Source organism: Salvelinus alpinus, chromosome 15, assembly GCF_045679555.1.
Source record: "Salvelinus alpinus chromosome 15, SLU_Salpinus.1, whole genome shotgun sequence".
Lineage (NCBI taxonomy): Eukaryota > Metazoa > Chordata > Actinopteri > Salmoniformes > Salmonidae > Salvelinus > Salvelinus alpinus.
The window spans coordinates 23430069-23574247 of record NC_092100.1 but is presented as its reverse complement, the minus strand read 5'-3'; the positions used below and the strand labels follow the sequence as shown (position 1 = coordinate 23574247).

The 144179-nt window shown below is 43.0% G+C and overlaps 3 protein-coding genes across 10 annotated transcripts; all 3 read left to right on the top strand.

Annotated features, from left to right (window-relative positions):
* The first annotated feature begins 3649 nt into the window (after positions 1 to 3649).
* On the top strand, positions 3650 to 23301 carry LOC139539755 (uncharacterized). Of its 2 annotated transcripts, none has more exons than XM_071343019.1 (4): positions 3650 to 3869; positions 5462 to 5685; positions 19521 to 19646; positions 21235 to 23301. In XM_071343019.1, exons 2-4 carry the CDS (start codon positions 5559 to 5561, stop codon positions 22500 to 22502), a joined length of 1521 nt encoding a protein of 506 aa, XP_071199120.1. In that variant the 5' UTR covers positions 3650 to 3869; positions 5462 to 5558; the 3' UTR covers positions 22503 to 23301. The 2 variants fall into 2 exon arrangements, with proteins under 2 accessions (XP_071199120.1, XP_071199119.1); XM_071343018.1 differs by having other exon boundaries at positions 3651 to 3895.
* Positions 23302 to 29924: 6623 nt separating this feature from the next.
* Positions 29925 to 113622, top strand: LOC139539753 (low-density lipoprotein receptor-related protein 5-like). Of its 2 annotated transcripts, XM_071343009.1 has the most exons (24): positions 29925 to 30150; positions 39027 to 39227; positions 39502 to 39718; positions 43358 to 43555; positions 46888 to 47084; positions 55126 to 55257; positions 62187 to 62583; positions 64301 to 64472; positions 97504 to 97720; positions 99532 to 99821; positions 100036 to 100262; positions 101177 to 101361; positions 101592 to 101915; positions 102558 to 102754; positions 103036 to 103250; positions 104808 to 104998; positions 106547 to 106756; positions 106927 to 107052; positions 107162 to 107398; positions 110575 to 110685; positions 110870 to 111112; positions 111258 to 111400; positions 111602 to 111699; positions 111828 to 113622. In XM_071343009.1, exons 1-24 carry the CDS (start codon positions 30066 to 30068, stop codon positions 112087 to 112089), a joined length of 4875 nt encoding a protein of 1624 aa, XP_071199110.1. In that variant the 5' UTR covers positions 29925 to 30065; the 3' UTR covers positions 112090 to 113622. The 2 variants fall into 2 exon arrangements, with proteins under 2 accessions (XP_071199110.1, XP_071199112.1); XM_071343011.1 differs by lacking the exons at positions 29925 to 30150; positions 39027 to 39227; positions 39502 to 39718; positions 43358 to 43555; positions 46888 to 47084 and adding an exon at positions 52731 to 52773.
* A 3443-nt stretch (positions 113623 to 117065) lies between these two features.
* On the top strand, positions 117066 to 142043 carry LOC139539754 (serine/threonine-protein phosphatase 6 regulatory subunit 3-like). Of its 6 annotated transcripts, none has more exons than XM_071343016.1 (26): positions 117305 to 117500; positions 128174 to 128338; positions 128467 to 128700; positions 128917 to 129103; positions 129225 to 129362; positions 129451 to 129516; positions 129601 to 129713; positions 129836 to 129949; positions 130554 to 130683; positions 131009 to 131161; positions 131399 to 131557; positions 131636 to 131700; positions 131898 to 132013; positions 134921 to 135006; positions 135167 to 135253; positions 135579 to 135625; positions 136342 to 136396; positions 136709 to 136839; positions 136974 to 137095; positions 137233 to 137428; positions 138685 to 138782; positions 138876 to 139050; positions 139372 to 139389; positions 140395 to 140514; positions 140656 to 140748; positions 140866 to 142043. In XM_071343016.1, exons 3-26 carry the CDS (start codon positions 128474 to 128476, stop codon positions 140915 to 140917), a joined length of 2748 nt encoding a protein of 915 aa, XP_071199117.1. In that variant the 5' UTR covers positions 117305 to 117500; positions 128174 to 128338; positions 128467 to 128473; the 3' UTR covers positions 140918 to 142043. The 6 variants fall into 6 exon arrangements, with proteins under 6 accessions (XP_071199116.1, XP_071199117.1, XP_071199115.1 ...); XM_071343014.1 differs by having other exon boundaries at positions 135546 to 135625; XM_071343012.1 differs by having other exon boundaries at positions 135528 to 135625.
* The last annotated feature ends 2136 nt before the right edge of the window (positions 142044 to 144179 follow it).

The following is a 144179-nucleotide window of genomic DNA, read 5'->3' as shown; positions in this document are numbered from 1 at the left end:
TGCTTCCTGATGGCCTTCTTCTTCATTGCACAAATGAATAACCTCAACCTATTTCCTAAGACTGGTGACATCCAGTGGAAGCAGTAGGAACTGAGAACAGGGTGATTAGAAATCTGGCTTCCCAATGAAACCTCATTGAACAGACAGTGACATAAAAATTTAAAAAATCTGAATGGTTAGTCCTCGGGGTTTTGCCTACTACATAAGTTCTGTTATACTTACAGACATGATTCAAACAGTTTTAGAAACTTCAGAGTGTTTTCTATCCAAATATACTAATAATATGCATATCTTATATTCTGGGGATGAGTAGAAGGAAGTTGAAATTGGGCACGCTATTTATCCAAAAGTGAAAATGTTGCCCCCTATCCTAGAGATTAAGAACAAATTCTTATTTACAATGACAGCCTACCCTGGCCAACTCCGGACAACGCTGGGCCAATTGTGCGCTGTTCTGTGGGACTCCCGATCACGGCCGGGGCTGTAGCGATGTAGTGCCTTAGACCGCCATCCCATCTGGTTTGCACTTAGTTGGACTATCATTTGTTTTTCAACAGGACTACGACCCAACACACGTCAAGGGTGTGTAAGGGCTATTTGAACAAGAAAGAGAGTTATAGAGTTCTGCATTAGATGACCTGGCCTCCACAATCACCCTACCTCAACCCAATTGAGATGGTTTGGGATGAGTTGGACCGTAGAGTGAAAGAAAAGCAGCTAACAAGTTCTCAGCATATGTGGGAACTCCTTCAAGACTGTTGGAAAGGCATTCTAGGTGAAGTTGGTTGAGAGAAAGCCAAGCGTGTGCAAAGCTGTCATCAAGGCAAAGGGTGGCTACTTTGAGGAATCTAAAATCTAAAATATATTTTGATTTGATTAACACTTTTTTGGTTACTACATGATTCCATATGTGTTATTTCATTGTTTTGATGTCTTCACTATTATTCTACAATGTATAAAATAGTACAAATTTAGAAAAACCCTTGAATGAGTAGGTGTGTCCAAACTTTTGACTGGTACTGTATATTATAATTTTTTACTTTTTTTGCTAAACAGGTGGGGCTCAAAACAGATGGGGCTCTGCCCCACCTTCCCTGAATGATGCGTCGCCACTGCATATTCTTGACCTTCAACAGATGCACAGCCTTTGGCAGGTGAAAAAAAGCTCTGCTGTGAGAGTAAAAGTCTCCCACTCAATGATGTTCTGTTTCAAAGATGTATGAATGCCACCACTGGGAAGACGGACAAACAAACTAAAGTCAAAGACAAATATGCTGTTAAAATTAACAAGGATGCAGTAGGTTCAAAGACAGATCACTGTAATTTATACCATACACGCTTACAACAATTTAATTTGAATAATATTGAAGTACTAACTAACAATGGAATGTTACTCAATAAATTTGAAAATTATGGGACTTTAAACAGGTGTCCCAACTCTGTGGACACAAAGGATCCCATGGGGTGGTGCTTATATTTGTCCTGTTTTCAACTTCATGTGTATATCATCAAACTATTCCTATCATGTAATACTGTATATAAAAGTACCATTGTATGTAAAGTGTATGAATAATACATATGTAACAAAATATCTGTAAAAAAAAAAAAAAGTGAACTTTTGTCCTCCGAAGAGGGGGGTGGATGGGCCAATAAAATAAATACAAATAAAGAGGATGTAAGTGGGTGGTGAGTTTCACACTGTAAAAAACTTTAGGTGTCTAGAAAAGTGCCATGTAAGTCCAATGTATTATTATTAAATGTTTTTCTATTTTCTATAGCTTGAAGACCATGTCTTTGTACAGAGACGGAAACTGGTACAAAATACCAAAAAGGTGGACTGCAAGGCTATGTTAAGTTGTTTAAAAAATATACACTGCTCAAAAAAATAAAGGGAACAGTAAAATAACACATCCTAGATCTGAATGAATGAACTATTCTTATTAAATACTTTTTTCTTTACATAGTTGAATGTGCTGACAACAAAATCACACAAAAATTATCAATGGAAATCAAATGTATCAACCCATGGAGGTCTGGATTTGGAGTCACACTCAAAATTAAAGTGGAAAACCACACTACAGGCTGATCCAACTTTGATGTAATGTGCTTAAAACAAGTCAAAATAAGGCTCAGTAGTGTGTGTGACCTCCACGTGCCTGTATGACCTCCCTACAACGCCTGGGCATGCTCCTGATGAGGTGGCGGATGGTCTCCTGAGGGATCTCCTCCCAGACCTGGACTAAAGCATCCGCCAACTCCTGGACAGTCTGTGGTGCAACGTGGCGTTGGTGGATGGAGCGAGACATGATGTCCCAGATGTGCTCAATTGGATTCAGGTCTGGGGAACCGGCGGGCCAGTCCATAGCATCAATGCCTTCCTCTTGCAGGAACTGCTGACACACTCCAGTCACATGAGGTCTAGCATTGTCTTGCATTAGGAGGAACCCAGGGCCAACCGCACCAGCATATGGTCTCACAAGGGGTCTGAGGATCTCATCTCGGTACCTAATGGCAGTCAGGCTACCTCTGGCGAGCCCATGGAGGGCTGTGCGGCCCCCCAAAGAAATGCCACCCCACACCATGACTGACCCACCGCCAAACCGGTCATGCTGGAGGATGTTGCAGGCAGCAGAACGTTCTCCACGGCGTCTCCAGACTCTGTCACGTCTGTCACATGTGCTCAGTGTGAACCTGCTTTCATCTGTGGAGAGCACAGGGCGCCAGTGGCGAATTTGCCAATCTTGGTGTTCTCTGGCAAATGCCAAACGTCCTGCACGGTGTTGGGCTGTAAGCACAACCCCAACCTGTGGACGTCGGGCCCTCATACCACCCTCATGGAGTCTGTTTCTGACCGTTTGAGCAGACACATGCACATTTGTGGCCTGCTGGAGGTCATTTTGCAGGGCTCTGGCAGTGCTCCTCCTTGCACAAAGGCGGAGGTAGCGGTCCTGCTGCTGGGTTGTTGCCCTCCTATGGCCTCCTCCACGTCTCCTGATGTACTGGCCTGTCTCCTGGTAGCGCCTCCATGCTCTGGACACTACGCTGACAGACACAGAAAACCTTCTTGCCACAGCTCGCATTGATGTGCCATCCTGGATGAGCTGCACTAGCTGAGCCACTTGTGTGGGTTGTAGACTCCGTCTCATGCTACCACAAGAGTGAAAGCACCGCCAGCATTCAAAAGTGACCAAAACATCAGCCAGGAAGCATAGGAACTGAGAAGTGGTCTGTGGTCACCACCTGCAGAACCACTCCTTTATTGGGGGTGTCTTGCTAATTGCCTATAATTTCCACCTGTTGTCTATTCCATTTGCACAACAGCATGTGAAATTTATTGTCAATCAGTGTTGCTTCCTAAGTGGACAGTTTGATTTCACAGAAGTGTGATTGACTTGGAGTTACATTGTGTTGTTTAAGTGTTCCCTTTATTATTTTGAGCAGTGTATATATATTTAACCTTTTTTTCTATATCTAATAAATAATCAAATCATTGACGAATCAATAGATCAAATAAATACGTCTCTCGCATGTCCCTGCAACCCGGTTGGCATACGCGTCATCACACCTCGTCATCTGATTGGTTGTTTACTACGAACCGTAAACCGGCATACGCGTCATCACACTCCCTTATATGATTGGTCGAGTAGGCGGGCCTTCTGACTTTGTGATTGTGGTAACTAGTTATGATGACCCTTAAGTAGTTGTTAGCTTAGCCAGTTAGCTACTTCAGTTAGCTACACCTGTGTTGGAAAGTGGGATGTTTTTCTGATGTTGGTTGACATGAGATGACACCTCTTTGGTTTGTCTATAGACTTTCAACTGCTATGGTGTTTTCTAGCTACAAGAACAGAGACCTGAATTGACTGAAGGTGTGTATTGTTCGCCTCCTGCCTGGGTGAGTTGCATTTGGTGTTCAACTAACGTTAGCTAGCTATCCAGCTAGGCGGCTAGCTAGTTAGCTGGCTAGCTAGTTAGCTGGCTCCCCTACCTAGCTACTACCAAATAATATTGAAGTGGGTATTGACTGTTGAGTGTCATTTGCTTCCAGAGATATGGGGTTATTTCTCTACAGTCTCTGTTTGGTACTACTAACAACTTGCTTGGACCTGTGCTGTGGTGGATGTGGTAGTAACTAGCGAAGTCAAAAACTAACTGTTAGTTAGCTGTCCAATTGGCTAAAAAAGTAACTAGCTAGCTAACGTTAACAAACTAACGTTAGTGTGATGAACCTGCATTGCAACGCAGTGTTGGCTATTAGTTAGCGGCTAGCCAAATTACTGGGCTAGGGAGTGGTTAGTTCTAGTTCAGATCCCTGTGTTAAAAAAATTAAGATATCTATCTCGTGGAGTTGAGTAAACTCAGCAAGGGAGAGGTCTGAAGACAGATGCTTGTATGTTTAGGAAAAAGTAATGCAGGTTTAGCTGTATTGACAAGCACCTGCGACGGTATATGGTTAACCTTAGTGCGAAATGAATGCACAATGGGTTAAACGTTTGTAATAAATAACTAGCCCAAATGCTCTGGTGTTTTTCATACCCATACTCTGTAAACTGGTCGTTTGTCCAGTTGGGGAGTGAAATGGAGCAAATCCATTGTTAAACCCATCACATTATATCCACGTTGGCATACATGTACAGTAGTGAACTGTGACAATTTGCTCAGCTCAATGCTGATTTTATTTAGGGTAGACCCAACAGGAGTTATGAAAAAGTGTCCTTGAGTTTGCCTTTTGTTAACTTGAGCATTGATTACAAACAGTGAGTGTCCAGAAAGAATGAACAGGACTGGAATTCAAAAGCTGCTTTGAGGCCTACTCAGTTGAATATCTGACCTGTATACGTGTGATATTTATTGTATCACAATTATAGTGCCTCAACATAACTATTCTGGCCTTCAGGTACAGGTTAACAATAGTTGGTATTGCCCTGTACAATATCAACTTTTGTGCCTGGCTGCAAGCTTAACTCTGGTCTTCAGGCTAGCTAGATCTTAGAACTGTAACCTCATGTATAATTTGTGTAATAGTCCATACAATTATAATATCTTGGACATACTACGGAAACCAATTGCGTGAGATTTTAGTTACTCATTACACGAGATTAATAAATTACGCAAGCCCATCTTGCAGTTTCAGTGCAATCCTGCTAGATGGTGCTCATGAGTCAAACTTGGACTCTAAACTGCTCAGGTCCCGTTACTCAGGGCACACGCCTACAGCAAAACATCGACTACGTTTTATTTTGCTCTACAGATGTAAAAATTGACAATATTTTTATACAAATGTGTCTTGAATAAACTGGAATTTACATGGTTATAATATATTCCAACTGCTGCTCTATTGAAAAAATACAATGAAATGCAAGTAAAAAAAAAAGTAAAGTAGGCCTATATGAATTTGTATGGGCTGATGACAACCGCAAACACCTTAAATAATACCGTTTTCCATGTCTGTGTCCTGTAGATGTTAGAGCTGTGATGGTGGTGTGTCCCCTGCCTTCATTGTGACTCCTGTCCACCACCTCCGTCTCCCTGCCCAGTGTGTGTGCCACCATTTCACCATGACCCTGCATCTTCTCCTGGTCCTGGGGCTCTTTTTGCTGCCTTGTCTGTCATCCCATGTTATCAGCGAGTACTGCGTTATAGCCAGACATAAAATGACAAATCAAACCCAATGCTTGGAAGCATGTAAGTTTGAGTCCCTCTATAAATCAGGTGTTACTGCCATATTGCAGTGGGTTGTCCCACTGAAAATGCACATAAAACTCAATAAACAAATGATTTGACTGTAAACGTATAAAATAGCTTGTTGTGCAATGTAGCCTACATACACCCTGTTCACAGAAGTTAATGAAGTAATTTTTGATATGTTGTCGTACCACTTCTTGTGGAAATGGTAGTCGCTCATAAGGTGTCTAAAAGCTCATGTAGAAGATAAGCAGTTTTCATAAATGATTCCCCATTTATTTTAAAATAGACCCCCAAAAAATTGTTAAATACATTGTTCACCATACCTTGTTGGATTTTCAGCATTGCGCAACCAATTTTATATTTGTAAACATAAGTTTACAAATGTAATTTAGAAAATAACGACAAATGGCATGGAAAATATTATTGGCACCCCGGAGCTAGTACTTGGTTGCATAGCCTTTGGCTAAGAACTGCCAACAAATTAATTTTTGTAGCCATCAATGGTAATGTTTACATGCGCACTAATAATTTGATTTTAAACTGTCATTTTTGCAAGGTTACGAAGATGGAAAAAGCTGTTTTTGAAATATTCTTGATTTGTTCGTCAAGAGAGAGATCAGGGTCCAGTGTAACGCCGAGGTCCTTCAGTTTTATTTTAGATTTTAAACTGTCATTTTTGCAAGGTTACGAAGATGGAAAAAAGCTGTTTTTGAAATATTCTTGATTTGTTCGTCAAGAGAGAGATCAGGGTCCAGTGTAACGCCGAGGTCCTTCAGTTTTATTTTAGACAACTGTACAAGCATCAAGATTCATTTTCAGATCTGACAGATCACGTTGTTTCTTGGAACCTAGAACTAGCATCTCTGTTTTGTCCAAGTTGAAAAGTAAAACATTTTCCGCCATCCACTTCCTTATGTATGAAACACAGGCTTCCAGGGTAGGCAATTTTGGGGCTTCACCATGTTTTATCGAAATGTACAGCTTTGTGTCGTCCACATAGCAGTGAAAGTTGATATTGTGTTTTCGAATGACATCCCCAAGAGGTAGAATATATAGTGAAAACAATAGTCCTAAAACGGAACCTTGAGGAACAGTGAAACTTGTCAGAGGGCAAACAATCCGCAGAGACAAACTGATATCTTTCCGATAGATAAGATCGTAACCAGGCAAGAACTTGTCCGTGTAGACCAATTAGGGTTTCTAATCTCTCCAAAAGAATGTGGTGATCGATGGTGTCAAAAGCAGCACTAAGGTCTAGGATAGAGGTCGACCGATTATGATTTTTCAACGCCGATACCGATTATTGGAGAACCAAAAAAAGCCGATACCGATTAATCGGCCGATTTTGATTTATTTATTTAATGATAACAATTACAACAATACTGAATGAACACTTATTTTAACTTAATATAATACATCAATAAAATCAATTTAGCCTCAAATAATGAAACATGTTCAATTTGGTTTAAATAATGCAAAAACAAAGTGTTGGAGAAGAAAGTAGAAGTGCAATATGTGCCATGTAAAAAAAAAAAAAAAAAAAGCTAATGTTTAAGTTCCTTGCTCAGAACATGAGAACATACAGTGGGGCAAAAAAGTATTTAGTCAGCCACCAATTGTGCAAGTTCTCCCACTTAAAAAGATGAGGCCTGTAATTTTCATCATAGGTACACTTCAACTATGACAGACAAGATGAGGAAAAAAAATCCAGAAAATCACATTGTAGGATTTTTAATGAATTTATTTGCAAATTATGGTGGAAAATAAGTATTTGGTCAATAACAAAAGTTTATCTCACTACTTTGTTATATACCCTTTGTTGGCAATGACAGAGGTCAAATGTTTTCTGTAAGTCTTCACAAGGTTTTCACACACTGTTGCTGGTATTTTGGCCCATTCCTCCATGCAGATCTCCTCTAGAGCAGTGATGTTTTGGGGCTGTTGCTGGGCAACACGGACTTTCAACTCCCTCCAAAGATTTTCTATGGGGTTGAGATCTGGAGACTGGCTAGGCCACTCCAGGACCTTGAAATGCTTCTTACGAAGCCACTCCTTCGTTGCCCGGGCGGTGTGTTTGGAATCATTGTCATGCTGAAAGACCCAGCCACGTTTCATCTTCAATGCCCTTGCTGATGGAAGGAGGTTTTCACTCAAAATCTCACGATACATGGCCCCATTCGTTCTTTCCTTTACACGGATCAGTCGTCCTGGTCCCTTTGCAGAAAAACAGCCCCAAAGCATGACGTTTCCACCCCCATGCTTCACAGTAGGTATGGTGTTCTTTGGATGCAACTCAGCATTCTTTGTCCTCCAAACACGACGAGTTGAGTTTTTACCAAAAGATTCTATTTTGGTTTCATCTGACCATATGACATTCTCCCAATCTTCTTCTGGATCATCCAAATGCTCCCTAGCAAACTTCAGACGGGCCTGGACATGTACTGGCTTAAGCAAGGGGACACGTCTGGCACTGCAGGATTTGAGTCCCTGGCGGCGTAGTGTGTTACGGATGGTAGGCTTTGTAACTTTGGTCCCAGCTCTCTCCAGGTCATTCACTAGGTCCCCCCGTGTGGTTCTGGGATTTTTGCTCACCGTTCTTGTGATCATTTTGACCCCACGGGGTGTGATCTTGCATGGAGCCCCAGATCGAGGGAGATTATCAGTGGTCTTGTATGTCTTCCATTTCCTAATAATTGCTCCCAGAGTTGATTTCTTCAAACCAAGCTGCTTACCTATTGCAGATGCAGTCTTCCCAGCCTGGTGCAGGTCTACAATTATGTTTCTGGTGTCCTTTGACAGCTCTTTGGTCTTGGCCATAGTGGAGTTTGGAGTGTGACTGTTTGATGTTGTGGACAGGTGTCTTTTATACTGATAACAAGTTCAAACAGGTGCCATTAAGACAGGTAACGAGTGGAGGACAGAGGAGCCTCTTAAAGAAGTTGTTGCAGGTCTGTGAGAGCCAGAAATCTTGCTTGTTTGTAGGTGACCAAATACTTATTTTCCCCCCGAATTTGCAAATAAATTCATTAAAAATCCTACAATGTGATTTTCTGGAATTTCTTTGTCTCATTTTGTCTGTCATAGTTGAAGTGTACCTATGATGAAAATTACAGGCCTCTCTCATCTTTTTAAGTGGGAGAACTTGCACAATTGGTGGCTGACTAAATACTTTTTTGCCCCACTGTATGAAAGCTGGCGGTTCCTTTTAACATGAGTCTTCAATATTCCCAGGTAAGAAGGTTTAGGTTGTAGTTATTATAAGACTATTTCTCTATACCATCTGTATTTCATATACCTTTGACTATTGGATGTTCTTGTAGGTACTTTAGTATTGCCAGTGTAACAGTATAGCTTCCGTCCCTCTCCTCGCTCCTACCTGGGCTCGAACCAGGAACACATCGACAACAGCCACCCTCGAAGCAGCGTTACTCATCGCTCCACAAAAGCCGCGGCCCTTGCAGCGCAAGGGGAACAACTACTCCAAGTCTCAGAGCGAGTGAGGTTTGAAACGCTATTAGCGCGCACCCCGCTAACTAGCTAGCCATTTCACATCGGTTACACCAGCCTAATCTCGGGAGTTGACAGGCTTTAAGTTATAAACAGCGCAATGCTTGAAGCATTGCTAAGAGCGGCTGGCAAAACGCACAAAAGTGCTGTTTGAATGAATGCTTACGAGCCTGCTGGTGCCTACCATCGCTCAGTCAGACTGCTCTATCAAATCATAGACTTAATTATAACATAATAACACACAGAAATACGAGCCTTAGTTTCCGGATTCGACCAAATTAATGACCTATCATCTCGAAAACAAAACGTTTATTCTTTCAGTGAAATACGGAACTGTTCCGTATTTTATCTAACGGGTGGCATCCATAAGTCTAAATATTCCTGTTACATTGCACAACCTTCAATGTTATTTCATAATTACGTAAAATTCGGGCAAATTAGTTCGCAACGAGCCAGGCGGCCCAAACTGTTGCATATACCCTAACTCTGCGTGCAATGAACGCAAGAGAAGTGACACAATTTCACCTGGTTAATATTGCCTGCTAACCTGGATTTCTTTTAGCTAAATATGCAGGTTTAAAAATATATACTTCTGTATATTGATTTTAAGAAAGGCATTGATGTTTATGGGTAGGTACAGTCGTGCAACGATTGTGCTTTTTTCGCAAATGCGCTTTTGTTAAACTTCGTTTGGCGAAGTTGGCCGTCTGTTAGGAAAAAATTGTCTTCACACAGTTTGCAATGAGCTAGGCGGCTCAAACTGCTGCATATACCCTGACTCTGTTGCAAGAGAAGTGACACCATTTTTCCTAGTTAAAAGAAATTCATGTTAGCAGGCAATATTAACTAAATATGCAGGTTTAAAAAAATATATACTTCTGTGTATTGATTTTAAGAAAGGCATCGATGTTTATGGTTAGGTACACGTTGGAGCAACGACAGTCCTTTTTCGCGAATGCCACCGCATCGATAATATGCAACGCAGGACACGCTAGATAAACTAGTAATATCATCAACCATGTGTAGTTAACTTGTGATTATGATTGTTTGTTTTTAATAAGATAAGTTTAATGCTAGGTAGCAACTTACCTTGGCCAATTACTGCATTCGCGTAACAGGCAGGCTCCTCGTGGAGTGCAATGTAATCAGGTGGTTAGAGCGTTGGACTAGTTAACCGTAAGGTTGCAAGATTGAATCCTCGAGCTGACAAGGTAAAAATCTGTCGTTCTGCCCCTGAACAAAGCAGTTAACCCACCGATCCTAAGCCGTCATTGAAAATAAGAATGTGTTCTTAACTGACTTGCCTAGTTAAATAAACGTGTAAAAAAATAAGAAATTGGCCAAATCCGTGTCCAAAAATACTGATTTCCGATTTGTTATGAAAACTTGAAATCGGCCCTAATTAATCGGCCAATCCGATTAATCGGTCGACCTCTAGTCTAGGAGCAAGAGGACCCATGCAGAGCCTTGGTCTGATGCCATTAAAAGGTAATTTACCAGCTTCATGAGTGCAGTCTCAGCGCTATGATAAAAAAACAGACTGAATCATTTCGTATACATTATTTGTCTTCAGGAAGGCAGTAAGTTGCTGCACAACAGCATACTCAGGACAACTGAGCTTTGGAGAAATACGCAGATTCAAAGTGGAGTCCGTAATTTGCTTTCTAATAATCATGATCTTTTCATCGAAGTTCATGAATTTATCATTGCTATGAAAGCTAACCTCTCTTGTTGAATTATGTTTTTTTAGTTAGCTTTGTGACAGTATCAAAAATAAATGTTGGATTGTTCTTATTCTCCTCAATTAAGTTGGAAAAATAGGATGATCGAGCAGAAGTGAGGGCTCTTCGATATTGCATAGTACTGTCTTTCCAAGCTAGTCAGAAGACCTCCAGTTTGGTGGAGCACCATTTCCGTTCCAATTTTCTGGAAGCTTGCTTCAGGGCTCGGTTATTTTCTGTATGCCAGGGAGCTAGTTTCTTGTGACGTGTTTTTTTGTTTGCATCTAGGGTATTACGCAAGGTTAAATTAAGATCCTCAATTAGGTGGTTAACCGATTTTTGTACTCCGACGTCACTGGGTAGGTGGAGGGAGTCTGGAAGGGCGTCTAGGAATCTTTGGGTTGTCCAATTAATTTATAGCACAGCTTTTGATGATCCTTGGTTGGGGTCAGAGCAGATTATTTGTTGTGATTGCAAATGTAATAAAATGGTGGTCTGATAATCTAGGATTATGAGGAAAAACATTTAGATCCATAATATTTATTCCACGGGACAAAACTAGATCCAGGGTATGACTGTGGCAATGAGTAGGTCCGGAGACATGTTGGACAAAACCCACTGAGTCGATGATGACTCCGAAAGCTTTTTGGAGTGGGTCTGTGGACTTTTCCATGTGAATATTAAAGTCACCAAAAATGTGAATACTACCTGCCATAACTACAAGGTCTGAAAAAAAAGTGATTGAGTCGGCTGCATAGATTTCATGACTAGAAGCTCAAAAGAGAAACACGTTCATTTTTTATTTTTTTTGTAAATTTAAATTTGCTGTCATAAATGTTAGCAACACCTCCGCCTTTGCGGGATGTGTGGGGGATATGGTCACTAGTGTAACCAGGAGGAGAGATCTCATTTAACACAGTAAATTCATCAGGCTTGAGCCATGTTTCAGTGATTAGTTAATTGACTATAACTGCCTTGGAAGTGAGGGATCTAACATTAAGTAACCCTATTTTGAGATGTGAAATATCACAATCTCTTTCAATAATGACAGGAATGGAGGAGGTTTTTAGTCCAGTGAGATTGCTAAAGCGAACACCGCCATGTTTTGCTCAGACACTGTCTCAATGGGGATAGCTGAGCTGACTGCTAGTGGCTGGCTCCACTAAGCTGGCAGGCTGGCTATCTCATTGGGGAGCTAGGGGAGTTAGAGCCCTGTCTCTAAAGTATGTTCATAGATGAGAGCACCCCTCCAGAGAGGATGGAGTCCGTCACTCCTCAGCAGGCCAGGCTTGCTCCTGTTTGTAGGTGAGTCCCAGAAAGAGGGACAATTATCTACAAATTCTTATCTTTTGGGGGGGGGAAGTAAAAAAGATTTCAACCAGCGATTGAGTTGTGAGACTCTGCTGTAGAGCTCATCACTCCCCCTTACTGGGAGGGGGCCAGAGACAATTACTTGATGCGACACATCTTTCTAGCTGATTTACACGCTGAAGCTATATTGTGCTTGGTGACCTATGACTGTTTCATCCTAACATCGTTAGTGCCAACGTGGATATTAATATCCCTATAGTCTCTACGCTCGCCAGTTTTAGCCTTAGCCAGCACCATTTTCAGATTAGCCTGTACGTCGGTAGCCCCGCCCACTGGTAAACAGTGTATGATCGCTGGATGATTCGTTTTTACGTCTAATATTGCAGGTAATGGAGTCACCAATGACTAGGGTTTTCAATTTGTCTGAGCTAATGGTGGGAGGCTTCGGCGGCTCAGACCCTGTAACGGGTGGAGGAGAGACCTGAGAAGGCTTAGTGGGGAGAACCGGTTAAAAGTTTCTGTCGGCTGAATGAGCGACACCGGTTGAGCATGCCGACAGCATTTCTTTCCAGAAGTCTTGAGAAAATTGTCCGGCTGCGGGGACTGTGCGGGGGGATTTATACTACTATCTGTACTTACTGGTGGCACAGATGCTGTTTCATCCTTTCCTACACTGAAATTACCCTTGCCTAACGATTGCATCTGAAGCTGTGCTTGCAACACGGCTATCCTCACCATAAGGCAATAGTTCTCCTGTATATTATGAGTACAGCGACTGCAATTCGATGGCATAGTGTTAATGTTACTACTTAGCTTTTTCGGCTGGTGGTGATCCTGTAGAACCATATCCAGATAAAGTGTCTGGGGTAAAAAAGTTAAGCGAGGGGGAAACAAAAGATGTTGATAAATGTATTCAAAGTAAAAACCGAAAAGTGTGCAAGATTGCATTTTGGTACATTCAGGGTATATCACAACCGGCCGTGATTGGGAGTCCCATAGGGCGGCGCACAATTGGCCCAGCGTCGTCCGGGTTTGGCCGGTGTAGGCCGTCATTGTAAATATGAATTAGTTCTTAACTGACTTGCCTAGTTAAATAAAAAATTATAAAACACTGGAAGTACATTAAGTTCCAGTGGAACGGTGCGTTTGCCTTCCAGCATTGCGTTTCAGTGCGTTCTGTGTGGTGCGTACGTTGGGTTTATCGAACGTATGCATCAAATTAAATGCATGGACAACTTGACAGAAATAGTAGCAGAAGGTAAATGTTCAACTTTTTTGTTGCACACATATCCAGATGATGCTACAGTACATTTGGCGCGATGACACTGCAGGTGTGATCGAGGCAATATGTGCGAGTCAAGTCGGCTACGCATGCCTCTACCTAATGTCAATATGCCTTGTCCATTGCTGTTTTGGTTAGTGATTATTGCCTTATTTCACTGTAGAGCCTCTAGCCCTGCTCAATACGCCTTAGCTAACCCTTTAGTTCCACCTCCCACACATGCGGTGACCTCACTTGGTTTAAAGGATGTTTCTAGAGACAATATCTCATCGTCACTCAATGCATAGGTTTACCTCCACTGTATTCACATCCTACCATACCTTTGTCTGTACATTATACCTTGAATCTATTCTACCGTGCCCAGAAACCTGCTCCTTTTACTCTGTTCTGAACGTACTAGACGACCAGTTCTTATAGCCTTTAGCCATACTCTTATCCTACTCCTCCTCTGTTCCTCTGGTGATGTAGAGGTTAATCCAGGCCCTGCAGTGCCTAGCTCCACTCCCATTCCCCAAGCACTCTCATTTGTTGACTTCTGTAACCGTAAAAGCCTTGGTTTCATGCATGTTAAAATTAGAAGCCTCCTCCGTAAGTTTGTTTTATTCACTGCTTTAGCACACTCTGCCAACCCGGATGTCCTAGCCGTGTCTGACTCCTGGTTTAGGAAGACCACCAAAAACCCTGAAATTTCCATCCCTAACTATAAAATTTTCTGACAAGATAGAACTGCCAAAGGGGCCGGAGTTGCAAGCTACTGCAGAAATGGCCTGCAGAGTTCTCTCTTACTATCCATGTCTGTGCCCAAATAATTTGAGCTTCTACTTTTAAAAATCCACCTTTCCAGAAACAAGTCTCTCACTGTTGCCGCTTGCTGTAGACCACCTTTTGCCCAAAGCTGTGCCCTGGACACCATATGTGAATTGATTGCCCCCCATCTATCTTCAGAGCTCGTGCTGTTAGGTGACCTAAACTGGGACATGCTTAACACTCTGGCCATCCTACAATCTAAACTAGATACCCTCAATCTCACACAAATTATCAATGCACCCACCAGGTACAACCCCCAAATCTATGAGGGTGCCCGTGTTTACGGATATCATATTAACCAACCTGCCCCCTAAATACACCTCTGCTGTCTTCAACCAGGATCTCAGCGATCATTGCCTGCATCCGTAATGGGTCTGCGGTCAAACGACCACCCCCCATCACTGTCAAACGCTCCCTAAAACACTTCAGCGAGCAGGCCTTTCTAATCGACCTGGCCCGGGTATCCTGGAAGGATATTGACCTCATTTCATCAGTAGAGGATGCCTGGTTATTCTTTAAAAGTGCTTTCCTCACCATCAGGTCCATATTGAAAAATGGAGAACCGGGAACAGATATAGCCCTTGGTTCATTCCAGACCTGACTGCCCTTGACCAGCACAAAAACATCCTGTGGCGTACTGCGTTAGCATCGAATAGCCCCCGCGATATGCAACTTTTCAGGGACGTTAGGAACCAATCTACACAGGCAGTTAGGAAAGCAAAGGCTTGCTTTTTAAAACAGAAATTTGCCTCCTGTAGCACAAACTCCCAAAAGTTCTGGGACACTAATGTCCATGGAGAATAAGAGCACCTCCTCCCAGCTGCCCACTGCATTGAGGCTAGGAAACACTGTCACCACCGATAAATCCACGATAATTGAGAATGTCAATAAGCACTTTTCTACGGCTGGCCATGCTTTCCACCTGGCTACCCCTAACCCGGTCAACAGCCCTGCACCCCCCACAGCAACTTGCCCAAGCCTCCCCCATTACTCCTTCACCCAAATCCAGATAGCTGATGTTCTGAAAGAGCTGGACCATCTCTTTCTAAAATTATCCGCCGAAATTGTTGCAGCCCCCATTACTAGCCTGTCCAACCTCTCTTTCGTATCGTCTGAGATTCCCAAAGATTGGAAAGCTGCCGCGGTCATCCCCCTCTTAAAAGGGGGAGACACTCTAGACCCAAACTGCTACAGACCTATATCTATCCTACCCTGCCTTTCTAAGGTCTTTGAAAGCCAAGTGAACAAACAGATTACTGACCATTTCGAATCCCACCGTACCTTCTCCACTATGCAATCTGGTTTCCGAGCTGGTCATGGGTGCACCTCAGCCATGCTCAAGGTCCTAAACGATATCATAACCGCCATCGATAAGAAACAAAACTGTGCAGCCGTATTCATTGACCTGGCCAAGGCTTTCGACTCTGTCAATCACCACATCCTCATCGGCAGACTCAACAGCCTTGGTTTCTCAAATGACTGCCTCGCTTACGTCTGGCAGTCTCTATGGGGGTGCCACAGGGTTCAATTCTAGGGCCGACTCTTCTCTGTATACATCAATGATGTCGCTCTTGCTGCTTGTGATTCTCTAAACCACCTCTACGCAGACGACACCATTCTGTATACTTCTGGCCTTTCTTTGGACACTGTGTTAACTAACCTCCAGACTAGCTTCAATGCCATACAACTCCTTCCGTGGCCTCCAGCTGCTCTTCAATGCTAGCAAAACTAAATAAATGCTCTTCAACCGATCGCTGCTCGCACCTGCCCGCCCGTCCAGCATCACTACTCTGACTTAGAATATGTGGACGACTACAAATACATAGGTGTCTGGTTAGACTGTAAACTCTAATTCCAGACTCACATTAAGCATCTCCAATCCAAACCCTATTTCACAACAAAGCAACCTTCACTCATGCTGCCAAACATACCCTCGTAAAACTGACTATCCTACCGATCCTTGACTTTGGCAATGACATTTACAAAATAGCCTCCAACACTCTACTCAGCAAATTGGATGCAGTCTATCACAGTGCCATCCGTTTTGTCACCAAAGCCTCATATACTACCTACCACTGCGACCTGTATGCTCTTGCTGGCTGGCCCTCGCTTCATATTCATCGCCAAACCCACTGGTTCCAGGTCATCTACAAGTCTTTGCTAGGTAAAGCCCCGCCTTATCTCAGCTCACTGGTCACCATAGCAGCACCCTCCCGTATGACACGCTCCAGCAGGTATATTTTACTGGTCACCCCCAAAGCCAATTTCTCCTTTGGCTGCCTTTCCTTACAGTTCTCTGCTGCCAATGACTGGAACGAACTGCAAAAATCACTGAAGCTGGAGACTCATATCTCTCTCACTAACTTTAAGCACCAGCTGTCAGAGCAGCTCACAGATCACTGCTCCTGTACATAGCCCATCTGTAAATAGCCCATCCAACTACCTCATCCCCATACTGTTATTTATTTATTTATTTTGCACTTTTGCACCCCAGTATCTCTACTTGCACATTCATCTTCTGCACATCTGTCACTCCAGTGTTTAATTGCTATATTGTAATTATTTCGCCCCTATGGCCTTACCTCCCTTATCCTACCTCATCTGCACACATTGTATATAGACTTTTTCTACTGTAATTATTGACAATGTTTGTTTATTCCATGTGTAACTCTGTTATTTGTGTCGCTTTGCTTTATCTTGGCCAAGTTGCAGTTGTAAAAAAAACACAGCGTCATTGCGCAAAATGGTACGCAGCATCATTTGGATATGTGTACAACTAAAGTTAAACATTCACCTTATACAACCAATTCTGTCAAGCCGTATGCATATACAGTTTGATGCATACTTTCGATATATCCGACGTACGCACAACGCAGAAAGTACTGCAACTGCCTCTGCAACACAAACGCAGCGGCCCATTGGAAATAAATGTGAATGTACTTCTGATGTACCAAAATGACACTGTCGGTGTGATCAAGGCATAAATTCAGGAAAAACTGAAAGTATGCGTCTTACAAAGTTAGAATGTGAAAACTATTTCTGTCGGAACTCAGAATCAAATAGTCTTCGCAAAAATAACATGGTCACTGTGGTAGTGTTTATTGTGATAGGCTTATTAGGATTATTAGGGATTATAATACATTTGTGCCAGTAATTTTGTCCATGCCATTTGCCTTTATTTTCTCAATTTACACTTAAGGTTACTAAAATAACATTTGTTCTGCAATGTTGAAAATCAATTTAAAAAAAAAAAAACTTATTCTTGAAGAAATAGGGAATTGTTTAATAAAAGTGCAGGGTGCCAATGTATTTGGCCGCAACTCTACCTCCCTACTTCTTAACGTTTACCTCTTGGATGAAGTAGGAACACGACTGATATGGGAATAGTCTGTGGAATATCGTCTTTGTTAAAAGCAAAGCCATGTGTTTCTTTTTTCTATTTTTTTTCTCAAATCACATCTCTGCTAAAGGACATAATTTCAAAGAAGCCATGTGTTTCAGATTTAAGATGAAAGGGATGCTTAGGCCTTGCTGTGTTTATGAGCCTGGCCCTGCTTTGGTGAGTCTTTGTCATGACATGTTCTTTAATTAAATCTTACAATACTTTTGCCGCACAAGGTGCACCACCTGAGTGGTCGGATGCATGCAGCAAGTACATGCATATACCCCAGGCAGTTTTTATCTTCTTGGGAGGAGTTAGTTGTAAATAGCCCAGCCCTCTTCCAGTTCCACCACATGATCCACTCTAAACAAGCGACAGCTTTTCTGAGAGGCATACGATGCAATGTGGGTTGAGAGTAGTAGGGTATGAAAACAAGGTTGGTATTACCATCTGGAAGCATGTAATGTGTGGTATGACAAAGCGCTATAAATACATAATCATTCAGCATTCCAGCTTAGAGACCTGTATGTTTGGTACACGTCAAGCCCCTAGCATAGGGTGACCCCTAGTAATTGAAGAGGGAGGGGAGTGAGGGGCCCTCTGCAACTTTGATTTTCAAACCCACTGACCTTGCTTTCCCCAACCCTCCACTCTTTTCCCGTCCCATTTGGAACAGCTGCAGAATAATTTAAAACACAAAGTGTCTGGCCTTCCAATTAGTTTGCCATCACTGACCAGGAATGGCTCTCTAGGCCATTTCACCTGAAGTTTTTAACCACAAAGGACTTTTGATGCCTCAGTGCCTAGCAGCAGCTCTAAAATAAGGCAGGGGAGGAGAGTGACTTGAGGTCACACAACTAGCTCTGCTATCTCTCACACTGACTCCCTAACGGGGCTAGCTCCTCTCCTTCGGTCCAGGCCCAAGTCTGCCTCTGGTCTGAAGATTCACCCCACCTGTTGTCCTCATCAGTAGGTCTGCTCTGAAGTGGGAGAAGAGACACCAGGCGGGCACTGCCGGATGTTGAGGCTGAGGTGTACTGGAGCTACCTCTTCAGTCACACACAAAGTTTGGCAGGGATCAAAGGAGGTGTAAAACAGGCCTGTTTTTCTCATCTGTTTCTGTAATGGATCCCAGGTCTCCTGAAAAAGCACTGACAGAGGAATGAAATAAAATAAGAGTCACAAAAAAAATAGAGTAAAACCAACCATAGTACTGTGGTGAAAATGTAAGAAATTCCCAGGGCTGATTAACTTTTTTTTATAAGGATGGAAAATGTTTGGATAAGTTGTTGACCAGCTATTTTTTTGTATTAAAAAAAATATAATAATGTAACCTTTTATTTAACTAGGCAAGTCAGTTAAGAACAAATTCTTATTTACAATGACGGCCTACACCGGCCAAACCCGGACGACGCTGGGCCAATTGTGCCGCCCTATGGGACTCCCAATCACAGCCGGTTGTGATACAGCCTGGAAAAGAACCAGGGTGTCTGTAGTGACGCCTCTAGCACTGATATGCAGTGCCTTAGACCGCTGCGCCACTCTGGAGCCCAAAGGTGATGAGGTCGCATATTGATGTCGCCTGCATAACAAATGCTTTTGGTTCATGCTGTTCTTCAGCCTGAATTGATTTGATACATGCCAGGAAAATTTACTGAATTCATTTGAGACAAACAGAATGTCATGGTGCCAGGAATCTTGCTCACAATGAAGCATGAAGGGGTACAATTTATTTTGAGCAATTACTTATTTGGTGGTGGTTTAATATAAGATTTTGACTGCATGCAAGAATTTCTTTTCATTTGTTGTGTTCATTCCACAGGCTTACTGTATACGACCTGTGATCGTTTTGTCTTTTGGAAAGAGAACTGCACCTGCTTTTTCTTGAAGTGTCCCAATGGCACCAACTGCAATAATATCGCCGTCGATGACCTGATAAGGATACAAGGTATACAAATGCTGCAATATTTAAACACATTTGGTGGAGAATGTTTAAATATGAAAGTGCATGTGTACTCATTGTTAGAAATGTTCAGAATATAACTTCTTATTACCATCAATATAAATATTACACTGAACAAAAATACAAATGCAACATGTAAAGTGCTGGATTCATGAGCTGAAATTAAAGATCCCAGAAATGTTCCATATGCACTAAAAGCATTCTCTCATTTTGTGCACAAATTTGTTTCATCCCTGTTAGTGAGCATTTCTCCTTTACCAAGATAATCCATCAACCTGACAGGTATGGCATATCAAGAAGCTGATTAAACGGCATGATCATTACACAGGTGCACCTTGTGCTGGGGACAATAAAAGGCCACTCTAAAATGTGCAGTTTTGTCACACAACACACTGCCACAGATGTCTCAAGTTTTGAGGGAGTGTGCAATTGGCATGCTGACTGCAGGAATGTCTACCAGAGCTGTTGCCAGAGAACTGAATGTTAATTTCTCTACCATAAATCGTTTGAGATTTTGGCAGTATGTCCAACCGGCCTCACAACCACAGACCAAGTGTAACCAAGCCAGCCCAGGACCTCCACATCCGGATTCTTCACCTGCGGGATCGTCTGAAACCAGCCACCCAGACAACTGATGAAACTGGGTTTGCACAACCAAAGAATTTCTGCACTAACTGTCAAAAACCGTATCGGGTAAGCTCATCTGCGTGCTCGTCATCCTCACCAGGGTCTTGACCTGATTGCAGTTCGGAATCGTAACTGACTTCAGTGGGCAAATGCTCCCATTCGATGGCCACTGGCATGCTGGAGAAGTGTGCTCTTCACGGATGAATCCCGGTTTCAACTGTACCAGGCACGCGTTTTTCTGATTTATTTTTCTGCATTTTAGTGATGGCAATTTGTATGCACAGAGATACCGTGAATGAGATACTGAGGCCCATTGTTGTGCCATTCATCTGCCGCCATAACCTCATGTTTCAGCATGATAGTGCACGGCCCCATGTTGCAATGAACTGTACACAATTCCTGGAAACTGAAAATGTCCCAGTTCTTCCATGGCCTGCATACTCACCAGACATGTCACCCATTGAGCATGTTTGTGATGTTCTAGATCGACGTGTACGACAGTGTTCCAGTTCACGCCAATATCCAGCAACTTAACACAGCCATTGAAGAGGAGTGGGATAACATTCCACAGGCCACAATCAACAGCCTGATCAACTCTATGCCCATGAGGCAAATGGTGGTCACACCAGATGCTGACTTTTTTTTTATCCATGCCCCTGCCATTTTTAAGGTCTCTGACCAACAGATGCATATCTCTATTCCCAGTCATGTGAAATCCATAGATTATGGCCTAAATTAATTTATTTCAATTGACTGATTTCCTTTTATGAACTGTAACTCTGTAAAATCTTAGAAATTGTTGTGTGTTATTTTTGTTCAGTGTAATTGATAAATCTAGTAATGTTATCTTTTGGTTTGTAAATTAACAATCTATGTTGTGATTGTAATACTTATCATGTAATGCATTTACATTTGTCAGACTTTAAAATCAGTTTTTCTCCCCCAGATAAAAACATCAGTGGTCTTAAGTGTGAAGCTGGACCTACCACTGGGTCTTCAAGTTCCAAAACTTCATCAGAAATCTATCAAAACCTCACTGCTCCTGAATTGACAGCCAGCAATAATGCCAATCAAATTACAGACACCTCTGCCCTCAATGAGACTGACTCTACCTTGCATTTTTGTGAGGATAATGGGCAGGCCCCCATCTCCACTGCATTTACTACCATGACTGCAGCACCCATGCCAGCCGCTAAGAATGGCACCTTCATTCCCAGTAAGACTGTTAGCAATGCCTCCAGAGGAACTACAGTACCTGACATACCCCTTAAGTCAACAGTCCAAACCTCAGAGACAACCACTTCAGTAAAGCAGGAACCTAGAACTACAACGACTCCCTCAGCCCTGACCTCTCCACCAGCCAATCCACAGATGACGACAACAGCATTATCAACAACAAATACCACTACTATCACCACTGTAGTACCAATAACAGCAATGCTGTTAACTACCAACACCACCACCACCACACAACCAACTACCACCACCACCACAACACAACCAACTACCACCACCACCACAACACAACCAACTACCACCACCACCACAACACAACCAACTACCACCACCACCACAACACAACCAACTACCACCACCACCACAACACAACCAACTACCACCACCACCACCACAACACAACCAACTACCACCACCACCACCACAACACAACCAACTACCACCACAACACAACCAACTACCACCACCACCACAACACAACCAACTACCACCACCACCACAACACAACCAACTACCACCACCACCACAACACAACCAACTACCACCACCACCACAACACAACCAACTACCACCACCACCACAACAATACCACTAACTTTTCCAAACATAACCACCCCTACCACCATAGACTCATCTACAGTTGAGGAGAAGAATCCATCACCAACCAGTCCGGAGGTTCCCAGCTCTCAAGCTACCTCCAGAAACGCCATAGTCCCTTCGACCTTCACTGTTGAGGTCAGCACAAAAAGGCTTGACGGAGATACCAACAGAGCCATTATAGACGTTGTTGCCGGGGGGCCTCTGACACACCAGTTGGTGGACACAAGTACCCTATTGGCTGTCCTGTTGTTTGGCCTCGTCTTCTTCCTGGTTACGGTTGTCCTCTTCCTCACACAGGCCTATGAGAGCTACAGGACAAAAGACTACACCCAGGTGGACTATCTCATCAATGGAATGTATTCTGATTCAGGGGTTTGAAAGTGACAGTTGAGTGTTTGTTTTTCTAATTTCTTTATTGGAACAGGATTAATAACTTGTGAGTTAACAGATTGCCAATTTTGCACCAGCCTTTGCTGTAGTATTGTGTAACTTTTCTGTCTTAATGGTACTCCAGCCAATTTCATATATTTTTTTCAACTACTGTATGTATAAATTGCTCCAGACCTGCTGTGGTTTTATTCAGGCCTTAACCTCTTACGAAGGGCCAAGAAATGCACCTCTTGGTCATTAGGCCAAGGGCCAAAGTATCGCAACAGTGGTTTGTTTATCCTATATTTCTGTGTCTTACATTTCTACGCAGATGCTTCCATCCCCAACCCATAGGACTAAAGACAGATGGTTAAGTACTGTTTTTTCCTAAGGAATGTCATTTGGATTGCTGTGGTGAAAAGGTTTATTTGTCCGGTGTTTATTATTTTGTTTGTATCCATTGTTTTTTGTGTATATGTATGTCATTTTTCATGCCTTTTTTCTTTGTTCATGACTAGCTTATTTCCTTTGTTTACTATTCCTCTCCTTGGATTAAGATTAAATGCCAAATTGATCACTGAAACACATTAACGTTGAAGCCAAGGGAATTGTCTAGCCATTATGAAGGAGGAGGAACAGTTTGTATGATAACCAAAAGAGACTTTCCAAGGCAGAGGAACTTCTGTCAAGGGTGGAAATGGGTATGAAGGCCTGTTATGTGCCAATTTTAAATCTTACTAATGCACTGTTAAATATGGTATTTGCAGTAAAGGGAAAAAAAGTAAGAATAAAATACATTTTCCTTTCATATTTCACAAAAGATAGTTTGATAAAATGGCAGTAGGTGTAAATCAGCGCTTTAGCAAGATGCATTAGTAGTCTGCTAGTCTTTCAACTGTTGTAAGACTTAAGATTTCTGCAGGCCTATGAACAGTATATGCTGTGTTTCCCAGGCAGGGAGAAATATTGATGTTTATCACAAGGGCATATCAATCAGTCTGGGTGTAATCAAGGTGGTGCACATAAATATCCCACATCTGTAGCCTAGTAATTGCTTCCTGGGAATGTGATGCACATGTAATGTCTGTTGAGAAGGTTTGAAGGTGTGGATTAGGAATTAATTGACAGAAGAAAATGAGAGCAGGGAGGTGGTCCGACATCTTAACAATGCACTCACCAGTGACGCATTTATTTTTGGGGGGGAAACAAAAACTAAAAGGGAAAAACATGGATTCCAATAGTAACATTTAGGAGAAAATAACTTTTGGTACCTTGAGGCAGTTTTTAAATGGTGTTTTTCTGCTGCTTTTCTGCTTAGCTCTCTTCATTCCAGTGCTTTCTAAAAGTCCTTGTTCAGACATCTATTACCTTGGACTTTATCCCTGTTCCGCACACAGTTCTCTTGGGAACTTCCTGGTCCACACAGGCTCTAGTTTCCCATTTCCTGGAATAGTTAGCAATAAAATAACCTTTTTGCCCCTTGCCAAAGAACATTGCATTTAGTAAAAAAATAACGAACAATTGGTTGCTACAGTATTTGTCATTGACAATTTATCACCCCTCTGCAATTGCCCAATATATTGCTGCCAAGACCTGATATTCATTTTTTTATTTCAATGTTACAGAATGTTGTATTTGCTCTGGTTGTGTGTGTTTCCTCCCATTATTGAGCTCTGTCAGAACAGAGACGGCAGAAAATCACAGCCTTCAGGACATGCTATTTCAATATTATCTGCAATATGAATATCTGGTGCGAAGCAGATAGCGAGGGGGTTAGTGATAAGCTCACTGACATGATGCCTGTATAAGCCTTTTGTTTTGAGAGGTCCTGTTCCACATGGACTTTGTTACACTGTAGTGTGGATATTACTGAGAAAAACAATATTTATAAGTAACAAAGAGCAATGATTTTTATTTTTTTGTGGATAAGGCCCAGTGGATCAAAGGGAATGCTGAAGGCTATATGGTGCAGGTGACTATAAAGGCAGGTTTCATTATGGCATATTTATCTGGGCTGGGAATGGTTGCCTGCCTCACTCATACACAGAGGGACATCTGCTTCTACTTTTCCCCCTTTCGAGTTCATGCCAGTTGGAGAACCTTAGCATTCAACCCGAGGAGTGCTTTTTCTGCCAGGACTATGGCTTAATCCTCAGTGTTTACAATGCCTGGTGTCTTGTGAAAGAATGAAGGGCAAATTGTATATCATAAAAGTACCTTTTCTGTTATTGTATATTATAGAGAACATGAGTAGAGACCAAGTGTGCCATTGTTTAAAATGGCTTCTTTTTTTTAAACATCATGCGGCTTCAGACACATTATCAAATCAGTAAATAGTCCGGGTGGCCATTTGATTAATTGTTTAGCAATCTTATGGCTTGGGGTTAGAAGCTGTTAAGGAGCCTTTTGGTCATAAACTTGGTGCTCCGGTACCGCTTGTTGTGCAGTAGCAGAGAGAGAAGTGTATGACTTGGGTGACTGGAGTCTTTGACAATTTTTTGGGGCCTTCCTCTGACACCGCCTAGTATATAGGTCCTGGATGTCAGGAAGCTTGGCCCCAGTGATGTATTGGTCCGTACGCACGACCCTCTGTAGTGCCTTACGGTCAGATGCCGAGCAGTTGCCATACCAGGCAGTGATGCAACCAGGACCCATGCCAAATCTTTTCAGTCTCCTGGGGGGGAAAGGTGTGGTCGTGCCCTCTTCACGGCTGTCTTGGTGTGTTTGGACCATGATAGTTTGTTGGTGATGTGGACACCAAAGAATTTAACTCTCGACCCGCTCCACTTCAGCGCCGTTGATGTTAATGGGGGCCTGTTCGGCCCTCCTTTTCCTATAGTCCACGATCAGCTCCTTTGTCTTGCTCACATTGAGGGAAAGGTTGTTGTCCTGGCACCACCCTGCCAGATCTCTGACCTCCCTATAGTCAGTCTCATTGTTGTCGGTGATCTGGCCTACCACTTGTGTCGTCAGCAAACTTAATGATGGTGTTGGAGTTGTGCTTGGCCACATAGTCGTGGGTGAACAGGGAGTACAGGAGGGGACTAGGCACGCACCCCTGAGGGGCCCCAGTGTTGAGGATCAGTGTGGCAGATGTGTTGTTGCCTACCCTTACCACTTGGGGGCGGCCCATCAGGAAGTCCAGGATCCAGTTGCAGAGGGAGGTGTTTAGTCCCAGGGTCCATAGCTTAGTGATGAGCTTTGTGGGCACTACGGTGTTGAACTCGGAGCTGTAGTCAATTAACAGCATTCTCACACAGGTGTTCCTTTTGTCCAGGTGGGAAAGGGCAGTGTGGAGTGCGATTTGAGATTGTGTGATCTGTTGGGGCAGTATGCGAATTGGAGTGGGTCTAGGGTTTCCGGGCATGATGGTGTTGTGAGCCATGACCATCCTTTCAAAGCACTTCATGGCTACCGACGTGAATTCTACGGGGCAGTAATCATTTAGGTAGGTTACTTTCGATTTCTTGGGCACAGAGACGATGGTGGTCTGTTTGAAACATGTAGGTATTATAGACTCGGTCAGGGAGAGATTGAAAATGTCAGTGAAGACATTATGTGCTAAGTGTAGTGTCAGCAAGGCAAATCAAAGTGCAACACTCATTTGGAGACTGATATTGTTAGGTAATATATTTATATTATTTCACCTTTATTTAACCAGGTAGGCTAGTTGAGAACAAGCTCTCATTTTAATTTTAATTTAATTTTTTTTATTTAACCTTTATTTAACCAGGTAGGCAAATTGAGAACACGTTCTCATTTACAATTGCGACCTGGCCAAGATAAAGCAAAGCAGTTCGACACATACAACAACACATAGTTACACATGGAGTAAAACAAACATATAGTCAATGATACAGTGAAAAAAAATAAGTCTATATACAATGTGAGCAAGTGAGGTGAGATAAGGGAGGTGAAGGCAAACAAATATATGTATAAATAAATAAAAATATAAAAAGGCCATGGTGGCGAAGTAAATACAACACAGCAAGTAAAATAAAAAATAAAAACACTGGAATGGTTGGTTTGCAGTGGAAGAAAGCGCAAAGTAGAGACAGAAATAATGGGGTGCAAAGGAGCAAAATAAATACAGTTGGTAAAGAGGTAGTTGTTTGGGCTAAATTATAGATGGGCTATGTACAGGTGCAGTAATCTATGAGCTGCTCTGACAGCTGGTGCTTAAAGCTAGTGAGGGAGATAAGTGTTTCCAGTTTCAGAGATTTTTGTAGTTCGTTCCAGTCATTGGCAGCAGAGAACTGGAAGGAGAGGCGGCCAAAGGAAGAATTGGTTTTGGGGGTGACCAGAGAGATAAACCTGCTGGAGCGCGTGCTACAGGTAGGTGTTGCTATGGTGACCAGCGAGCTGAGATAAGGGGGGACTTTACCTAGCAGGGTCTTGTAGATGACCTGGAACCAGTGGGTTTGGCGACGAGTATGAAGCGAGGGCCAGCCAACGAGAGTGTACAGGTCGCAGTGGTGGGTAGTATATGGGGCTTTGGTGACAAAACGGATGGCACTGTGATAGACTGCATCCAATTTATTGAGTAGGGTTTTGGAGGCTATTTTGTAAATGACATCACCGAAGTCGAGGATTGGTAGGATGGTCAGTTTTACAAGGGTATGTTTGGCAGCATGAGTGAAGGATGCTTTGTTGCGGAATAGGAAGCCAATTCTAGATTTAACTTTGGATTGGAGATGTTTGATGTGAGTCTGGAAGGAGAGTTTACAGTCTAACCAGACACCTAGGTATTTGTAGTTGTCCACATATTCTAAGTCAGAGCCGTCCAGAGTAGTGATGTTGGACAGGCGGGCAGGTGCAGGCAGCGATCGGTTGAAGAGCATGCATTTAGTTTTACTTGTATTTAAGAGCAATTGGAGGCCACGGAAGGAGAGTTGTATGGCATTGAAGCTCGCCTGGAGGGTTGTTAACACAGTGTCAAAAGAAGGGCCAGAAGTATGCAGAATAGTGTCGTCTGCGTAGAGGTGGATCAGAGAATCACCAGCAGCAAGAGCGACATCATTGATGTATACAGAGAAGAGAGTCGGTCCAAGAATTGAACCCTGTGGCACCCCCATGGAGACTGCCAGAGGCCCGGACAACAGACCCTCCGATTTGACACACTGAACTCGATCAGAGAAGTAGTTGGTGAACCAGGCGAGGCAATCATTAGAGAAACCAAGGCTGTCGAGTCTGCCGATGAGGATGTGGTGATTGACAGAGTCAAAAGCCTTGGCCAGGTCAATGAATACGGCTGCACAGTATTGTTTCCTATCGATGGCGGTTAAGATATCGTTTATGACCTTGAGCGTGGCTGAGGTGCACCCATGACCAGCTCTGAAACCAGATTGCATAGCGGAGAAGGTATGGTGGGATTCGAAATGGTCGGTAATCTGTTTGTTGACTTGGCTTTCGAAGACCTTAGAAAGGCAGGGTAGGATAGATATAGGTCTGTAGCTGTTAGGGTCAAGAGTGTCCCCCCCTTTGAAGAGGGGGATAACCGCAGCTGCTTTCCAATCTTTGGGAATCTCAGACGACACGAAAGAGAGGTTGAAAAGGCTAGTAATAGGGGTGGCAACAATTTCAGCAGATAGTTTTAGAAAGAAAGGGTCCAGATTATCTAGCCCGGCTGATTTGTAAGGGTCCAGATTTTGCAGCTCTTTTAGAACATCAGCTGACTGTATTTGGGAGAAAGAGAAATGGGGAAGGCTTGGGCGAGTAGCAGAGGGGAGGGCAGTGCTGTTGTCCGGGGTAGGGGTAGCCAGGTGGAAAGCATGGCCAGCCGTAGAAAAATGCTTATTGAAATTCTCAATTATAGTGGATTTGTCGGTGGTGACAGTGTTTCCTATCTTCAGAGCAGTTGGAAGCTGGGAGGAGGTGTTCTTATTCTCCATGGACTTTACAGTGTCCCAGAACTTTTTTGAATTTGTGTTGCAGGAAGCAAATTTCTGCTTGAAAAAGCTAGCCTTGGCTTTTCTAACTGCCTGTGTATACTGGTTTCTAGCTTCCCTGAAAAGTTGCATATCACGGGGGCTGTTCGATGCTAATGCAGAACGCCATAGGATGTTTTTCTGTTGGTTAAGGGCAGTCAGGTCAGGAGAGAACCAAGGGCTATATCTGTTCCTGGTTCTAAATTTCTTGAATGGGGCATGCTTATTCAAGATGGTGAGGAAGGCATTTTTAAAAAATGTCCAGGCATCCTCTACTGACGGGATGAGATCAATATCCTTCCAGGATACCTCGGCCAGGTCGATTAGAAAGGCCTGCTCGCTGAAGTGTTTCAGGGAGCGTTTGACAGTGATGAGTGGAGGTCGTTTGACCGCTGACCCATTACGGATGCAGGCAATGAGGCAGCTACAACTGCGACCTGGCCAAGATGAAGCAAAGCAGTGCGACACAAACAACACAGTTACAGATGGAATAAACAAACATACAGTTAATAACACAATAGAAAAAGTCTATATACAGTGTGTGCAAAAGAGGTAAGGCAATAAATAGGCCACAGTGGCGAAATAATTACAATATAGCAATTAGACACTGGAGTGATAGATGTGCAGAATAGGTGATGCTAAAAAAATAAAGGGTTACGCATGCCAGATATCCTCTCGGTAGATGGAGTAAAGCCTACATGGTCATTTGTTGTAAGGAAGTGTACACCCCTATAACCCTTATTGAGAAGCGGATGTTAGTCTTCCGATAAATCATCCTGCACTGGACCAAAAAGGACTAAATTTGTCACTTTGTTTTCACATCCACTGTAGCCGACACAATATATTTATGAAGTCAAAATGATTCTCACTAAGTTATTTTTGTGTTTTTAGGCTAAGAAGAAATCATTTCAATATTTACTCCTTAATATAAATCAATATTTGACAGTATATCAATCTAGTTTGTGACAGAACACTACATGGTCAAGAGTATGTGGACACTTATGTGGACACTTCTAAAAAAAAATATATATATTTTTATATATATACTGTATATTTATTGTACCTGTGAGATTATTTTATTTAACATTTATTTAACTAGGCAAGTCAGTTAACAATTTCTTATTTACAATGATGGCCTACCCTGGTCCAACCCTAACCCGGACAACGCCTGGCCAATTGTGCGCCGCCCTATGGGACTCCCAATCATGGCTGGTTGTGATACAGCCCGGAATCGAGCCAGGGTCTGTAGTGACGCTTCTCGCACTGAGATGCAGTGCCTTAGACCGCTACGCCACTCGGGACCCTTATAGCATCTATTTTTTTAATAGAAAATATGAATGTAGCAATGATCTTGTCATTGAATGCTTTTGGAATTGAATGAGTCTAAATTAATTTGTGACATTATATATGTGCTTTATTTTAAAAAGGTGCAACTATAATTTAAAAACTATAAAGTGAAACACCGCGGGCATAAAATAACCGTATGTCTAGTGACGTCGTCCTTTTCCCGCTGTCATTCCCGTATGTGCCTCCACGATGAGGGCAGGCAGGCGGGAGTAGCGTTCCAACAAAAGTATCGACCAAGACAGTCGCTCGGATTTTAACTTTATTTTGCACAAATAACCAGAAGAATGGAGTCGGAGTTATGGAATTAAAGCTACGAGCAATTGCAATGGACGTTTTTCTAGTGGAATTACTGTTTTATAGTAGCTTGCTCTGTCTAGTTAATGGTAAGTAGCGATTTTTATTGTTCGGACTTTGCTCCGAGCTTACAAAGTTAATGTTTTTTAGAAAACACTGGGAAGCAATGTGGCTTTAGTTACGTGAATGTGTCTCGCTAGAGGTCGGTAGTTATAATAGCTATAATTAAGTTATCCATTTGTGTTTTAAAGTTAAATTGGCATGTATTTTCGTATATTTTATTTAAATATACGTTTTAGCCTTTTCTTTACAAGTTGAATACTCACTCCATGGCAAGGCTATCGCAGGAGCTCACTCAAGTCTAAACTTTCTCGCGTTTTCAATTGATCAGAAGAGTGACACTTCAAAACAGGAAATGTGACTTTATTTAGCTCAACTTTACTTCATTCTTGCGACGGACAGCAAAAGTTCATTTTAGAGCCTACACTCCGAGGCCTCAATGCACCGCGATTGATCGCCGGTGTCGGGTGTCATAAGGACACCCTTTCTGCTTGAAAGTGTGCAAGGTTTGTGGAAAGGAACGACGTTATTTCTCTGATTCTTTCCACACACTTTGTTTTGGAGTAGCAAAATATAGGCCTACAGAATGTCCCAATGAGATAGGTGAGACAGTCTTAATGTGCACAAATATTTCTGAATACAAATATACATTTTAGTTATTTTGTAAGATGTAAACCACTAACAAAATGCATAACAAACCTTCCACCAATTACATTCCATATCTAATACAAGTCTACAAGTGGGACTAGGTCTATAGAGTTCCTGGTTATTTTGGTGGATCGTTTGTCTACTACACTGTTATAGGTCCCATACAAATATTGTATGCACTGTTAGACCGCTGTTTCAAAAAGGTTGACTATGGATGAGTTTGCACTATAGATGAATGGACTGTATGGATACAATTAGTTAATCCTTGATCAAATACCTAGGCTGGCTATGTCAAGGAATAAATAAATCAAGTCTTTCTGTATGCAGTGTACTTGCATGATTAGGTCTGCACATCAAGTGCAGTAGACAACAATTTCCAAAAGTTGGAGAAGTTGAAATAGACAATCTTTTTTGGTTTTATGGCCATTCTTCTTTCAAGTTGAAAATGGCAGATTAGGACATCTCTTTAAAGCCCACAATGAATTTGTTGATCCATTTTCCTGGCATTGATTTGGGTGAATTATCATATCGAGTGTGTTATCATGAAATACTCTCTTTCGCCAACTCTGATGAATGAACTGTTAATTTAGTTACACCCATGTGTCACTGCTACGGTATAAGCAGTATGTATCAACCTGAGAGAAAATCTCAGTGTGTGGCTTCGACAGAATTTAGGGAGGGGGTGAGCGGATGTAATACACACTCACAGGCTAAAACACAAAACAAGTGTCATTAAACACCAGTCAAGCCAAACACCCAGTGCTGTGTGTAGAGAGATGCCCTATATTGCGCTGTGACTTGTATCAATCACTGTTTATTAAAAAATAAGACCATATATATGATTTATAAAAGTTTTATTAAACACTCACATCTCACATTACACATACCAGGTAAGATTCAGCCCTTAGATCACTTCAGTGTTCAACATTTAAAAAATAAGTTAGACCATGTTATATAATTGTGTTGCTTTCTTGCGACTGCATATCATCAATAATCAAGCCTTTCATACCTACGCTATTTATCCAATAGATCTGAGTTTTGGCTACTTTTAAAATAAAGCATTGCAGTGTATGGAAAAAATAGCTTGTCTTGAGGTGTGGATGTTATTTAATTCCATGGGTGAAGAATGTATGCCTATGGATTAAATAGTTTCCCAGTTTTTTTTTCACTTTTGAAATACAAGTAGGTTATTGGTTTCATTTCATCTGGGGATTTAGAGAGGAAGTTTAGTGGAAGTCTACTCAGTAGCAGGATGTCTTGATTTCCCCTGGTTCTCCCACACTCCTTTCCCCAACACCTAGGCCTACTCTTCCTCTGTCCTCAACCCCACACACCCAGACACTGCACAGCGCTGATAAGGCTTTAGAGTCAGGGAACTGTTGGTCTTCCTTCCAACCAAAACAAAACAAGAAAAGAAGAGTTAGGGAATCACTTCTCAGGCTGGGCACAGTGCTAGAGCAATGGAGGCTTTCTGCCTTATCTTTCAGGACGCTCCTGAATACATCAATGATGTTCCTCTTGCTGCTGGTGATTCTCTGATCAATCCCAGAACAACAGCAAAGGACCCTGTGAAGATGCTGGAGGAAACGGGTACAAAAGTATCTATATCCACAGTAAAACGAGTCCTATATCGACATAACCTGAAAGGCCGCTCAGCAAGGAAGAAGCCACTGCTCCAAAACCGCCATTAAAAAAGCCAGACTATGGTTTGCAACTGCACATGGGGACAAAGATTGTACTTTTTGGAGAAATGGCCTCTGGTCTGATGAAACAAAAATAGAACTGTTTGGCCATAAGGACCATCGTTATGTTTGGAGGAAAAAGGGGGAGGCTTGCAAGCCCGAAGAACATCATCCCAACCGTGAAGCATGGGGTTGGCAGCATCATGTTGTGGGGTGCTTTGCTGCAGGAGGGACTGGTGCACTTCACAAAATAGATGGCATCATGAGGGAGGGAAATTATGTGGATATATTGAAGCAACATCTCAAGACATCAGTCAGGAAGTTAAAGCTTGGTTGCAAATGGGTCTTCCAAATGGACAATGACCCCAAGCATACTTCCAAAGTTCGGGCAAAATGGCTTAAGGACAACAAAGTCAAGCTATTGGAGTGGCCATCACAAAGCCCTGACCTCAATCCCATAGAACATTTGTGGGCAGAACTGAAAAAGTGTGTGCGAGCAAGGAGGACTACAAACCTGACTCAGTTACACCAGCTCTGTCTGGAGGAATGGGCCAAAATTCACCCGACTTATTGTGGGAAGCTTGTGGAAGGCTACCTGACACGTTTGACCCAAGTTAAACAATTTAAAGGCAATCCTACCAAATACTAATTGAGTGTATGTAAACTTATTACTCACTGGGAATGTGATGAAAGAAATAAAAGCTGAAATAAATCATTCTCTCGACTATTATTCTGACTAACTGACCTAACATAGGGAATTTTTACTCAGATTAAATGTCAGGAATTGTGAAAAACTGAGTTTAAATGTATTTGGCTAAGGTGTATGTAAACTTACGACTTCAACTGTATCTGTTTGGGCTTTTTGCAGTCTACAAATTATTTGTAGTTATGTTCCGGCCCGTCGACCATCCGCTCAAGAAAAAAAAGTCCCCCAGGTGAATCTATTTGATGATCCCTGTTCTAGTGTATATAGAGTTGATGATTCCCTCACCGGTTAGACTTAGATGTTAGTGCTGAGTTAAGCTACAGCCTTATTAGCTACAACACCAAATGAAAATGTGGCCCATAGGCTGTTTGTTTCCATGTATATATTAGCTGGATAATCCTGCTGGTGGAGCCACTTGAACATGATGATGGTAAAATAAGGAACCACATTCTTCTCAGTGAATGATCGTGCCCAGAGGCCAGTCATGGATGTTTAGGAAAGAGCTGGCATTGTTTCTTGTAGTGAGACTGGCTTCTCCTTGGCCCTGCCTCTTGGGTTGTGGCAGAGACAGAGTGCGACTACTTTGCAGCATGTGGAGTGGACAGGCCTGGCTGCTGCCTCTGCTCTGTTCTCATAAAAAGATCAGCTGTTGTGGAGAGATTGATCTTTGTAATCCCCGCTGTTCTGTATCCACTGGGGGCTGAGGTGTCAAGAATCCTCACTGATGGCTTTCGTTGGTGTCTCCCTGGGCCTCCACATTCTGCTGTCTTTTTAGGAATGCCTTTGGATTACCAGTGCTGCATATTTATTTTCAACACGCCAATACACACAACCACTTAGGACTTCTTCTACACTACATCCTTGAGATCTCATAAGAAGCATGTAGGCTACTTGTTGTATGCCAAGTGTTGACTATGCCTATTTTCTAGAGGCAGCGTTTCTGTGATTGTGGCATTTCTAGAGCATAGGCCTAGTTCTCCTGTACCTTTTTTAGGGAGGGATACTGTGTTCATTGTGTTCTTATGTTCCTCTGTAGGTCTCACTTATCCTCTTTCAGTTTTGACCTATGAACCTGTGATTCAGGGAAGAAAGGAAAGAGGCACACATGGCCTTATGGTAGAGTTAGGCTATGACTTGTGGCTTTACATCTAACATCAAATTGTAGCGAAATGCTTGTGCTTCTAGTTCCAACAGTGCAGCAATATCTAACAAATGATCTAACAATTCCACAACAACTACCTAATACACACAAATATAAGTAAAGGAATGGAATAAGAATAATACATATAAATATATGGATGAGCAATGACAGAGCGGCATAGGCAAGATGCAATAGATGGTATGAAAATACATTATATACATGAGATGAGTAATGCAAGATATGTAAACATTATTAAAGTGACTAGTGATCCATTTGTTAAAGTGGCCAATGATTTCAAATCTGTATTTAGGTAACAACCTCTGTGTTAGTGATGTCTGTTTAACAGTCTGATGGCCTTGTTATATGAGCTGTTTTTCAGTCTCTCGGTCCCAGCTTTGATGCACCTGTACTGACCTCGCCTTCTGGATGGTAGAGTTGTGAACAGGCAGTGGCTCGGGTGGTTGTTGTCCTTGATCTTTTTGGCCTTGCTGTGACATCGGGTGCAGTAGGTGACCTGGAGGGCATGTAGTTTGCCCCCGGTGATGCGTGGTGCTTTGTGCAGACAGCACCACCCTCTGGAGAGCCTTGCGGTTGTGAGCGGTGCAGTTGCCATACTAGGTGGTAATACAGCTTGACAGGATGCTCTCAATTTTGCATCTGTAAAAGTTTGAGGGTTTTTAAGACACATATATATGTATATATATATATATATATATATATTTTTTTTTTTTACACCTTTATTAAATCTTTATTTAACTAGGCAAGTCAGTTAAGAACACATTCTTATTTTCAATGATGGCCTAGGAACGAGGCAGAACGACAGATTTTTAACCTTGTCAGCTCGGGGGATCCAATCTTGCAACCTACAGTTAACTAGTCCAATGCTCTACCACTGATTACATTGCACTCCACGAGGAGCCTGCCTGTGCCGCGAATGCAGTAAGCTAAGGTAAATTGCTAGCTAGCATTAAACTTATCTTATAAAAAACTATCAATCAATGACTGTCATTGCTCCAATGTGTACTTAACCATAAACATCAATGCCTTTCTTAAAATCAATACACAAGTATATATTTTTAAACCTGCATATTTAGCTAAAATAAATCCAGGTTAGCAGGCAATATTAACCAGGTGAAATTGTGTCATTTCTCTTGCGTTCATTGCACGCAGAGTCAGGGTATATGCAACAGTTTGGGCCGCCCGGCTCTTTGCGAACTAATTTGCCAGAATTTTACGTAATTATGACATAACATTGACGGTTGTGCAATGTAACAGGAATATTTAGACTCATGGATGCCACCCATTAGATAAAATACGGAACGGAATAAACGTTTTGTTTTCGAGGTGATAGTTTCCGGATTAGTCAAAGGTATATGGTTTAGAGAGAAATAGTCGACGCGTTATAATTCCTGTAATAACTTGCGGCTGAATTTGAAAGGGGTTCCTTCGTTATTTTACCGTTCATGTCTTCCATAGAGAATGTCTTGATCTACTTCAAATAAGGTCTGTGTTTCGTGCAGGCTTAAACCGCCTCGACGTTTTGATACCCGTGTAAATCTCACTAGGATAACGTAACGTTTGTCAACATATTTTCATAAATTCACTCTACAAAAAAAATGATCTTCGCTTATATTTAGCCAATATTGATCAGAGTTACCTTGTCCTATGGATATCTACACAGTTAGAAAATTGGCAAGGTGGTGTAAGCCTACACAAAACACAGACCTTATTTTAAGTGAATCTAAAAAATATCCTATGGAATAAATGAAGGAACCGCTTTTCAGATTCTGCTAGAAGGTGTCATGGGAATTATGACCTGCACTTTGGTCGTCAATTCTTACCATGCCCATTATTAAAATAGGATTTCCTGCATATAGAAATGACAGTTTTTGTTTTCAACATTCATCACAGGTAACTTAAACTCTATTTTTATTCAAACAGTTGAGAGTATTTGTCTCCTAAGCAGACTCTTCAGTATCATTGTCACTTCAGAGCTGTGTGTGTGTGTATATTTATGTATTATATTAAGTTAAAATAAAAGTGTTCATTGTTCATTCAGTATTGTTGCAATTGTCATTATTACAAAAATGTGTGTGTGTGTGTGTGTATGATATATATATATATATATATATTTTTTTTAAATTAAATAAATCCGCCGATTAATCGGTATCGTCTTTTTTTGTCCTCCAATAATCGGTATCGGCGTTGAAAAATCATAATCGGTCGACCTCTATACTGTACATTATACTGTACTCTGACCACCAGATGACAAAATAACTTATGGGTTGAACATAACTGTATGGCAGTGGAAGGGAGTACAGTAGGAGGTGACTCAACTGGTTTGTGACTACGATGATTTTCCATTGTAGCCAATTCAATTGCATTAATTCCATTACCAATTTTGTTAACAGCATTAAGTTTTAATCACTTCATAATTCATAAACAATCTTGATATCATTAACACTACCTAATTGGTAGGTCTACCCTTTACTTGTTACTTCTGTCAACTTTCATAATCCTCCCTCATCATTAGTAAGAGAAATGAGAAAATATCTTAGATATGTGGGTTTTTGGTAACACAATTACAATGTATGGTAATGTTTCTTAAACTTACAGAAGGCAATTTCCCCAAAAAAATGTGTTGATATTAGTTGGCAGGGGTCTTTACTTCAACATTGTGGTTTGATATATTTCTTCTGCATTTTAACACTTTTTTTTTTTCTGGTAGATTTTTTACCAGAAATCAAAGACTTTGCTTATTCCAAATTTTTTGATGGAAAATGGTAAAAAAAAATATGAGCCTTTAAAATAAAATTGACTCTCTTAGTTTTCATTTGACACCTACATTGCTACTGTCAGGGTTTCCGCTAGGAAAATGTGGCGCCGGACAATATGACCAGAAAGATTTAAAATTTACTGGCCATTTGAGAAATTTCCCGGACCCATATCCATTGCTCAGAATGACAGAAATCCCATTTAGATTATGGTAATGCATCTTAACAGAACGTGCAACTCCTGTTCCGTATGTGACCAAGATGAAAATCTCTGTTATACATTTTGAAAGAGGTGGAATCTAAAGATGCAACAACTAGGATGGGTTGCTAATATGACTAGGATTGTGCCTTTTGGCTTCTGCACAACATGAAAGAAAAAGGAAACCGCACACTAAATTCACAAAAGCCCTGACGAAGGCCGTGAGGCCGATACGTAAGCTTATTAAAGACCAGTGATACTATCAAGAGCAGTGTGCGGTTTCCTTTTTCCTTCATCTTGTTCAATTGTTGCCATGCACCTGCAAATAAGATTGCTCAGATGTGCGAGTGCCTTTTGAATTTTAGCTTCTGCACAACAAAGAAAGTTGATATGAAAACCAACAAAACAGGAGAGAAATGTTATAGTGGTGGGTCCAATAGGGAAGTAAATGGAAATACATTTGCCCAAATTATATAATTAGTCCTGTCTATACAGAAATAAAGGAAATCATTCAAAATGCATGAATTAGCCACAGAGGAATCAAGGATCATTAGCTTCTTTAAAAAAAAAATTGCTGTGGGATGTTTCGACTCATTTCTTTAGCTGCCAATTTCTTTAGCTGCCAATGGAACACGGTATATCAATGTGTCCATATGGCAGAGGCTGGTGATCTCGCATTAGTTGACTTTTAACTTTAAGATTTTTATCATTTTAATTCCGATTTTTATGATTAACCATGTGACAATGATTTTGAGAAACAAAAACGCGCTGATAGCCTTTTGCCTTCACTTCAATGTTGAATGGAATACGGGCTTCAATTACCAGTTAAAAAAATAAATACAATTTTAGCTATTTTTAATCATGCACCAAAACGTTTTTTTTTAAACACGCGATTGCATTTAGAATTGTTGCGCAATGAATGGGCTTATAAAAGCACGTTTTACTACAGCAGGAGAAATCCCACTCAAAATAGGCTCTGTATGCTGTCTGCGTGTGATAGTTGTGTTGGATAAATAAGATACATGATGACTAACAAAAATACACACAAATAACCTATCAACTGATAAGCATGACTGTCAAATGTATTTCCATCGATGAATAAAAAGCATTATCTTGCTATGGGATTAATTTTCTGCTGGTCATTTTGTCCGGAAACAATTTGTTAGTTCAGTAATAGTGAAAAAAAGGAAAAAGCTGCCAGTTGCCAGCCAACGGAAACCCTGGCTACTATGAACTTCACATGTTGATGCTCATGGGTCCTTTTAGATGGAAATACTTTTTTTCAACTCTATTAGGCCAAGTACAGATCTTTATGCTCTTTAACAAAAGTCTATTCAAGTGGCAGAGAGTTGACACCATAAGTTTTCTATTACTATGCCACTCAGTCTTATTCATATATTAAACTGATGTCGAATAGCATTGGAGTAACTGTCCCAGTGAGGCGCTGTGGTGGAAACCAATGATGGCTCTTGTCTGGTGTCTTGGTGCTTAGTTACCTGGCATGCTGGTAAACCACAGCGTGGCACACCAACCCACAGCCCTCTCTCCTCTTTTCTCTGCAGGCATTGTGTCAGCACTGTCTGCATGTGATGACATCAGTCTGTGTGCATCCATAAATGTAACTAACATGAACTGTCATGGAATTCTCTGCTTAGTTACTTTTCAACCTTGGTAGGTGGCTGTACTAAATGAGAATAGGGTATATGGCTGTGTACCTTTTCTTTAATGTAATGTATTTCTTCTCATTTTCCTCAGGATCCCCCTTGCTGCTGTTTGCCAACCGGCGGGATGTGAGGCTGGTGGATGTGGAGATGGGAAGGCCAGAGTCAGCAGTGGTGGTCAGTGATCTGGAGGATGCTGCTGCTGTGGACTTCCTCTACTCTGAAGGACTCATCTTCTGGACCGATGTCAGCGAGGAGGCCATCAAGCAAACCTACTACAATCAGTCCACCGGCTGTAAGCTTCACACTGCTACATCCAAGTTAGGGACTGTTCTTATGTTGTTGTCTTACATTTATAAGTGTGTTAAATATTTAGTTGTTTTTAAGTTTGGTGCAAATATAATCGAAAAACTATTTATTCTGCAAAACATAGAAAAACTTGAAGAAAGGTCCAACACCTATGGATACATCTAGAAAATAACAGCAGAATGTCACTATTAATGGAGGGATATTGATATTGAAGTTTAGACCTAAGTGTTCCTACTGAAATGTTGGGCTTTTGTTTTCAGCTCTGAAAGAGGCCTCGGGGACAAGGCAAACGGTTGTTGTGTCGGGTCTCGACTCCCCTGATGGACTAGCTTGTGATTGGCTGGGCCGTAAACTATACTGGACCGACTCAGAGACCAATCGCATTGAGGTTGCCAACCTGGATGGCACCTCTCGCAAGGTGCTATTCTGGTTGGACCTGGACCAGCCCAGGGCCATCGCCCTGAACCCAGCCCACCGGTGAGTCTCTGGCCTGGCCTCTCTCTCTCCCCTGACTGGGACGTTGGTGATGTATCCACAGCAGCAGCCCCTTCCATCCATGTGTATTTATGGTTCATATACAGTGGGGAGAACAAGTATTTGATACACTGTCAATTTTGCAGGTTTTCCTACTTACAAAGCATGTAGAGGTCTGTACTTTTTATCATAGGTACACTTCAATTGTGAGAGATGGAATCTAAAACAAAAATCCAGAAAATCACATTGTATGATTTTTAAGTAATTAATTTGCATTTTATTGCATGACATAAGTATTTGATCACCTACCAACCAGTAAGAATTCCGGCTCTCACAGACCTGTTAGTTTTTCTTTGAGAAGCCCTCCTGTTCTCCACTCATTACCTGTATTAACTCCACCTGTTTGAACTCGTTACCTGTATAAAAGACACCTGTCCACACACTCAATCAAACAGACTCCAACCTCTCCACAATGGCCAAGACCAGAGAGCTGTGTAAGGACATCAGGGATAAAATTGTAGACCTGCACAAGGCTGGGATGGGCTACAGGACAATAGAAAAACAGCTTGGTGAGAAGGCAACAACTGTTGGCGCAATTATTAGAAAATGGAAGACGTTCAAGATGACGGTCAATCACCCTCGGTCTGGGGCTCCATGCAAGATCTCACCTCGTGGGGCATCAATGATCATGAAGAAGGTGAGGGATCAGCCCAGAACTACACGGCAGGACCTGGTCAATGACCTGAAGAGAGCTGGGACCACAATCGCAAAGAAAACCATTAGTAACACACCACGCCGTCATGGATTAAAATCCTGCAGTGCACGCAAGGTCCCCCTGCTCAAGCCAGTGCATGTCCAGGCCCGTCTGAAGTTTGCCAATGACCATCTGGATGATCCAGAGGAGGAATGGGAGAAGGTCATGTGGTCTGATGAGACAAAAATAGAGCTTTTTGGTCTAAACTCCACTCGCCGTGTTTGGAGGAAGAAGAAGGATGAGTACAACCCCAAGAACACCATCCCAACCGTGAAGCATGGAGGTGGAAACATCATTCTTTGGGGATGCTTTTCTGCAAAGGGGACAGGACGACTGCACTGTATTGAGGGAAGGATGGATTTGGCCATGTATCGCGAGATCTTGGCCAACAACCTCCTTCCCTCAGTAAGAGCATTGAAGATGGGTCGTGGCTGGGTCTTCCAGCATGACAACGACCCGAAACACACAGCCAGGGCAACTAAGGAGTGGCTCCGTAAGAAGCATTTCAAGGTCCTGGAGTGGCCTAGACAGTCTCCAGACCTGAACCCAATAGAAAATCTTTGGAGGGAGCTGAAAGTCCGTATTGCTTAGCGACAGCCCCGAAACCTGAAGGATCTGGAGAAGGTCTGTATGGAGGAGTGGGCCAAAATCCCTGCTGCAGTGTGTGCAAACCTGGTCAAGAACTACAGGAAACGTATGAACTCTGTAATTGCAAACAAAGGTTTCTGTACCAAATATTAAGTTCTGCTTTTCTGATGTATCAAATACTTATGTCATGCAATAAAATGCAAATTAAATACTTAAAAATTATACAATGTGATTTTCTGGATTTTTGTTTTAGATTCTGTCTCTCACAGTTGAAGTGTACCTATGATAAAAATGACAGACCTCTACATGCTTTGTAAGTAGGAAAACCTGCAAAATCGGCGGTGTATCAAATACTTGTTCTCCCCACTGTATGCATCTGTTGGTTGAGTGAGATGGTGGAAAACCTGCCTTTCAGCTGGGTCTGTTTCCTGTTGTTGTGTTGCTTAGATCCTCTGGAGTTGACTGCTCTTCTCTCATAGGGCACTGTTTCTAATTATATGTTGGGGATTAAGGATGTGTATCCATTGTTAGCATTATTGAGTCAGTATAATTTCACTCTAGTCAGTGGAAAGTACTGCAGGAATACCTTTTTATTTCATGGATTTGGTGCTATTTTTGAAGAGGTTTGAAGTTTTTTTTCACAAAACCATACATGAAGAACCTGAGTTTTGCAATGTATTAACATGGGATTATAAAACGAAACAAAGGTTAAAAGGGTGAAGAGTGTAAAACGATGATCCATTCTTCCACAAATCTACATTTTTATTTTAATGGAGGTGCAGAAGAGGTAGATTTGGCACATGCGCACTTGGTCAAAAACAATACTTAGATTCTTTCCAGACAAGGCATTTTTTCGGTTGCATGTAACTTCTTATTTAGACCTTTTATGAAAGTACATACCGGCCGTAATGGCAGTAATGACGATAGTTGCTCTGTGAAACTCCATTATTTGGTAGGTACCGATCATACTTTGACATTATTAAGCTTGAAAGCTGGTGAAAGGCCAGTTGAATGGCTGCTTCCTGAACTTGAAGGCGAATCGCCATATTCAACGTCTCCTGTAAGACCAGATTCTGGTTCAGTGTAGACCTAGATCAGCATGTGTGTGCAACGGTATATTTTAAATCGGAAGAATATGCGAAGCATTAATATTTTAGAAGCATCAGATGACAGGATTAACTTTAATGTTCCAAGGGAAAACTTGTTTTAGACACACAGCTACATAAAGTAAGATAACATGTAATTAGCGTCCACTGGGAAACACTGACCAACACTTTGGTTCCAGCCCTGTCACAATAACTCCTCCCTGGCTTTTTCATTCATTGTCATGTCAAACAGCATTGAATTCAAAGTGCCCACGATATCCCAAGATTTGGTTGAAGTTTGTTTTATACTGTTCGATCAATCATAAAGGAGAAATCCCCAATTAAAACACTTAGAATGTACTGTATGTGTTGCCACCCTAGGGTCATGCACTACTCATAAAGCATATTTAGAACTTTTATTGTTAAAAAAACTAAAATACCTTCAAATATGTCATACCGTCAAAAATGTGAAAAATATTGTGATGATATTTTGGCCATATCGCCCAGTCCTACCAACGCCTTCTCTAGCCATTTTGTGAACCACAGCCCAGCCCAGGACTGGGAAACCAGGAGGCAGCTCATACGTTGTTCACAAATTCTGTATGTTTGTGTCTGGTTCGGTTATTTTAGAATCGCTTTTCAGTTCTTAGACCATTTAGATTCTGTCTATTTAAACAAACCGAGGGCCCACACCTAGATCTGTTATATTTGCTGGTGGGCTTCCCTGTCCATCCACCTCCATAGCTGTCTATGAATAGAAATTTAGCATGCCTAATTAAGCCTGCTTTCAATGTAGTGCACATTGAAGCGACTGCAGCTATTCTCGGCACAACATGCAGACAGATCTGCAGAATTTTAAGATGTATATCAGGTGTTGTCAGAGGACCTGTAGGCACATGAATTTGTGTGTGTTTGTGCATGCGTATGTGCGCGAGCATCTGTGGTTTTAAAATGAGGATAAGTAGAAAAAAGGTTTAAACTTTCAAGCCCTTTGTAGAGCACCACTGATAAGACTCACTCTGTGTTTTGCTGGGTGTTTTGTCTAGTTTGTTTCCAGCTTCATTTGGCTCCAACCACAAGACTTGCCTGGTGAAAATAAAAACCTATCATTTCTTAGGACTTTTCTTTCATAGGTATCAGATGTGGTTATGTGGGTGGGTTTGTTGGGGCTGATCAGATTGGTTGTGATTTTGACACAGTTACTTTCCTTCTCAGCTATATGTACTGGACAGACTGGGGGGAGGAGCCTCGCATCGAGAGGGCAGGGATGGACGGAAGCAACAGGAAGATCATCGTGGAGGTGGACATCTATTGGCCCAATGGCCTCACCATTGACCTGGACGAACAGAAACTGTACTGGGCAGACGCCAAGCTGAGCTTCATACACAGAGCCAACCTGGACGGCTCCTCACGGTTAGTTGGTCTTCTCTCTCGAGCACACATTTTCTCCCTCTTTCTCTCTCCATGTTTTTCTCATTATTGTTTTTTACACCCTTAGTGGAAAAACAGACAGGGATCCCAGACTGAACTATGGCACTGGGCTCAACTTAATTTCAGAGGATGGTAGGATGAAACCTCCAATCCAAACACATTTGAATCTGGAGGCCCCAATCCAAACATTGGCTCTGCACGTAGGTCCAGTTGTGACCCCTCCCTCCGTGTGGTTCTCTAAATTGGAAATGACCTCTCCGCCATACTGTTGTAACCCTATCTGACTTGGCATTATGGTTGTGATTGGGGCCCTCGGAGCAAGGGTTGACTTTTCTTTATGTAATTGAGGTTTAATGGCAATATTAATAAAGAGAGGTATGGCATGTTTACCTTTTCTTGTTTAGACAATAGACCACTTTCTACAGGATGTAGAATGAGAGAGGCTGTTTTCTCAAGACCAATGCCATTGTATTGCCCTTAGAGTTTGTGTATAAATTGCTCAGGAAACGATTTCCCAATTTGAGATTGAGGATACGAATAAAATGCACCATGGTAGAATTTTCCAATTGGCAAGAGACAGTTGAATTGCATAATTGACCTCCAGTAATGGTACTCCATTGTTGAAGTTGGTTGGAATTATCATAAGCACTTTTACAGAGAAATGTAAACTTCATCCCAGAAGTAGTTTCTGTTAGCATTTACCTATTCTCTGTGTTAAAGCGAGAGGTTTTGCTTTTCATGTGCACATTCTTGAGACGTCTGATTAATGGAGCAGTTTCCAGTATGTTTTTAATGGCTTCAAACACGCACATGTCCAACTTCCAAGTACGTCAAATGCGAAATAGCTGTGAAATCTGGATGTAATACATTTCTTCTCTCCCAACCAAGTTCTTCCCACGCTATTAACGTTTTGCGGAGCACATGCTGTCACCCTCTATCCCTCTGGAAATGGATCCCTTACCAACCAACCCTCCAAAGTTTTGATGAGGTCCTAAGCAGAATTCTGCTGTATCAGGATTCTTAACACTTGTGCAGTGACATGCCGTGCTTTGATCCTGAATGTATTTACAGTTGAAGTCGTACGTTTACATACACCTTCGCCAAATACATTTAAACTCAGTTTTTCACAATTCCTGACATTTAATGCTAGTAAAAACTCCCTGTTTTAGGTCAGTTAGGATCACCACTTAATTTTAAGAATGTGAAATGTCAGAATAATAGTAGAGTGATTTATTTCAGCTTTTTTTTCTTTCATCACATTCCCAGTGGGTAAGAAGTTTACATACACTCAATTAGTATTTGGTAGCATTGCCTTTAAATTGTTTAACTTGGGGCAAACGTTTTGGGTAGCCTTCCACAAGCTTCCCACAATAAGTTGGGTGAATTTTGGCCCATTCCTCCAGACAGAGCTGGTGTAACTGAGTCAGGTTTGTAGTCCTCCTTGCTCGCACACACTTTTTCAGTTCTGCCCACCAATTTGCTATGGGATTGAGGTCAGGGCTTTGTGATGGCCACTCCAATACCTTGACTTTGTTGTCCTTAAGCTATTTTGCCACAACTTTGGAGATATGCTTGGGGTCATTTTCCATTTGGAAGACCCATTTGTGACCAAGCTTTAACTTCCTGACTGATGTCTTGAGATGTTGCTTCAATATATCCACGTAATTTCCCTCCCTCATGATGCCATCTATTTTGTGAAGTGCACCAGTCCCTCCTGCAGCAAAGCATCCCCACAACATGATGTTGCAAACCGTAGTCTGGCTTTTTTATGGCGGTTTTGGAGCAGAGGCTTCTTCCTTCCTGAGCGGCCTTTCAGGTTATGTTGATATTGGACTCGTTTTACTGTGGATATAGATACTTTTGTACCTGTTTCCTCCAGCATCTTCACAAGGTCCTTTGCTGCTGTTCTGGGATTGATTTGCATTTTTTGCACCAAAGTACGTTCATCTCTAGGAGACAGAACACATCTCCTTCCTGAGCGGTATGACGGCCGCATGGTCCCATGGTGTTTATACTTGCATACTATTGTTTGTACAGATGAACGTGGTACGTTCAGGCGTTTGGAAATTGCTCCCAAGGATGAACCAGACTTGTGGTGTCCTAGCTTCTAAAGCCATGACATAATATCTGGAATTGTCCAAGCTGTTTAAAGGCACAGTCAACTTAGTGTGTGTAAACTTCTGACCCACTGGAATTGTGATACAGTGAATTATAAGTGAAATAATCTGTCTGTAAACAATTGTAGGAAAAATTACTTGTGTCATGCACAAAGTAGATGTCCTAATCGACTTGCCAAAACTATAGTTTGTTAACAACAAAACATTTGTGGAGTGGTTGATAAACGAGTTGTAATGACTCCAACCTAAGTGTATGTAAACTTACGACTTCAAATGTATGTCGTCACTGGCCTGACTGTGTTGTCTGGTGGAGCAGAGTGCTGTACTAGTGGATGGGGCTGCACTCTATGCTGTTCTGCTCTGACTTACTTCCCCACTGAATCAGGACAGCTGTACCATTAGTGCAACCGTTCCCCTTCTAAAGAGTGTACCAGATGCTCCATTAAAGTCTGACAACCTGATTTGTTTTATTTCCTCCTGGGAAAGCAGCCCGTCTGGTGTTCAACTTTCCCAAGTTCTCTCACGTCACCCCGCTCCTCCGCTCTCTCCACTGGCTTCCAGTTGAAGCTCGCATCCGCTACAAGACCATGGTGCTTGCCTACGGAGCTGTGAGGGGAACGGCACCTCCGTACCTTCAGGCTCTGATCAGGCCCTACACCCAAACAAGGGCACTGCGTTCATCCACCTCTGGCCTGCTCGCCTCCCTACCTCTGAGGAAGTACAGTTCCCGCTCAGCCCAGTCAAAACTGTTCGCTGCTCTGGCACCCCAATGGTGGAACAAACTCCCTCACGACGCCAGGTCAGCGGAGTCAATCACCACCTTCCGGAGACACCTGAAACCCCACCTCTTTAAGGAATACCTAGGATAGGATAAAGTAATCCTTCTAACCCCCCCCCCCTTAAAAGAGTTAGATGCACTATTGTAAAGTGGTTGTTCCACTGGATATCATAAGGTGAATGCACCAATTTGTAAGTTGCTCTGGATAAGAGCGTCTGCTAAATGACTTAAATGTAATGTAAATGTAAAAGGCTTGAAGCGGCTCCTGAACGCTACGTGTTTTTAACAGATCTGCTTTAGGGTCTCGCAGAGATCCCAACCAAGGGGCTCTCGGTTGTTTTTGGGTGGTTAGTTTTGAACTGTCATGCATTAAAGATAAAAACTGTATTCTGATCTGTAAACATATGTTGAATTCACAGGGAGACTGTGGTGGAGGGCACCCTCACCCACCCGTTTGCCCTCACCCTGTCAGACGAGACTCTCTACTGGACAGACTGGCAGACCCGCTCCATCCACGCCTGCAACAAACACACTGGAGACAAGAGGAGGGAGATACTCAGTGGAATCTACTCCCCCATGGACATCCAAGTGCTGGGTTCAGATAGACAGCCAGACAGTAAGTACTGCTGGGTCCAGATAGACAGCCAGACAGTAAGTACTGCTGGGTCCAGATAGATAGACAGCCAGACAGTAAGTACTGCTGGGTTCAGATAGATAGACAGCCAGACAGTAAGTACTGCTGGGTTCAGATAGATAGACAGCCAGACAGTAAGTACTGCTGGGTTCAGATAGATAGACAGCCAGACAGTAAGTACTGCTGGGTTCAGATAGATAGACAGCCAGACAGTAAGTACTGCTGGGTTCAGATAGATAGACAGCCAGACAGTAAGTACTGCTGGGTTCAGATAGATAGACAGCCAGACAGTAAGTACTGCTGGGTTCAGATAGATAGACAGCCAGACAGTAAGTACTGCTGGGTTCAGATAGATAGACAGCCAGACAGTAAGTACTGCTGGGTTCAGATAGATAGACAGCCAGACAGTAAGTACTGCTGGGTTCAGATAGATAGACAGCCAGACAGTAAGTACTGCTGGGTTCAGATAGATAGACAGCCAGACAGTAAGTACTGCTGGGTTCAGATAGATAGACAGCCAGACAGTAAGTACTGCTGGGTTCAGATAGATAGACAGCCAGACAGTAAGTACTGCTGGGTTCAGATAGATAGACAGCCAGACAGTAAGTACTGCTGGGTTCAGATAGATAGACAGCCAGACAGTAAGTACTGCTGGGTTCAGATAGATAGACAGCCAGACAGTAAGTACTGCTGGGTTCAGATAGATAGACAGCCAGACAGTAAGTACTGCTGGGTTCAGATAGATAGACAGCCAGACAGTAAGTACTGCTGGGTTCAGATAGATAGACAGCCAGACAGTAAGTACTGCTGGGTTCAGATAGATAGACAGCCAGACAGTAAGTACTGCTGGGTTCAGATAGATAGACAGCCAGACAGTAAGTACTGCTGGGTTCAGATAGATAGACAGCCAGACAGTAAGTACTGCTGGGTCCAGATAGATAGACAGCCAGACAGTAAGTACTGCTGGGTTCAGATAGATAGACAGCCAGACAGTAAGTACTGCTGGGTTCAGATAGATAGACAGCCAGACAGTAAGTACTGCTGGGTTCAGATAGATAGACAGCCAGACAGTAAGTACTGCTCGGTCCAGATAGATAGACAGCCAGACAGTAAGTACTGCTGGGTTCAGATAGATAGACAGCCAGACAGTAAGTACTGCTGGGTTCAGATAGATAGACAGCCAGACAGTAAGTACTGCTGGGTTCAGATAGATAGACAGCCAGACAGTAAGTACTGCTGGGTCCAGATAGACAGCCAGATAGTAAGTACTGCTGGGTCCAGATAGACAGCCAGATAGTAAGTACTGCTGGGTCCAGATAGACAGCCAGATAGTAAGTACTGCTGGGTCCAGATAGACAGCCAGATAGTAAGTACTGCTGGGTCCAGATAGACAGCCAGATAGTAAGTACTGCTGGGTCCAGATAGACAGCCAGATAGTAAGTACTGCTGGGTCCAGATAGACAGCCAGATAGTAAGTACTGCTGGGTCCAGATAGACAGCCAGATAGTAAGTACTGCTGGGTCCAGATAGACAGCCAGATAATAAGTTCTGCTGGGTCCAGATAGACAGCCAGATAATAAGTTCTGCTGGGTCCAGATAGACAGTAACTGCTGCTGGGTCCAGATAGACAGTAACTGCTGCTGGGTCCAGATAGACAGTAACTGCTGCTGGGTCCAGATAGACAACCCAGACAGTAACTGTTGCTGGGTCCAGATAGACAACCCAGACAGTAACTGTTGCTGGGTCCAGATAGACAGTGTCGTGTCTTTGAATATGCCAGATTGATTGCTATGACATGCTATTCTATAAAATTATTTCTCCGTAATTAATATTACCTGATTGAACTAATCATGTAAATATTAATTAACTAGAGAGGGACACCACGAAAGAATATTTATAGAGCTGTTATCTTTCGAATAAACTCTTAAAGATTTTGTAATATTTTACTAAACAGCCGTCACATTAATCGTCATTATATTCAGTCTCATCTGAAAGTTGTAAGTCCTTGATTATCTGCAAGAATCCTGGCTAACAAGTTGAATCAGCAATACAAAATTGGGTTTAATTATTTATTTACTAAATACCTAACTAATCACACAGAATCACACATATACAATTAGATCATAACTTGATCACAAATTACGTCATACAGAAAACGTCCCTAGCGGGCGGAATAGATATGACAGCTTGTTACACAAAGGGAAGGGGCGGGATTTTAGTGAAAGAGCGGGAGATTCGGAACAGGGCAAAAGCTGTGCTCTCGTAAATATAGTTTCTTATGCATTCTAAATTACCGCCCATTTGACAAGGAAAATGCAATACATATTTACTCTGAGCTGCGCTTCAGTAGGTTGGTGGTAGATGGAAGAACGTATCGCCAACCCGAGTCCTCTGTCCTTTGGAGAATGTCTCTGGTTGTCACGGGATACTTTGTAGTAACGTTGTGTGTGGAAGACGGGATACTCGGACTGTCCTTCCTAACCTGCGTTTGTAGCAGCTGTTGCCAACTCAACGGCTAGGAGATATCACTTCTGTAGTGAACACGAGTTCAAAGTTCATACCATTCACAATCAAAGTCCATGCTGATGTTGGCCTAGTTCTGTAGTTATTGTCTGAACCATCTTGACATCGGATCGTCATCCAAAATGTACCCGGAACAGGAAGTTACATTTTTGTCACTGGCTTTATATAGTGGAGGTAGAGGGGTGTGTCTGAAAAGTCTATTACCCAGGTCTCTTCACAGGGGCGGGCCCCTGGTTGAGCAGAAGCCAAATTTATGAAAACACAGATCTCTCATTTGGAAGGTAAAATTACATTTCACCTCTTCACAAACAATGTCATATTCAAACATTTGAATTAAACAACAATTCCATGTGAATCCGATACCTCTGACGTTTAGACTTTTCACAGTAGCGTTTATGTCATTCTATCATTGATGAGAATGTGTCAGAGGGCAACCGAACTGACATAATATACCTTAAGTACCACCGCATATGTACAGTTGGTTGGATTACCAGAATATAGTTCATTTCCCCCCACCTTCTGATGTTACCCAGAATCTCTATGTTAACCCGTGGGTTTCCTTATGTCACATCAGTTATAGTGGGGAGAGAGAAAAAGGGGGAAAGAGGTATTTATGACTGTCGTAAACCTACCCCCAACCCAACGTCATGACAACAGTAACTGCTGCTGGGTCCAGATAGACAACCCAGACAGTAACTGTTGCTGGGTCCAGATAGACAGTAACTGCTGCTGGGTCCAGATAGACAACCCAGACAGTAACTGTTGCTGGGTCCAGATAGACAGTAACTGTTGCTGGGTCCAGATAGACAGTAACTGTTGCTGGGTCCAGATAGACAGTAACTGCTGCTGGATCCAGATAGACAGCCCAGACAGTAACTACTGATGGGTCCAGCTAGAGAGTCAGACAGTATCTACTGCTGGGTCCAGATAGACAGGCAGACAGTAACTAATGCTGAGTACAGATAGAGAGCCAGTTATTAACTAATGCTGGGTCCAGATATACAGCCAGACTGTGACTAATGCTGGGTCCAGATATACAGCCAGACTGTGACTAATGCTGGGTCCAGATATACAGCCAGACTGTGACTAATGTTGGGTCCAGATATACAGCCAGACTGTGACTAATGCTGGGTCCAGATATACAGCCAGACTGTGACTAATGTTGGGTCCAGATATACAGCCAGACAGTAACTAATGTTGGGTCCAGACAGACAAACAGCCAGACAGTAACTTATGCTGGGTCCAGATAGACAGCTAGACAGACAGTAACTAATGCTGGGTCCAGATAGACAGTCACACAGCAACTAATGCTGGGTCCAGATATACAGCCAGACTGTGACTAATGCTGGGTCCAGATAAACAGCCAGACTGTGACTAATGCTGGGTCCAGATATACAGCCAGACTGTGACTAATGCTGGGTCCAGATATACAGCCAGACAGTAACTAATGTTGGGTCCAGACAGACAAACAGCCAGACAGTAACTTATGCTTGGTCCAGATAGACAGCTAGACAGACAGTAACTAATGCTGGGTCCAGATAGACAGTCACACAGCAACTAATGCTGGGTCCAGATAGACAGCTAGACAGACAGTAACTAATGCTGGGTCCAGATAGACAGCAAGACAGTAACTTGTGCTGCGTCTAGACAGCCAGCCAGACAGTAACTAGTGCTGGGTCCAGACAGACAGTAACTAATGCTGGGTCCAGATTGATAGACAGCCAGTCAGACAGTAACTAGTGCTGGGTCCAGATAAGACAGCTAGACAGACAGTAACTAATGCTGGGTCCAGATAGACAGCAAGACAGTAACTTGTGCTGCGTCTAGACAGCCAGCCAGACAGTAACAAGTGCTGGGTCCAGACAGACAGTAACTAATGCTGGGTCCAGATTGATAGACAGCCAGTCAGACAGTAACTAGTGCTGGGTCCAGATAGACAGCCAGCCAGACTTTAACTAGTGCTTGGTCCAGATAGACAGCCAGCCAGACAGTAACTAGTGCTGGGTCCAGATAGACAGCCAGACAGACTTTAACTAGTGCTTGGTCCAGATAGACAGCCAGCCAGACTTTAACTAATGCTGGGTCCAGAATGACAGACAGACAGTAACTAGTGCTGGGTCCAGATAGACAGCCAGCCAGACAGTAACTAGTGCTGGGTCCAGAATGACAGCCAGCCAGACAGTAACTAGTGCTTGGTCCAGATAGACAGCCAGCCAGACTTTAACTAATGCTGGGTCCAGATAGACAGCCAGCCAGACAGTAACTAGTGCTGGGTCCAGAATGACAGCCAGCCAGACAGTAACTAGTGCTGGGTCCAGATAGACAGCCAGCCAGACAGTAACTAGTGCTGGGTCCAGATAGACAGCCAGCCAGACAGTAACTAGTGCTGGGTCCAGATAGACAGCCAGCCAGACAGTAACTAGTGCTGGGTCCAGATAGACAGCCAGACAGTAACAAGTGCTGGGTCCAGATCGATAGACAACCAGCCAGGCAGTAACTAGTGCTGGGTCCAAATAGACAGCCAGCCAGACAGTAACTAGTGCTGGGTCCAGAATGACAGCCAGACAGACAGTAACTAATGCTGGGTCCAGATAGACAGCCAGACAGTAACTAGTGCTGGGTCCAGAATGACAGCCAGACAGACAGTAACTAGTGCTGGGTCCAGATAGACAGCCAGCCAGACAGTAACTAGTGCTTGGTCCAGAATGACAGACAGACAGACAGTAACTAGTGCTGGGTCCAGATAGACAGCCAGCCAGACTTTAACTAATGATGTGTCCTATTAGACAGCCAGCCAGACAGTAACTAGTGCTGGGTCCAGAATGACAGCCAGACAGACAGTAACTAGTGCTGGGTCCAGATAGACAGCCAGCCAGACAGTAACTAGTGCTTGGTCCAGATAGACAGCCAGCCAGACAGTAACTAGTGCTGGGTCCAGATAGACAGCCAGCCAGACTTTAACTAATGATGTGTCCTATTAGACAGCCAGCCAGACAGTAACTAGTGCTGGGTCCAGAATGACAGCCAGACAGACAGTAACTAGTGCTTGGTCCAGATAGACAGCCAGCCAGACAGTAACTAGTGCTGGGTCCAGATAGACAGCCAGACAGACAGTAACTAATGCTGGGTCCAGATAGACAGCCAGACAGTAACTAGTGCTGGGTCCAGAATGACAGCCAGACAGACAGTAACTAGTGCTGGGTCCAGATAGACAGCCAGCCAGACAGTAACTAGTGCTTGGTCCAGAATGACAGACAGACAGACAGTAACTAGTGCTGGGTCCAGATAGACAGCCAGCCAGACTTTAACTAATGATGTGTCCTATTAGACAGCCAGCCAGACAGTAACTAGTGCTGGGTCCAGAATGACAGCCAGACAGACAGTAACTAGTGCTGGGTCCAGATAGACAGCCAGCCAGACAGTAACTAGTGCTTGGTCCAGATAGACAGCCAGCCAGACAGTAACTAGTGCTGGGTCCAGATAGACAGCCAGCCAGACTTTAACTAATGATGTGTCCTATTAGACAGCCAGCCAGACAGTAACTAGTGCTGGGTCCAGAATGACAGCCAGACAGACAGTAACTAGTGCTTGGTCCAGATAGACAGCCAGCCAGACAGTAACTAGTGCTGGGTCCAGATAGACAGCCAGCCAGACTTTAACTAATGATGTGTCCAATTAGACAGCCAGCCAGACAGTAACTAGTGCTGGGTCCAGATAGACAGCCAGCCAGACTTTAACTAATGATGTGTCCTATTAGACAGCCTACATGAATGTATGTGTGTTCATGTATGATCATCTTGTTTGGATTAAGCAAATAATGTTTAATAAGCCCATGTGGGCTGGGCATTGTAAAGATGCATGACACAACAATAAAATCAATCAGACAACCAGACAGTATGTAGTGCCTTTTCAGTTCAATCTGTGCAACATGTTAATGTTAAGTACACATGAATGTCCCCCCAGTACTCTTAGTGTTCTTATGCACAACACAACAGATTGTCTTTGTTTTGTAAGGATATTTTTTAGACTGACCTGATGGACAGTTAGTGTCCATACACAGTAAAATTGGGTCATGGTGTACAATTAATCTGTCAAGAAATGAACATTTTCAAATGTCTGACATTCCTGGCTGGACAAATAAATGTCTGTGCTGTGCAGAAACAGAGCCGTTCCAGCACGCTATGATTCCCATCTCCGTGGCATGTGTGTATGCATGCGTGGGTGTGTGTTGAGACTGGGAGTGACGAACTGATTACTTTGGCAGTGTGTAAACATTGGTGCGCCAATGGGAGTGAATGATAAAGAACTCCACCATTATGGTGGTTTGCTTCTCTCCAGGAGTTTGGGGAGGGCAGGGGATGTAGAGAAAGAAGGGTTCGATTTTTTGAGTAAATGACATGGAAATTGAGGAGGTAGCCTAGTGGTTAGAGCGTTGGGCCAGTAACCAAAAGGTTGGATCGAATCCCCGAGCTGACAAGGTAAAAATCTGTCATTCTGCCCCTGAACAAGGCAGTTAACCTGCTATTCCCTGGTAGGTTGTCATTGTGATTAAGAATGTGTTCTTAACTGACTTGCCTAGTTAAATAAACATTTAAAAAAATTATAAACATTGGCCAATAAATCATCACCTTACCTGTATATCAAGCCTCCATTAATCAAATCCAAAAATGTATTGGCTTTTTTTAGACTGTGTGACAGGAGTTTGAGTAGTTTGTCTTTTGACTGTGGCCTTGTAATCAGCCTGTAGTGCTGTGTGGAGGGGAGAGGGTTGGTGTTTTCTGCTCTGCTGTGCTAGCCGCTGGGCTCTGTAGCTCTGTAGTGCCATGCTGAGAGTAGACAAGGAAAATCACACCACATGATATCAAACTTTATGGCACAGCTATTGTCCAAGCAGTGATTTTATTGTGGAGGGAAATGTCAATGTTGGTCTTGTTTGAAAATGTTTTTCTTTGGTTTTATTTTTAGTCTTCCCAAGTTTTCCATCAATTGTTATGTTGTGAAAATGGTTCTCTGAATATACACCAATGCATATGACTAGAACAGTCCCTCCAGGATTATGCGATTTTGTGATAGAATTGTTTTTGTTAAATCATAAATTTCCTGCATATTATGTGAGCTTGCAAATTTGACCAATCACTGCAATATTTCCGCATAAAACATTCAAATCATTGCAATATTATCGCCTAAAACTGACACATCACCGCAGTACAAAAAAAGAGGGCTTGCAATTTTAACCAATCGCAAATGTTTCAATCAAGTTACACATCATCAAACTTTCCCTAGTCAGTGGATTTTTGTGAGAATTTGGACAAAATCATTTGAAAATGTCAAAATTGATGCAGCAAAGTCAATAACCTTTCCTGAAAATATCACCAAAAAATCCAAACAAAATTCTGGAGGGACTGATGGGTGTTTGCAGTGTGGATTTCAGTCTTAGTCAGTGAAACTGAAAGGACCCCATCTGTGTTATCTCTTCTGACATTGCTCATTGCGCCCACAGTCCATACCCCATGCAGCGACAGCAATGGAGGCTGCTCCCACTTGTGCCTGCTGTCGCCCATGCAACCCTTTTACAGCTGTGCATGCCCCACTGGAGTCAAGCTCAAGGAGGATGGGAAGACCTGTCGCCCAGGTAAGAGACTAGCCACTGTGACCATCTAGACCATCAGCTGGTGTGGGTTACTAGCTACTCAGTCATTTATAGGGACACTATGCATCCCAAATGGCACCCTATTCCCTATACAGTGCACTACTTTCGAACAGAGTTCTATGGTCCCTGAATGGTCAAAAGTAGTGCATTATATAGGGAATAAGGTGCCATTTGAGACTCGGTCCATACAATGCCCCCTCAGTGATAACTCCCTTTGCTTATGCTACTGTACATGTGTTGTGGTTTCAGACATTCCCATCTGGTGTATGGGACATTATTGACATTCCTGAGGTAATTTTAGTTTTGGACTGTCTTGAATTAGGCCTATTGAACTTCAAGAGCTGCTCTTAATAATTATTGTTATCGTGTCAAATTTCATTTTGTCCCATTTTCTTTAACTAGATTAGGAAATAAGACAAAGCTCTACTTTTAATTTCATAACTATGTAATTAAGCATAACATTTTGTGGATATTTTTTTTTTATACAGTCGTTCAATTGAGATATTTGTCTTGGGTGCATTGGCATCCTGTTCCTCGTCAAAACATTAGCATGCCTAACCAGAGAGCCATGACAGAGACCTAATCTCTGACAGATGGCAAGCTTCTGAATGCACAATTTACCCTGCCGTTTGCTCTTAATTTCTATTTCCACATACAGACAGCTACATTTAGGCTAGAAGCATAGCACTCCACCCCTCCTCTCTGCACATTCCCTACTTTCCAGAGTTTACCAAAGACCACATACGAGACTGACTGAGATTCAGAAAGGTTGGACCTCTTTTTAAGCATTGTTATGTTTCTGCTGCTGTCATTCCCCTTGCTCTGCTACTCCAATCTCATTGCCTTGCTTCTGGGCAGAGAGACATTACATAGGTAGCCAGGCCTAATCAGGTCACTGCTCCGTTTGTGTGTGTAGTGGTTACGGCCCGGGCTCATGAAACCTGTTTATTTGACTTGCCCCAGGGTGTGTTTAACAATCCCTCTGCTATGGTCTCGCTCTCTCTCTGGAGGGTCTGATCTCTTAACCCCTCCTGCCCATGACTAAAGGCGCCCGCATGTTTCCCATCCGAAACAGTTCGTTCATACACTATATACACAAAGTATGTGGACACCCCTTCAAAATTTGTGGATTCTGCTATATCAGCCAACCCGTTGCTGACGGTGTATACAATCGTGCACAGCCATGCAATCTCCATAGACAAACATTGGCAGTAGAATGGCCTCACTGAAGAGCTCAGTGCCTTTCAACGTGGCACCGTTATAGGATGCCAGCTTTTCAACAAGTCAGTTGGTTAAATTTCTGCCCTGCTAGATCTGCCCCGGTAAACTGTAAGTGCTGTTATTGTGAAGTGGAAACGTCTAGGAGCAGGAATGGCTCAGCCACGAAGTGGTAGGCCACACAAGCTCACAGAATGGGACCGCCGAGTGCTGAAGCGCGTAGCGTCTGTCCTCGGTTGCCACACTCACGACCGAGTTACAAACTGCCTCTGGAAGCAACGTCAGCACAATAACTATTCGTCGGGAGCTTCATGAAATTGGTTTCCATGGCCGAGCAGCTGCACACAAGCCTAAGATCATTATGCGCAATACCAAGCGTCAGTTGGAGTGGTGTAAAGCCATTGGACTCTGGATCAGTGGAAACGCGTTCTCTGGAATGATGAATCATGCTTCACCATCTGGCAGTCTGACGGACAAGTCTGGGTTTGGCGGATGCCAGGAGAACGCTACCTGCATAGTGCCAACTGTAAAGTTTGGTGGAGGAGGAATAATGGTCTTGGGTTTTTCTTTCATGGTTCGGGCTAAACCCCTTAGTTCCAGTGAAGGGAAATCTTAAATGCAACAGCATACAATTACTTTCTAGACAATTCTGTGCTTCCAACCTTGTAGCAATAGTTTGGGGAAGGCCCTTTCCTGTTTCAGCATGATAATGCCCTCTTGCACAAAGAGAGGTCCATACAGAAATTATTAGTCGAGATCGGTGTGGAAGAACTTGATTGGCCTGCACAGAGCCCTGATCTCAACCCCATCAAACACCTTTAGGATGAAATGGAATGCCGACAACGAGCCAGGCCTCATCGCCCAACATCAGTGCCCGACCTCACTAATGCTTTTGTGGCTCAATGAAAGTAAGTCCACGCAGCAATGTTCCAACATATAGTAGAAAGCCTTCCCAGAAGAGTGGAGCAAAACGGGAAAACAACAATGCCCATGATTTTAGAATGAGATGTTCGACAAGCAGGTGTCCGCTTACTTTAGGTCTTGTAGTGTATATTATGACTCCATTTTGTGAGGTTTTTGGCCTCACAGCTGTTTGTGCGCACAAAAAAAAATTGAGGCAAGCCCAAGGCTACACCCCTTTACAGTAGTGTTTTTTTGGTCATTCAACGATAGATCAAATCAAATTGTATTAGTCACATGCGCCGAATGCAACAGGTGTAGTAGACCTTACAGTGAAATGCTTACTTACGAGCCCCTAACCAACAATGCAGTTAAAAAGAATATGGATAAGAATAAGAAATAAAAGTAACAAGTAATTAAAGAGCAGCAATAAAATAACAATAGCGAGACTATATACAGGTGGGCACCGGTTAGTTGAGGTAATATGTACAGTTGAAGTCGGAAGTTTACATACACCTTAGCCAAATACATTTAAACTCAGATTTTCTACAATTAATGACATTTAATCCTAGTAAAAATGCAACGTCTTAGGTCAGTTAGGATCACCACTTTATTTTAAGAATGTGAAATGTCAGAATAATAGTAGAGAGAATGATTTATTTCAGCTTTTATTTCTTTCATCACATTCCCAGTGGGTAAGAAGTTTACGTACACTCAATTAGTATTTGGTAGGATTGCCTTTTAAATTGTTTAACTTGGGTCAAACGTTTCGGGTAGCCTTCCACAAGCTTCCCACAATAAGTTGGGTGAATTTTGGCCCATTCCTCCAGACAGAGCTGGTGTAACTGAGTCAGGTTTGTAGTCCTCCTTGCTCGCACACACTTTTTCAGTTCTGCTCACAAATTTTCTATAGGACTGAGGTCAGGGCTTTGTGATGGCCACTCCAATACCTTGACTTTGTTGTCCTTAAGCCATTTTGCCCGAACTTTGGAGGTATGCTTGGGGTCATTGTCCATTTGGAAGACCCATTTGCGACCAAGCTTTAACTTCCTGACTGATGTCTTGAGATGTTGCTTCAGTATATCCACATAATTTCCCTCCCTCATGATGCCATCTATTTTGTGAAGTGCACCAGTCCCTCCTGCAGCAAAGCACCCCCACAACATGATGCTGCCACCCCCGTGCTTCACGTTTGGGATGGTGTTCTTCGGGTTGCAAGCCGCCCCCTTTTTCCTCCAAACATAAAGATGGTCATTATGGCCAAACAGTTCTATTTTTGTTTCATCAGACCAGAGGACATTTCTCCAAAAAGTACGATCTTTGTCCCCATGTGCAGTTGCAAACCGTAGTCTGGCTTTTTAATGGCGTTTTTGAAGCAGTGGCTTCTTCCTTGCTGAGCGGCCTTTCAGGTTATATCGATATAGGACTCGTTTTACTGTGGATATCGATACTTTTGTACCTGTTTCCTCCAGCATCTTCACAAGGTCCTTTGCTCTTTGCTGTTGTTCTGGGATTGATTTGCATTTTTTGCACCAAAGTACGTTCATCTCTAGGAGACAGAACGCGTCTTCTTCCTGACCGGTATGACAGCTGCGTGGTCCCATGGTGTTTATACTTGCGTACTATTGTATGTACAGATGAATGTGGTACCTTCAGGCGTTTAGAAATGGCTCCCAAGGATGAACCAGACTTGTGGAGGTTTACAATTTTTTTCGGAGGTCTTGGCTGATTTATTTAGATTTTCCATGATGTCAAGCAAAGAGGCTCTGCGTTTGAAGGTAGGCCTTGAAATACATCCACAGGTACACCTCCAATTGACTCAAATTATGTCAATTAGCCTATCAGAAGCTTCTAAAGCCATGACGTAATTTTCTGGAATTTTCCAAGCTGTTTAAAGGCACAGTAAACTTAGTGTATGTAAACTTCTAGCCCACTGGAATTGTGATACAGTGAATTATAAGTGAAATAATCTGTCTGTAAACAATTGTTGGAAAAATTACTTGTGTCAAGCACAAAGTAGATGTCCTAACTGACTTGCCAAAACTATAGTTTGTTAACAAGAAATTTGTGGAGTGGTTGATAAACGAGTTTTAATGACTCCAACCTAAGTTTATGTAAACTTCCGACTTCAACTGTACGTACCGTCACTGTGGGGACAACTTCATCGATGCACTTATTGATGAAGCCAATGACTGATGTGGTGTACTCCTCAATGCCATCGGAGGAATCCCGGAACATATTCCAGTCTGTGCTAGCAAAACAGTCCTGTAGCTTAGCATCTGCTTCAGCAGACCACTTTTTTATTGATCTAGTCACTGGTGCTTCCTGCTTAATTTATTTTCTTGTCAGCAGGAATCAGGAAGATAGAATTATGGTCAGATTTGCCAAATGGGAGGGAGAGCTTTGTGTGTGGAGTAAAGGTGGTCCGGAGTTTTCTTCCCCTCTGGTTGCACATTTAACATGCTGATAGAAATTTGGTAAAATGGATTTAAGTTTCCCTGCATTAAAGTCCCCGGCTACTAGGATTGCCGCCTCTGGGTGGGCATTTTCTTGTTTGCTTATGGTGAAATACAGCTCATTCAATGCTGTCTTAGTGCCAGCCTCAGTCTGTGGTCGTGAGATCTTGTTTTAATGTATATTTTTCACTTGAGAAATACTGTACCGAACATCTTAGTTAGATGTAAAATTGCACGACTAAGATGTCCTCGGCAAAAGAGATTAGTTCTGACAATTTTGAGGAAGTGTATACTGGCTACGACATCTCAAGATGGACAAACACTACTTTTTCCGCTTATTTCTCGTTTTTCAAGCAATGGGTGTATGCGAGCACACTAGTTCGAATCGAACCGAACCAACTAAACCGAAGCATGCAGATGCCTTAAGGAGAGACCCAACCCACAACCCTCCTCGTGTGTGTATAAAGGTGATAGGGAAAAAAACTGAGTTGTTGCGGATTTCTTGGTCAACCCTTGTTTATGGAGTAACAGCCCTGATTGGAGGCTGTTTTACCTGGGATACTTGTCAGGTATGCGTAAGTGGCTGCAAGGAAGTCAGGCGCAGGAGAGCAGGTATTTGGTAGCACACGGAGGAGCCTTTTATTCAGGTGAACCAAAAGCACACGGCACAATGAACACGAAATACAAAACGGGTATACATAACCCAGCGCAACCAGACTAATGTGCGCATACATCAAAACAGAATAAACAATACCACACAAAGACATGGGGGAAACAGAGGGTTAAATACACAACACATAATGAGGGACAATGAGAACCAGGTGTGTGGAAAAACGAGACAAACAAATGGAAAATGAAAAATGGATCGGCGATGGCTAGAAGGCCGGTGACGTCAACCGCCCGAACAAGGAGAGGCATCGACTTCAGCCGAAGTCGTGACAATACTGCCCTGTTTTTTCCCCCCGCTTATCTTTAACTCTGCTTTTTTTTTAAGGACCCGGAAGTAAGCATTTCACTGTTTGTCTACACTTGTTGTTTACAGCGCATGTGACCAAATAAAATTTTATTTTATTTGTTGGGACGAACCAGTTAAACGTCAAGCCAAGGTAGTCCTAATTCTGAAACCCAGGTTCAGGCCATCATAGTCCTGGTTCCCATCCCTCTCTACAGGGGACAGAAAACACTATTGTCTATGTGCACCAGTCCTGTTAACGACAGCCCATTCATTACCCCAAAAGGACTCTCCTCTCCCAGACCAGGGATGCAGCGGAGCCTCTCTATTTGAATTTATAACTCTTCCAAATTGAGGCGGTGTATTCCCAGGCCAGGAAACAATGAGTCTTATTCTTCTAGCCTTCATTCCAGAGGCGCAAGTAAAACATAGAGAGGGCCTGTGTGTGTGTGTTAGGGTAGCGGAGGGTTAGTTATCCCGGTCTGATAGAACATATATGTATTCAGTGACTACAGGATTAAACAGACCTCCAGCAGTGTTGACAGCTAAACAGAATGTAAGACAATACCACATTGTATCAGCTCTGATTAGGAGGAAAGCAGTGGGATTGTGTGTGTGGGGCTGTGTAAAGTTTAAAAAGAGCAAGCATACATGCTCCTCATTTGTTTAACTTGGGTGGCTAAATGGAGGGCATTTGTTGTGGATTTAGGGGAAGTCTTGTCACTTTGTCAAATGTGAAGCAGACCGAGGAGCGAATTTAAATCAAAGACGTGGCGTTGTTCTCTTCTTGGTGGAAAACGAAGGGCTGTTTTTTCACTCTCATTACTGATTTGTGTCACCCCTGATGGATGACCCTTCTGATTGGGTGTCAGTAGTCTGCAGCTGGTTTTAAGGGTACTGGAGCGTAAATGGCTAAAACAGGAGATTAGGCAAGGAGAAGTTGGACCTAATTGCCTCTGCAGTGTGTGGCCCCAGTGACCAAATGCAGCTGCTATTTCAGCTATTCTACGATTCCCCTCAGGAAAACATCTTTATACGCTTTTAGATAAAGGCTAAACTTAAAGACATTTGAAATGGATATTTAGATCTGGTCTTTTGTCTTTGTTTCAAAATCTTGTCTAAAGCCTCTTCTCACCTTTTTTTTAATGAAAAAGTGCTAACATTTCTCATTTTCATAAGCTAAACAAATAAAATCAAGATTTTAAAGTTACACTATAAATCGCCCTCTGAAATGTTATCTTTACTAAAACATATTAATTTATGCTTGTCAGGTATGGCTATGTAGGACCTCAGATAAATCCCCAATAAGCTGTTATTTCACGTGCCAGTTGAATGTCATGCTCTCTCCCCACTCATTCCCAATTATGTCCACTTCTCTACCCTAGGTGCGGAGCAGGTTCTACTGCTGGCCAGGCGGACTGACCTGAGGAGGATTTCTCTGGACCTCCCAGATTTCACCGACATCGTTCTGCAGGTGGACGACATCCGCCATGCCATCGCCATCGACTATGACCCTGTGGATGGATATGTGTACTGGACAGACGACGAGGTTAAAGCCATCCGCCGCTCCCGCATTGACGGCACCGAGGCCCAGACCCTGGTCACCACGGAGATCAACCACCCAGATGGCATTGCGGTGGATTGGGTGGCCCGGAACCTTTACTGGACGGATACGGGTACTGACCGTATTGAGGTTACAAGGCTGAACGGAACCTCGCGCCGCATTCTGATCTCAGAGAACCTGGATGAACCAAGGGCCATTGTGCTGGACCCTGTCAATGGGTACGTGTGTCCATTTTAGATTTGTGGCTTTTTTCTTACTTCATCACAGTAATCAATTTAACTAATTTCAGCAAAACATTTGAATTAATGTATTTGAATTCACTAACTTTTTTACAGCATTCCTTTTGATTTCAACAAAACCTTCCATACATCTTTGCCCATTGAAGAAGTGATCAGAAAAGTGACTTTGGACCTGAATGCCAAAACATTCAGGAGATTAAGGTGCTCAAAGTTGACCCACCATACCATGAGACAACCATGTCTGCTTTACTGGAAAAGTTTAACGGTTGAGTTTGATATCATTTAAAAGCTTACAAACGGTGTCAAACTAATTCATTATTTATTGAAAAAAGTTTTCAATAAAAATGTAATTAAGTATTCAGACCCTTTACACCGTACTTTGTTGAAGCACCTATTTGGGGAGTTTCTCCCATTCTTCTCTGCAGATCCTGGATGGGGAGTGTCGCTGCAGAAGTCTCCAGAGATGTTCGGTTGGGTTCAAGTCCGGACTCTGGCTGTCCCATTCAAGGACATTCAAAGTCTTGTCCCAAAGCCACTCCTGTGTTGTCTTGGCTGTGTGCTTAGGGTCGTTTTCCTGTTGGAAGGTGAACCTTCGCCCCAGTCAGGTCCTGAGTGCTCTGGAGCAGATTTTTATCAATGATCTCTCTGTACTTTGCTCTGTTCATCTTTGCCTCGATCCTGACTAGTCTTTCATTCCCTGCCGCTGAAAAACATCCCTACAGCTTGATGCCCCACAGCTTGATGCATGCTTCAACTTAGGGATGGTGCCAGGTTTCCTCCAGGCTTGACGCTTGGCATTCAGACCAAAGAGTTCAATATTGGTTTGATCAGACCAGAGAATCTAATTTCTCATGGTCTAAGATTATTTTTGGCAAACTCCAAGCGGGGGTGTCGTGCCTTTTACTGAGGAATGGCTTCTGTCTGGCCACTCTACCATAAAGGCCTGATTTGGTGGAGTGCTGCAAGGTTCTCCCATCTCCACAGAGGAACTCTGGAGCTCTGTTTGAGTGACCACCGGGTTCTTGGTTACCTCCCTGACCAAGGACCTTCTCCCCAGACTGCTCAGTTTGGATTGGCGGCCAGCTCTAGGAAGAGTCTTGATGGTTCCAAACTTCTTACATTTAAGAATGATGCAGGCCACTGTGTTCTTGGGGACCTTCAATGCTGCAGAATGTTTTTGGTACCCTTCCCCAGATCTGTGCCTTGACACAATCCTGTCTCGGAGCTCTACGGACAATTCCTTCGACCTCATGGCTTGCTTTTTGCTCTGATATGCACTGTCAACTGTGGAACCTTATATAGACAGGTGTGTGCCTGTCCAAATCATGTCCAATCAAATGAATTTACCACAGGTGGACTCCAATCAAGTTGTAGAAACATCTCAAGGATGATCAATGGAAACCGGATGCACCTGAGCTCAATTTCGAGTTTCATATCAAAGGGTCTGAAAACTTATGTAAATATGGTATTTCTGTTTTTTCAAAAGTTTCTAAAAACCTGTCTTCACTTTGTTATTATGGGGTATTGTGTGTAGGTTGCTGAGAAGAAAAAACATATTTAATCCATTTTAGATCCATTTACATTCAAATGGATTTTCCGTATGTACTAACCCAAACCTGTTGAATAATTTGAGTTCCATTCTCACTTAAAGCAATTTTGTTTTCGGTTTTAATTCTGTGCTGGCCTCTCTCCACAGTTACATGTACTGGACAGACTGGGGGGAGAAGCCTAAGATAGAGCGTGCTAACCTGGATGGAATGGAACGTCTCGTGCTGCTCAATACCTCGCTGGGTTGGCCCAACGGTTTAGCCATCGACTATGAAGCAGGAAAACTGTACTGGGGCGATGCCAAGACGGACAAAATTGAAGTAAGTAAAAAAAAAAAAAAAAAAAAGTGTTTCTTATGCATCAAATAGTTGTGTATGGTGCAACTATACTATTACCATCATGGTTTGATGCAGTTTTCTCTCATTCATTCTCCTCATTTGAGGTTGTCTGGTGTGTTTGTGTTGCCTGTGGAGGTTGAGAAGTACTTCAGGAGCACATTCTTAGATGAGGTGAGGCAGCCGTGGCCTGATATTTATCTGACCATTGATCCCATGTGAGCGACAGAGGAATGTCAGAGAGAGAGCTCTTATGTAATACCGGGAGAGGCAACACTAGATTTCCTGTCAGACATGCACTGCCATTTTATCGTTGTTTGTATTCTTACGGCTAGGACTTTATACTGTACATCTTTCCTGACTGCCTCTGTTTAAAGCCTACTTTTTAAAAACACTGATATTGCCCAATATTGTTGTTTTGGGGGGGCCATGTGATGGACTGAATTATTTGAAGAGGATAGAAACAGTTCTAGGCCCCTCCTATGTGAGAGCACGGTGGGTGATCATGTCTTTAGAGGAATAGCTGTGTGTGTCTTCAAGGTTTCTGACTGTATTGTATGATTTATCGTCTACCTGCATGTACAGGTCCCTGGGTGTTGAATACCATGGTGGCCATTTTTTTCTCCAGTCACACGCTCCATATAATATGTAAATACAGGAAGAGCCGGAGCCTCCTCCCAGATGAGGTTTAACACAGGGCTTGATGGAAATAAGTTTGTTTTCCTTTTCCTTCTCGTGTGTGTGTGTGTGTGTGTGTGTGTGTGTGTCTCCTGTTGGTTGAATATTCCCCTCATCATAACTATGCTTTTACCAGTGGCTAGTGAACTCCCTTTAGTTTCTGCTTGTTTAGGAGCAGTATGTCTGGCTGACCCCATCAGTCTTTGGAAGTTAACCCAGGGAATAGTTTTCCTAGCTCGCCTCAGTCGCCTTGCACCCTGCAGGGGCATTGTTCACAGTATCTGAAAGCATGAACTGCCCCTAGTTCCAGAGTTGGAAGGGCAGCAGGGGAAAGGGGTGGCTAGGGTGAAGACATTCCATTTACAGATTCACTCAAACTCTTGGTTGAACTGTACATCATTTTGACCTGCCTAGCTAGAATGCTCTGAAGCTGTTGGTTTTCATGAAGGGGGTCAGACGTGCAGGCTGAGATGAATGAGCAGGGATTAGGGAGCTCCCGCTGAGATATTGAGCTCACTGAGAGGCCATAGACTTGTCCACATGTCACGATACCAGAATTTTGACATCGGTACCAGGTTTAGTATAATGATAATCGATACTCGATCAGTTTATAATAGCAATCAGGCACCTCAGGGGTTTGTGGTATATGGCCTATATACCACAGCTAAGGGCTGTATCCAGGCACTCATATAAAAAATATAATTTCTGGATTACATGTATTGTTTTTTAAAAGTATTATTGCAAGGTATTACTGCACGGTTGCAGCTACAAACACAAGCATTTCGCTGCACCTGTGATAACATCTGCAAATCTGTTTTCGCGACCAATAAACTAGGACTTGATTTATGATGGTAAAATGCATCCCACCAATGCACGATAGAAAAAAATAGAAAAAAACGTTGTGCCGGTATTGGGTCACATCTTTTGAATGGTATTGGCTAGAATCAAGCAGTTTTTTCTGGGGAAACGAGGGCATCTTGGCTACGGAACATGGCTATGAAATGCAGTGGGGAAAGTGGGAGGGTACAAATTCAAGTACAGACTACTTTTCTATACTCAAGGGGGGAGAAAAACATAGCTGAACTGTTTTACTATTTAACTCAGTGCTCTATTGTTTTTAATTTCGTAAAGCAGCTTGTTTTTCTTAACCAGGCAAGGGTAGCAAACTATAAGGCTGGTGGTGACTGGTTAGCTATGGGGAAGCAAGAGTCGCCTGCTCGATTTGTATAACCTATGCTGCGCGTCTGTGCTGTTAATATTAATTGAAGTTATCGCTGAAAAGTTCTTAATCTCTCCAAAAAGTATTGTTCAGTCCATTTAGTAGTCAGATTTTAGTCACATAGATAATTTAGTCTTGTTTTAGTCAACTAAATTAAAAATACAATTTGTTTAGTTATAGTTTTTTTCTGGGTCAGTTATAGTGTCGTCAATTGAAACTCAAAAATAGGTATTTGACAAATATTTTAGGGTGTTTTCACACTTTGTCCCTTCCAGACAATTTTCGTGAACTCAGTGCGGTTTACTGAATTTTGCTGAATTCAAGAGTCCCCCGAAGCGAACCAAACTGAGACCATCTTTTTTAGGGCAATGTGAACACAAAGCTCCCCAGGTTTGCTTGTCATTATTCCCGCACCACACACTAGACTAATGCAACACCGTTTCCCCTGCCATAAACCTCCTCCCATTGGAAAAAATGTGTGTTGTTTCTGGATAGGCCTATTGATTAGCGATTGTCAAGGATGCACAGAAATTCCAAAATACAGTTGAAGTCGGAAGTTTACATACACCTTAGCCAAATACATTTAAACTCAGTTTTTCACAATTCCTGACATTTAATCCTAGTAAAAATTCCCTGTTTTAGGTCAGTTAGGATCACCACTTAATTTTAAGAATGTGAAATGTCAGAATAATAGTAGAGTGATTAATTTCAGCTTTTATTTCTTTCATCACATTCCCAGTGGATCAGAAGTTTACATACACTCAATTAGTATTTGGTAGCATTGCCTTTAAAATGTTCAACTCGGGTCAAATGTTTAGGGTAGCCTTCCACAAGCTTCCCACAATAAGTTGGGTGAATTTTGGCCCATTCCTCCTGACAGAGCTGGTGTAACTGAGTCAGGTTTTTAGGCCTCCTTGCTCGCACCTGCTTTTTCAGTTCTGCCCACAAATTTTCTATGGGATTGAGGTCAGGGCTTTGTGATGGCCATTAAGCCATTTTGCCACAACTTTGGAAGTATGCTTGGGATCATTGTCCATTTGGAAGACCATTTGCGACCAAGCTTTAACTTCTGACTGATGTCTTGAGATGTTGCTTCAATATATCCACATAATTTTCCTACCTCATGCCATCTATTTTGTGACGTGCACCAGTCCCTCCTGCAGCAAAGAACCCCGACAACCTGATTGCTGCCACCCCCGTGCTTCACGGTTGGGATGGTGTTCTTCGACTTGCAAGCCTCCCCCTTTTTCCTCCAAACATACCGATGATCATTATGGCCAAACAGTTCTATTTTTGTTTCATCAGACCAGAGGACATTTCTCCAAAAAGTACAATCTTTGTCCCCATGTGCAGTTGCAAACCATAGTCTGGCTTTTTTATGGCGGTTTTGGAGCAGTTGCTTCCTTGCTGAGCAGCCTTTCAGGTTATGTCGATATAGGACTCGTTTTACTGTGGCTACAGATACCCTTTGTACCAATTTCCTCCAGCATCTTCACAAGGTCCTTTGCTGCTGTTCTGGGATTGATTTGCACTTTTCAAACCAAAGTACGTTCATCTCTAGGAGACAGAATGCGTCTCCTTCCTGAGCGGTATGACGGGTGTGTGGTCCCATGGTGTTTAAACTTGCGTACTATTGTTTGTACAGATGCACGTGGTACCTTCAGGCATTTGGAAATTGCTCCCAAGGATGAACAAGACTTATGGAGGTCTACAATTGTTTTTCTGAGGTTTTGGCTGATTTTCTTTAGATTTTTCTCATGATGTCAAGCAAAGAGGCACTGAGTTTGAAGGTAGGCCTTGAAATACATCCACAGGTACACCTCCAATTGACTCAAATTATGTCAATTAGCCTATCAGAAGCTTCTAAAGCCATGACATAATTTTCTGGAATTTTCCTAGCTGTTTAAAGGCACAGGCAACTTGGTGTATGTAAACTTCTGACCCACTGGAATTGTGATACAGTGAATTATAAGTGAAATAATCTGTCTGTAAACAATTGTTGGAAAAATTACTTGTCATGCACAAAGTAGATGTCCTAACTGACTTGCCAAAACTATAGTTTGTTAATAAGAAATGTGTGGAGTGGTTGAAAAACAAGTTGTAATGACTCCAACCTAAGTTTATGTAAACTTGACTTCAACAGTATGTGTGGTGTTTTTGAGTTCAGATGATTTGTTTGCAATATGTGATCTATAGGCTAAGAGAGCTTCATAAACTGTTTAGTCGATTGTGGGGTTTGAATAGTGTGAAAACACCAACATACAGTATTTGGTGAGATCCCAACACAGGGTAGAAAATCTATTCTAGCTCTTAAAGGGGCAGTAGACTACATTGGATGTACAATTTTCAATTACAGCATTAATTAATCTGCAGTTATTCTTCTGATACTATTAACATGTAAATATTAGAATAATAATATCATCTGATTACAATTGTATTTTTTTTTTTACTAAATGCAATCTATTAGCTTCCAAAATGTAAATAGGTATATCTAGCTGTCAGATAACACATTCTGATGTAATTGCTTGTCCTGCACTTTGTGAAAACCCAGAGTGCATTGAGTGAATGTTGGAAAAAGATCCTGGTTCCTTTCTAGCAATGTGAATGCAAAGAGGATTCGGACCACAAAATACAGTGGGGAGAACAAGTATTTGATACACTGCCGATTTTGCAGGTTTTCCTACTTACAAAGCATGTAGAGGTCTGTAATTTTTATCATAGGTACACTTCCAGAAAATCATATTAAGATTTTTAAGTAATTAATTTGCATTTTATTGCATGACATAAGTATTTGATACATCAGAAAAGCAGAACTTAATATTTGGTACAGAAACCTTTGTTTGCAATTACAGAGATCATACGTTTCCTGTAGTTCTTGACCAGGTTTGCACACACTGCAGCAGGGATTTTGGCCCACTCCTCCATACAGACCTTCTCCAGATCCTTCAGGTTTCGGGGCTGTCGCTGGGCAATACGGACTTTCAGCTGCCTCCAAAGATTTTCTATTGGGTTCAGGTCTGGAGACTGGCTAGGCCACTCCAGGACCTTGAGATGCTTCTTACGGAGCCACTCCTTAGTTGCCCAGGCTGTGTGTTTCGGGTCATTGTCATGCTGGAAGACCCAGCCACGACCCATCTTCAATGCTCTTACTGAGGGAAGGAGGTTGTTGGCCAAGATCTCACGATACATGACCCCATCCATCCCCCCCTCAATACGGTGCAGTCGTCCTGTCCCCTTTGCAGAAAAGCATCCCCAAAGAATGATGTTTCCACCTCCATGCTTCACGGTTGGGATGGTGTTCTTGGGGTTGTACTCATCCTTCTTCTTCCTCCAAACACGGCGAGTGGAGTTTAGACCAAAAAGCTCTATTTTTGTCTCATCAGACCACATGACCTTCTCTCATTCCTCCTCTGGATCATCCAGATGGTCATTGGCAAACTTCAGACGGGCCTGGACATGCGCTGGTTTGAGCAGGGGGACCTTGCGTGCGCTGCAGGATTTTAATCCATGACGGCGTAGTGGGTTTTCTTTGAGACTGTGGTCCCAGCTCTCTTCAGGTCCTGCCGTGTAGTTCTGGGCTGATCCCTCACCTTCCTCATGATCATTGATGCCCCACGAGGTGAGATCTTGCATGGAGCCCCAGACCGAGGGTGATTGACTGTCATCTTGAACTTCTTCCATTTTCTAATAATTGCGCCAACAGTTGTTGCCTTCTCACCAAGCTGCTTGCCTATTGTCCTGTAGCCCATCCCAGCCTTGTGCAGGTCTACAATTGTATCCCTGATGTCCTTACACAGCTCTCTGGTCTTGGCCATTGTGGAGAGGTTGGAGTCTGTTTGATTGAATGTGTGGACAGGTGTCTTTTATACAGGTAACGAGTTCAAACAGGTGCAGTTAATACAGGTAATGAGTGGCGAACAGGAGGGCTTCTTAAAGAAAAACGAACAGGTCTGTGAGAGCCGGAATTCTTACTGGTTGGTAGGTGATCAAATACTTATGTCACGCAATAAAATGCAAATGAATTACTTAAAAATCATACAATGTGATTTTCTGGATTTTTGTTTTAGATTCTGTCTCTCACAGTTGAAGTGTACCTATGATACAAATTACAGACCTCTACATGCTTTGTAAGTAGGAAAACCTGCAAAATCGGCAGTGTATCAAATACTTGTTCTCCCCACTGTAGGTGAAGTGAACTGGCAAAATAGTTGAGTCCTCATCCAAATACAAGGGCAGTGTGAATGCAAAGGGAACAGAGTTATTTTGCTCTTTTTTACCACAGAGTTCACTTTAAAGTGGACTGAGATATGTTATTTTAAAGAGCACTATATGTGAAAACATCCTTGGTCACTATTTTTGTTGACGGAATTTACACTGGTTGGAACGCAGTGGGTGTATCCCAACAACAGAATGGTGTGGGCGTATACTGGGCATTATACTGGGCATTCCATGTGAGTAGACTGCTGATTGGCCAGCTCATCCTCCTCAGGAGTATGACATCATACTCTGAGGAAATAGCAAATATTTTTTAAACTGTCTGTTTTAGAGGTCTACCGATTATGATTTTTCAACACCGATACCGATTATTGGAGGACCAAAAAAAGCCGATACCGATAAATCGGACGATTTTTATTTATTTATTTATTTATTTGTAATAATGACAATTACAACAATACTGAATGAACACTTATTTTAACTTAATATAATACATCAATAATATCAATTTAGGCTCAAATAAATAATGAAACATGTTCAATTTGGTTTAAATAATGCAAAAACAAAGTGTTGGAGAAAAGTAAAAGTGTAATATGTGCCATGTAAGAAAGCTAACGTTTAAGTTCCTTGCTCAGAACATGAGAACATATGAAAGCTGGTGGTTCCTTTTAACATGAGTCTTCAATATTCCCAGGTAAGAAGGTTTAGGGTGTAGTTATTATAGGAATTATAGGACTATTTCTCTCTATACCATTTGTATTTCATATACCTTTGACTATTGGATGTTCTTATAAGCACTTTAGTATTGCCAGTGTAACAGTATAGCTTCCACCCCTCTCCTCGCCGCTACCTGGGCTCAAACCAGGAACACATCGACAACAGCCACCCTCGAAGCAGCGTTACCCATGCAGAGCAAGGGGAACAACTACTCCAAGTCTCAGAGCGAGTGACGTTTGAAACGCTATTAGCGCGCACCCCGCTAACTAGCTAGCCATTTCACATCGGTTACACCAGCCTAATCTCGGGAGTTGATAGGCTTGAATTCATAAACAGCGGAGCTGCTGGCAAAACGCACAAAGGTGCTGTTTGAATGAATGCTTACGAGCCTGCTGGTGCCCACCATCGCTCAGTCAGACTGCTCTATCAAATCATAGACTTAATTATAACATAATAAGACACAGAAATACGAGCCTTAGGTCACTAATATGGTCGAATCCGGAAACTATCATCTCGAAAACAAAACATTTATTCTTTCAGTGAAATACGGAATCGTTTTGTATTTTATCTAACGGGTGGCATCCATCAGTCTAAATATTCCTGTTACATTGCACAACCTTCAATGTTATGTCATAATTACGTAAAATTCTGGCAAATTAGTTTGCAACGAGCCAGGCGGCCCAAACTGTTGCATATACCCTAACTCTGTGTGCAATGAACGCAAGAGAAGTGACACAATTTCACCTGGTTAATATTGCCTGCTAACCTGGATTTCTTTTAGCTAAATATGCAGGTTTAAAAATATATACTTCTGTGTATTGATTTTAAGAAAGGCATTGATGTTTATAGTTAGGTACACGTTGGAGCAACGACAGTCCTTTTTTGCAAATACGCACTGCATCGATTATATGTAACGCAGGACAAGCTAGATAAACTAGTAATATCATCAACCATGTGTAGTTATAACTAGTGATTATGATTGATTGATTGTTTTTTATAAGATAAGTTTAATGCTAGCTTGCAACTTACCTTGGCTTCTTACTGCAATCGCGTAACAGGCAGGCTCCTCATGAGGCAGGTGGTTAGAGCGTTGGACTAGTTAACCGTAAGGTTGCAAGATTGAATCCCTGAGCTGACAAGGTAAAAATCTGTCGTTCTGCCCCTGAACAAGGCAGCTAACCCACCGTTCCAAGGCCGTTATTGTAAATAAGAATGTGTTCTTAACTGACTTGCCTAGTTAAATAAAGGTGTAAAAAAAAAAAACGCCAAATCGGCGTCCAAAATTACCGATTTCCGATTGTTATGAAAACTTGAAATCGGCCCTAATTAATCGGCCATTCCGATTAATCGGTCGACCTCTAGTCTGTTTGAGTTCGGTCTTTTATTTCTCCCACTTTATGCTTTGGTCAAAAATATGAGAATATGGCGAGTCCACTACATTATTTGGGTATAAGTTAACAGAATGCGAACTTTTAAAAGTGAAATTTTCACTGGACAGTTACTTTAAATCGGAAGTAATAACCTGTTTAATTTAAGTGCCACATTTCTATAAGCGTCACACACTAGTGTTGCCAGAAGTCTTACATTCCTTAACTTTCTGGCTGGTGAAGAGTTGTTTATTTTGTCTGTAGCCTGGACGCTGCAGCCCAGAGCCCCCCTGCTTGACTCTCTCTGTCTGTGTAGAGCAGATGGAGGAGAAACAGAAACCGAGCAGGACTAGTGGTGGAACGCTTCAGAGAGGAGGGGGTTGGGCAGCACTGCCTCTCCTCTCACAACACAAAACACCTAACCAATGTGCTGACTGACAAGGGAAGCCCCTCGCCCATGTGCTCTACCGTGACCCCTGCACTGGACCTCACAATGGCAGCATAGAATGGTGGCGGGGCTGGCCCTTAGTCTTCCTCAGCAGCCCCCACCCCTGAACCAGATGCACACTTTGGTGGCAGCCCTGCTTCCAGAGGCTCCCAGCAGCTGACAAGTGTGTCTTGTTCTGCTCTTCACAAGGGTTTTTCAGCTTCACCTAATGGAGGCCCGGGCCATTCTCCCACAGACCCACTTAGCTGCTGAAAGGGACAGTAGTGCTTGAAGTGCTAATGGAGAGAAATACACATGCAGCTCAGACATCAGCAATTTCTCAGTCGTTTTTTTACAGAATGCAGCACTTTTGTTTTGAATTCCCCTTTGTGTTTTTGTAATGGCTGTCCAAGACTATTTTTTCCTTAAAGAAGTGTTAATTTAGTTGTTACTGTTTTCTTTTTAACCTTTTTCTTTTTAGATGAAAACAACATTAGGCATTGAATGAAACGTTTTTAAAAAGACCTTCTGGTATTTGGACTGTGGCAGTTCACTGGCTGAATGGTTATAAATAGAGGTCTGGAGGCTTTTGAGCCCTCCTCCCAGTTTCTCTTTCCGTCCCCCTTTTTCTATTTTTCTGTGCTGTTGAAGGAGCCTGTCTGAGAATATATTTCTTTCTTCCTTTCTGTTGCAAAGTGAATTGCCTTTGGGTCCAAATACATTTCCATTATAAATGTTTCATGTGTGAGGGGTTAGATCTTCATTAAATGTTTTTCATCTTCACACAGAGCATAGCTTTCATGCACTGGCATGTGTGGCTCTGACCCAATTTACATTATCATTCGATGTGGCTGAGAGTGTCTCTCAGGGGATGTTTCGTATTAAATACCACTTTTACTCTAGTTTTTAAAGATAATTATGGCTTACAATTCACCATTTCTATCTCCAGAGGTAGCAACCTTTCAGAGTATGCTAGAAGAGGCACATTTCAGTCAAAATGTATAATTTTTTACATGCCATTTTCCATTGCTTGCTTGTTGAGTAAATAGTCTAGAGTAAGTCAGACACTTTCAATTAAGTACATTTGTAAATATCATTTGTTTTTCTTTGTCCATATTAATACATTTTCTGATGTGAAGTTACAATGATCAAGGATGAATAGAGTTTAGCAGTGTACTGGAGTTTTACCGGCGAAACTAGAGGCTAGGGCTGTGGCTGGCATGAAATTTCGTCTGCCGGTGATTGTCAAGCAAATAACTGTCAGTCAGGCGGGAATTGACCGTTAATTAACAAACACATTTAGCATCTGGCTTCCACGTTTAGCCTACAAGCCACAGATGCAGATCTTTGTAACATCTACATTTTAAAAAGTCTACTAAATCCATGTAATATAGCCTATACCTTCACAATGAATCCATTATTTATTTTGGGCAGGTCTAAAGAAGCATGATATTGTAATAACGGAGCTGTGAGTTGGGAAGCAGGTGAAACGTTTAATAAAACAACAAAATCAGGAACGAGACAAATCCATGTGGCTAAATGCCGGTACACAAGGATAATACCAACTGGTGAGAAAACATAAGAGTGACACATAAAGGGGAGGAAATTATGAAGCTAATGAAGTACAGGTGTGAATAATGATGAATCCCAGGACCGGTGATTAGTATTTTGGCGATGTCGCACGCCGGAGGGGAGGAGCAGGAGAAGATGTGACAGATATGAAGAAAATGTATATTTCAGAAGAACAGAATAGCATACTCTGAGTTGTCCTTGTGTTAGGTCCTGATCTGGTTATGCTATATGGTTGTGGGCTACACAGACAAGATTTGCTTAGAATTCCATAGCATTATTGTATAGTATGAATAATACAATTGAACAGAGCTGAATAAAATAGAAAGGATATTTTCTCCAAACGATTTGAGGGAGTGCGCACACGCGGCTATTTTGTGTTGAGCGGTTAACAAAGATGGGTACTCCTATATGTTTAATTTAGAGTTATTAATGTAACTTTAGTTGTTCTACAAACATTGGACGTTATGTTTTGATTTTTAATACATTGTAAGAATGATGATGCGACTAACGAGGGTTTGAAAAAAGTTGTTTGAAAGGCATTTTTGCGCAGGCTGTCTCTCATTCACAATTTGACAAGCACTTGATAATGCCTCGATTTTCACGGCGGAATCGCCTTTGTGTAGCTGTAATGCACCCTAAAAAATCTATGCCTTTTGCGGCCTGTGGCCGTTGTGCCCTTGGCCCAGAGTGCTGGGTTGTGCCCTTGGCCCAGAGTGCTGGGTTGTGCCCTTGGCCCAGAGTGCTGGGTTGTGCCCTTGGCCCAGAGTGCTGGGTTGTGCCCTTGGCCCAGAGTGCTGGGTTGTGCCCTTGGCCCAGAGTGCTGGGTTGTGCCCTTGGCCCAGAGTGCTGGGTTGTGCCCTTGGCCCAGAGTGCTGGGTTGTGCCCTTGGCCCAGAGTGCTGGGTTGTGCCCTTGGCCCAGAGTGCTGGGTTGTGCCCTTGGCCCAGAGTGCTGGGTTGTGCCCTTGGCCCAGAGTGCTGGGTTGTGCCCTTGGCCCAGAGTGCTGGGTTGTGCCCTTGGCCCAGAGTGCTGGGTTGTGCCCTTGGCCCAGAGTGCTGGGTTGTGCCCTTGGCCCAGAGTGCTGGGTTGTGCCCTTGGCCCAGAGTGCTGGGTTGTGCCCTTGGCCCAGAGTGCTGGGTTGTGCCCTTGGCCCAGAGTGCTGGGTTGTGCCCTTGGCCCAGAGTGCTGGGTTGTGCCCTTGGCCCAGAGTGCTGGGTTGTGCCCTTGGCCCAGAGTGCTGGGTTGTGCCCTTCTCCCAGAGTGCTGCGTGCTCCGAAGCACCTCTCACTCGCATGGCTCTCCATCAGGTGATCAAGTCTTTCTCACAGGCTACAAGTGAAAACAGACACATCAGGGACGCAACTGCGCGTGTCCATATCTAATTCCAAGGTGCATATTGAAGATATTGGAAGAACTGTCCACATTTACTTTTCGCCAGCCAACAAGATGAGTAGGCCTAACGAACAAAAGCACTAGCCTATGTCAACCTACTATCCCCCATAGTACAAAAGTTGACCTATTCTGTGCGAGAAGTAAATATTCCAAAGATAGTCTGGGACAGTTGTGGGATGCGATAGTTCCCAACTTAATACAACCACTAGCGTCAACAAACCTTTTTTACGCAATGTGGCTGACGCAACAGATCCGAACGTTTAGCTTAAAATTAGGCTATTTCTTAACATTATAAGCGCAGCAATGCACAAATGGCAGTAGGCTATCAATGCACAAGGCGAGACCCAAATGCGGACACAGGAGGCAGATGGTTGGAGTCTTACAATGTTTATGAATACAAAGGGATAGGCAAGAGAATGGTCGTGGACAGGCAAAAGGTCAAAACCAGATCAGAGTCTAGGAGGTACAGAGTGGCAGACAGGTTTGTGGCCAAGGCAGGCAGAATGGTCAGGCAGGTGGGTACAAAGTCCAGGAACAGGCAAGGGTCAAAACCGGGACGACTAGAAGCAGGAGAACGGGACAAACGCTGGTTGACTTGGAAACATACAAGACGAACTGGCACAGAGAGACAGGAAACACAGCGATAAATACACAGGGGAAAATAAGCGACACCTGGAGGGGGTGGAGACAACAGGAACAGGTGAAGCAGATCAGGTGTGACAGTAGGCTATAAGCGCGAATGTTCCATTAGAGGGAAAACACTTATCAAAAGTGACCGCAAATGCGATTGTGCATGTAATGCTTTTATAAAAGGTGCATTTTTATGGTGAACATTTTCTTCCCCAAACTTGAAACTCACACGCTGCTTATTTATGCCAGTTAGGCTCTACACCCCTTGTAAAGTGGATTAATATGCTTAATTTTAAGATGGTATTTGGCCACTTTAGTTGTGATACAAACCGTATCAAAAGATATAGGCCTATGGGCTAGGCTACATGAGGTGTGCGACTATGATTTGAAAAAAATCGCAAAAAATAAGGCGGCAATGTTTCTTGCCTTATGCTGGGCATCATTCACAAGTGATAATATATAATTCACAAGTGATAGGCTAATATTGTCACCCAACAGACTATTCTTTATTTAATCTTGTCTTTACATATGCTAAATACTGCATGAAATTTGTTTTTTGATTTAGAATGGACCATTATCATGCACCTGTCTCGAAACATGTATGCCAGGTAGGTTATACTCCTGTGGCAAAGATAAGCAATGTGCCTAATATTAGGAAATTTGAGAATTAAATATAGTAGGCCTAGCCTATAGAAAGCTGATGGGATCCTCCTCTTTTTAATAGAGGCCATTACTCTGTTTTCTCGCACAATTGCAACGCCTATAGAAATGTTGCTGCTCTCATGAAGTGTTTGATTAGATTTTCTATTACATTTACATTGGTGTCAGAGTGATTAGAGGGACAATATAGTGCTGTGTACCAGGCAGTTGGCAAGTTTGGTAGGCTACTAACAACCATCAGCAGCATCACAACTTCGAGAAGCCTAATTACCATAACTAAACGGTCACGTGGAATTTGACTGCCTTCATGACTAGTGACCGCTAGTGTGGCGGTAATACGGTTACCGCAACAGCCTTACTAGAGGCTAGCTAACCTATTCCCTGCACTAACAAAGCTAGCTAGCCAGGTAGCTACCGGTAACTATTAGCAACTGTAGATAATTGTTTCCGATGTTGTTTCAATCATAGGAATACCTGTCACTATGCTAGCTAGCTACCATCCTACAGTTTTTCATTATCTGAAGAGTAATGGTTAGGTAGCTACTAACTACTGTACTCAATGTAGTTAGTTTACTAAACAACAACAGGAATGACCTAGCTGTAATGTTTACAAGTATCCCCACTAGCTGGTTATTAGACGACCAATATAACAGTTGGCCCTAAATCTTTTTGTAGTGAGCTAAGGAAAGCAACTCTTGCCTGTATGTATCAGTAATGGACAGTAGCTAGAATGTGTAACGTTAACAATACTATTAGAAATAGGCCACTACCAACACAGTAGGCCAACTTCTTGCACATTGTTGTGATGAGCCGGTGCCCTTAGAATAAGGTTGTCACTTGGTCAAATATTAATTCATATTCTTTACAAATACATTACATATCAATAAACATCATACAATGTATGCATACCATGTAATCCTACTTTATGTTCCTTTTGTATTAGCAAACTTCATCCAGATATTACACTGTTGATGTGTATGTAGTAGTGCTGCAGCTCTCTGCCCCCGTGATTGCTGGATCATTAACCCATATTTTTAAACTGACGATTATATCTGGTACTATCCCCAAGGTTTGGAAGGCGGCCCATGTACTCCCCTTCAAAAAAGTGGTGACCCTTGTGAACTAAATAATTAATCGCCCTATTTCTAAACTTTCTTGCCTAGCTAAAATATTAGATTCCTTTATTAATTTCCAGCTAAGATCTTTCTTATCTTTGAAATGTATTCTAAATGTACATTAGTTGGGTTTTAGACCAGGTCATAGCACTATCTCTGCTGCATCCCTAGTTATAAATGATGTGGTTACCTGCATGGATAAAAGGCAACATTGTGCTGCCCTCTTCATTGACCTGTCAAAGGCTTCCGATAATGTTTATCACTCACTGCTAATTCAGAGGCTCCTCAATTGGCCTAGATTAGGCTGCATGTAACTGGTTAAAAATTACTTGACAGATAGAACTCAATGTGTATCTACTTATGGTGTTAAATCAGGTTTCCTCGATATTACGAAAGGTGTTCCGCAGGGGTCAATTTTGGGTCCACACATTTTGGGTACATTTTGGGTACATTTTGGGTCAACAGAGCTTTTCTTTGCTGACGGGCTACCAAGTAGGCCTATTCCTTTTCCCGAGATACAATGGAGTTTGAAATGGTGATTGGCCTAGAGTCCACTGCCTCCTTTTAAACGTGCTGCTGAAAGCCTGGTTTTGAATACGGTCCAAGAACGTCCCCTTTCATCTTGGGACTCGCACATCTGAAAGAAGGCTAAATTATTGGCACTCGGATTAGCAGGTTTTTCCTTAAACAGTAAGGGAATTGTGGTCTTTTATTTGTCTCTCTTTGTGTTTTTGCCTCTTTTTGAGGAATCTGACTCCCTCTCCAACCGCGCCACCCCCACCTCCCGGTGAAAGCCTCTGATGTTGCCGCAAACCCCCTCTTTCACCCCATCACTGGTGAGATCCTGAGGATAACTAATTTGACTGATGCGCTAGTCCTCTATACAGGAACTCCTGCTTTGTTGTACAATTATGCAGATTCTCCTTCCGTGGAGCATTTAGTCACCCTTCATTGCCGTGTGTGTGCGGCGGGGTTCCATATGGTACATTAGAGGGAAATAACAGGGGGCGGTGATGGAATTTCCTCCTGTAAAATATGAGCGGAATGAAAAATATATTCAGGAACTGGGTGTTAGTTCTCAGAAGTGGTCTGAACCTCAAAGACCTCCTGTGATCTCAGCAGCTAGGCCTATACCCATCTCTACGTGCTGGTGAGAAAAGAGTAGAGGCAACTTTGAACCATGTGTGAAAATAACACTTTTCCTTCTATGGCACTCTCCTGAGCCATGAATCTCATTAAAATAACTAAGATTAGGGCCTCCCGAGTGGCACAGGGGACTACGGCTGTGCCCCTAGAGATCCTGGTTCGAGGCCCCCCCCAAAAAAAATAACTACGATTAAATGGACAAAAATAGATTCTAAATTGCCTGTTATTATGACAAATAAATCATTATGTGAAGTGGTCTATTATTTCTATTTTTTAAAAAGTGGAGAAAGTACACGAACAACAATGAGTAATTGAGTGCATTTGGATAATTGAGTTGTTTTCTGTGCTTCACAGTCAAAGTAGTGGCATCCAGGCCTTTTTCTCCACCACAATGAAAAGCCTCGCTCTGAAAGGAAGTCTTTATTTAGGCCTGAGAGCTGAGTCTGACCAGCTGAAGGCCCTGGTGCTGATGGATGCTGGCTGAAACCCCTCTCGTCTGAAAGGATCAATAATGTTTTCTTTAAAGTTCCTCCGAAGCGTCGCTCAGGTGGCCTCGCCACATTGTTGTCTTGAGCCGTGAAACTTAATTTGTGGAGGATTTTCCAGCAAGGGGCCTCTCTCTAAAACATTGGCCATGCTAATGACAGCTTTAGTCTCAGTGTAAGTGGCCCGTCCAAGCCTCTTCACATTCAGTACGGTGGGTGGGACAGCAGCTGAGTAAGCCATAGAGCACTCAACACGTACATAGCCCTCTGATCGGTCAGTCTCAACTGCTCATCAACAGGTGAGTTGAGTCACGCAGACTGACTCTGCTAATGCCTGTCCGACCACTCCCACAGTCCGTAAACTCAAACCACCAACTTCTAGGAAAAAAGTTCAAAAACTCCTTAAATTCCCATTCCCCAATGGATTTCTTTGCCCATCATAGTCAATTCTGTGTTTTTGTTCAGTAAGACTTTTGAGGGATTAAGTCTGGCCCAGCATCAGCTGGGATGTTCCCCTCTTCCTACAGGCTGTCCAAAGGCTTACTATGGAATCTGTGGCTTTTATTAAGAGGGAAGGGGGGTGATGGCATGTGTATCTCATGTTCAGAGGTGTCCATTAAGACATCTTTGTACAAGCTTGTTGTGCTGGCCTTGTTGGCTTGTTTTGTTTGCACTGCTACGTTTTATAGCTCACTTGTCACCGCATCTGGAGTCTAATAGTTTGGCTTCCGTTGCCCTTTGCTTTAAATTACGCAAAAATAAATAACTGGCCTTTCTCCCTGAAAGGGTCTGCTCCCATTTAACAGTGCCTTGATAAATTATACTTTTTTTTGTGGAGACTTCAGTCAAAACCCAGATTTTCTTTAAAAAGCCCCTTGTCGGAGAAGCTAAGAAGTTAATTGCCTGGTAACAGATTGTTGCTGTTTTTTGCCTTATAGAGTGAGGTCTTAAAACATTGATGTGCCAAGCTCTGAGGAAGGATGCCATGTTTGAGGAGAATAAAAGACACCTAACTTTTTGTAATATTTTCCACCCCCATCGGCCCATCTGCTCACTCACTTCGCCATACATCATGGACATGGCTGTTTTAGAAAACGCATCTCTCTCTTTTCCAATACATTTTTTACAGGAAGAGAACTATTAGCTATTACCTGTTTCAGGTGTCTTGCTACAATTTTCCAAGATACCTCGCCGGTAAACGCTCATCATCATCGTCTTGATGGATCATAGCGGTGCACCTTTGTAAATAACAAATAAAAACTAAAGATGGTTTGGAGAGTAGGCTCTTGAATCAACAAGAACGTGTTTTCTTTTTGACGTTACAGCCCTGCTATATGGGAGGACGTGATCGGCTTCTTCAAAGGTTAATACCTGTAAAGAGTGCTGTCTGGCTCCAGCTTTGAGCCTGCCTGGTCTCGTAGTGTTCAGCCAGAGAGGCAGTCCCAGCTCCATGCTGCACGACAATCTGTCTCATTTCCATAGGGATGTGCATTCTTCCACATCTGTCAGCAGGCGGGGGGGGCCTGTGAGTTCCTCTGCGCCTGTTCTGGCTGTGTTTGTGGCTTAACTTGATTGTGCTGTGGCTACCCCTCGTTCCATAGCAGTGTTGTGATGAGTTGCCAGCAGCTGTTGACTTGTCTGTTCACAATGCAGCCCATATGTATCCCAAATACCACATTGTGTTGGAATTTACAGGCAAATAGGCCTGAGTGGCATTTAAAGAAGTTGCTGAGACATCCAGCCTGTTTAGACCGTTCTTTGAAAACCCAGTTGAGAAGAAAGGAATGAACTGTGATAGTTCCTAGCAACATTAACATTAAGGCTCAATTTGTCTTGAATATGGTGCTTGGAGGGTTGATTTCCCCATCACTTGTGCCTAAGTTATGTGTGTGTGCAGGTGGGCTCAACAATTGACTGATATTGTAAATATAGGCTAAATAATGTTTTGTATACTGGTTCTGTATACTGTTGACAGTACTCTTTGCTGTAATGATTCTGAATGAACAGCCTAAATGAGCCCCAAAGCTTTTCTTACCCAAGTTATGCATTTACTCATGCCTCCTGGATCAGCAGGATTGTCTGAGTGTGAAAGCTGCAACACCATGTAAATGTAATACTTTTTTGGCTATGCTGGACATACTGTTGGCAGGCCTGGTAGGTGAATACATGGCTGTTTATAGACTGGTGCATGAGATTGACTGTGAGTGAATCTCTCCAGACACTATATCCATATCTCCCGGGAAGGTGTATGGATCAGGAGAAGATGGAGTTCCATGGATCAATAATTATTATGTTCAGCTACAGGTAGACCAGTGTTTCCCAAACTCGGTCCTCGGGAACCCCAGGGGGTGCACGTTTATTTGTTTTGCCCTAGCACTACACAGCTGATTTAGATCATTAAAGCTTAATTAGTTGACTATTTGAATCAGCTGTCTAGTGGTAGGGCAAAAATCAAAACATGCACCCCCTGGGGTCCCGAGGACTGAGTATGGGAAACACTGAGCTGGACCCTCTCTGCTTCTGGTTCTGTGTGTCTGTCTGGGTGTGTGCGTGTTGGAGTTTGTCCATATGGTACAGTGGGATTTGGCCAGCTTTTTTGTATGGATATACTCTAAAGAAAATATTCATGCCATACATTATAAATCCCAGTATATCAACTTGAGCCTGTGGGGCTAATATGTCTCTTCAGCCAGGAAATAACTCAATCTACCATTTGAAGGTATGCCTTTATAACCAAATGATTGTATTTTATATATAGTTTTCTAGCAATAAGCTAATCCTGTTACTGTACTATGTGAGGAATAGCTGTTTGCCCAGGCTCTGAGGGGGGAGTTCGGCATCATATTAGGCTCATGTTGAGTTCCAGAGGAGGGCTACGATTATGATAATATAAATGTGTATTGCAGTAGGATGTTGATTATTTTGTAAACAGGATACAGGAGCTCATGAGATCCAGCAATTATTTTTAAAGATTGGTCTGTGAAGACTAACATCAACATGCAAGCCAGTAAAACATATTCTAGAAGAATTTGATCATACAACCAATAGTCTAGTTTTTAAAACACATTTTTGTTAAAGGATTCAAACAGTAGAAACATTTATATTGGGTGACATAGTTTGAATGTTATTTGAGAATATAGCGTTTTTCCTCCTTTCCTGCTTATTTCCTGTGGAGGTGGTCGAGCCTCAAAAGGGAGGGAGAGAAAGAAAAGAGAGGGAGGCTTGAAAAGGGACTGAAGGGGGTTGGGGGGGAAGTGCATGGAACATTGAGATTGATTGGGAGGATAATGGAGGATTGGAGGGGAAAAGAAAAGCAGTATGGACATTCTGTTTGACTTAAGGCAGCGCTCTTCTCGGCAGATAAAAATATAATATAATTTGTTGCCGAGTCGGGCCCTCGGAAGAACTGGCCAAACCCTATAACATTTCAAAGCCAATTGGGAGGTTGTTTCGTGTGAAGTGGCCTTGGTGGGGGGGTGTAAATGATCAAATCTGGCAGTTAAAAGGGGTTGGGGGATGCTCATGTGGAGATTTAATTTGTGCGCTTCTCCTGAACTACTTCAGGTAATGCAGTCCACCAGGTTGTTATGTGCATCTTCATGGTGATCCCCAAACTGAGCCAACAGGCCATATGCTGGGTTTGTGTTCCTACCTGCCCAATGATATGATGGGCAGGTAGGAACACAAACCCAGGAAAATACCCAGATCCCACAACTACAAATATCTAACTTTTTCAGGACACTGACTTTATAGCCTACATTCTTTTTAATTCAGATGAAATAGGATAAACTAGTGCTTGACATTTTAAAAGGCCTTTGGAATTATGATCTGTAATTTTGAGACAGTGGTAAAAAAGACATGTTTTTTTATGTCATAAATGCTGTGTGTGCCATTCCTGTCGTCTGTGTGGAGCATTGGTCAGGCCTCAGTCATTTTCCTCAGAGAAGCTTTAAAGTGGAACTGATGGCTTTTTAGCAAAAAGGAAATCTTGATAAAATGTTTTATATTTTCTGAGAAGCGAGCACAGTCATTTTCATACTTTCATAGAATGTTTGGGAATGGCGTAGAGTAAGGCATTTGTAAAAATACAACCATGCGTTTGGACAATTAATAGCCACTGCAGTAGATAAAACCTAATAAAAACGTGCCAGTTTTGTTCAGGCCCAGACTACACAGACTGGTGCGCCATAACCAATCAGAGCTTGTGTAGGCATGTATGTTAATAAGCCATTTGCCACATGGGCCTGCCATCATACACTTTGAACTGGACTGTGTGTTTACAGACTGCAGCATTAGCTCAACTTTAGATCATTAGAAAGCGTTTGCCAAAAACCACAAAATACCCCTGAATGGTTTTCTGCTAAAATGTAAATAAATACTACGGAAATCCTCTTATATTTGGGACCTTAACAGTCCTATTGATCAAACAACCATGAACAGGTAGTCTCTCTCTCTCTGTTGCCTATAAGGCAGGGCTCTCCAACCCTGTTCCTGGTGAGCTACCTTCCTGTAGGTTTTCACTCCAACCCGAATCTAGCACACCTGATTCTAATAATTAGCTAGTTGATAAGCTGAACCAGGTTAGTTACAACTGGGGTTTGAGCGAATTTTGATAGCCTAGGAAAATACATTTTTTTTTAAATTTATTTATCCTCTGTTTTTCCAGCGATTTGTATTTTGAAATATTGCAACAGGCCTAGGTCTATTATAGATGCTTTTCACTTACAACCACAAATCAACAATCAACTATTTCATATGCTGCTCGCGCTGCCCAAATAGCACGCTTCCTGACTGTTGGTTATGCCCTGGCCTTGTAATTTTAAGGCTCTCCAACCCTGTTCCTGGTGAGCTACCTTCCTGTAGGTTTTCACTCCAACCCGAATCTAGCACACCTGATTCTAATAATTAGCTAGTTGATAACCTGAACCAGGTTAGTTACAACTGGGGTGGGAGCGAAAACTTACAGGAGTGTAGCTGTCAAGGAATATGTTGGAATGCACCTGCTATAAGGGCTCTGACACACTGGTAGGATTGTTAAACGTTTGCCTGCCGACAGTATTTGGCACCTCTGAACCGAGTATCGGCAGACAATCTCTTGTGTTCACACACACCAAAGACTTTGGAAGTCGTCAGCCTCCCAGCCTTGTTAAAATACTTCAAACCAGACGGTGGCAGAGTAGCATTGTTTGGCAATGCATATCCGTGCATACTGCTTATGATCTAGATTCCAAGCTTTCTACGTAATGTTTCAACTATATTTTGAAGAAAGCCCTTGTTGATACTAGCCAGATGGCCACGGCCATCATTAAAACTTGTTTTTCAACCACTCCACAAACTTCTTGTTAACAAACTATAGTTTTGGCAAGTCGGTTAGAACATCTACTTTGTGCATGACTGTAACGTCAGGAGAATGATGGGTGTGGAGTCAGGCGCAGAGAGCAGAAGTTTCACGGGGAAAAAACACTTTAATGTACCCCCTGTATCTCGCCCACTCCCCTGGCCGGTCCTGGCAATACGACTGCAGAAACCTACCCACTTCCTGGTTCAATCTCTCCACCTGCCAATTACTCTCCGGGTGATACCCCGAGGTCAGGCTGACCGAGACCCCCAGACGCTCCATAAACGCCCTCCACACTCGGGACGTAAACTGGGGACCCCGATCAGAAACGATGTCCTCGGGCACCCCGTAGTGCCGGAAGACATGGGTGAACAGCGCCTCCGCAGTCTGTAGGGCCGTAGGGAGACCGGGCAACGGGATAAGACGGTAGGACTTCGAGAACCGATCCACAACGACCAGGATCGTCGTGTTCCCCTGAGACAGGGGAAGATCAGTGAGAAAATCGACCGATAGATGGGACCACGGCCGTTGTGGAACGGGGAGGGGTTGTAACTTCCCTCTTGGCAAGTGCCTAGGAGCCTTACTCTGGGCGCACACCGAACAGGAGGAGACATAGAATCGCACGTCCCTCACCAAGGTAGGCCACCAGTACTTCCCTCTAAGACCTCGCACCGTCCTCGAAATACCCGGGTGACCTGACGAGCTCTGGGAGAGTGTGGTGCTGACTCACCTGGGGTGACCAAGGAGTGTTCAGGCTACACCTGTAATGGTCTATCAGGGCCCTGTCGTTCCACCCCGCTCCAGCGGCCAAGGTCCGGAATTCCAGCGCGAAGTCCTGCGCGCTCCTCGTCCCCTGCCGGAGATGGAACAACCTCTCACCCGCCGCTCGGCCCTCCGGAGGGTGATCGAACACGGCCCGGAAACGGCGGGTGAACTCTGGGTAGTGGCCCCTCGCTGAGTCGGGCCCGTTCCAGACGGCATTGGCCCACTCTAGGGCTCTACCCGTCAGGCAAGGACGAGGACACTCACGCTCTCCTCGTCCGAGGGAGCCGGCCGAACGGTGGCCAGGTAGAGCTCTAGTTGTAGCAGGAATCCCTGGCACCCCGCTGCCGTTCCATCGTACTCCCTCGGAGGCGTAATACGCAGAGCGCTGGCACCGGATTCCGCTGGAGGAGATGGTAGAGTTGCTGGTGGGAGGGTAGGTGGGGTAGTAGGGAGACCACTCCTCTCCCAACGGTCCATCCTCTCCATAATTTGATCCATCGCTGATCCGATGCGATGGAGGATGGACGTGTGATGAAGGACTCTCTCCTCCATCGTGGGGAGAGGGGTGGTCGCTGCTCCTGCTGACTCCATATATCCTGGTGCGGGCTTCTGTAACGTCAGGAGAATGATGGGTGTGGAGTCAGGCGCAGAGAGCAGAAGTTTCACGGGGAAAAACGCTTTAATGTCCACAGTAACAGGTACAAAAATGGGTGAAGCCAAAACACAGGCGCAAACACAACCCAAAGACCACTGTTACATAAACCGGACAGCGAAAATCCAAAATCAACAATACACCTCCTACGTACAATAACAACAAGCCCGCACAAACACAAGCGGGCTAAAGGAACTTAAATAGTACCCACCCCAAAAACCCAACAAGGAACAGGTGAAACCAATTAGACAAAAACAAACGAAAAGGAAAAAGAGATCGGTGGCAGCTAGTAGACCGGCGACGACGACCGCCGAGCGCCACCCGAACAGGAAGGGGAGCCACCTTCGGTGCTATTCGTGACAATGACACAAGTAATTTTCCCAACAATTGTTTACAGACAGATTATTTCACTTATAATTCACTGTATCACAATTCCAGTGGGTCAGAAGTTTACATACACTAAGTTGACTGTGCCTTTAAACAGCTAGGAAAATTTCAGAAAATGATGTCATGGCTTTAGAAGCTTCTGATAGGCTAATTGACATCATTTGAGTCCATTGGAGGTGTAGCTGTGGATGTATTTCAAGGCCTACCTTCAAACTCGGTGCCTTTTTCCTTGACATCATGGGGAAATCAAAAGAAATCCGCCAAGCCCTCAGAAAAGGACCTTGTGAAGATGCTGGAGGAAACAGGTACAAAAGTATCTATATCCACAGTAAAACGAGTCCTATATCGACATAACCTGAAAGGCGGCTCAGCAAGGAAGAAGCGACTGCTCCAAAACCGCCATAAAAAAGCCAGACTACAGTTTGCAACTGCACATGGGGACAAATATCGTACTTCTTGGAGAAATGTCCTCTGGTCTGATGAAACAAAAATAGAATTGTTAGGCCATAATGACCATCGTTATGTTTGGAGGAAAAAGGGGAAGGCTTGCAAGCCCGAAGAACACCATCCCAACCGTGAAGCACGGGGGTGGCAGCATCATGTTGTGGGGGTTCTTTGCTGCAGGAGGGACTGGTGCACGTCACAAAATAGATGGCATCATGAGGTAGGAAAATTATGTGCTCTGTCTGGAGGAATGGGCCAAAATTCACCCAACTTATTGTGGGAAGCTTGTGGAAGGCTACCCAAAACGTTTGACCCAAGTTAAAGCATTTAAAGGCAATGTTACCAAATACACATTGAGTGTATGTAAACTTCTGACCCACTGGGAATGTGATGAAAGAAATAAAAGCTGAAATAAATAATTCTCTACTATTATTCTGACATTTCACATTCTTAAAATAAAGTGGTGATCCTAACTGACCTAAGACAGGGCATTTTTACTAGGATTAAATGTCAGGAATTGTGAAAAACTGAGTTTAAATGTATTTGGCTGATGTGTGTGAACTTCTGACTTCAACTGTAGCAAGATGATGAAGAAACAATTTCATTGTGTTTCATGCTTCTGCAGCTTGCCTGCTAACGCATGCTTCGGTCCCAACCCACGTTGTGACAACAATGGGAACTTGCCTGCCTGCCCATTTGATCGATGCCAAATATATTTGATTGACAACTAAGCGATGGTAACTGTGGATAACAGTCGTTCAAGTTCAGCATAGCTGTACTTGGGGAAAGCAAAACAAAATATTTAAAAAATCACCTTAATTATAAAGTATTGCTGCATCTGTCATCACCTTTGCAGACTAATGTAAGATAGCCAACTTTTCCTAATATGATGTAGATTGGATAGTCATAAGTTAGGCTAATAATATATGTATTTTTATTTAACTAGGAAAGTCAGTTAAGAACAAATTCTTATTTACAATGATGGCCTACCCCGACCAAACCCTAACCCGGATGACGCTGGGCAAATTGGGCGCCGCCCTATGGGACTCCCAATCACGTCCAGTTGTGATACAGCCTGGAATCGAACCTGGGTCTGTAGTGATGCCTCTAGCACTGAGATGCAGTGCCTTAGACCGCTGCACCACTCGGGAGCCCAATATAACTGACTCACTGTTCGCAAAAAATACTTCTGCTTTTCTTCGCCTTTCTTTGCACACATCCAGAGCTCTGCCCCAGCTAGTGAAATTTTTTTGGTAGATCCGAGAAAAATCGGTAACTGTTTTTGCCTTTTATAAACTTATTTCATTCAATTCTACGACTCTTTACCTTCACGACTGGAGACACTAGTAGAATCTTTAATACCCCAAAAATTACAGGGTAGGCTACTCGGCTGACACTGATAAACTGAGATAAATGAAAACGACCTCGTCTTGGAGGAGGAAATTATTGTTCTAAAAAAACTGTCCAGGAGCACGGAGACACCCAATGATAAAGACAGTGAATATGCGCACTCACCGGGATTTGGCCGATGCTCTTCGCTATAGTGCCAATAAGATGAGCTACTGTTCACTCAAACTATTGTGAGTTGAGAATTTTGATAGCGTAGCAAAAGACAGGTTTGTTTTTTTCTTTATCCTCTTGTGTTTTTCCCGCGATTTGTATTTTGAAATATTGCGATAGGCTTAGGTCCATTATAGATGCTTTTCACTTACAACTAGCTATTTCATATGCTGCTCGCACTGCCCAAATAGCACGCTTCCCGACTGTTGGTTATGCCCTGACCTTGTGATTTTAAAACAATCTAAAGCAACAAAGAAAAATAATAAGCTAATGATCCTCTGTGGCTAAATAATTTTCTCTGGTGTAGGGTTTTGAAGGATTGTATTTATTATTGTGTTGACCGGAGAAATTATATAACTTTGCCAAGTTCACTTTACTTTAGGGGAAGTGATTCACATTTCTTGCTAGCTTACCAAATGACACCTGCATCTCTAGGTGTAGCCACCAAAAAACGATATGGGAGGAAAGTCTGCCACTCAACCACTCGTCCATCCAATGACATGACATCCTTCCAGCAGCTAGCTAGGCTCTGTGGTTTTAGCTTGCCAAACAAATAGCTACATATTCTCTCCGCACCATGGAAAAATTTGTGGAATTGCAGGAAATTAACTTACAAATGTTTTGCTTGCAAAGGGGGCGTGGTATGGATGTGGGTACGCAAACCCACGAGCCACTGCGACCCCTCATGATGAGTTCTGTTTTTTTGTGACTCCCATCCCAATAAAAGTTGACCATCCCAGCTCTACATAATGCAATTTTTTGTCAAATATAACCTCTTTTGTAAAACCTCTTATGAAGTTGGTTTTGAAGCATAAACTGTCAATTTTATATTTTTGACTGATATTATCATTGTCTGTTTGTTTCATATTTACAAAGTAGTTAAAACACTGTCAGTTCCACTATAAGCTGCTAGCTAGTAGAAACTAAGACTGGGCTTTGAGGGCCATGCAGCCTTCCGTCACACTGCCCCGGCCTGCAGATTGAATTTGTAAGGCATCTCAATGACACTGAGGCGCAAAGAGGACGTTTACAATTGGCTGGCATTGAAGCCTGCCGAGGATTGACTTTTCCCTGAATTACTGATGAGACTTTTGTGTTTTCTGTTTTGTTTATGTTTTCCTCGGTCAAGAAAAGGGTTCTCACACTATAAAAAAAACTCTCCCAGTGCATAATTGTCTCTGAAAAAGAGCAGGGAGAAAAAATGGTGCACCCATCTTTCAGTGGCGAAGGCCATGTCTAATTGTCTCAGTAAAAAATGAATAGAACGTCTGTAAGGGAGGGGGATAGACTCCTGCTGATAGGATGGCCATCAAAGTGCAGTTTTTTTGTTTTCTCGGTTGGTCCTAAATTTTGAGTCCATTTTGTGTTTTGTTTGCAAGATTTTCCTTTTTGGTAGAAGGGGAGGTAAATTCCATCAACACTTTTTTTTCTTCTCCCTGTGGCATTATGTTTTAATGACCTCAGAGGCCTGCTTAGGTTTGTTCTGGACTAATTAGCCTAGGCAGCTGGCGTGTTAACAGCACAGAGGGTCCAGTGTGTGCTGGCAGCCATGAATTTACCCGTGCCTGCAGTCTAGGGCCTCCCCTCCCCCACTTCCCTCCATCCTCCCCTCCACTCCCAGGCTAGCCCCAGAAAGAGTTAACCTGGAGAAAGTGTGGCCGCACCGTGGCTGGAATCCAGGGCCAAAAATCAACCAGCTGCACACTTAGTCCTTTGATGCGCTGCAAGGCGAGCGGTGTATGTGGAATTGTCAGGATGGGGAGGAACATGACTCCATAGAAAGAGCAGTAATCTTACCTGGATTAGACTGAGAAAGAAATGGAGAGGGAAGGAATGCCAGAGTTGGCGATTTTCTCCATTGCTGGTAAAAATAGCTGGGGTATTTGGTGGTTACTCAGGTGAGCAGTCAAACAATGTCCTATAGTCCACTGAAAGCATAAAGGCAAGGGGAAACAGATGTTTGAAAGGTATGCCATCCAATAAAAAGGTCTAATTACACCAGTGGAAAGAATTCATGCCTTACTCCTACGTAACCATGAGACGAGAAAGATCAACTCCGGCCCATCCTATGTTCAACCACGCTCCCAAGATTGTGTTATAATAATATTAAAGTGAAAGTCTGCTTCCAAAGCACAACTGGTCATCCATATTTTAATTGGGTCACAGATAACGCTCTAATTAGGCCTAACTGCAAAATAACATATTTGCATTCCAAAGGCAGGAAAAAGTGTTTAAAATGATCCATTTCCCTAAAACAGGGAATCATAACATTCATGGCATACCACGCAAGTTGTGTGAAGCTTCCAGGAAAGTCCAGTTGAGGTATTATCTCTGCTAGCTGGGGCTGCTATAGAAACTATGGCTGCTGTTTTGTTGAGCATCATGACCTACCCTCTCCCCCTCAGTGTGTTACTGCAAACCTTTCTGAATATCTTACCAGTTCCCCTTTAAGACTTTCCACTGAGTTGTGCTTAGCCCTCTTAGTCAGTGCTATATGCTTTCTCCTAATGTCTTTATCTAGTGTCTTTATCCTAACAGCCAAACCGGTATAATGTTCCATAAAGAATGCTCGGTGTGAACCCAGTCCACCCCTCTAGTCTCTCTCTCTCGGCATTGTGGTCAGAGCAGTTTAGTGAGCTGGATTATCCTCCATCTCACCTTCTCCCCAAAAGCGACACCATTTCTCTGTGGTGTCAAATTCTGCCTGTCCCCTTCATATTGTGCTGCCTGCAGTGTTTGTGAAGAGAAAAAGTATTTCACCCAACAATGTGCCAATAATTATTTATTTTTTCATATTGGGAGAGAGGGAGGAAGTCAGTGAGTCGCTCCACCAGCTGTAGGAAGCGAGGGACTGAATTACATAAATTAATCAAGTGGACACCCCTCCAGGGCAGGCAGCCCTTGGAAGCAGCCTCAGCCCCATCCCCATCTCCGTCTGCACACTCCAAGCTCCCTGGCCACACAGGAAGAGCTCGAGATGGGAACCACACCGTACAGAAAGTATTTGTTTTGAGAGCTTCTCGGCAAAACAATATGCCACACTAATATGGCCGTCACTGGCAGAGCCGTCTGTGAATCCGTAGGTAGTATTTAGACATCAGCCAACTTCCGGCGCCGAAAAGAGATGGCCGCCTCGCTTCGCGTTCCTTGGAAAATATGCAGTATTTTGTTTTTTTATGTGTTATTTCTTACATCGGTACCCCAGGTAATCTTAGGTTTCATTACATACAGTCGGGAGGAACTACTGAATATACGATTAACGTCAACTCATCATCGTTCCTACCAGGAATATGACTTTCCCGAAACGGATCCAGTGTTTTGCCTTCCACCCAATACAATGGATCTGATCCCAGCCGGCGACCCTGTGCGACGCCGAAAAAGGGGCAAACGAGGCGGTCTCGTGGTCAGGCTTCGGAGACGGGCACATCGCGCTCCACTCCCTAGCATACTACTCGCCAATGTCCAGTCTCTTGACAATAAGGTTGACGAAATCCGAGCACGGGTAGCATTCCAGAGAGACATCAGGGATTGCAACGTGCTCTGCTTCACGGAAACATGGCTAACTCAAGAGACGCTAACGGAGTCGGTGCAGCCAGCTGGTTTCTTCATGCATCGCGCCGACAGAAACAAACATCTTTCCGGTAAGAAGAGGGGCGGGGGGGTATGCCTTATGATTAACGAGACGTGGTGTGATCATCATAACAACACACAGGAACTCAAGTAATTCTGTTCACCTGATCTAGAACTCCTCACAATCAAATGTCGACCGCATTATCTACCAAGGGAATTCTCTTCAATCATAATCACAGCCGTATATATTCCCCCCCAAGCAGACACATCGATGGCCCTGAACGAACTTTATCTGACTCTTTGTAAACTGGAAACCACACACCCTGAGGCTGCATTCATCGTAGCTGGGGATTTTAACAAGGCTAATCTAAAAACAAAACTCCCTAAATTCTATCAGCATATCGATTGTGCTACCAGGGCTGGAAAAACCCTAGATCATTGTTATACTAATTTCCGCGACGCATATAAGGCCCTCCCCCGCCCCCCTTTCGGAAAAGCTGACCACGACTCCATTTTGTTGATTCCAGCCTACAAACAGAAACTCAAACAACAAGCTCCCGCGCTCAGGTCTGTTCAACGCTGGTCCGACCAATCTGAATCCACGCTTCAAGACTGCTTCGATCACGCGGATTGGAATATGTTCTGCATTGCGTCCAACAACAATATTGACGAATATGCTGATTCGGTGAGCGAGTTCATTAGGAAGTGCATTGACGATGTCGTACCCACAGCAACGATTAAAACATTCCCAAACCAGAAACCGTGGATTGACGGCAGCATTCGCGTGAAACTGAAAGCGCGAACCACTGCTTTTAACCAGGGCAAGGTGACCGGAAGCATGACCGAATACAAACAGTGTAGCTATTCTCTCCGCAAGGCAATCAAACAGGCTAAGTCCCAGTACAGAGACAAAATCGAGTCGCAATTCAACAGCTCAGACACAAGAGGTATGTGGCAGGGTCTACAGTCAATCACGGATTACAAAAAGAAAACCAGCCCCGTCGCGGACCAGGATGTCTTGCTCCCAGACAGGCTAAACAACTTTTTTGCCCGCTTTGAGGACAATACAGTGCCACTGACACGGCCCCCTACCAAAACCTGCGGGCTCTCCTTCACTGCAGCCGAGGTGAGTAAAACATTTAAACGTGTTAACCCTCGCAAGGCTGCAGGCCCAGACGGCATTCCCAGCCGCGTCCTCAGAGCATGCGCAGACCAGCTGGCTGGTGTGTTTACGGACATATTCAATCAATCCTTATCCCAGTCTGCTGTTCCCACATGCTTCAAGAGGGCCACCATTGTTCCTGTTCCCAAGAAAGCTAAGGTAACTGAGCTAAACGACTACCGCCCCGTAGCACTCACTTCCGTCATCATGAAGTGCTTTGAGAGACTAGTCAAGGACCATATCACCTCCACCCTACCGGACACCCTAGACCCACTCCAATTTGCTTACCGACCCAATAGGTCCACAGACGACGCAATCGCAACCACACTGCACACTGCCCTAACCCATCTGGACAAGAGGAATACCCATGTGAGAATGCTGTTCATCGATTACAGCTCAGCATTTAACACCATAGTACCCTCCAAACTCGTCATCAAGCTCGAGACCCTGGGTCTCGACCCCGCCCTGTGCAACTGGGTCCTGGACTTCCTGACGGGCCGCCCCCAGGTGGTGAGGGTAGGTAACAACATCTCCACCCCGCTGATCCTCAACACTGGGGCCCCACAAGGGTGCGTTCTGAGCCCTCTCCTGTACTCCCTGTTCACCCACGACTGCGTGGCCATGCACGCCTCCAACTCAATCATCAAGTTTGCGGATGACACTACAGTGGTAGGCTTGATTACCAACAACGACGAGACGGCCTACAGGGAGGAGGTGAGGGCCCTCGGAGTGTGGTGTCAGGAAAATAACCTCACACTCAACGTCAACAAAACAAAGGAGATGATTGTGGACTTCAGGAAACAGCAGAGGGAGCACCCCCCTATCCACATCGACGGGTCAGTGGTGGAGAAGGTGGAAAGTTTTAAGTTCCTCGGTGTACACATCACGGACAAACTGAATTGGTCCACCCACACAGACAGCGTTGTGAAGAAGGCGCAGCAGCGCCTCTTCAACCTCAGGAGGCTGAAGAAATTCGGCTTGTCACCAAAAGCACTCACAAACTTCTACAGATGCACAATCGAGAGCATCCTGTCGGGCTGTATCACCGCCTGGTACGGCAACTGCTCCGCCCACAACCGTAAGGCTCTCCAGAGGGTAGTGAGGTCTGCAGAACGCATCACCGGGGGCAAACTACCTGCCCTCCAGGAAACCTACACCACCCGATGTCACAGGAAGGCCATAAAGATCATCAAGGACAACAACCACCCAAGCCACTGCCTGTTCACCCCGCTATCATCCAGAAGGCGAGGTCAGTACAGGTGCATCAAAGCAGGGACCGAGAGACTGAAAAACAGCTTCTATCTCAAGGCCATCAGACTGTTAAACAGCCACCACTAACATTTAGCGGCCGCTGCCAACATACTGACTCAACTCCAGCCACTTTAAAAATGGGAATTGATGGAAATTATGTAAAAATGTACCACTAGCCACTTTAAACAATGCCACTTAATATAATGTTTACATACCCTACATTACCCATCTCATATGTATATACTGTACTCTATATCATCTACTGCATCTTGCCATCTTTATGTAATACATGTACCACTAGCCACTTTAAACTATGCCACTTTATGTTTACATACCCTACAGTACTCATCTCATATGTATATACCGTACTCTATACCATCTACTGCATCTTGCCATGCCGTTCTGTACCACCACTCATTCATATATCTTTATGTACATATTCTTTATCCCTTTACACTTGTGTGTGTGTATAAGGTAGTAGTTGTGGAATTGTTAGGTTAGATTACTTGTTGGTTATTACTGCATTGTCGGAACTAGAAGCACAAGCATTTCGCTACACTCGCATTAACATCTGCTAACCATGTGTATGTGACTAATAAAATTTGATTTGATTTGATATCTGTCGAAGGGGCCTAAGTTTGTATTCACTAGAGCGATCCAAAGTCATCTGTAAGACCACCAGATCTTATAAGTTCAAGTTTCCATTGTTAAATACCTGCTGTGAACAGGATATGCAAGTGTACTGGTGCCTTTGTGCTCAGTTCCTATAGGGTTTTGTAAAGTGCTTGTGGACGACATCGTTTTCATCCAGAGAAGTCAACTTTTCATTATAATTTTTGTGTCTGAGCCACTTCGGCTTGTCTACCACCAAAATAAAGACCTAGGGTTGGTTGGTTGTATAGCGTGATTAACACCCACGTGAACCCACTGATACCTCCATGCAAACCGAAATGGTAGAAGCACACAGTGCTGATCTGTGTAGTGCTCAGTTTCTCCTAGAGTAGAATATGCTCACCATGTCACGTAGGAGTGGCCATCATAAGATGCCACACTCCAGAATTTTCAGTCGGACTGAAATATTTCCTGGAGCTTACACCAGTTTGCTAAAATAAAAAACACAGGTCTATTTTCAGTGGCACAGTTTTGTGTAATAGTAATGCCGGGTCGGCTAGGAATTGTGTTGAGTGTAATTGCAGCCTTTTCAGAAATAAGCAGTTCAGTTCCCAGTAAGGAACAGCTCTCTCTTTCTGCTCCTCATAAGACAGAGGCATGCTTTGGCACCACTCCCTATATCCGTTTACTTCATTTTCTAATGCAACCCTTGTGACTGGAATCCTATACTGTCACATTTTATTAATTTAAATATGATATACTCTGCGTGGTCTCCCACTTAGCAGAAATGGTGTTTTTCCCCAGATAGAGATATTGACGGTCATGCTCCATAGTTAATGGTGATCTTTGAATATAAATAGCTTGTCAGTTTGCAGTTAGTTACATATTGAGTTTTATTGATTTGGCTTTGAAACAGTCTTGAAATTAGTGTTCTCAACACTATTAATGAACATGCACCTGTGAAATACTATTGTCATTGTCAGTGCATTCTATCTAGTGTCAGTAACCTGCTCTGACCTGTTTGTGTGTTTTAAATGTACCCCAGGTTATCAAGAATTAGATGTCATAACTCATATTGACGCCTACAGCATCTATGGCAGGGATCATCAACTAGATTCAGGCGCAATACTTTTATTATTTTCTTGAGCGGATTGTCGGGGGGCGGGGGGGAGGAACATAATTCCAAATAATTTGTAGACTGCAAATTGACCGCAAGAAGCCCAAACAGATATATTTGACTAAAACATAATAATTTCAAACCATGCTAACTTCTGTATACAATATTATGCTTGGGAATACTGTGGAACATTTCTGAAATTAAATCACTTGATTTGCTGTTTTTACAAAAAATATTTGTTTTGGTCAGTAAACTTTGGTAGCCAAATAAAATCCCCACTAGTTTCTTTCCGCCAATTGGGGAATCGTGATCTATGGGTGTGGGTAGATGCTTGTGTGTTACAGAACAAGAGCCTGAGGACAAACTCTTTTGCTTGGACAATTGCTTACGCCTAATCAGACAAATGCCTATCAGTTGCCGTTTCCTACCACTGTGCCCTTGAGCAAAGCACCCAACTGCTCCATGCTCATACTTGGCAAAAGCTACTGCTTGGGTTGCCCATCAATATTAAACCCCCCTCCTCTCCGTAAACCCAGGTGATTGACGTGGACGGCTCCAACAGGATGACCCTGCTGGAGGACAAGCTACCCCACATCTTTGGCTTCACGCTGCTGGGCGACTACATCTACTGGACGGACTGGCAGAGGAGGAGCATCGAGAGGGTCCACAAGACCAACGCCATCCGAGAGATCATCATTGACCAGCTACCTGATCTCATGGGACTCAAGGCCACCAGAGTCACTGAGGTCTCCGGTAAGAGAAAGAGGAAATTATGGGGTTTTATTGTTATTTGGATGTACACAGCTGTAGTAGTGTAAGAAGTGTGTTTAATTTATAAACTCAGCAAAAAAAGAAACGTCCTCTCACTGTCAACTGTGTTTATTTTCAGCAAACTTAACGTGTAAATATTTATGAACATATGATTCAACAACTGAGACATAAACTGAACAAGTTCCACAGATATGTGACTAACAGAAATGGAATAATGTGTCCCTGAACAAAGAGGGGGTCAAAATCAAAAGTAACAGTCAGTATTTAGTGTGGCCACCAGCTGCATTAAGTACTGAAGTGCATCTCCTCCTCATGGACTGCACCAGATTTGCCCGTTCTTGCTGTGAGATGTTACCCCACTCTTCCACGAAGGCACCTGCAAGTTCCCGGACATTTCTGGGGGGAATGGCCCTAGCCCTCACCCTCCGATCCAACAGGTCCCAGACGTGCTCAATGGGATTGAGATCTGGGCTCTTCGTTGGCCATGGCAGAACACTGACATTCCTGTCTTGCAGGAAATCACGCACAGAACGAGCAGTATGGTTGGTGGCATTGTCATGCTGGAGGGTCATGTCAGGATGAGCCTGCAGGAAGGGTACCACACGAGGGAGGAGGATGTCTTCCCAGTAACGCACAGCATTGAGATTGCCTGCAATGACAACAAGCTCAGTCCGATGATGCTGTGACACACTGCCCCAGACCATGACAGACCCTCCACCACCGAGTACAGGCCTCGATGTAACACTCATTCCTTCTACGATAAACTCGAATCCGACCATCACCCCTGGTGCGACAAAACCGCGACTCGTCAGTGAAGAGCACTTTTTGCCAGTCCTGTCTGGTCCAGCGACAGTAGGTTTGTGCCCATAGGCGACGTTGTTGCCGGTGATGTCTGGTGAGGACCTGCCTTACAAGCCCTCAGTCCAGCCTCTCTCAGCCTATTACGGACAGTCAGCACTGATGGAGGGATTGTGCGTTCCTGGTGTAACTCAGGCAGTTGTTGTTGCCATCCTGTACCTGTCCCGCAGGTGTGATGTTCGGATGTACCGATCCTGTGCAGGTGTTGTTACACATGGTCTGCCACTGCGAGGATGATCAGCTGTCCGTCCTGTCTCCCTGTAGCGCTGTCTTCTGCGTCTCACAGTACGGACATTGCAATTTATTGCCCTGTCCACATCTGCAGTCCTCATGCCTCTATGCAGCATGCCTAAGGCACGTTAACGCAGATGAGCAGAGACCCTGGGCATCTTTCTTTTGGTTGTTTTTCAGAGTCAGTAGAAAGGCCTCTTTAGTGTCCTAAGTTTTCATAACTGTAAGCTGTAAGTGTCTTAACGACCGTTCCACAGGTGCATGTTCATTAATTGTTTATGGTTCATTGAACAAGCATGGAAAACAGTGTTTAAACCCTCTACAATGAAGATTTGTGAAGTTATTTAGATATTTACGAATTAACTTTAAAAGACGTTTCTTTTTTTGCCGAGTTTAGGTAGTGACAGTGCGGCGCACAATTGGCCCAGCGTCGTTAGTGTTTGGCCGGGGTAGGCAGTCATTGTAAATAAGAATTTGTTCTTAACTGACTTGCCTAGTTAAAATATAGGTTCAATATTTTTTTTAAGTTCTACAATATTAAGTATGCAATAATTCTGAGTACTACTATGGTAAATGTTTTCTTATGTATGATGTATTATCACAACTGACAGCTGTAAACAGTCCTTAGAGAGGACAGTACCAGATCTCCCAGGCTGCTGCAGATAAACTGACCATGTCTCTCTCTTTCCCTCTCTCCCTCAAAGGCACAAACGGCTGTGTGGAGGATAATGGCGGCTGCAGCCACCTGTGTTTCCACCGGCCCCAGGGCCTGCGCTGTGACTGTCCCATGGGCCTGGAGCTCCTCAGTGACATGAGGATGTGCGTGGTGCCCGAGGCTTTCCTGCTCTTCACCAACCGGGCTGACATCCGCTCTATCTCCCTCGGGACCAACTCTAACGACGTTGCCATCCCTCTCACTGGGGTCAAGGAGGCCTCCGCCCTCGACTTTGACGTCTCCGAGAACAGGATCTACTGGACTGACGTCAGCACCAAGGTGAGAATGACTCCTTTTCTCTGTCATTCTATTCTAGTCATTCGTTTTAGGGTTTCCATTCAAATTTTGGGGGTTTGTTTTCTGTCATCTGGGTTAATTTAGCTATCGGGATGTTTTATTTATTTAAGCTCCAGGCTTTTTTGGTTCATATTGAGCTCAGTGCCTGACTGTTGTACAAGTGTCTGACTCAACTCCACTGTCCTCCCTCCCTCAGACCATCAGCAGGGCCTTCATGAACGGCAGCTCTGTGGAGCATGTGATCGAGTTTGGGCTGGACTACCCAGAAGGCATGGCAGTAGACTGGATGGGCAGGAACGTGTACTGGGCCGACACAGGGACCAACCGCATCGAGGTGGCCCGGCTGGATGGACAATACCGACAGGTCCTGGTGTGTAAGGACCTGGACAACCCTCGCTCCCTGGCCCTTAACCCTGCCAATGGGTAAGACTGACTGGGATCCAGCTCATCTGCATGACACAACTCACAGACCTGTCTGATTGACATGAGCCTGGTCCCAGATCGGTTTGAGCTGTCTTGCCAGCTTTGAACGTGTGACAATGACCATAGGAGTTGGAATGGCAAGGTGGTACAAACGGATCTGAAACCAGGCTATGCTGACGTCATCTGTTCACCAGTACCCATAGAGATGACTGTCTGGCTGTCAAATTATTTATGGTCTTTGTTAGAAAGAAATGGTCTTCACACAGTTCGCAACGAGCCAGGCGGCCCAAACTGCTGCATATACCCTGACTTTGCTTGCACAAAACGCAAGAGAAGTGACACAATTTCCCTAGTTAATATTGCCCGCTAACATTAATTTATTTTAACTAAATATGCAGGTTTTAAAAAATATACTTGTGTATTGATTTTAAGAAAGGCATTGATGTTTATGGTTAGGTACACATTGGTGCAACGACGGTGCTTTTTTCGCGAATGCGCTTGTTAAATCATCACCCATTTGGCGAAGTAGGCTGTGATTCGATGATAAATTAACAGGCACCGCATTGATTATTTGCAACGCAGGACAAGCTAGTTAAACTAGTAATATCATCAACCATGTGTAGTTAACTAGTGATTATGTTAAGATTGATTGTTTTTTAATAAGATAAGTTTAATGCTAGCTAGCAACTTACCGTGGCTCCTTGCTGCACTCGCGTAACAGGTGGTCAGCCTGCCATGCAGTCTCCTTGTGGAGTGCAATGTAATCAGCCATAATCGGTGTCCAAAAATGCTGATTACCGATTGTTATGAAAATTTGAAATCGGCCCTAATTAGTCGGCCATTCCGATTAATCGGTCGACCTCTAATATGGGCTCGTTCTACTATGTTAAAAGCAGCTCTGTGTGTCTCCTCAGCTACATGTATTGGACAGAGTGGGGAGGCAAGCCCAGGATCGCCAGGGCCCACATGGACGGCAGCAACATAATGACCCTAGTGGACAAAGTGGGCAGAGCCAACGGCCTCACCATCGACTACATCGACCAGAGACTCTACTGGACCGACCTGGACACCTGTATGATAGAGTCAACCAACATGCAAGGTAAATGCATACAGTAGTCAAGCTCTTCTCCAACCCCTCTGTAGTTTATGATTGATGATACATGATGAGCATAAAACTCTGTAATATCGCTGTGGTTGACACCAATATTCATTCATGTCCATTCTCCTTTCCCCCCCCAATATTACTGTACAAATATCATATTGCTGTGGTTAACATCAATATTCTCAGATCTTCAATAATCTATATATTAATAATCATGTTTCACCCAGGTCTGCAGAGGGAGATAGTGGCTGACGACCTCCCTCATCCGTTCGGTCTGACCCAGTACCGGGACTACATCTACTGGACAGACTGGAACCTGCGCAGCATCGAGCGGGCCGACAAACGCTCTGGGCTGAACCGCACCATGGTCCAGGGACACCTGGAGTACGTCATGGACATCTTGGTCTTCCACTCCTCTCGCCAGGACGGTGCCAATGACTGCTCCCAGAACAACGGCAACTGTGCCCACCTGTGCCTGGCGTCGCCCGCCGGCTCCCAGTGCCGCTGTGCGTCCCACTACATCCTGGACTCAAACAGCAGGAACTGCAGCTGTGAGTAGAGAAACGACCAGGGCCGGCATTGACAGGGGGTTGTTGAGTTATGTTTTTAGTTTGGTTCAGTGTTGTATTTAGTGTGTTGGTACAGTCATAGTTTATTCTGTTTTGAGACATATGCACTAATCTCCTGTGGACATTTTACTGTAAGTTGGAAATTGAATCTCTGCGTTAAGAGTAGGTGAGTCAGTGTATTTTACAACGTCTTTTCTCTAGAAGGATGTATTGTCTTAATCAAATCCAGGTGTGTCTACAGCCCGTGGCCATACAAAACCTCATAACACTTGTCTGTCTGAATCATACCATGAGCTGACCTCAGACTTTCACTGAGGCCTGATGTGGACAAGTGTTAGAAAGGAGGTTGCTGTGCACATATCACAGACTGAGCATTCCTCTGGTCTTGGCATGGGATGTGTTTCTACATGTCTTTTTCTTTCTTACTGCTGCATACTTCCCTGGTCTCTGTGGACCACTGATTACTGCATTCTAGTAAGCTGATTACAACATCCTGAGTCATGGAAAGGTTGGAAGGAGAGAGGGAGGAAGAGATATAGAGGGAGGGGACAGAGAGTGAGCGAGAAGGGGAGATTCAAATGTTTGGATTGGGCCTGTTAACCTCTGACCCCTCCCCCCCTCCAGCCCCCTCTAGCTTCCTCCTGTTCAGCCAGAAGGCCTCAATCAGCCGCATGGTTCTGGGTGAGCAGAGCCCCGACATCATCCTTCCCATCCACGTCCTCCGCAACGTCCGGGCCATCAGCTACGACCCCCTAGACCACCTGGTCTACTGGGTGGACGGGCGGCAGAACATCAGGAGGGCCCGCGACGATGGCACACAAGTGAGTCATGCTAATAAAGAGAACGATATATTTACCTGCTTTTACATACACACTTAAAATGCATATAGTATATTGTGTATATTAATGTTTTTCAATTACATTCTAGTTTACATGCATATAAAGTTGAGGGAGTTATAGAACTTAATTTAATTGACATCAGTACAGCCATCATGCACAAATACATTTGTTTGAACACTCGCATATCTTTTGTCGACAGTGTGAAACCTTTCACAATTATAGGCCCTTTCTCTGATTTAATATCTATCTCCTTCATCCTCCAGTCGTCAGTGGTGGTGTCCACCACTTCCACCCACCTGCAGCAGCCTGACAAACAGCCCCACGACCTGAGCCTGGACACCTACAGCCGTACTGTCTACTGGACTTGTGAGGCCACCAATACCATCAACCTCCAGCGCCTGGACGGAGACGCCGTGGGCGTGGTGCTGCGAGATGAACATGACAAACCCAGAGCCATTGTAGTCAACGCAGAAAAAGGGTGAGGAGGGAAGTGTTGTATCAAAGAGGAGACTGGAAAACAAAGTGCTGCCTGGTTCATACTGTTGCAGCTCGAGGCAACAGTTTTTTATGCAGATAGAGGCAGACTGACTCAATAACTGGATTTAGGGATGGCAACATTTCTATTTCAAATCTCCCAGGCTCGGTTTTCAAATCTACCCCAAATGTGGTGGACTTGGGAATGAAAAACCGAGGGAACTCACTCACTTGAAAGCTTTTGAAAATATACAGGACTTCCAAAATAGTTCAGTGTCCCCTTATGAAATATTTTCAAGTGAGCGATGCCACTTGTATGTGTGTAAATATAGCAGTTGGCTGGCGGGCAGATCAGGGACTGGGTGTGGCACTCCTCCAAGCAGCAGAGTAATTAGTGGGTGATCAGGTGTTTAGTGATGTGGTGTTGACAATTTGACATAGGAGACTCTGTGGAACGGTGTTTATTTTCCTTCGATAGGGCAGGGAAGGAACCACAGCCCCAAGTAAGTATGAGGCTGAGAATGTCAGGCCATGTGTGCAGCAGATGGTTGTGTTTACTGTTCTGCCTGCACTACTTTCTCCTCTCCAGTGGTGCAGTAGTATGGTCAGGGCCGTAGGTCAGGGCCTGGCAGGCTGCACTGTAATTGTGATGCTCATTATTGATGTGGCCGTCCTCCATGTTACGTTCTATTTGGGGCTCTCCTATATGGTTTGACTTGGATGTGGCGGAGGTGACTTCTCTCATAGGAGTGACCCGGCGTAAACTAATCAACATGAGACGTTTAATCCCAAAAATCTAAAACTGAATATTGTTAGCAATCAGCTTGACAATTTTTATAATTTGACATGATCTTGAAGCTGTTTTTATCCGATTTGAAAGTTGCATTCAGTTGCTTGTCTCTCCATGGGCCTGGAAAGCACTAGATAGACATTGAAGATATTTGGCCGAGCTCAATACAGACAGTCTCAAAAGGTTACAGGCAGGTTGAAGAGCAGTCAGGGTTCATTTGTTTTCTCCCACTTTTCCTTGAGAAGTGACGGCTTCTACATTTACACTTCAACTGATTACACTCAGACTGATATAAAAAAATTGTTCCCTTTTGACTTGAAGAGGCAGAACCAAACTGAAGAAGCAGAACCAAATTACAAACAGACAAGCGTTTCTTCCTTCAAGTCTTCTCTGTCTAAACAGGTGTTAAGGGAGGTTCTTATCAAAGCTGATAGAAGTAACAAACCGGAAAGGCCCACACAGCCCAGTAATAGCCTCTACTCCTCCAGGCTCTGAGAGGGGGGCCAACTGAACAGCCCTGCGCTCTTGTCTACACCCAGCACAGTATAATACAGGCTGCCCTGCCCACCTATCAAAACACATACCTCAACTGTTATTTATCTATCAGTAGATCTCTCTGGCTGATTTCCATGTTGTAGTGTGATTAATATATCTGTCAATGTTGACTAATGTCTAAAATCCTGTACACAGTTGGTGGTTTAAGGTTTGGGCAGCAACTGTTCAAATGTCTGTCAGTGTTGTTTTTTCTTACTGCCTCCATCTCTCCTGTAGATATATGTATTTCACGACCATGCAGGATCGCTCTGCTAAGATCGAGGGAGCGTCTCTGGATGGGACGGAGAGGGAGTCTTTGTTCACCACGGGCCTGATCCGGCCTGTAGCCCTGGCCCTGGACAACAAGCTGGGGAAACTCTTCTGGGTGGACGCTGACTTGAAACGCATTGAGAGCAGTGACCTCACTGGTGAGTCCCAATGCTACAGAAGTGTGGACAGCCATTCTAGATCCAGAGCATCAGCACTCAAACACTGCTGATCATCTGAAAAGCTGTTGTTGCTATGGTTTATCAGTTTTGACAGCATTTATTTACGTCTCTCATTCTCAGCAGTACACAGCAGTGCCATGGAAAATGACAATGTTCCTCGAATCCAAACACAGTTTGTGGTCTAAAATAGTCTACCCATCTTCCTTAATACGTCTGAAAGCCTGGCCTCTTTGGACCCCCCTTCGGGCCAATGAGGAGTCATTTGGACTAAGCATACATGAAATTGTATTCATTAGAATGTTATCGGGAAAATAATACTTTGGTTGTGTTTATGAAGAACACAATAGCATTTTTATTAGTTTGTTACTGTAGGCTGTGGAGTGGATGGAATTGTGATATTTTGAAATAGGGCTCATCTCTTCAGTCTTTAGAGTTATTTGGCAATGGTACGTGTTTTAAAAAAACATCAGAATCTACTTTTTCTGATACTATATAGAAATCAAGTCTTGCCTTCCTGTGACACTACGATGATATGAAAAGGTCACTTTTTCGTGCAAAACAACTGTTTATAACAATTCTGTTTGATATCAAAATTCAAAACATCAGGAACGCATTCTTTTTCCATGACAGGCTGACCAGGTGAAAGCTATGATCCCTTATTGATGTCACTTGTTAAATCCACTTCAAATCAGTGTAGATGAAGGGGGGGGAGACCGGTTGAAGAATTTAGACAATTAAGACATGGACTGTGTATGTGTGCCATTCACCGGGTGAATGGGCAAGACAAACGATTTAAGTACCTTTTGAACGGAGTATGGTAATAGGTGCTAGGCGCACCGGTTTGAGTGTCGAACTGCAACGCGGCTGGTTTTTCACGCTCAACAGTTTCCTGTGTGTATCTAGAATTGTCCACCACCCAAAGAACATCCAACCAACTTGACACAACAGTGGGAAGCATTGGAGTCAACATGGGCCAGCAAAAGGGGGTGCAACTCAATATTAGGAAGGCGTTCCTAATGTTTTGTACACTGTATGTGTGTTAAATAGACTTATTTTAGGAGAAGTCCAGAACAGAGGGGGGCATGACTTTAAAATGGCAGAGAAATTTCCATTTCAATTCATATTGGCTCAAAATGATCCCCTTGGCCTTTCTAGTGTTAAATAAATCCCCCTGCCTCTGAAGTCTGGACTAGATATGAACAAGACAGCATCCAGACTGATTTCTCCAGGCCATCTATGCACCATTTATGCACCGACTGTAGTTATACAAGAGAGTATCTTTACTTTGGCAGACCATGTTTGGCAACAGTTATTGAATATTAGTCAAACTGGTTTTAGTGATGGTGTCTAAAGTTATTACCTTTATTTTCTATGATAAAGTTTAGAACTTATGAAGGAACACCTAATGGTCTGAAAATAAATGCATTTGGGAGGATACACTGTCTTTGATGTGAGATATAGGATAGGGTATCTATTGTTTGGTGCATACTACCCTTGTTCGGAGGTCATTCCTCTTCCTTCTCCCAGGAGCCAATCGGATCGTCCTCCAGGATTCTAACATCCTGCAGCCCATGGGTCTGACAGTGCTGGGGGAGCATCTGTACTGGATCGACAGACAGCAGCAGATGATCGAGAGGGTGGACAAGCTGATTGGGGAGAAGAGGACCCGTATCCAGGGCCGCATTGCCTACCTCACCAGCATTCACGCTGTGGAAGACATGGATCCTACAGAGTTTGGTAAGGCACCTGGAGGAGCCTGTGTTTAGCCACTTCCTATTGCCTCAGCTGATAACAAATCCTTTTGGAAAACATCAATGTGTGATGCAGTGCTTTACTACAACAGAGTTCCGTTACTCTCCAGGGGCAAAAACTCAATGTCCACGTCTTCTCCTTCCTCTCCTCCACAGCTTCTCATCCCTGTTCCCGTGACAACGGAGGCTGCTCACACATCTGCATCGCCAAAGGAGACGGGACACCTCGCTGCTCCTGTCCCATGCACCTGGTCCTGCTGCCCAACCTGCTCATCTGTGGAGGTACAGCTGCTGCTGTAACACATTCAATAACGATGTGCGATACACAATAAGTCAAGTATAACACCAGGCATTGGCTCTGAATCTAAACTCCTCCCCCCTCCCACTTCAGACCCACCCACCTGTTCCACAGAGCAGTTCACCTGTGCCACGGGCGACATTGACTGCATCCCCATGGCATGGCACTGTGACGGCGTCGCTGAGTGTGATGACAACAGTGACGAGGAGAACTGCCCCGTGTGCTCGGCAATCCAGTTCCAGTGTGACAAGGGCCAGTGTGTGGATGCTCAGCTACGCTGCAACGGAGAGCCAGACTGCGCAGACAACTCCGATGAACAGGACTGTGACAGTACGTTCACTCAACTGACTTTATGCACAATATTGACACATCCATACTTCCAAGGTGGCGCAGCAGTAAGACGTTTTAGTCCTATGTAAATAGTCATTTTTAATTTTTTTGTATACATTTCACTATTTTTTTCCATTTTTGAATTAAATATACCTTCCTGCAACCCGCCTCACCCAATGTGGTACGGATCTGCTATTCTTTAGATCTTATAACTGGAATCTCCATCAGCAGCTAGCCAGCTAATTAGCTACTAGCAATTTAGTCATTGTTAGCCACTGCTAGCAGTCTTTCCCTTTAGCTCGGACTCCAGACGCTTTAGCCCGGATAATACCTGCCAGTCTGCACAGCGCAATATCAGCCCTGAGCATATCAGACTTCTTTTTTTCCCACTACATCACCGGATTCCTGCCGCAAGCTCTGGACCATTACACCGGATCTTTGCAGCTAGCTAGTTGCTACTGAGTGGTTTTTGTAGCTAACGCCCTTGTCCAGAAGCATGCACCAGTTAGCCTCGAGCTAGGCCCATCTCCCGGCTAGCAAACGAAGTACACCAACTACAATACCTCTCTTGCCAATTGGCAAGGACCCTTTGTCGACACTGAGCCCCACCAATCGATCACCACTGGTCTGCTGATGTAAATCAGCCGATGTGCTCTCACCCGTGGATGTTGGTGATGATCCATCTGCTAGCCCCGGGCCCGCTAGCTTCCTGAACGCCATGTCTCCCGCTCGCCTAGCATAGTAATCGACTACCGAACGGCTCCCTGTTTCATCGGAACCTATGATCACTCGGCTACACAGCTGATGCCTGCTGGACTGTTCATTAACACAGTACTTCATTTTGTTTATCTGTCGGCCCCAGCCTCGAACTCAGGCCCTGTGTCTAGCTAACTGATCCTCTCTGCCCATTCATCGCCATTTACCCGTTGTTGTTGTTGTCCTAGCTGTTTACCCGTTGTCTCACACGTTGTTGCCTTAGCTCTCCCAATCAACACCTGTGATTGCTTTATGCCTTTCTCTAATGTCAATATGCCTTGTATACTGTTTAGGGTAGCTCTCATTGTTTTATTTTACTGCGGAGCCCCTAGTCCTGCTCAACATGCCTCAGATAGCCCCCTTGTCCCACCCCCCACACATGCGGAGACCACACCTAGCTTAACTGGCGCCTCCAGAGACAAAACCTCTCTCATCGTCACTCAATGCCTAGGTTTACCCCCACTGTACTCGCACTCTACCATACCCGTCTGTACACTATGCCCTGAATCTATTCTACCACGCCCAGAAATCTGATCCTTTTATTCTCTGTTCCCAAACCACAAGATGACCCGTTCTTATAGCCTTTTCAAACAGACATTTGCATCCTGCAGCACTAATTCCAAAAAGTTTTGGGACACTAAAGTCCATGGAGAATAAGAGTACCTCCTCCTAGCTGCCCACTGCACTGAGACTAGGAAACACTTTTCACCACTGATGAATCCATGGTAATCGAGAATTTCAAGAGGCATTTCTCTACGGCTGGCCATGCTTTCCACCTGGCTACCCCAGCCAACAGCTTTGCACCCCCCAGGTCTGAAAATAAATGAACCCAACAGCAACTGGCCCAAGCCCCCCTACCCACTTCACCCAAATGTTTTGAAAGAGCTGCAAAATCTGGACCCATACAAATCAGCTGGGCTAGACAATCTGGACCCTCTCTTCTAAAAATTATCTGCTGCCATTGTTGCAGCCCCTATTACTAGTCTGTTCAACCTATCTTTCGTATCGTCTTAGATTCGACCTATATCCATCTTGCCCTGCCTTTCTAAAGCCAAGTGAACAAACAGATCACCGACCATTTCGAATCCCACCGTACCTTCTCCGCTATGCAATCTGGTTTCAGAGCTGGTCATGGGTGCTACCTCATCCAATATTTGTTTTTCTGCTCTTTTGCACACCAGTATTTCTACTTGTACATCCTCATCTGCACATATATCACTCCAGTGTTAATTGCTAAATTGTAATTACTTCACCACTGGCCTATTTATTGTCTTCCCTCCTTCATTTGCACACACTGTATACAGATTTTTCTATTGTGTTATTGACTGTACGTTTGTTTATCCCATGTGTAACTCTGTTGTTGTTCTTGTCTCACTGCTTTGCTTTATCTTGGCCAGGTCGCAGTTGTAAATGAGAACTTGTTCTCAACTGGCCTACCTGGTTAAATAAAGGTGGAATAAAATAAATAAAAACACTTCCAGTTCAGTAAACATACACCAATGTCGTAGGGATTAAAGGGCGATGACCTAGTTTTGAAGATTGCTCATTAAGAAATGCTAGCGGCCATGACTAAAGCCAAATGAGTTATCTTGGATGTGGGCGTGTTATGTTCCCATATCGTACCCTTGCAGGTACAGTTTGTCCCTCCTGAGTCACCGTAGCAACAACAGCCACTTCCTCAAAATAAGATGAATTAATCTAAGAGAAATCAATAAATCTGTAATTAATTTAGACATTTTAGCTTAGTCACGCAATTTTACATCAAGCTAAGGTGTTTGGTCCAGTGTTTCTCAAGTTTAAAAAATGTGTATGGAAAACTAGTCAGTGGGTTTTGGAATATTGACAAGTTGCAGTTGGGATACAAATGCGCTTTGATTGTCTTAATTCTCATTTTGCCCCAAAAGGTGGCCTGCGTTAGTGATTGACACTGTCAAACACATCAGCATGTGGCCACTCCATAAAGGGCTTAGGGCCAAGGGTTATTTCAACATAACATTGGCAACGTGTTGTCTTATGTAAACAAGTCAGAGGCGCTGTGTAATGGGCAGGTCTGTCTCGCTGTCTGGAAGTTCTGGCTGCTATGGTTGGAGAGTGCACAGCTGCTTCTCGTGTTAGTGGGCATGATCGTAATCATACCCAACCCTCCAGTAAGTCGTGACGAACTCACTTACAAAACTCAGTTTTGGACAAGACGGACTGACAAATGATGCTATTTACACTTTGTGCTTAATTTTTACACTAGAATAAATGTTTCTGCTTCATAGAATCAACTTCTCTGAATTTAAACGGCCTAAAGGGCAGTTGACCTTTAATACTGGGAGATTGTACTATCACCACCACCAGCAACCTTGTTGTTTGTATTGATTTGATGATATGCCAAGTCTTGTAACGTGGACTTTGCTCTGCTCTCCTCCCCTCAGCCATATGCCTGCCCAACCAGTTCCGCTGCAACAACAAGCAGTGCATCCTGAAGAAACAGCAGTGTGACTCCTACAATGACTGTGCTGACAACTCTGACGAGCTCTTCTGTGGTGTGTTTAACTTCACTCAGTCACTTGAGAAAATCAAGGGAGTTCGGAATTTACACTATTGTCATTTTTTTTCCAGTAAGGAGAAACCAGTCAATCCATCTATAATACCACATTGATTTAACTGACTAGTCATACTTGGCAGCAGTCCGTTAAACCTGTTGTAATGTCTTTGCCCGTCTTGTAGAATTCCTCACACCCCCGTCAAGTGACGTTCAATCACCATCTCACACCAGCACCATCGGCCCAGTCATTGGCATCATCCTGTCAGTGTTTGTGATGGGAGGGATGTACTTTGTGTGCCAGCGGGTGGTGTGCCGCCGTTACAAAGGTCCCAACGGAGCCTTCCCCCATGATTACATCAGTGGCACCTCACACGTACCCCTCAACTTCATCGCCCCCAGCAGCTCACAGCACGGAACCTTCTCAGGTAAAGGTTGGCTATTACACAACACTGAAAACTGCAGATCAAATGGATGCGTGTATAGATATGGCCTGTACTGTAAAAGGATAGTATTTACATGCTGAAGCAGGTAGTTGCACTCACTGTATTTGACTGTTTTGTTGTTTCTTAGGTATCTCGTGTGGGAAGTCTATGATGAGTTCTGTCAGTCTGATGGGGAGCAGCTGTAGTGGGGCACCACTCTATGACAGGAACCATGTGACAGGGGCCTCCTCAAGCAGCTCCTCCAGCACTAAGGGAGCCTTTTATCCACAGGTATGTACCCAACTTCTCTGCCCTCTCTTTGACCTACACGTAGGAACCCAACACCTGTCCTCTCCACGGTGTCTCTCATACATTATTTCTAAACTGGGGGGAATGTACATGTTCTCCTGTTTGAACTTTACTGGACAATCTCAAAACTTAAGTTTGTAATTTAATGGGTAAGGGTTTGTATTTTATTTTCTGTATTTGCAGATGCTCAACCCGCCTCCCTCTCCAGCCACGGATCGCTCCCTGTATAATGCAGAGATCTTCTACTCCTCTAACAGTCCCTCCACCACCAGGTCTTACAGGTAAGAGATAAGGCACACTTGATCAGTTTCTCTTTATATTATGCAACAGTCAGCTTGATGTAAATTGGCACCTCTTTGCTGTTGTGAAATAAAAAGTATTTTCTCTCCTCCATGCTTGCTCCTGAAAGGCCTTATCTAATGCGCGGTGTGGCACCCCCCACCACCCCATGCAGCACTGACGTCTGTGACAGCGACTACACCACAAGTCGTTGGAAGAGCAACAAGTACTACATGGACCTAAACTCAGACTCTGACCCCTACCCTCCTCCCCCCACTCCCCGGAGCCAGTACCTATCAGCAGAGGAGAGCTGCCCCCCTTCTCCATCCACAGAGCGCAGTTACTTTCACCTCTGTCCCCCACCCCCATCACCATGCACTGACTCTTCATGACACCCAGAGAAATAGCCATGTCTGTAAATAATTTTAAATATAAACAAATGAGAATTATATTTTATTCATTTCCACTGATTGCCATGGGTTAAAGTGGGGATGGAATAGGGCCAGATCAAGTGTGAAGTTGTTGTACAGTGAATTGTATCACTTGTCTTTATTTTTCATGTTTCCCACCCTCGTTTCAGATGGAGTATCCTCCTAATTAGAAGACTTTCAATTTGACTATTCTATTGGCCTTTGACAATTCTTAGTTTTCAGCAAAGTACTTTAGAACTTCCTTCAAACGTACCAATTTACAGTGAAATTTGAACAAGAAGTCACCAATATTGGTTTGAGAAAATATTCCATTCAAAATGTTACACTGGTGATGTGGCCAGCCACAATAATTTAAAAAAAAAAACGAATTGTACATAAATGTTTCACAACAGCCATGAAATGCTCTTATTAATTGAAATGGTCCTGAGCATGTCTTTGTTTGAGTTTACCAAAAATGTGTTTGCTGCTACTGTACATATATACTTTACTCTGAATTATGAGAACACCCAACAAAACAATTACAATTTGACAATAGATCATTAAGCTGTTTTAACTGTTTCAATTAGTAACATTATTATTTTTTGTGTAGAATTTTGTGTAGAACAGTATGTATACATGTTAATTGTTTTGAAGGAGTGCTTATGGAATAACTCACAAGACCAGCTTCATCGTTGATGCATTTATCAACCAGAAATGACAAGGTTTTGCACAACCTTTTAACTCTATTATGAATCTCTTATGCAATGTCCATGTGACATACTAGACTGACTATTCCCATTTATTGAAACAATAATACTGTTTTTATTTCAGCTTTTGTCAATGAGACAAATGTCTGTAGTTTAGTAAAAGCTATTCCATCTTTTCTAAACTATGTTTGTAGATTCAATTGTAGTGAAACCCTCACTATCGTCACAAACCTTTCAACTTAACTATAGATTGAATTTCATCAGTGGTGAATATCATGCACCTGTAAAATCATGGCTCCATTATATTGTCTCACTTTGAAGATTGGCAATATTGTCAAACTGAGCACTTCCTTAAATGAACTATCCAACCAGTTAAGAAATGTGAACAGTGAATGTAAAATTACATAGAGGGAAATGTATATTGAATTCATACCTCTTGTGCTTGTTTTCTGAGCTTTTTCTCTGCCATTTGTATATTTGTGTATAGGCAATTAACCATGGTGCTGACAAGTGAAATTAAATCATATGATCAAAAGTGTCAGGCTTCCATCTGTATGTTGAACACCTCTGGCTTCTAGCAGAGGTTGTACAGGTTCCTCAGACCTCCACAACACAACCTGCTGCCCTGCCCATTTCAAGCCATGTCCTTACTGGATAGGGACAACTCCAGCTGTACTTCATTGTGCCAGTATGTAGATGCTCCCCAAACAAACCTGTGTTTTGTGTTTAAATGCCTTGTATAATTTACACTTGTGACAATTTTTGTATCAAAAGCATTTTTATATAATAAAGGTTCTATTTTAAGGAATACTTGTGTGCCTAATTTTTGTCAAAGGCAAAGGGTGGCTACTTTGAACAATCTAAAATATTTTGATTTAACACTTTTTTGGTTACTACATGATTCCATGTGTTATTTCCTAGTTTTGATGTCTTAACTATTATTGTACAATGTAGAAAATAGTAAAAATAAAAACCCTTAAATTAGTAGGTGTCCAAACTTTTGACTGGTACTGTATATATTGTAATATTAATTTGTTGCATGGAAAACGTTTTTGGTGATCCAAATAGGGCTCACATTTTCTATTGCGATACTATTAACTATACTGGTTATGCGAGTGAATCATAGCTAAATGCTGCCACCACGTGTAGAAAAGTTGGAATAAGGAACGTCATCCGTATCTATTTTTCAGGTCTCTTTTTTTACTTTTTACAAGTGGGCATCCATGTCAAAAAATCATATCAATCTAGCCAAGTAAAGTCTAGTTATGGCCAGAATATTTTGAGTGAGGACTGAAGGCACCAGGTGTGTTGTATGGGCTGTCCTAAAGACATCCCTAGAGCAATTGCTGCTGCTTATAAACTTCTCCAGCATAGCACATCAGTCTGCAGTTCAAATAAGAAGATATATAAATATCTGTGTTCCACTAATGCTGAGCCAGTGTGGTATGTCAACCCCAAACAATAACAACCTGTGTAAAAGCTGCTGTCACTGTGACCCCTATTAGGAAGGATTACAGACTGGACATGGAAAACTCCTTGAAACTTTGGTTTTACATACCCAAGGCATGAGAGTTGCAAAGGAAACTATGTATGAGGAAACATAGCTATTCAATGTCTCTGACGTTCCTATTTTGGTGTACAGTACATTGCAGAAATAGTTGTGCATGCGTGAAAGACTCCTGTGAAACTTCTGAACAGGTTGATTAAGGAGAACAAACAACGATATAAGAGTATTGAATTTGGTGGCTGGCATTAGAGATTACTAACAGTGAATGGAGAGCAGTTTAGAGGACCGCTATACTCTTCAGGTGAAGTTACTCAAGTTCTGGTAGGCACTATAGTATTGCCACCCTAATCTCAGGAGTTGATAGGCTTGAAGTCATAAACAGCACTGTGCTTCAAGCATTGCGAATAGATTCTGGGGAAACGCAGGAAAGTGCTGTTTGAATGAATGCTTACGAGCCTGATGCTGCCTACCACCGCTCAGTCAAATCATAGACTTAATTATAATATAAAACACACAGAAATACGAGCCTTAGGTCATTAATATGGTCAAATCTGGAAACTATCATTTCAAAAACAAAACGTTTATTTTTTCTGTGAAATACAGAACCGTTCCATATTTTATCGAACGGGTGGCATCCCTAAGTCTAAATATTGCTGTTGCATTGAAGGTTGTGCAATGTGATGTCATAATTATGTACAATTCTGGCAAATGAATTACCGTCTTTAGAAAGAAATGGTCTTCACACAGTTCGCAACGAGCCAGGCGGCCCAAACTGCTGCATATACCCTGACTCTGCTTGCACAAAACGCAAGAGAAGTGACACAATTTCCCTAGTTAATATTGCCCGCTAACATGAATTTATTTTAACTAAATATGCAGGTTTAAAAAATATATATACTTGTGTATTGATTTTAAGAAAAGGCATTGATGTTTATGGTTAGGTACACATTGGTGCAACGACAGTGCTTTTTTCGCGAATGCGCTTGTTAAATCATCACCCGTTTGGCGAAGTAGGCTGTGATTCGATGATAAATTAACAGGCACCGCATTGATTATTTGCAACGCAGGACAAGCTAGTTAAACTAGTAATATCATCAACCATGTGTAGTTAACTAGTGATTATGTTAAGATTGATTGATTGTTTTTTAATAAGATAAGTTTAATGCTAGCTAGCAACTTACCTTGGCTCCTTGCTGCACTCGCGTAACAGGTGGTCAGCCTGCCAGGCAGTCTCCTCGTGGAATGCAATGTAATCGGCATCCAAAAATGCCAATTACCGATTGTTATGAAAATTTGAAATCGGCCCTGCCGATTAATCGGTCGACCTCTACTCTTTACCCACATGTTCTAGCTCTGGCCCAACCCATCGGTTTCTGGACCAATCAGACCCCCTGAATGTGTTCACATTCAGTGACGGGTTGGGGAGTTACTCAGATCCAGACTCACTGCCAGAGAAGAAACTAGTGTCTGTGGGCATGTAGTACCATTTGGCCGGAGCAAGGAGTCTAAGTATCCTTTATGTTATCAATTCATAACGCTGAGTGACAATCTTATGCTTGAGTGAATCACAGACCATACTCAATGTAACGTTGTAGATCAGTTACCTAAACAAATCCATCTACCATCTTTACCTCTGCAATGTGTTGAGAAGAAGTCCCGTTATTCCCTGCAGCTGCGTCGATGCGCACTCCACATAGAGGAGGAGGTTTCACTCTCGCCAAAATCGGTCCAAATAAGACCAATGCGTTTCTATGTCCTTAATTTGAACCTAAACTTGTTACCTGCATTCCCGCCTTTGGGACGACTCCCATTGTTAAGGCGGAAACGAGCGTCTCGTCGTTATTATAAAAAAATCCCTGATAGGGGGAAATGCAGGTTTTAAGCCAGGCCCAGCTACACTTGATCCCTGAATCCACTTGTTTAACAAACAACGCCTCATTTTCACCTAATTCTCTCATTCTGAATTAACCACATACCGCAGAGGGAAAACATTAGTTCACAGATAGTAGTTAGTTTGTCAGTTAACATTTCAAACAGATTGCCAGGGTCCAGTAAGCAACTACGGCATTATAATTTGAAGAACGGCAAGGAGTCGTATACCAGTTAACGTTAATACATAGCGAATTGGTTAGGTTACTAACGTTAGCTCATCTGATGTTGTGCTGTCTGACTTTATTAGCCAGCTAATTTTCTAATGTTGCTTAACATTTCTCTGGCTAGCTAACGGATAATTCGATCCAACTAGCAAGATACTTAACAATGCTAACAATACTTGTTCCACCACGCTTTCTCCCTCACCTCAAACTTTCCAAATGCCAGTTGTTTTTCGGGTACAGCTCATGAAGTACGCTTCTTCACCTTCTCACCCCTGTCTCAGTGGTCAGGCTTCTCACCTACCTCTTCGTTATCGTTCAGGGGCCTGTAACTGGCAAACTGACGGCTGTCCACTCTCCGCTGTCTTTCCAGAGTGCACGCTAATACTGTAACTAGCAAATTGTCTGTCTCTTATCTCTTCGTGCTGCATTCTGTTGTTATGTGAACGATTGGCTGAGTCTTGGGTACAGCCAGTATTGATTCAAAGCCTCTCCCGCCCAAACTTTTCTCATCGGATCTACACGAATCACATAGGTCACCGAATTTTCGATTAAAAACGGCAAATTTCGCCGACAGGTGACTAGTTTGCATCCCTGCAGTCCAGCTCCAAAACGTATGAAATCACTTTTCACCCAGTGTTAACTCCTCCCACATAATCTAATCCCTTCGTTGTTTTTTTACGCGTTCCACCCTCCTCTATCTGCGGCAAATGGGAGTTTCTCGACGCGGCAATGTTTTTTTTTACCGCAAAGGAGTGGACAGTATGCAGTGTACAGTACCAAATCACAAGACTGAACTCGCTAGAAGTAGGTCTAATTTGCGTAATTCATAGCCAATAGAGCGCCACCAGTATGTTTGATTGACAGGTAGATACTTCAGTTGTGGTGGGGGAAGGGGTCGTTGAAGTTGATGGAACCGCCATCTTGAAAAGTGCCCGCTGATGGTCTACCTTTTCGCGCCTGTCAGAATCACTTGTAAACATTATAATTTTTTCTTAGGATTTGAATGTTCCTCGCTTTTAATACTTTAGGCTAATGGATCAATAAGCTACATGCCGGGGACTCGCCATATACCGCTGTTTATCGGTACGTACTTGCTAGCTATTCCATGCAGTTCTGAGGAGACACGAACAGCACTGGACCAGCTAACTCGCTAACCGGAGCAACACTAACTTTAGCATTTTCCCGTTAGCTGCCGGTAACGTTGCTACACCGATGTATTTCACTTGTTGTATCTTGTAGTCAATAGTTAGGGTAAGTTAGTGTTGTTATGTGGGACTGAAAGTCAACTGGGGTCGATTGAAATACACAATGTTGTTAGCTAACGTTAGCCGTATTTTAGTGTTCGACACCGTTTGTTTTGGCCTGTGCTCTGGTTAGGGTACTTCCGAAAATGCTAACGTTAGCTAGCTAGTTTGCATGTTATCCAACAGTGTTTATACCTCTTTCCTCTTTACAGATGTTCGTATGTTTTAGCTAACTAAAGTAGATACCCTAGTTGGAGCGTCAAGTCTTCCAAAAGAACAACCTTGTTGACACCTAAGTCACCTAGCTAGCTAACCAATATCCGGCTAGGTGGGTAACATTACTGTTTGTTGGCTAGTTAGCGTTTGCTTTTCGGGCAAATATGCTTTGAAGTAATTAATGTTAGCTATGTTAGTAGTTTGGAGATACCGGGAAACCACTTTATGTATTTTGCTAACTTGTTGTTAGTTCTCCAAATCCAGTTAGCCAACTTGGCTAGCTAGCTATCAATTAGCGGTCTATTGATGTTTTGTATGTAGCTAGCTAAGTCGTCTTGGAATTGTTTTAAGATTCTCCAAGTCACGCGAAGTATTGCATTTAGCTAATTCAGTTTCTGATACCAATAGTTAACGTAACATAACTAGCTAGCTAGTTCCAGCTTGTCCTGATATATTTATATATTAGTTAAGTTACCTAGCTTGATAGCAGACTCATAAAAGTAGTGTGCAGTACGAACACTGTGGAAAACAGCAATGTAACGTATATCTAAACCCTTTGCTCTGGGCAATGTATTACACTTGACAAACAAAAGTAAGCCTATAGCAAAACATATTACCTAGGTTAGATGACACGTTTTAGTTTACATGGAACAGTAGCTACAGCTTGTACGCCTGATAATGTGTCCATCATTGGGCGTTATGAACATCTAACCCGTTCATAGCGATAGTTTATTCCTTCTAGATTCTGTGGAGAGAAAAAAAGCAGGTGTTGGAACTGGGAACGAAAGTGACCTATATTGTTCGGGAACAGAACTGTTATTTTAAAACCATGGGAACACAAACAAATTAAACAAAATGCTTATGCAAAGCACTGTGAATCATTAACTTCTTCCAGTGTCTGGGTGCCAATTGAAAGTCTTTAGCTGTGTTTGCGGCTTGTAGGCTAGCTGCCCCTCCCTCCGAAGCATAGCTGTAGCCTACTGATGTTATTCAGATAATGGGAAGAGATGTTTAATTAGACAATGTATAAACTTTTTGAATGCTAGTTAGGGATACTATAGTTATCACATTTCACATTGGCTTCATTAACAACAAGAAGGTAAGACGTGGTTTTATCTCTGGTGCCGCTCTGCACACAAAAGCTTGTTAGATAGCTAGTTCAAAGACATTCAAAGTTCCTCTATAGAAGCCGTTCCTCCGTAGGTATAATTCTGTTGGCTTTATTCAGATAATGTATGTCATCACAAGATGTCCAGCCTCATCCATCCTCTCACTCTCTCCCCACTTGCAAAATTTCAGTTGAATCTTGCGCCCTACACTTACTTGTCTGTCCATCATCCATGTAAACAACTCACTGAGCTATAGCTTGCCCGCTCCATAGCAAGCTGCTCTATTCGCACTGCATGATTGGTGAAGTAATTTAATCTCAAACCAAATTGTATTTGTCACATGCAACAGGTCTATTATAGTGAAATGCATACGTACAAGCCCAAAACCAACAATGCCGTTTTCAGAAAATATTTATAACATAAACTAGAGTGGGGGGGGTGGGGGGAATTACACAATGAGGCTATATTTAGGGGGTACCAAGTCTGTGTAGGGGTATAGCTAAATGTAAAAACTATATGATTTCAGAGGTTTCAAAAATAAAAATAAAAAAGAACCAACATATAAACCGGCACTTGTTTTTGGTTCGAACCGGTTCAGAACTTTATTTTGCCGGTCGGAACAGTGGAACGATAAAAATTGAAAATGTTTCTGTTCAGAACAAACTATTGGAAATACAGAAATTCTTGGATAGGTCATTTTCCACCTGCAAACAGACATTTCAAAGATACTTCCTTAGTTCTCGATTCATTGAAAAAAATTGTATTGCCAAAACAGGTTAGTTGAAAAATCTATGGTGGAGGTTTGTATGGGGCATTCCTGTAACGCCCAGTAATGGACACCAACTATCTTTGGTTATACAACAGTATCTGGTGTACACTCTGTAGCCAATGAAACAATATGTTTCCTTGGGTAACACCTGAGGTTCAGTTTTACTCTTGTCACTGGTATAGGCATACATGGATATTTGACTGAGTATACATTGTTTTGTACGGTTATGATTTATTTGACATATTGCATGTTCTTGTTTTCACCCGCTGGGGATTGGCTATCCTGTATTCTTTGAGTGTCCTGTCTTTTTCAACTGAGACTGGGGTTATGCCTTAAATATGCACCATGCAGAAATCGCTCTGCCATTTCCTGGTTGCTAAAATTCTAATAGTTTGCCTAGTTTAAGTTTTTAGAGAATCATTGTACCATCTAAACCCCTGTGAAATATAGTTTTCATATTCAGCTGTTTGAAGTTGGTGTACAAAACACAAAAGTAAAAGATGCAAAAACGAAACTTCAGCATAGAAATAGTATTTGATACACTGCCGATTTTGCAGGTTTTCCTACTTACAAAGCATGTAGAGGTCTGTCATTTTTATCATAGGTACACTTCAACTGTGAGAGACGGAATCTGAAACAAAAATCCAGAAAATCACATTGTATGATTAAGTAATTAATTTGCATTTTATTGCATGACATAAGTATTTGATACATCAGAAAAGCAGAACTTAATATTTGGTACAGAAACCTTTGTTTGCAATTACAGAGATCATACGTTTCCTGTAGTTCTTGACCAGGTTTGCACACACAGCAACAGGGATTTTGGCCCACTCCTCCATACAGACCTTCTCCAGATCCTTCAGGTTTCGGGGCTGTCGCTGGGCAATACGGACTTTCAGCTCCCTCCAAAGATTTTCTATTGGGTTCAGGTCTGGAGACTGGCTAGGCCACTCCAGGACCTTGAGATGCTTCTTACGGAGCCACTCCTTAGTTGCCCTGGCTGTGTGTTTCGGGTCGTTGTCATGCTGGAAGACCCAGCCACGACCCATCTTCAATGCTCTTACTGAGGGAAGGAGGTTGTTGGCCAAGATCTCACTATACATGGCCCCATCCATCCTCCCCTCAATACGGTGCAGTCGTCCTGTCCCCTTTGCAGAAAAGCATCCCCAAAGAATGATGTTTCCACCTCCATGCTTCACGGTTGGGATAGTGTTCTTGGGGTTGTACTCATCCTTCTTCTTCCTCCAAACACGGCGAGTGGAGTTTAGACCAAAAAGCTATATTTTTGTCTCATCAGACCACATGACCTCCCATTCCTCCTCTGGATCATCCAGATGGTCATTGGCAAACTTCAGACGGGCCTGGACATGCGCTGGCTTGAGCAGGGGGACCTTGCGTGCGCTGCAGGATTTTAATCCATGACGGCGTAGTGTGTTACTAATGGTTTTCTTTGAGACTGGTCCCAGCTCTCTTCAGGTCATTGACCATGTCCTGCCGTGTAATTCTGGGCTGATCCCTCACCTTCCTCATGATCATTGATGCCCCACGAGGTGAGATCTTACATGGAGCCCCAGACCGAGGGTGATTGACCGTCATCTTGAACTTCTTCCATTTTCTAATAATTGTGCCAACAGTTGTTGCCTTCTCACCAAGCTGCTTGCCTATTGTCCTGTAGCCCATCCCAGCCTTGTGCAGGTCTACAATTGTATCCCTGATGTCCTTACACAGCTCTCTGGTCTTGGCCATTGCTGAGAGGTTGGAGTCTGTTTGATTGAGTGTGTGGACAGGTGTCTTTTATACATGTAACGAGTTCAAACAGGTGCAGTTAATACAGGTAATGAGTGGAGAACAGGAGGACTTCTTAAAGAAAAACTAACAGGTCTGTGAGAGCCGGAATTCTTACTGGTTGGTAGGTGATCAAATACTTATGTCATGCAATAAAATGCTAATTAATTACTTAAAAATCATACAATATAATCTTCTGGATTTTTGTTTCAGATTCCATCTCTCACAGTTGAAGTGTACCTATGATAAAAATGACAGACCTCTACATGCTTTGTAAGTAGGAAAACCTGCAAAATCGGCAGTGTGTCAAATACTTGTTCTCCCCACTGTATATATCTTTCATTCCCGTTGAAAGCAAGTCTAAGAAGTGGTAGATCTGTTATAATTCACATTTCTATCTGAATATGGTTGGGTCGCCCACAAAGTTACACATTGTAGCTTTAAATTATGGAAATTGGAATTAAGTGCTCTCATAAGCCTTCTCAGTAGCTGCTCTGTTTTCCAAGGAGAGCGAACACTTTTGCCATACCAGAGGTCTACTACAAAGCAGGATCAATAAATGAGCCGGTTAACTTTGATAATAATCTGGTTCATCAATGGTGCTACACACAATTTTTTTTGTGGGTTGTAACAATTTATCTGGCGATAATAGTACAATTATAGTGTTTCACAGTATTACTTACATGCCAGTGTTGTGATATTCACCTATTGATTTCTCCTGCCGGCGTGGCATCTGTCATAATACTAAAGCTGGTTTGACTAGCTGTTTTATCTAGTGGAAATCGCTGTCATTTCCTGGTTGCTAAAATTCTATGCTGTTTGCTCAATTTCAGTTTGAGAAAAGAAGCACCGACTAGTGTAGGGAATCATTGTACCATCTAAATCGCTGTGAAATATATTTTAATTTACCAAAAATAGCTGGTTTTACAGCTGTTTGAAGCTGGTGGACCAAAACCGAAAGTAAAAGGCTCAAGTGTGAGTTCAGCCTTTTACTTTTGGTCTATCAACCAGATAGTACAATGAATATCACAGCCAACCACAACACTGGCAGGTAAGTAATACTGTGCAACACTATTTTTGTTCAGTATAAGTTGAACTTTAAGGTACTAGACAGGAATTAAAATAAATAAAATGTTTGCATTGTAATTTCAGAAAATGTACAGAATATATATCTGGCGCTAATAGTGGAATGATAAACTCAACATGCAATAATTTTACTGAGTTACAGTTCATATGAGGAAATCAATCAATTTAAATAAATTTATTTGGCCCTAAACGATGGTTTTCACATGATCAGGAATACAGATCTGCATATGTTGGTCACATACCGTAAAAAAAGAAATGAACATTGGGATCTCGTCACTTTATTGTTGTGTATTGAAATTGCCATCGATAAAATGCAATTGTGTTCGTTGTCTGTAGCTTATGCCTGCCGGTACCGTAACCACACTGCCACCATGGGGCACTCCACTCGCCCACACAACGCCATACATGGGTCTGCGGTTGTAAGGCTGGTTGAATGTAATGCCGAGTTCTCTAAAATGACATTGGAGGAGGCTTATGGTAGAGAAATTTACATTACATTCTCTTGCAACAGTTCCTGCAGTCAGCGTGCCAATTCCACGCTCCCTCAAAACATGAGACATCTGTGGCATTGTGTTGTGACAAAACTGCACATTTTAGTGTCCTTTTATTGTCCCCAGCACAATGTGTACATGCGTAATGATCATGCTGTTTAGTCAGCTTCTTGCTATGCCACACCTGTCAGGTGGATGGATTATCTTGGCAAAGTAGAAATGCTCACTAACAGGGATGTAAACAAATGTAAGTATTTCGTGTGTATGTAAGTTTCTGGAATCTGTTATTTCAGCTCATATCCACATAATTGTCCTTCCTCATGATGCCATCTATTTTGTGAAGTGCACCAGTCCCTCCTGCAGCAAAGAACCCACAAAACATGATGCTGCCACCCCCGTGCTTCACGGTTGGGATGGTGTTCTTTGGCTTGCAAGGCCTCCCCCCCTTTTCCTCCAAACATAACGATGGTCATTATGGCCAAACAGTTCTATTTTTGTTTCATCAGACCAGAGGACATTTCTCCAAAAAGTACGATCTTTGTCCCCATGTGCAGTTGCAAACTGTAGTCTGGCTTTTTTATGGAGGTTTTGGAGCAGTGGCTTCTTCCTTGCTGAGTGGTATTTCAGGTTATGTCGATATAGGACTCATTTTACTGTGGATATAGATACTTTTGTACATGTTCTTTGCTGTTGTTCTGGGATTGATTTGCACTTTTCGCACCAAAGTACGTTCATCTCTAGGAGACAGAACACGTCTCCTTCCTGAGCGGTATGACGGCTGCGTGGTCCCATGGTGTTTATACTTGCGTATTATCGTTTGTGCAGATGAACGTGGTATGTTCAGGCGTTTGGAAATTGCTCCCAAGGATGAACCAGACTTGTGGAGGTCTACAATTTTTTTCTGGGGTCTTGGCTGATTTCTTTTGATTTTCCCATGATGTCAAGCAAAGAGGCACTGAGTTTGAAGCTAGGCCTTGAAATACATCCACAGGTACACCACCTATTGACTCAAATTATGTCAATTAGCCTATCAGAAGCTTCTAAAGCCATGACGTAATTTTCTTGAATTTTCCAAGCTGTTTAACTTCTCTGGGATATGTGGGACGGTAGCGTCCCACCTAACCAACAGCCAGTGAAATTGCAGGGCGCCAAATTCAAAACAACAAATCTTATAATTAAAATTCCTCAAACATACAAGTATTATACACCATTTTAAAGATAAACTTCTCGTTAATCCAGCCAAAGTGTCTGATTTCAAAAAGGATTTCCCGCGAAAGCACACCTTGCGATTTATGTTAGGTCAGTACATAGCCACAGGAAAACCCAGCCATTTTTTCAGCCAAAGAGAGGAGTAACAAAAAGCAGAAATAGAGATAAAATGAATCACTAACCTTTGATGATCTTCATCAGATGACACTCATAGGACTTCATGTTAAACAATACATGTATGTTTTGTTCGGTAAAGTTCATATTTATATCCAAAAATCTGAGTTTAGGCGGGACGCTACTGTCTCACTTGGCCAAAAGCCAGAGAAACTGCAGTGCGCCAAATTCAAATAAAATACTATAAAAATCAAACTTTCATTAAATCACACATGAAAGATACCAAATTAAAGCTACACTGGTTGTGAATCCAGCCAACATGTCAGAATTCAAATAGGCTTTTCGGCGAAAGCAAACGATGCTATTTTCTGAGGATAGCAACATTGTAAACAAAGAGAGAGAAGCATATTTCAACCTTGCAGGCGCGACACAACGCAGAAATAAAAATATAATTCATGCCTTACCTTTGACGAGCTTCTGTTGTTGGCACTCCAATATGTCCCATAAACATCACAAATGGTCATTTTGTCCGATTAATTCCGTCGATATATATATATCCAAAAATGTCCATTTATTTGGCGCGTTTGATCCAGAAAAACACCGGTTCCAACTTGCTCAAACGTGGCTACAAAATATCTCAACGGTTAACTGTAAACTTTGCCAAAACATTTCAAACTACTTTTGTAATACAACTTTAGGTATTTTTTTACGTAAATAATCAATCAAATTGAAGATGGGATGATCTGTGTTCAATACAGGATTAAAACAAACTGTAGCATGCTTTCTGGTTACGCGCCTCAAACAAAGTACACTTCACTCGACTCTCGTTCTGAACAGGGCTACTTCTTCATTACACAAAGGAAAAACCCTTAACCAATTTCTCAAGACTGTTGACATCCAGTGGAAGCGGTAGGAACTGCAAGTAGGTCATTTAGAAATCTGTTTTCCCAATGAAAATCCATTGAAAAGAGTGACCTAAAAAAAAAAAATCTGAATGGTTTGTCCTCGAGGTTTCGCATGCTAAATAAGTTCTGTTATACTTACAGACATGATTCAAACAGTTTTAGAAACTTCAGAGTGTTTTCTATCCAAATCTACTAATAATATGCATATCTTCTGGGGATGAGCAGCTGGCAGTTGAATTTGGGTATGCTTTTCATCCAAACGTGAAAATGCTGCCCCTATCCTAGAGAAGTTAACAAGAAATTTGTGGAGTGGTTGAAAACCGAGTTTTAATGACTCCAACCTAAGTGTATGTAAACTTCTGACTTCAACTGTATGTTTTTGGGGAAGAACATTGTTTGCATCTGTGAGCTAGCTAGCTTTTTTTAATGACCAGCACTGTAGGTGCACGAGACAACTTTACCAGCATCATAGTGTACGTATCGATGACATATGAAATACGAGTGATAGTCTAATCAATGTGTATTAACTGCGTACATTTATGAACACGTAAAATTATAATGTGCAGTCATTCAGCTCCTGATTGGTCAACAAGCTTATTTGACATGTCAAATAGTGTTATTTGACATGCAAAGACTCAAACGGCATCCATTAGAAATCCTGGTTCAAAATGAAACGACTGAACAATGAAACAGCACAGCAAGTAAGTGAAAGAAATCGGTTTTGATTGTTTTACTGGTAATGGGGACATACGTAAATGCCAACAAAATGCCAACTTTTTGGTCAATGTGGTGTGTGTGTGTGTAACCTTTTATTTAACTAGGCAAGTGAGCCTAGTTAAATAAGAACAAACTCTTATTTACAATGACGGCAAAACCAGGACGATGCTGAGCCAATTGTGTGCCCCCCTATGGAACTCCCAATCCCGGCCGGATGTGATATAGCCTGGATTCGAACCAGGGGCTGTAGTGACGCCTCTTGCACTAAGATGCAGAGCCTTAGACTGCTGCGTCCCTGTGTGTTAATTATTTAACTGTACTAGAATGCTTAAAAGGCTGCAAAAATGTTAAATCAGTTTTTTTGGCATGGAAAATACTGGTATCGGCCAAAAATGTCATCGTTGCATCACTATTTAGAATAGATGGAAACCAATGGCTGACAGTGCTTATTGCTGTTTGTGGCACATGACTTTGTTCAGTCTTCAGTTGTGTTCCTGGTTAATCATAAAATCATTGTTTTACTCTCATTATTTGGTTGCCTATGGTAGACAGAATTAATGCCAGACAACCAATGTTATCAATGTCATTCATTTTGACCTCTGTCTACTGGTGTTTTGAAAATCACATTGTTTTGTATTTCATAGAGCAATGATTTGAGTTGCACACTTTCATCAAAGCATGCATGTGCCTGGACAGGGGCCAATGTCAATTTCCCCCCAGCCCCCGCTTAGTCTATTAATAAGCTTTTTCCTCTCAGCCATTGATGAATCTTTTTTTTTCACTGTATCATTGACTATATGTTTGTTTTACTCCATGTGTAACTATGTGTTGTTGTATGTGTCGAACTGCTTTGCTTTATCTTGGCCAGGTCGCAATTGTAAATGAGAACGTGTTCTCAATTTGCCTACCTGGTTAAATAAAGGTTAAATAAAAAAATAAAAAATCTGAGGTGCTGGTTTAGCATAAGCCAAGATGGCTGCTATGTAACCTTCAACCCTATTTCTCACAGGCTTCCCCACAAGAAAATACTTAGTACAAAAAAAAACTGAGGGCCTGGTGTACACAGCGAAAAATCTGTATCTTTTGAGTCATATGCCTATTGTGTGCATTGAACATATTTCACTGCATGGTTCCTACAGCGAGTTCTTGACACAGTGTTATGTTGCCTCTTAAAGGGGAAATAAGCAGTTGCTATATCAGCTATATATCACCTATATATAGCCTCAAAACATGATTAAAACTATGATTTTGGTATCATAATGGTCAGTCCATGCATCCAAAGCTCTCTGTGAATTTGACTGGGTACATTTTTCTGGCCCCATCTCTCTGTGTTTTTTACCGAAACAGTGGAGGGGAGTTTGCTTTATTGTTTCCGCTGCTGATTGACACTTTAAAGGAAAAATCCACTCGAACTATCGTTTGGTGTAGTATTCATTAGTCTACTGTTAACAGTCCAAAAGGGTTTTGCATGTCAAGTTAAGATATTGGACTGATGATGCAAAATGCATCATGATGATGATGTGACACTTTGCTGCTTAAAAATCCTATAATTTAACTGCTGATATTCCCAAAATGTTTTGGATGCGATTATCACCAGTGGACTAATGGGGGGGGAAATACCAATAGGTTGTTTTTGAGTGGTATTTTCCTTTAAAATGTGACAATGTGATTTGACCAAGCCCAGTGTTCTGTGCAAGCAATGACGTTGCCAGTATGTTTGCCAGTATGTTTGCATGAGGAGAGGTTTGCTGAGTAGAGCTTCTCTTAATGCTTTTAAGTTTTAACAAAAAGTGCAGACACCTGTTTTAGGCAAAGTTGTTGGGATGGTGACAAGGAAGTGCAGTCTTTTCCTACGATGATAGAGAAAAACCATGGTTTACCGGCCCAAATACTTACCTTGTTTGTCTTATGACAAATATTTGTTTTCAGCAGTTTATCATATTACTTATTTTAGAAATGAATGTAAGCCGAAATTAACATAGCTTATATTGCTACTTGTTTCAGTAGCACTTAATATTTAACATAATAAATCTCACATAGTAAATAACAAAAGTTGTTTCCAGTGCAGGGAGTAATATGCTCTGATGGCTAAATTCTGTTCTTTCTTTCAGGTGTGCGTTGATCTGTTGTGGCCGAGGTGGTCGTTCTGCTGCATGTGTCCTGTGTCCAAAGGTCTCTCGTCACTGCTGTCTGTGAAGCCTGTAATGGGCCAGAACTCCCAAAGAGCACAAGCATTATTTTATTTTTAACCTCTGGACGGACTCTACCCCAGTCAGGTACGTTTGTGAAGCTATCGGTTTGACCACCTACTTTCCATTTGACTACCTCATCTCAACCCGTACCGTGTACTTTTAGTCACTGAGTGTTTTCCCATTTGCCTTATGACCATTTTCCTTCCTTGCAGAAGCATCATGTTTTGGAAGTTTGATCTACACACAACGTCTCACATTGACACCCTCCTGGAGAAGGAGGATGTGACTCTGACTGAGGTGATGGACGAGGAGGATGTCCTGCAGGAGTGCAAGGCCCAGAACCACAAGCTGGTGGACTTCCTGGTGCGGCCTCAGTGCATGGTGGACCTGGTCACCTACATCACACAGGAGCCAAGTGATGATGTAGAGGAGAAGATCAAGTACAAGTGAGTGAGATTCACACACACGGTTTTGAGAATGATTCTGAATGTCTTTCAGCTTCCCTTGCGTTCATGTGTTTACGTCATAAGGGAATACCCTTACAACCCCAAGGGGGCAAGCATGACTTGCTAGGCTGTCAATTATACAGGAACTTTGTGTTTTGTGTGGTTGGCCAGCTGTACTGGGTAAATCACCAAATGTTGTATTTGCGCTATTTGCAGGTACCCCAACATATCGTGTGAACTCCTTACCTCGGACGTTGGACAGATCAATGACAGACTGGGAGAAGATGAAAGTTTGCTGATGAAACTTTATGGATTTTTGCAAAGGGAATCTCCACTCAACCCTTTATTGGCCAGCTTCTTCAGCAAGGTCCTTAGCATCCTCATCGGTAGGAAACCAGAACAGGTGAGATCAGTACAGACCGCTAGTCATAATCAGTGTGATTTTTGAAGAGTTTATGACATGCTGCAGTGTCTTTTTAAAGCTTGAGCCGAAGAGTTTCTTCTAAACAAACTATCTCTTGTAGATTGTGGAGTTTCTGCGGAAGAGGGAAGACTTTGTGGACTTAATGATTAAACACATAGGGACCTCCGCCATCATGGACTTGCTGCTCAGAATGCTGACCTGCATTGAACCACAGCAGCTCAGACAAGATGTCTTAAATGTGAGTGTTGGCGTTTTCTTCGTTTTTAAGTTTCTGTCCATTTTCTTAATGATCAATCATCATCAACCTGTAACTTATTCACCCACAGTGGCTGAATGAGGAGAAGGTGATCCAGAGGCTTGTTGATATGGTCCAACCTTCTCAGGATGAGGATGTAAGTTGCATTTCATTAACCATTTGTTTGGAGTACTGTTTCTTCAGACAGTGTCTTTACAAGTCTCTCTCTCTCCTCACGCAGAGGCACTCCAACGCATCCCAGTCTCTGTGTGAAATAATCCGCCTCAGCAGAGATCAGATGTTCCAAGTGCAGGGCTGCTCTGAGCCCGACCCCTTACTGGCCACACTGGAAAAGTAAATCAACAACCTCTGCTTGATTCTTTCAGCGAAGAAAACTTGTTGCTATCATGATATCCAATGTATTACTTTATTGTCCTAGCAAAAGCATGATATTTTATCCCCCTCCCCTTTCTCAGACAAGAGACTGTGGAGCAGTTGCTATCCAACATCTTTGACAAAGAGAAAAATGACTCTGCCATAGTCAGTGTAATTCAGATTCTCCTGACACTCTTTGAGACACGAAGACCAGCGTAAGTTCACAATGTCCCGTTTTGGGTTTAATGTTGGTTTGGTTGTGTGGTATAGTGTTTTAAGATACTATTAGTGTTGAGTTGTTAGACTTGTCTGATATGCTGCTCTTTTGTTCAAGTCCTGGTTATTTCTGCATGTTCATGAATGTTGCATTTTACCTAATGATACCCATAGCGGGTGGTAACTGTAACAAAAGGCTTGCAAGTTTAAGACATTACATGTTACCCCAGGAAACACATTGCGGGTGATAACTGTAAAGTCTATAATACCTCTGGAGACCCATTTATGGGCAGTTACTATAGAAACAAGGTGGCTTTATTCATGTCGGGAATTTAATGAGAAGTGTCTGCCGGTTTGACCATGCACCTCCTTATTGCATTTCCATTTTTGTGTGTTACACTTGCATTCAGTAGTGTCTATGAATCACATTGTTATGAAGGCATAAATGTATGAAATCGTGTATTTTAAATGCACATAGTTCTGTCCTTGTGATGCACTTGTCTATTAATGTGTTTTATGTGGACCCCAGGAAGAGTAGCTGCGGCTTTAGCAGTAGATAATGGGGATCCTAATAAAATACTAAATACTTTTTGTCATGTACAGGTTCGAAGGCCATTTGGAGATCTGTCCCCCTGGTATGAGCCACCCATCCTTCTCAGTCAATCAGAGCATTCTGGAGGCTGTCAGGCCCAGGCTCAAAGACTTCCATCAACTGCTGCTGGAACCCCCACAGGTAATACTTTACATACCTATAGTGTTACACACACAGATTAGTAAGCTCGTCAGAGTAGGTTGTCCTTGCTATCCACTTGAGCGAAATATAACTACCACAATATTTTCAATAAACTTATTCTACATTTCTGTCTTCGATTATTTTTTTTGTGATCCTGCTATCTCAAACTTGGTTCAACTTTGAGTCATATTTATCTTCAGTGGGTGGTCCTTCTTCTAGTTTACTCTACAAGTGCACTCCAATGGTGGTTTTATTTGCATTACCAAGTTAAATTAATATAGACTGAACGAGACCCTGATTGTTCCTTTCATCCCCACATTTGCAGAAGAATATCATGAAAACCACATGGGGCATGCTGGACCCCCCAGTGGGCAACACCCGGTTGAGTGTGGTCCGTCTTGTCGCCAGCCTCCTGCAGACCAACACTCATATCATCAACATGGAGCTGATCAACCTCAACACTCTAGGAGTCATACTTGTAAGTTACCTGTCTTTTTGTGTTTTTTACTTGTTTTGGCGTACTAGTTTTTCCTACCAAAACCAGCACCAGGATCTAGACTTAATGCTGTGCACAGGGTTTTCACTTTCTTTTATGACACTGGTTCCCTTACTACCCCCTTCTCATAACCAAGGTCAACAGGAATGATGCGCATTTCAGCAACTGTATTTGGGATGTGTAATTAATGGCAATCTTTCTCTCTCCATTTATTCTCAGGACATGTACTTCAAATATATATGGAATAACTTCCTGCATATACAAGTTGAAATCTGCACTGCGATGATCCTAGCAATGCCCCCAGCCCAAAGTGAAAACCCCGAAATCAACAGAGATCAGGACCAAGAGCCTGTCAGAGAAAGCCACCTCATCAAACACGTGAGGCTTTATCACCCTTTACATCGATGGCATTCATGTCAGACAAGTCAATTAACTGCTTTTTGCTCTGTGTTTTAGCTGTTTCAGAAGTGCCAGTTTATACAGAGAATTCTTGATGCATGGAGCTCCAATGAGAAGGAGCAGTAAGTACTGTTGTCTTTTTCTCATTCCACTATGAATTTAGACCATAATGCTGTTGTTACTAGACCACTGGACTTTGCATATTTTTCTAACTCTTGTGAGCTGTTTGGTTTTTACCCTTAATAAGATTCAATGTAGTGTAAGAAATGTCACCATAATGTTCCTATAGGCTTCAATAAGTGTGTTTTTCCTGTTTCAGGGGTGAGGGTGGACGTAGACGGGGCTACATGGGGCACTTGACCAGAATAGCCAACTCAATAGTGCACAACAGCGACAAGGGCCCCAATGGTGCGAAGATACAGCAGCTCATCTCAGGTGAGTGTGCTTTGAGACGTCATCTCCCATCAGAAATTAAGTTGGAGCTCCTAAAAGGAATTACTGTATTGAAGTGGAATAGACTAATCTTGTGTTATTTATATGTGTGACTCATAAAATGGCGCTGGAGAAGAAGGCTGACGTTTTTACGTGCCCCCAACCGATTGTTTTTTTGTTACTTATTTTTTTACTTATTTTGTACATAATGTTTCCGCTACCGTCTCTTATGACCGAAATGTCTTCTGGACATCAGGACTGCGATTACTCACCACGGACTGGCAGAATCCTTTTTTTCCTTTAACGAGTCTGACAAGCCCGGCGCGAACAATATACTGCTTTCTCGGAAACAGGCCCAGATACCTGTGATTTACATGAAGAGGCGGAGCAAAAGGGGCCGGAGGACGGGCTGCCTTCTGAGAATTCGTAGACGATCGAATAAACCCCCACTGTCTTCCGTTCTGCTAGCAAACGTGCAATCTTTGGACAATAAAATAAATTACCTATGCGAAAGATTAATCTACCAACGGGACATTCAAAACTGTAATATATTATGCTTCACGGAGACGTGGCTGAACGACGACACTATCAACATACAGCTGGCTGGTTATACGCTGCACTGGCAGGATAGAACCGCGGCGTCTGGTAAGACAAGGAGCGGCGGACTATGTATTTTTATAAATAACAGCTGGTGCACGATATCTAAGGAAGTCTCGAGCTATTGCACGCCTGAGGTAGAGTATCTCATGATAAGCTTTTATCTACCTAGAGTTTTCATCTGTATTTTTCGTAGCTGTTTACATACCACCACAGTCAGAGACTGGCACTAAGACAGCATTGAATGAGCTGTATTCCACCATTAGCAAACAAGAAAACGCTCACCCAGAGGCGGCGCTCCTAGAAGCCGGGGACTTTAATGCAGGGAAACTTAAATCCGTTTGACCTAATTTCTACCAGCATGTTAAATGTGCAACTAGAGGGATAAAATCTCTGGACCACCTTTACTCCACACACAGAGACGCATACGAAGCTCTCCCTCCATTTGGCAAATCTGACCATAATTCTATCCTCCTGATTCCTGCTTACAAGCAAAAATTAAAGCAGGAAGCACCAGTGACTAGATCAATAAAAAAGTGTTCAGATGAAGCGGCTGCTAAGCTACAGGACTGTTTTGCTAGCACAGACTGGAATATGTTCTGGGATTCCTCCGTTGGCATTGAGGAGTACACCACATCAGTCACTGGCTTCATCAATAAGTGCGTCGATGACGCTTTCCCCACATTGTCTGTGCGTACATACCCCAACCAGAAGCCGTGGATTACAGGCAACATCCGCACTGAGCTAAAGGGTAGAGCTGCTGCTTTCAAGGAGCAGGACTCTAACACAGAAGCTTCTAAGAAATCCTGCTATGCCCTCCGATGAACCATCAAACAGGCAAAGCGTCAATACAGGACAAAGATCGAGTTGCACTACACCGGCTCTGACGCTCATCGGATGTGGCAGGTATTGCAAACCGATACAGACTACAAAGGGAAGGACAGCCGAGAGCTGCCCAGTGAAACAAGCCTTCCAGACGAGCTAAACTACTTCTATGCTCGCTTCGAGGCAAGTAACACTAAAACATGCATGACAGCACCAGCTGTTCCGGAAGACTGTGATCACGCTCTCCGCAGCCGATGTGATGAAGACCTTTTAAACAGGTCAACATTCACAAGGCCGCAGGGCCAGACGGATTACCAGGACGTAAGTAATACCAACATGTTTTAAGCAGACCACCATAGTGCCTGTGCCAAGAACACTAAGGTAACCTGCCTAAATGACTACTGACCCGTAGCACTCACGTCTGTAGCCATGAAGTGCTTTGAAAGGCTGGTCATGTCTCACGTCAACACCATTATCCCAGAAACAGTAGACCCACTCCAATTTGCATACCGCCCCAACAGATCCACAGATGATGCAGTCGCTATTGCACTCCACACTGCACTTTCACACCTGGACAAAAGGAACACCTATGTGAGAATGCTATTCATTGACAACAGCTCAGCGTTCAACACCATAGTGCCCTCAAAGATCTTCAATAAGCTAAGGACCCTGGGACTAAACGCCTCCCTCTGCAACTAGGTCCTGGGCTTCCTGACGGGCCGCCCCCAGGTGGGTAACACATCCTCAACACGGGCCCCTCGGGTGCGTGCTCAGTCCCCTCCTGTACTCCCCATTCACTCATGACTGCACAACTCCAACACCAAGTTTGCAGATGACAACAGTGGTAGGCCTGAAAAATGACAAGACAGCCTATAGGGAGGAGGTCCGAGACCTGCCTGTGTGGTGCCAGGACAACAACATCTCCCTCAACGTGATTAAGATAAAGGACCAAGCACACCCCCATTCTCATCAACTCGGCTGCAGTGGAAGCAGGTTGAGAGCTTCAAGTTCCTTGGTGTCCACGTCACCAACAAACTAACGTTGTCCAAGCACACCAAGACAGTCGTGAAGAGGGCATGACAAAACGTTTTCCACCTCAGGAAACTGAAAAGATTTGTCATGGGTCCTCAGATCCTCAAAAGGTTCCACAGCTGCACCATCGAGAGCACCCCCCCTCCCCCTCTTTTACACCGCTGCTACTCTGTTATCATCTATGCATAGTCACTTTAATAACTCTACCTACGTGTACATATTACTTCAACTAACCGGTACCCTCACACATTGACTCTCTACGGGTACCCCCCTGTGTGTAGTCTTGCTATTGTTGTTTTACTGCTGCTCTTTAATTACTTGTTACTTTTATTTCTTATGTTGTTTTTTAACTGCATTGTTAGTTAGGGGCTCGTAAGTAAGCATTTCACTGTAAGGTCTACTGTTGTATTCGGCGCCTGTGACTAATAACATTAGTTTTGATTTGTGTTATTTCAGAGCTCACAGAGGATGACAAAGAGAGATGGGAGGCCTTCACTTCTGGTCAGCTAGCTGACACAAACAAGAGAAACACTGTAGACCTAGTAAGTCTGATCCAGACACCTGTTACTCGATGCCAAAATATGTTTGCAAAGTACACAGAGTATGTACACTGGAAGTTGAGGTGCCAGTAGTGCCAAAGCTGTTTGAAGGAGGTCTAATGGTTGTCCTCTTAGTAATAAGGTTGTTTGCATTGTTCCCTAGGTGAACACACACCATATTCACTCATCCAGTGATGATGAGGTAGACTTCAAGGACAGCGGATTCCACCAGGATTCCTCTCTACAACAGGTAAGTCTGTAACTGGATGAGACTGTAGACGCACTGCTAAATCTCCATATTTATAGTGTTTGTAATTGTTGATAACATTATTATACTGGACTTATGTCTTGTAGTAGTACTGATATATGATTTAAAAACTAACATTAAACATGTAAGTATGCATGTGCTCTTAATCTTAACTATTAACCAATAGCTACAGTATTAGCCAATTGTTTTGAATTGTAGAACTTGAAGACTTGTAGTGCCAAGACTATATCATTATCGTTGGTCCTGGGTTTGCCAGGCCTTTTCTGATTATCAGATGCAACAAATGACGTCCAATTTTATTGAGCAGTTTGGCTTCAATGACGAAGAGTTTGCCGATCAGGATGATGTCGTGGAGTGAGTACTGATCCTGCATGATGTTTTGTTCATAACCTACTATTACATTGGTTGTGGTTTTTTAATAAGGGTTTGGAGAGACGAGAGCTCTAATATATTATCTGTTTAACGTTAACAAAGGACTGCAAACCAGTTTCTTTCTCTGTACAAGGTTTAGGTTACATGTTTGCAATTTAACATCTACATATGAAAATAATATGCCACTGTTTGGATTGTGATATCTCTAGTGTGGAGAAATAAAGCTGTAGCTAAATTGGATGCCAGTTTGAATTCGGCAACACACGAGTCAAATTTCTTTATGATTACATTTAACTAGCTATTATTATACAGGTCTACCATTTAAATTGGATACATGACTGTAAAGTTCAAAATGCTTGTCACTGTCAATAGACTGGTGGTTTGCTTGGACCAGAGTCTAGACAGTAACTTTGTAATTGCAAAATTCAGTTTAGTTTGGAGTAATTAGCACACTTCTGCCCTCCTCTGTGCCACTGCTGTCTGGGTCTTGTTGTTATGTGGGAATCTGCTGGTGTTTGGGTTCCTGTGGAGAGTGGCTGGTGGGGTTTCTGCAAAAGCTGTTTTTATTGTGAGTTAGTGTGCCATCATTGTCCTTCTACCTGTTACTGGGCCTCTGTAGGGAGGAGTCCTGAAGCCATTTTGTGAAGTCATTGTCTCACTAATATAACTAAAATAAACTATTTTCTTTAACATTTCAGTATTCCCTTTGATAGAATATCAGACATCAATTTTTCCTTGAATACAAATGAAAGTGTAAGTATTTTAATTTAATGTATTATACAATTATATAGAAATGATTGTCCTTTCCAACTGTGCTCTAGGCTAGATGTAGTAAAAATAAAACTGCTACACTAACTCCCAAAACATTGAAGTTCACCATTTTTATAATGCTGTACATAGTATTAGCCATTGCTAATGTCTGAAATTCCGTTACGTATGAATATGAAAAAGGTGCACATACTTATTTTCTTAGTTTTTTCCCCATGTACAGTAAATGAAGTGGAAGCAACACACAATATCTTTTTGTATCTTGTGCTTTACCCTGGTACTGGTGTTGTCTTCTAGGCAAATATAGCTCTGTTTGAGGCCTGCTGTAAGGAGAAGATCCAGCAGTTTGAAGATGCAGGCTCTGATGAGGAGGACATCTGGGATGAGAAAGATGTCACTTTCGCACCAGAAGCTCAGAGATGTCCTCGGTACGGCAGCGCCTTTTGGCCATATGTAAATTTAAATATCTGAAATGACTAACGTCTTACCTTCTGAGGCCTATTCAAGGCACCTGCTGATTATTTTTAATGACTTCTTTCCATTTTGTGACTTGAACCATTAGGAGCTCTGGCAGTACAGATAGTGAGGAGAGCACAGACTCTGAGGAGGAGGATGTGAAACGTGATCCCTTTGAGCCTAACAACGCCAGCTCTGATGACAGAATGGAGGTGGACACGGGTGAGGGTGAGTGATTGTCCCAGACTGACACACTGGGGTTGGGTTGGTGGTTAGGTAGGTAGGTCTGTCTGGTGTGATCTCAAGAAAATGCTGCATGATTTGTCTTGGCTGGCTTTTTTGTGACGGCTGCCCTGTCGTTTCAGGGCCTGTGTGGACAGCTAACTTTGACGACATACCCATGGACACTGGGAGTTCTACGTCGATCGGAGCACCTGCCACCACCACTGCCACAGCCTCCCCTGCGGTCCTACCAGAATCTGCTGGCTGGAGCTCCCCCAATGCTTCCCCTGACACAGCCACGGGCTGGGCAGACTTCTCTAGCAACTTCTCACCAGTCAGGTAAGGGTTCATTCCACCAGCCTCAGTCCCAAGACCTTATGTGGCACGATTGCCACACACATTTCCATATTGTTATCCTCCCATGTACATGCTATATACAAATATGTGGACACCCCTTCAAATTAGTGGATTTGGCTATTTCAGCCACACCCGTTGCTGACAGGTGTAGAAAACCGAGCACACAGTCATGCAATCTCCATATACAAACATTGGCAGTAGAATGGCCTTACTGACGAGCTCAGTGACTTTCAACATGGCACCGTCATAGGATGCCACCTTTTCAACGAGTCGGTTTATCAAATGTCTGCCTTGCTAAAGCTACCCCGGTCCACTGTAAATGCTGTTATTGTGAAGTGAAAACGTCTAGGAGCAACAAATGCTCAGCCGCGAAGTAGTAGGCCACACAAGCTCACAGAACGAGACCACTGAGTGCTGAAGCACTTAAAAATAGTCTGTCCCCGGGTGCAACACTACCTAACGAGTTCCAATCTTAACGCTACAGCATACAATTACATTCTAGACAATTCTGTGCTTCCAACTTTGTGGCAACAGTTTGGGGAAGGCCGTTTCCTGTTCCAGCATGACAATGCCCCGGTGCACAAAGCGAGGTCCATACAGAAATGGTTTGTCGAGATCAGTGTGGAAGAACCTCCTCATGCCTTTTGCACACATTGTATATAGATTCTCTTTTTTTCTACCATGTTATTGACTTGTTTATTGTTTACTCCATGTGTAATTCTGTGTTGTTGTCTGTTCACACTGCTATGCTTTATCTTGGCCAGGTCGCAGTTGCAAATGAGAACTTGTTCTCAACTAGCCTACCTGGTTAAATAAAGGTGGGGGGGGGGGATTTCTTTTTTTGACTGGCCAGGCCCATCAACCCCATGATTTGGAACGCCGACTGCGAGCCAGGCCTAATAGCACGAAATCAGTGCACGGCCTTGCTAATGCTCTTGTGGTTGAATGGAAGCAAGTCCCTGCAACAATGTTCCAACATCTAGTGGAAAGCCTTCCAGAAGAGTGGAGTCTGTTATAGCAGCAAAGGGGGGACCAACTCCATATTAATATTAATGCCCATCATTTTTGGAAAGAGATGTTCGACGAGTGTCCACATACTTTTGGTTGTGTAGTTTGAATACGGATGGTGGTGACTGGTGTTCAGTTTAGTCCCTTGCCTTTCCATGCATCTTATATTTGAATTTGGCTATTTTAGGAGGACAAATTAAAGAACTTTTTTTTTACTTTTGATCTTCCAGCCCCAAAGATCCTTTGAGGAACAATTCCCCAGTAGCGATGGAGACCTGCATAGGGACAGGGGACCCATTGGGTGTCAACGCACCAATGCAGCCTGAAGGTGAGCTTTGCCACAGTGCCATACAGGAATAAGCATTTTACTTCTTACTCATTGATCACTGTGTAATGATGCTATCCCTGTGTGATGTCCCAGTTTCTGACCAGTGGCCAGGGGACGAGGCAGCCCAGCCAGCCAGCTCCCCTGGAAGGAAAGCCGGAGGCTCGGACGCGGAGGAGACTGTCACCACTGAGACGGTCACCAATGGATCCATGAAGGAGACAGTTAGCCTTACTGTAGATGCCAAAACTGAAACTGCTGTTTTCAAGAGGTAAGGCTTCTGATAACACACCATACCCCTTTCCCCCTGTCACCAATCCTTCCCTTAAAACACAGCCATTCACCTCACAGTGCATGTGGAATTGACCTCTGTGCCTTGCCAAGTTTTCTCCATACACTGGGTGATTTCCAGCCAGGCAAGGCAGGGACACTCCAGTTGACTTGAATAAATATCTATGTACCATTTACGTATCACCAAATCTTCCCAACCTACATTGCTGTCCTTTTGTTGTTTGAGAAACTGTCCTTCACTTTAACTGCAACACTTACAACATGAGCTTCCTCTTTTTCTCTGGTGTGCGTGTGGCTTCAGAGTGTTGAAATCTTATCGGTATGTACAGCCAATCGGGGGGCAGATGTCTGCTGTGTCTTGTTTTCATGTCAGCCACTGAGTTTTTTTTAGTTTTAAATGATTAATTATTTTGCCATCTCCATTTGCATGTCTATCTCCGATGTAATGATTTGGTCGTCGCTCGTCGTCAATGATGTCATGAAATGGCCGTCGGCCCTCATGATTAGCCACTCCCAGGCTTTCTGAATTGGCCATTTTCTCTGTGTTGTGGGTGTGGATTGACGAAAGCGGTCTTCATTATGTATCCACCCCTCCCTGTGCTGGTATCTCATTGGCTTCAGTTCGCAGCACATGGCATTGAGGTGGCTGGAATAAACTGGAGAGATGAGTCCTAGACTAGCAGTAGGCCTGTTATCATGCAAAACTCAGCTCTACTTGAAATGAGCTTCATTTTTAAAATTGCATGTAAAAATCAAAGACCTTCAAAATGCCATCTAGGTAGTTGTTTTTAGTGAATACACTTAACTTTGCCAGGTCATTGTGAATTTGTTCTAAATTGACTTGCCTGGTTAAATTAAATAGCCTACCTTACATAACCGCCTCGTCAATGATTATATAACATTGGCTGTAGGACCCAAATACAAAATGTGCGTGTTAGTTTTGCATAGTAATCGCGGTGGTTTAATGACAAAAAGCAAGACTGATGGCTGACATGAGTTTGATCCATTCAGTGAGTTTCTACCTAAAACAGTCATAATCACCCCATGCTCTGCTCCTCAAAGCAAGCTCACTCTTAAAGAGGTAAACTCCTGTAAGTGGATTGTCAGAGAGTTTGCTGCTGCTTTCCATTTAGTGTACATTATGATCCTTGCATCCATTTTTAACTGCCAACCACATTTCAACACATTTGTTTACCCCATCGCTTTTCTGGTCTTTCTGTCCCATTCTGCATGCATCAGTCTTTTCTGGCCATTGTCTTAACGGGGGGGGTCTGTATATTTAGAAATGGCAAGAGCTCTGTAAATGTGTTCCTTTCCTCTGCAGTGAGGATGAGAAGTCTACCTCAGAGGACACATCTGCGAAGTACACTGTGGGGGAGAGTAGAACACCAGAGAAGGGTGTGTCTGCATCAGTCCAGCTTGCCAGCAACTGTCTGAAACCAAGGTCTGGCTCCATGATCATGCTGTGAACTCATACCTTCACTGGAACGGTCTAGCACTAGTGAGCTGTTTTCAGACATGCTGTTGTACCTGTTCTAATTGTCCACCAGCAGCTCATGAGTTCCTCTAATTTCCTCCCTTTCAGCAGTGCAAAACATTCAGATACAGAAAAATCTAAAATCTCCAGTGATGCTGTTAATGGTCCTCTAGAAGAAGGAACAGCAATGGACAAAGCCAAGTAAGTGGCAGCTAGAATCAAAGGTTGTGCTGCGGATTTCCACAGTCTGGCATGTCTTATAACTAGTGTAGTCATCCAGTATGTTATATTGTAGCCTCTCTTTCTGCACCCCTACAGAACACAGCAGAGTGTGACCTCACCAGAGGCAGCTGTAAACGGCCCGGTGTGATATGTGGTTCCTGCCAGCCTGTTCCTGCAACTCACAGCTCTCTGCCTGGATCACCAGTAGAGGGCAGTGCAATCCCAGTCAGAGCTGCTGCTGCACTAACTTCACCAGATCAGGACCAGCAATATTCATAATAGGCTATTACAGACAGTTGTACAGAAAGTTGGAACTGAATGAAGAGCGAAATGTAATGGATACAGATTTTTTTTTTTTTTTTTTTGCATTCGTTTATATACTATAGTTCTTATGAGGTTCTTATGAGGTTCTGTCTATCTTGCCACTCAAAGTTAAATAGTAATGTTGATATAGTTAAAATGATTGTATGAATAAAATATTTTATAAAAAAAAAATGTATACATTAACAGAAGATTAATAACTGAAATATACCAATTGGAACACTTAGTGTGACCAAAAGCTGTTTTTGATAGGGTTTCCTCCTGCACAAAATCAAAAAATTAAATTTCCAACTAAATACAATAGCTGCCATGAAATGTTAATTGGAAACCAATGTTGGTCTATTTGTCAGTACTCTTGTTAGTAGGGATTCAGAATGATTTTAAATATTCAAAGTTTTTTGCCACAGGTATTATTTTGTAAATGTTTCTTGTATCCTTTCAACATGAGCAAGATTTGAAAACCTTTGATATAGTTTTTAACTTAATTTATTATTAAGGTAGATGATACTAAGAGCCATACACATGGGGTGTATGCATTCCGCAGATTCTATTGCAAGAAAAAATAAAATAAAAATAAGCGTTTCTTAACGGAACGGGAGGGACCTACCTGAATTTGTCCAATATAAACTCATTTTAATCTGTTTTGGTTCTTAAGTAAACAGATTGCGTAATGAATACACCCATGTTCTCTCCACCTTGACAACATTAAACTGTACAAACCCCAAGATGAATAACTGTAGAAGATGGTTTCCAAGTTGCATGTAGCTAGTGAGTGTTAACACTGTCTGAAGGCTCGTGGTAAATGGGTCCCATTTTAAAACTTTTCCCGTATCACTCAAGTCAACCTTTCTACCTGCAAAATGATGGGGATGTAATGCATATTCTTGGTATTGCTTCAATCATGCATCAACCATTGATTCTTTTTTTTAATAAAAAGGTATCTGTGCCAGCAATGGGAAAGGGATAAACTATTTATATAAGCACTTTTCTACCCTATTTTCCCAGATATTACATTTCACCTTGTATTGTGTTAATCTCAAGATAATTACTCCTAACATGACATTGACTCAGGGCACTGTTTGATTAATCTCCTGTCAGGAGACTCCTGATGTCTTACTGTAATTACTACTTGTGACTTGTCTCATTTACATTTACATTTAAGTCATTTAAGCAAGGTTATTCAATGGCAAATTCTCCAAGAGTATTGCTCAACTTCTACATCCTCTCACGCCTCCTTGTGAAATAGGTCAGAGTTGAATGAATGTTAATATAAGATTTAGTTCATTACATTTACTTAAACTGTTCTCAGCAGCCCTGATCTATCACGCAGCAGGTAGCCTAGTGGTTCAAGCATTGGGCCAGTTACCAAAAAGTTGCTGGTTCAAATACCCGAGCCGACAAGGTGGAAAAATGTCTGTGCACTTAACCCCAATTCGCTTCAGGAGCATACTACTACTATGGCTGACCCTGTAAAACACATTTCACTACATTTATCCGCTGTATGTGACTAAACAAACATGTCTAAATGCTGCAAGGAGAGGAGAGTCTGTCAGTTAACTTACAATATGTGTAAAGCTAGTTGTTAGTCTGTGTACTTAAAACATATCAATTATATAAAGCCCACTTGAAACACTACTCAAGGGCTAGGTCAGAATGTGTGAAATTCTAGGTTCAGAAGAAAGCAGGGGCACCGCATAATCAACCTAGGGATCTTTTTTTTTTTTTACACCCAACACTCCTCTGAGCTGCACGTCTCAGATTGGGAGCACTGTCCAATCCCAGAAGTTCTGAGACGATCAACTTCAACTTAAAGGCACAATTAAGAGTGGTTGTTTGCTGTACCCAGTACCTATACCAAATTGAGTAAAAATTTATTGTTTACACTTAATCTGACTGAATGAAGAGGTAAAAACAATAGAAAGACCTATACATAACAATTATCAATTGAGTTCTATTGCAACTTTTCTGAGGATGTTGATGTTGACCACACATCGATGGCCCTGAACGAACTTTATCTGACTCTTTGTAAACTGGAAACCACACACCCTGAGGCTGCATTCATCGTAGCTGGGGATTTTAACAAGGCTAATCTAAAAACAAAACTCCCTAAATTCTATCAGCATATCGATTGTGCTACCAGGGCTGGAAAAACCCTAGATCATTGTTATACTAATTTCCGCGACGCATATAAGGCCCTCCCCCGCCCCCCTTTCGGAAAAGCTGACCACGACTCCATTTTGTTGATTCCAGCCTACAAACAGAAACTCAAACAACAAGCTCCCGCGCTCAGGTCTGTTCAACGCTGGTCCGACCAATCTGAATCCACGCTTCAAGACTGCTTCGATCACGCGGATTGGAATATGTTCCGCATTGCGTCCAACAACAATATTGACGAATATGCTGATTCGGTGAGCGAGTTCATTAGGAAGTGCATTGACGATGTCGTACCCACAGCAACGATTAAAACATTCCCAAACCAGAAACCGTGGATTGACGGCAGCATTCGCGTGAAACTGAAAGCGCGAACCACTGCTTTTAACCAGGGCAAGGTGACCGGAAGCATGACCGAATACAAACAGTGTAGCTATTCTCTCCGCAAGGCAATCAAACAGGCTAAGTCCCAGTACAGAGACAAAATCGAGTCGCAATTCAACAGCTCAGACACAAGAGATATGTGGCAGGGTCTACAGTCAATCACGGATTACAAAAAGAAAACCAGCCCCGTCGTGGACCAGGATGTCTTGCTCCCAGACAGGCTAAACAACTTTTTTGCCCGCTTTGAGGACAATACAGTGCCACTGACACGGCCCCCTACCAAAACCTGCGGGCTCTCCTTCACTGCAGCCGAGGTGAGTAAAACATTTAAACGTGTTAACCCTCGCAAGGCTGCAGGCCCAGACGGCATTCCCAGCCGCGTCCTCAGAGCATGCGCAGACCAGCTGGCTGGTGTGTTTACGGACATATTCAATCAATCCTTATCCCAGTCTGCTGTTCCCACATGCTTCAAGAGGGCCACCATTGTTCCTGTTCCCAAGAAAGCTAAGGTAACTGAGCTAAACGACTACCGCCCCGTAGCACTCACTTCCGTC

Excerpts from the sequence above, each read along its gene's own strand:
- LOC139539755 (XM_071343019.1), top strand. The coding sequence starts at position 5,559 with ATGACCCTGCATCTTCTCCTGGTCCTGGGGCTCTTTTTGCTGCCTTGT. Across the intron at positions 5,686-19,520 it reads AACCCAATGCTTGGAAGCAT|GCTTACTGTATACGACCTGT; the intron begins GTAAGTTTGAGT and ends TTCATTCCACAG. Across the intron at positions 19,647-21,234 it reads TGACCTGATAAGGATACAAG|ATAAAAACATCAGTGGTCTT; the intron begins GTATACAAATGC and ends TTTCTCCCCCAG.
- LOC139539753 (XM_071343009.1), top strand. The coding sequence starts at position 30,066 with ATGGAATTAAAGCTACGAGCAATTGCAATGGACGTTTTTCTAGTGGAA. Across the intron at positions 47,085-55,125 it reads TTCAGATAGACAGCCAGACA|TCCATACCCCATGCAGCGAC; the intron begins GTAAGTACTGCT and ends TTGCGCCCACAG. Across the intron at positions 101,916-102,557 it reads AAACAGCAGGAACTGCAGCT|CCCCCTCTAGCTTCCTCCTG; the intron begins GTGAGTAGAGAA and ends CCCCCCCTCCAG.
- LOC139539754 (XM_071343012.1), top strand. The coding sequence starts at position 128,474 with ATGTTTTGGAAGTTTGATCTACACACAACGTCTCACATTGACACCCTC. Across the intron at positions 129,363-129,450 it reads TCAGACAAGATGTCTTAAAT|TGGCTGAATGAGGAGAAGGT; the intron begins GTGAGTGTTGGC and ends ATTCACCCACAG. Across the intron at positions 135,626-136,341 it reads GATCAGGATGATGTCGTGGA|TATTCCCTTTGATAGAATAT; the intron begins GTGAGTACTGAT and ends TTAACATTTCAG.